We start from the raw sequence: 139,035 nt of genomic DNA on the forward strand, positions 1-139,035 counted from the left end.
CCCTCATTCAGGCAGTCACCGGGCCTTGCGAGATGCAGGAGGAAGACCAGCAGATGCAGCTCCTGGCAGCCCAGACCCTGGGGCTCCAGGAAGAGCCCCCGAGAATGCTGCCGTCACCATGTGAAAACCAGGGGGGCTGTGGGTCCCGTCAGGAAGGATGCAACTTACACAGGAGCAGGAACTCCTCTGTAAGCTGTCAGATCCGATGAAGCAGATCCAGGCAGCTCCTAATGGGGAAAGAACCAGAGAACTGGGCAACTGGGGGCCTGCATCAGCAGGATTTCTGGGTTCTGCTTCCCTGACCTGGCAATATCCCCTATTAGCAAAGCTGTTCCCAGCAGGAGGGGACAGAGCTGCAGGGAGGGCAGGAGGGGCTGAGAGCTCCATCCTTTCCTTCTGCAGCCGTGCTTATGGAATGTTCTTCCTAGATGGCCTAGCGTGGCCCTGACAGCGATGGACGCTGAAGCCCCAAAGGAAGACTCATCATGATGGAAAGAGGGCTGGTGACCTGGGCTCCATGGGAATAAAACCTGGGTCTGGGGCAGGTGGTATGTGAGTCTTGAACATCCAATAGCCCTCCTGTCCCTGGCACAGTCTCTGGCTCTGGGAGTGACTTTCAGGCATGGTGCCATCTGCCACCCCAGCTGGGACACTACGACCATGGGATGGGGACTGACAAAGTGTGACGGCAGAGTGGACAGTTGTCCATCGCCCTGAAGACACCTGAATCATAGTGCTCCAGGGTTGACAAGATGGCCCAGTTCTCTGACTCCGTGCATGGAACAAATCCAGAAAGTTCTGGGAGAATTCAGGTGGGGTCGGGGGAAGCCTCAGCAGGAAAGGCTCCACTTCCTGCTGATAATGGCATCTTGCAGGTTGCGTGATTAACTGGAAGAATCTGAGACGTGGTTTGTTTGAAGCCCCAGCAGGTGCAGCTTGTGGCACTGGTTCCTGTGGAGACAGGTTTACTGCAGAGTTAATGGAGCTGCTGCTTCCAGGTCCCCGTTCACTTGGCCCGGCCTCCTCCAAGCCTCGGGGAGGTGGCCTAGGACTGGGGCCATACGGCATTTGGTTTTTGTATCAGAGTTCAAGAGTGAGAGCTTTTTATATTGTTTTTCTTTGAAAGGACTTCTACTGTTTTGAATCCCAAATGGAGGGCCTCACAAAACTTGGGAGTTTTGAGTTACACACATGAACCAGGATCCAAGGGAGAAAATCAGAGCATTTTGGAGGACCTTGCAATATCAGAACAGGTCCTGGGGAGGAGAATGGATGTTTTTTGGGGCTTGTCCCAGCCCTTGTGTGGAGAACCAAGACGTGGTCCCTATTCATCACCTTCAAAGGAAAGATGTTCTAAGAAACTTGAAAGTCAGGTATTTTCTGGTTAACACTCCAAATGGGGCACTACCAATTTCCATCGCTGGTGGAAGTCTAAGAGAAAGCAAGCAAGCAAGGCAGCCCCCTATGTTGCCAGGCTGTGGGCCCGGTGGACGGAGGTGCAGGTGCTAGGCGAGGAAGTGGAGGGAGGTCTACCGTGTCTTCAGGGAAATGAAAATTAAAACAATAAGATATGGCTACACACCTATTAGAATGGCCAAAGTCCAGAACACTGACCACACCAAATGCTGACAAGGATGTGGACCAGCAGAAACTCTCCTTCACTGTTGGTGGGAGTGCAAAATGATACAAGCCACTTTGGGTGACAGTTGGATGGTTTCTTACAAAACTAAATACACTCTTACCATATGATCTATCGACTGGGCTGCTTGGCATGTCCCCAAAGGAGGTGAAAATATATGTCTACACAGTAACCTGCACACAAGTGTCTATAGCAGCTTTATTCATAATCTCCAAAACTGGGAAGCAACCGAGATGTTTTCCAGCAGGTGAGTAGATAAACTGCGAGTCCATCCAGACAATAGAATGTCATTCAGCACTAATATTAAATGAGCCGTCAAGCCAGGAAGGAATCCGAAAGGCATACTGCTAAGTGAAGAAGCCAATCTGAGAAGGCTATATACTGAATGATTCTAACTACATATTGTGGAAAAGACAAAACTATGGGGACAAAAAAAAGGTCAGTTGTTAACCTGAAATTCTGGTGGGAGGAATGAACAGGCAGAGTACAGAGGCCGTTTAGGGCAGTGGAAATCCTCTGTCTGAGACAGAAACGGTGGATACTTGTCAATTATGCATCTATCTAAGCCCGTACAATGTACAACGGCCAGAGTGAGCTGTAAGGTGAACCGGAGACTGGGTGACAGTGATGTATCAGTGTAGGTTTATCAGTCGTGACAGATGTACCACTCCAGTGGGGGTGCTGACAGTGGGGGAGACTCTGCGCGAGTAGGAGCAGGGGGTATATGAGAACTCTTGTATCTTCTGCTCAATTTTCCAGTGACCCAAAAACTCCTCCTAAGAAAAAAATAATTTATTTGAAGAAAAAAAAGTGGAGGCAGCAGGACCTAACTGCAGACCCAAGTGCAGGCCAAAGTGTGTCTGGGCCAGGGGCCCCCAGACAGGATTCCTGTGCAATCAGAGAGAAATGAACAGCCACGGACTGCCTGCCCATGGTCTGTCCTATAACCACTCACTCACACACTTGTTCAGAGAGCATTTACCCAGCACAGCTGTGGGCTGCGTTGGGGATGAATGCTGTTCGGAGCCTGGGCTGAGTGGAGGAGACCTGAGACAAAACCACCCTCCAGAGGCGGATGCAGCACACAGGGAAGGAGCGTGTCCATGCGCATCAGGGATCCGGGGAGTTTCACAGAGCACAGGGTGTCTGAGCTGAGACCTGCCGGAGAATGAAACTCACCAGGCAGGACCAGGGACAGACGTTCCAGGTGCGTCACGGGTGCTGAGGAGCCTGAGTGTGGCCAGCTGGTGGCCATGGGAGGGGCTGGGGGTTCCAGGGTACTAAGTCCCAGCACGGAGTGGAGGGCACGAGGTGGGGCTGGGGGTGAGCAGGAGCTGACGCTGGACACGTGGCTGGGTCGGACCATGCTGACCCCTGAGATGCCAAGGAGCATGGGCTTGATCCCAAACTTCTCTCTCATCAGGTGCTGGCCTCACTGCTTCTCTCTGTAAAGCCTCTCCAGGCTCTTCTCCAACGGGGGTCTTGTGAGGTCAGATCAGATGATCCATGGGAATCATCGAGCATGGCTTAGCTGCTTTAGGTTTTACTATTAACCATTTTGCCACATGGGGCAAAAATACCATCTGCCAGTCACATGAGCATCTCAACAGCAAAGCAGTTGGGGGATGTCAACACACTAAATAAGAAACTTATTTGGAAAAACTAAATATTCTTTCTCCCTCTCCCAGTCTAAGCAGCTGCTCATTAAAGGATTTTCTTAAACAAGATACAACAAATTACAATGGCTTTTTTTTTTTTTTTTAAATCAAGGTTTGGAGTAGGATGAGTGGGAAAAGCTGCGGCAGTGGGTCCAGTGTGTGATGTAGACTTTCTTTCCTGTCCTCGGGCCAACTCTGTTCTACCCCTTTGGGGTAGATTTCACAGCCCTGGCCAGCTCCACAGCAGTGCACCCGAAGTTGTGTTTACGCCATTGTTCTAAACTTAAAAGGCAATTCTGCTGCTCACAGCAATGTTATCTGAAAAACCAGTGACAATACAAGCTGATTTACAGGCCAACAGTACATTTCGGGGCATGGGTTACTCAAGAACTCCGATTTTCTCATTTCCCTTTGTAAGTTTCACTTACAAACCCTAGTCCCAGTACAAGGCTTTTTGGCAGTATTAGTCAGGGTTTTCCAGAGACGCAGAACCAACAGGAGATACATATGTCTGCATACGTGAGGAGAGCTATTGTAGAAACTGGCTCACACAGTTGTGGAGGAATACAACCCCAAACCTGCTGTCTACAAGCCGGAGAACCAGGAAGGGTGGTGGTAAGATTCAGTTTGAGTCCAAAGTCCTAATTGTGTGTGGGGTGCAGTGTCTGAGTTTGAAAGTCCAAGAACCAAGAGCAATCACATCAAGAGAAAGAGAAGATGGACATCTCAGCTCAGGTGGAGAGGGAACACATTCACCCTGACTCTGTAGTTTTGTTCTATTCAGGCCTTCAACAGATTGGATGCGGCCCACCCACACCAGTCAGGGAGATCTGCTTTATTGTCTACTGATTCAAAAGCCAATCTCTTCAGGAGACACCCTCACTGACACACCCAGAAATGCTTTACCAGCTGACTGGGTGTCCCCTAGCTCGGTCAAGGTGACACCGAAAATTAACCTCCAGTCCACACATACGGATTCATGGCCATCACTGCTTGGCTTTTCTTGGACCCCTTCTGCTGAAATTATGTAGACGAACAGAAACAGAAATTTCTGGCGGAGACACAATTTTAAGGAGTGGACCTGCAGCTGAGGTGATCCTGGTGGCCAGTGTACACATCCACCTGGACGTTTCTGAGAACGTGGCCATCTCTGCTGCGCCTGTGTGTGGTGTGGTCTGGCTACTCCCACACAGGAGCTGAGCCTGGCATTTTGCGATTCAACTGTGGTCCAGAGAAAAAGACAGGAAGACATGAAGGCGAGTGTGGGAGTGAGTCGAGGCTTGTGAGCTTGTGTATTTCTGTGGGTGGACACGCCTGTGGCCTCAAGCATCATGTCCTCACGCACGCTGCTCTGGTCAGCGGACTTCCTGACCACACGAAGGAAAACACAACCCTATGGCCCTGAATAGATGCTCTGGCAGACTCGGGCTGTTCTAATGGTAGCTTGGGAGCTCTGAGATTCTGGGTGTTTCTGCAGCTTCCATCCAGCACGTTGAACTGGGATGAGGTTGGGTTTAAGGGCAAACATGCTGAACACCAACACAGCAACCTCAGGCAGCAGGAATTCACGCGGCGACCAGCGGCTCCCTCCTGCCTCAGCAGAGTGGGGAACGGCTTCTGCCCAGCCCGTGAAATCGCAGCCTGGAGCTGACCCACGGCTGCGATGAAAATGCAGACCAGCCACTGTCCAGCCTTCGGAATGACTTGGTGGCCATCTTCACTGCTCACAGCAGTGGTAAGACATCTGATCCCAGTTAGTCAGCAGACCTTGACTGTTTAGAGAATTTCAAAAACCTTACAAGAAAACCTCCTCCTGGAGAGTCAGACTCGGGGGTGGGGGTTGCCAAGTGAGAACACCAGGGTTGGTTTGGAGCCGAGCTACCAGGTCAGCGGGCTGACGAGTATGGAGGTGTCAGGGTCACCTACAGCCTCATCCCTCTGTGAACGGCGGCATTTCAGTCCTTGGCCAGTGACTCATCAGAAAATGCTGTTTCTCATTTTGGAAAAACACCCTAGCTCAGCAGGACATTTCACTGTTATCTGTTCTCCCTAGAAATGTGGTGGTGGTGGTGGTGGTGGAGGTAGGTGGGGGGACCCAGGCCCTTTGAAATTAAAGCCATATGGATACCATATTAAAGAAAAAAAGCACAAAACATAACCCAGGCCATTACATTATTGCTGACTGTAGGAATTCAGTATTTATAATTTACATTCTTTCCCATACTTTGCTGTTTTTCAGAAGTGAAGGAAGAACAGAGGTTTATGGCCTGGCCAGATCGTAAATTGGATTCCTGAGGGCAGAGGGAGCGGCTCCAGGAAGGAGGAGCTGCCTTCCAACAGTCTGCAGGATATATCAAGACATCAGGAAGAGAACCTGATGGAGAGATGGGACCCTGCTTCGAAGAGCACAAGACACCAGTTCTCTTCCACCAACCACGCAACCAGCTGAAATCACACCGTGGCCACAGCTGACAAAGTAAGCATCGGGGTGGGGGGGAGAGAAGAGGCTTGTGCGCCCCAGGGACTCCTCGCTGTGCATTTGCTGAGGCTGCTGGGAGCAGGGCAGCAGTGTGCAGGGTAGGGGGAGAAACAGGTGGAAACTTGAGTCTGTTAATGGGGCTTAAGATGTGTACAAGGAGCCTGGAACCGGAGAAAGCACGAGGCTCTGGGTGGACCTGATGCCCCCTAGTGGCTGTGTGCTCTTAGGGCAAGTACCTAAGCCTTAGAACCCTGGAAGACAGGATAACACTGAGAACTCACAGGATTGAAGAACGCACGTACATCCGGTGCTGGACACACGGGGATGTGGGGTAGGGTCTCCGGGACATCCTTTCCCTGGAGCTGGAAGTGCCGCTCCGGCATTCAGCTCTCTCGCAAAGCCCCTGAGTGCTGTGGTGGCCACTAGGGAGATTCAGAGGGGGGAGGGGGGCCCAAGAGCCCCATCCAGAGGTCTTTCTGGAAGGAAAGATCCCAGTCCTCCGAATGCTTCTGTCTGGAAGATTTGTTAGCAGTGGCCCCGGTGCACTCATCCCCCTGCTCCTGGCCTGGATTTCATCCTCTCTTAGAGAAGGTAAGAGGATTCTAAACATTTTGAAACCTAGGGAACCTTCAGAAGCCTTTCCCAGGCTGCACCCATAAAATACCCAATCAGCCCGTGATGTGTACTGTTGGAATGAGAAAGTCAGGCGAGTGGGAGCAGTAAGGTTTACAGTCCAGATCTCCCAGTATGGATTGTCCCGTAAATGCTGCCTGCAGTTTGACACTGCAATTAAGGCTATTTTGTGTATACTTCAGACATGAGAATGCAATATTTCAGGTCTTTGGTCTCAGATTTATCTACTTTTCTTTTAAAGGCAAACAAACCTTATTTCCTGTGGTTGTAAAGCCACACACATGGTCCCCTTTACTCAACCTCCAGAAAAGGGACACACCCTACATAGGACCAACGGGACCCCAGGCCTGGGGAGACTGTGTGGAGGGGCAGGAAGCCAGGCAGATCGCAGAAAACCTTCCTGCCATTTGAGGCATTATCGGTGCCCACAATTTGCAAGCCCTCGGAGAACAATGTTTCCGAGCATTTCAGTAACAAGACAGACAAAAACCTGGGGCACAAGAGCTTCAAGCATGAGCTAAGAATGGCTAAGGAGGCTGGGTGGTTGGTTGCATCAGCTGTGAAAGCAAAACTCTTGGGCAAATTCTATTTTCTGAATGGTGTACCGTCCTCACTGGGTTTATGAGACAGGGATGGAGCTGCCAACACCTTTCTCCTTCCAAAAGGACAGTGCTGAGGAGTAGGAGGCCCTTTTAAAAGCCAGCACTGTGGGCAGGAAGCTTGCCTGTCACTCTCCCCCGCCCTCTGGGTCAAACAGGTGCTGGCCACAGAGACCAGTCTTCAACCAAAGCATCTCGATGGATACACTAAAGCTTAGCCACGTGAAGCCTTGGACCTGCAGCAAACCCTTGACAGTGTGAGACTGTGACAACAAATAACTTCTCACAGGACAGGCAGCTTTAGAACCTACCCAATAAAGGTTCAAGAAAGGGAACGTCAAGGTAGACAAAACTGCAGATGCATTTTGAAATGGATTAAAGACAGTCATTAGTAAGCACAGGAGACAAGGAAGATTTTTACATTTCGGCATCCCACCCGCTGAAAACAGAAACAAAACCCCAAACACAATCCAACTATTTCCCCCCTTCTTTGGTTAATAAATAATAAATAATTCCTTTAAATTCACAGAAGATAGCAAAATTAAAAAAAAAAAAGCCGTAAGTATTTATTGCATCAAAGATAATGTCAGAATTCAATTAAAATTTTTCATAAATTTTTACATCAGGTTTAGAATAAAATGTGATCAAGGGAAATGTTGGAAAAGTCCATTATGAGCTAGCAACAGGACTCGGCAGCCCTGTTGGTCTTAGCCATCAGTGATGCTGAAAATTGCAAAAAATCAAATCTCAAACATAACCCTTACAGTGTACACACATGAGGCCAGAGATGCACTTGAAAAACTGATGAACAGAAGTCCTGGCTCTCGTCACGTCCTGATTTCAATCATAAAAGTGGGAAATGCATTGAGGATTGCAATTGCCTACCTGGGGGGTCTCGAGTTTTCGTTAGCAGTAAGAACTCCATAAATGAGACCCACCTGGTGAACACGCGGTGGGCCCAGGAATTCAGCAGTGGTCACTGAGCGTAATTCAAAGAGCATGCAAGTTAATCCCCCTGTTTAAAGTGCTCACTTCCTCTGGTTTCCAAGGGTTAAATTTTTTCTTTTCCACCCTGCATTTAGCCTCTCCCTGTAAGGGCTGACCCAGTGCACTGCTATAAACAAACAAAACCACCCAAGGGTCCGATTCCAAAGGAAGACCCCTGACAAAAAGAGGTATCACTTAGAGAGGCCGTACAGTGGCTGTGGCTGGGGGGAGGCGGGACCAACAGGGCTGTGCCTAATGTATTTGGTAAAGAATTTTGTTTATTTCTCCTAGGTGAGTACTTCCCCCATGAGTTCCCTACAGAAGCAGTCATAGTGAAACTAAGACGCGTTTATAGGATGTCTTTTATCATCAAACTGCTTAGAACAGGTCAATGAAGTGTCCCAGCGTTGCTGTGGGAGCAGTTCATCCAAGGTTTTTACAAATGGAGAAAACAGACACAGGGAAAGACCACAGAATGACCAAAAGACAAAGGGGGAAAAGCATGTAACGCTCAATACGATGCTACTTATGGAGTAAAATGCATACAGCACTGCTCGCGTATCCTATCCAAAGCAACGGTGTCTTTTAAGAGGACAGTTTGCAAATGGCGAGTGTGAGATCATTTGCAATCAAATCGTTTCTAATATTAAATGACTACTCTGATCTATTTCCATCAATTTGAGGCCCATTTCCATAGAAATGAGTGGAAAAACTAGGCCAAACCCAGCAGCACAATTTCTCAGAGGAAAGGCAGCTGTGGTTCTGGCCACTCATGGAAGGCACTGGTTTTGTAACCACTGTAGTCAAGGGCTCTAACTGAAAGGGGAAGAAGAAAGTTTATACTCAGAGAAAGGGCAAAGAAAGCATCTGAGGACTTCCTTGGCTGTTCCAGACAAAGCCCTGGAGGAAAGATGGTCCCACATGCACTCTGCTTTTCACGCATCCCACAGGAAAGCCAAGTCACTGTGTGCCGGTCAGGTGCCTCCCCAGGCCCGCCTTGGAGAAGGAAATGTCCTCTTCAGCTGCACCAGGCCAGTGATCAGAGGGGCATTAGGGCACCAGGCCCGGCTCTCACAGAAAATGAACCTGGAGACACGGAGGGACGTGGCCCCGCATGAGGAAAAGTCGAGGCAGACGTTGCATACGGTAACACGAAGCATTCAGAGAAGCAAAACGCAGGGAAAACAAAACAAACTCATCTACTTTCAAAGTAAAACCATGTTTACATCATGCCTCTGTTTAAAAAGGCCTCTCTGATGGGTTATAAAAATGTAAGTGGGTTTAGGGAACAAGCACCGCTTTGCCTCTTCAGTACTTTCACGGGAAGGACAGGGCCTCCGTTCGGCTGGCATGTGAAAGCTCAGAGCTGTGACCCCTTGGCCACGGCGGCCAAGCGATGGTCACCGGGGACGCCTCTCAAAGAGCAAGGCGTCGGCTGCTGGAGCAAGTCTGCGTGAGGCTCTCAACCAAGTGGCCCGAGCACAGGAAGTGACCCTAGCTTTGCATGATTCATTTAACCCCTTCACCCGGGAATTCTTTTGCAGAAAAAGAAAAACATGACACTTCTGTGGTTAAAGATTTCCTTAAAGGGGGAAAAGACATGGAAACCTTTGTGCTCTGTGAAATGAGGGAACAAAAGGACTGCTTCCATCAAGTTTATATCTGTAAGAAAATCAACTAGGTACCGCCCACTTGTTAGAGAAAAAAAAATCCAACTTGGTTAAAAAAAAAAAAAAAGCCATGACTATCTTGTTCATTTCCTATTGATCACTTAGGAAGGTCAGGAAACAGGACTGTAAGCCCTCTAAAATATACATTTTTTTCCTTTTCTTCTCACTGTATAAAACACATACACATTCGTAGTATCCTAAAGTCACTGGAAAAATACAGTGGTTGCTCACAAATAGTGGAAAAGACCAGTAAGATGCAAAGAAATGAGCATTTTGCGGAGACAGAGTTTGATGGGCTTTAAGGTGAATCGTTTTATTTAAAACAGGGATCCAGAGGTGGTGAACTACTGGGGTCGGTGTTGCAGAGCATGGCACGGAGGAAGGTAATACTCACCAGCACCTCACATGGGACTAAAGGACAGTGGCAGCCACACACCGTGGAAGGAGGACAGACGATATGGAGAAGGCACCTGGCTGGGGGCGGGGCCGCGGAGCGCTGCCTCTCTGCGGGCTCACGCCTGCGCGCTGTGGAGAGGTCTGGACAAGGGACACCCAACAGGGAACAAAGCGGTTCCCCTCTGAAGCCCGGGATCCTGTGTAGGTAGCTAACCTTTCCTCTGCCTGGTCTCTTAAGGTCCTAAAAGGGGGAGGAGGTGGCTAGACAGTAACACAAATGCCCCCTCCTTTCTCTTTCTCTAGAATAGAGGGGAGCCCTCCCCCAATTCAATGTCAGCAGTGGCTTCTGAAGGCTTTTAAGTGTCCTCACTTACGAACAAGGAACAACAAAATAAAAGACAGAGAAGTGGCCTGGACTTAAACTCATCAGTCAGAGAGGCAGATTCCGAAAAATAAAACCTGGTGACCGGTCCATGAACTGTACAGTTGATGCCCTGTCTGAAGATGTTTACACTGCGTCTACAACACACGTGAGCACAAAGCTGCTCTTGGCAACTGTGAGTAAATAGCTACCCTCTCCTCCAAACACAACACACCGCTACCAGTGACCGCGTGCCAAGTGCAGAAATTAGAAGAGATCCCCAAGTGGACAAGGACCCCAGGCAATGGTCCACCCGGTGTGGCCGGGTCTGTGGGAAACAAGGCTTTTGCTCTCAAATAATGACCCCCCCCAGCCCCCGCTCCTTCCCACTAGCGCTGAGCATTTCATCCTCCTCACAGGGAGGTCCAGCCGGTTCCACCCCCTCCCAGTTCTAGGCACTCCCCGGAACATCTTTGATTAACCAGGGTCTTTCATTTCTTTCCAACCCCGTTGGTGACTTTTGACTTGGAATGTCGATTCCGTCTTCTGGAAGAATGGCTCTCGTTGTTGCCTGGGTGCTTGGGCGGGCCGTCTTCAGAACCTGGCCAAAGGAATCAGGACACGGCATCACTGCGGGCTGCGGGGATTCCGGGCTCACGCCTCTGAGGCCTCTGACTGGTGGCTCCCCGGCCCAGGCCGCCGAGCGGCTGCCCAGAGTGCGGGCTCCTCCACCGGTCCTTGCACTCCATCTAGTGGCCTCTTTAATAAATCAAGGCACAGAAATCCCTGCACTGAGCTAGCAAGGGACCACCCCCCAGAGTCGGGGGGTCCTGAAGGATCTGAACACTCACACTGCAGGGTGGATGGTGGTCATGGTGATGGGGACCAGAAGTGAGAGTACGGATGACACCCAAGCACGAAGGAGGGACAATTAAAGCATGAACCGCATGATTGTCAAGTCTAACTGTGCAGCCAAAGGATGCATTACCTGGGTCTCCATACCTGGACCTCCTGCACTCCGGCATTTCTAAATCCTTAAATTGGAAAGATTCTTGCCTTGACAAAATCAAAGACAGTACAAGCACTCTGCTGCTTGACCTGGAGGTCCCTTGACAAATCAGGCCCCTGGCGCTTAGGACAGACAGCCCCTGAGCCATGTGCTCACGGTGCCACACGCCCCCAAGGTGCTCAGTCTCCAGGGGCAGTATCGTCCATTACACTATCATTTGTTCTGGAGCTCAGAGAAAGACTCTACACTGGCTGAGAGCTGGGCAATCAGCAGGCAGCAGCCAGGTAGAGGGTGGATCTGGAAGTGGAGTGGGGTGGGGTGGGGGGAGTGGGCATTCGGGGTAGGGGTGTGTCAGAACTTCAGCACTTCCTGGCATCAGGTTGGCTCTGCCCTCAGGCTGAGCACGTGGACAACCCCTGGCCAAGCCAAAAGGTTCTCTGCTCCAGGGCTCAGATTTTTTTTTTTTAACTGTGTACCTTTCATTTAAATATATCTCTACCATTACTTATTTGAGTCTTTTCAATGGAGAACCCAGAAGTGCCATGGATGGATCTAATACAGGGGGTGGTTCTGAATAAGGGAGCCCTGGGGAACCCCTCTGCCCACGTCCATCAGCATCTCACAGACGTCGCTGATTCAGGAGAAACCGTCTCAGAAAGGGCGACCAGTACTCTGGAGCATTTTCCCAGGGAGCGCTGGGATGCACTTGACCCCAGACGAACTCAGGAGCCCAAATGCCTCAGAAGAACTTTCCACCCCCGCGCCCCCGTTCCTCTGAGCAATTCTCTGGGTTAAAATTCATCTCTGGCATTCACGACTCTCTCCCTTTGGTCAAGCCCCACAGCCAGCTCATCACTGTGAGGAATTACTGTCCAGTGGAGCCTCCTCAGGGTCACTATTCCACACGCCTAGTTTTTAAAATAACCAGGTGGCCCCAAGTCTTTCCAAAACACTCCTCGGAGAGGGACCAGTGGGAGATCCCTGACTGCATTCCTGAAACCTGTCTTGTTCTGGTCTGTCTCTTGAATAAATGCAGTTCAATTGACCCACCTCTTTTGAAAGGCTTTTCCCCCTGGCACACAAATCTCCCTGACCCTCTGCACTGATGATGAAAGCCAAGACCAAGAACACCCCCAGAAGAATGCCTGAGACGGGGGGGGGGGGGGGGGTCTCGTCACATCTTCCTGTCTCAGAAAAGGCAGAACCACACAGTGCCTCTTATGCAGTGAGTTTTGGGGATGGGGGGCAGAGTCTGCACGCACCTTGCATGTTTCTTAATTAATAACAGGAGACATGCGATGAGGAGGTTTGAGACCCTCTGGGGCGCACGTTCATCTACATTCAGAGGATAAATGCCGATCTTACATCGCTTTACTGGGTCTTGGGAGGAAGGGGCCCCAGGAGAGTGATAACAAGGAGGGAGAGGTACCTTTTGTGCCTTTTCTGTGAGGCCAGGAGATGTCTGGACTGTAGGTGCTATCTTCACACTCTGAGTAGGTCTAGAGAGAGAGAGGCAGGCTTGGTGATGGAAGTTTGAGTGCTCCCGGGAGGAGGGTGCCGGCAAGCAAGCCAGGGTGCGCTATCCCTCCCTGCCTGTCCGGGCTGGGGGGTCCCCACTGGCAGGCACAGAACCTCCCTGTGCTTGTGCTCAGCTAGGAAGTCAAGGCTATCTCTTGGGTGACGCAGAGTAAGTCTCCTAGAGAGCACCTTTAGCTCCTTGGACTAAAGATGTGAATAAAGGATAATCGCTGCTATTTTTGCTTAAAAAAAACTACTGCTGATGAAACTGCTATGGCATGTAAGCTCGCTCACATCTACCATGAGGGGGGCGGGGCAGGAGTTTCGGGGTGGGACCCCCAGGCTGGGACTCGGGAAGAGGTGAAAGGCCTGGAATAAGACCCAGCTTTCCAAAAACTGGTCCAGGGATTGTCCTGGAATTTTTTTCTTTTTTTTTTTTTAACATAAATAAATAGTTCAGTTTAAAATCTAATGTTGGAAGCGATAGGGAACGAACTCTGAACTGGCTGCGTTCGGACTGCAGGGAGCCTGGCGCCCGGCTCTCCACGTGCCGTCCTGGCCGCAGCCCCGCAGGCGCGCGCCCTGGGCTGCAGCGCCGAGCAGGACGGCTTAGTCTCAATACAGGCCCGTCTCTGCCTTCCTGCTGTACCTTTTCCCGGTGACCGTAGTGCTCTGCGTACCAAACCATGCCGTACAGACACAGGAAGGTGGTGAAGGCCTAGAAGACAAAAACAGCACAAAACCGTTACATAAGTGAGGCTGCGCAAAACAGTTCCGCTTCCCAGAACCTGGGGGATTCCATGGGAATTCCGGCGCGACGGCTCGTCGTGTGTCCGCCTTCTCTCTCAGGACACTGGTCACAGGATGGCTGGAAGCATCCCTGAAGCTCTAACAAGAAGGGTTATGACGAGACCAGAGTTGCCGCCATGACTCTGCTGTCGGGATGAAGATCATCTCTCGACGTGGGATCAGGTGGGACGTGGTTTCTCAACGGCCCTGCAGGTCCTGCTGAAGAGGACACGATGGACCCTACACTGCGTTTCTGATTTTCATCGCCCACACTGTGCACCCTGCTTCCATCACCGGAGAGAGTCAGAGGACTTAGAGGGGAGGAGGACTTCTGAATGAAGAGGAAGTTGCAGGCAGCCCGGGGTCACATGGTGTGGAGGGCTCTGAGGACAGACACCCACAGAAGGACACCGCTGCCCTGGGCCTGGCACTGCTGTTTAGTCTCAGAGGTCCTACTCTGACCCCAGGTCTGGCTGCCTTTGTTTTTCTCAGTTAAGTAGACAGGGAAAGAAAAACAAATGTCTTGTGAGCCCCTGTGTGAAAAGAGGAGGGTGTGGCCCATGGGTACCCCGGGGCCGGGATAACCCCCACCTCGCTCAGTGTCCCCACTGGCCCCGGTCATGCCCTAAATTTTCCTCTGAGTTAAGGAAAGAACAGTATCTAAGAATCCAAAGCTTAAAAATGTATCAAAAGCCTGAAAATCAGGGAACAGTTCCTGGCAGCCTGGACAGGGCAGTGAAGGAGCCAGGAGCTTTATCAGAGGAACTGGGGCCAGGCCCTCCAGCCAGGCCTCCCGGTCCCCTCGCGACTGTAAGTGAATCACCAAAACAAAACCAAACAAAACAACTGCCCGTCCTGCTGTTATGTTTCTTCAGAATTCCTTGCTTTAGCAAGGACACTGACAGCAAATCCTCAAGGTCTAACCGCCATCTCTTCCACTTCATTTCCTGCTAGGGACCCATCACCTTGACCCAACCGTGGGAATAGTTGTGAAATCATGGTGGAATCTTCTCTTCTGGCATACTTTTAATCCATTCTAAGAATCATAACTTAAGATCTAGAGGCATTGCCTCAAAGATTAATTTCAACTCCCCTCGTTTCACAGTAGCGCAGTGAAGGCTCAGAGAGGTCAACGGTCTTCCCAAAGACACACAGCTACTATGTGGCAAGACTGAAGCCAGAACACAGGTCTCTTTATAGTCCCTGGATCGAATTTCAGGGATGGCTATCGAGACAAATACTGATTTTATGTCTACAAATCTTATATACATCTGTCCATTTATCTGTCCACGCATCCACTCCTGGAGAAAGAAAAGCATCACGGGGAAGAGCCAACCCCAGCAGCATCCCTCCGCACAGCCCACAGTCTGGACTGTGGAGCCAAGACTGCGGGGGAGGCAGGGCTGTGCACTCGCATCGCCGCAGCTTGTAGTCTAGCCCTGGCCCAGTTCCTTCACGTCAGTGACACTGACCGAGGGTCTGCCGGGCGCACAGAGTCATCTTCAGTGTCAGAAAAGGAAGGAGTCTGAGTGCTCCAGCTGGCCATTCTCCTTCCACATGAACGAAGTGGGAACAGCGGCATGGTGGAGAGACAACATGGAACAGAAGAAGACTCACTAGCTCGTTTTATATTAAATCCGTGTGCAAACTGGCATACACTAGGAATTCAAAGAAAAAGCTCACATCCCCCGGTGAAAAAAATTAGGCAATGAATGAATACATTAAAATTATAAAACGAAAACCACGTTTAATCTTTAACATACTCCAGTACTTGTTCAGATTCTTAATAAACACCACCATTAAAGGTGCCATTTTCCCGGCGTGGCCAGAGTGGGAAGACTAGAGGACCTGCAGTGTGTAAGCCTATGTATGTGTTGGCTCCTTAACAAAGAAGAGAAGAGGTCGGCCTAGGATTCACACAGGGAGGGGGAGACAGGGAGGGCAGGGCCACCTCCGCGGACCAGTCAGTGGCTCTGCGGTGAGGGTAGGGAGGCAGGTTGGCCAGAGACCTGTCACTCCGCTGGACCAAGGGAGCCCTGAGGGCTGAGGCGACTGTCATTTCCCATCTTAGCCACCAGAGGGCAGGAGCGCGGGGGTCATCCTCTCCCTTCCCAGGGAGGGTAGGCAAACACTGGCAGGTGCGGAGCAACAGGCTTATGTATGTATCATCATGATCGCCATGCAAAGGGCCTGCTGAGGTTGCCGACTTTACCACTTCACCTGGGTACAAGAGGCCCATTTTGCACTTGTCCCGGGGGCAAAAGCTTGTCATTTATGGGTTTGCAATCACACCGGTGGAAATCTAGGGCCGTACCCACTTCAAATGTCAAGGCCTAGATTTAAAAGAGCAATTGTGCAGATTCTGTTTAAAGGACGGGAAGGAAAAAGAAATAGAGAAACGTGTGGGCTATGAGCCAAGGCAAGCGCACAAGCCCGAGTGTGGCTTCCAGGTCATGGTAACGAGCATCACGTTCACCAAGACCCGTCAGACAGCTGCTGCTGGAGCAGCCTGTTACCCAGCGTGCTTCTGGGAGCTCTGCTTCCAAATTCGTCTCAAATTCCGAGGACGCTGTCTTCCTAAGCAGGGAGAGTAACTCAGGGCTCTGCTTCTCTCAGTGTGGTGTAACTTACACTCTCTTCCTGAATAAGATTCACCTCACTTCTAAGTTTGAGACCAGTCTCGACCTTTAATAAAGTCCATGAATATAAAAATGTGCCAGGACCTTGCTTCCACTGTTCCTGGTAAATGTGCAAGGCAGTGGGGACTCCTAATCACCCCAGCTAACGGCCTCTCTTTCAGGACCTGCCCTGGAGAAACGGTGTCTAGACAGCAGCAGAAGTGGTGGGCAGGGATGGAGGGGGGTTCCCTGGGGGGAGGAATAGAGTCTGATAACCCCCCGACGTGAAGAGTGACGGAGGAGAGGGAGCAGTGGCCTCGGTCTTAGACTGGGGCACCCGAGAGGCGGGGGAGCCGGTCACCATGGTCCCCGTGACCCTGCTCAACTGGGGCACCCGAGAGGCGGGGGAGCCGCTCACCACGGTCCCCGTGACTCTGCTCCACACTGCCTCTGGGAGCTTCACCCCTGGCTGGCCTGGTGCTCTCCCCAGAGTTCCTCCGTGCACACGCATCTTTTACGGTATTTGCACATCAGTAGTTTGCACGTGTCATTCTCACGTGCACTTGGAGCTCCTTGGAGGTGGACCAAGAAACCTTTAGCCAGACTATCTGGCTTCAGCCCTGGCTCTGCCACTTACTACCTGTGTGACCTTGGGCAAGTCAGTGAACCTTTCTGTGCCTTGATTTCTTTATCTATAAAAAGAGGTCAGAAAGTATCTCCCCTTGAGGCGTAAAGATCAAATATGCGACTCATGTAAAGCACTCAGAACAGTGTCTGGCACATAGTAGGCATTAATAAATCTTATCATCATCATCTACCTGTGGTTCCAGCCTCAGGTGCGGCTTTGACCAGCACCCAGCACCATGACGGACTTACAAGGGACTGTGAAGGAGACACTGATGGGAGAAGAAACGGGTTAGGTCCTCAATAAAGTTACAGTCACACAGACACAAAGGCAGAGCAAAACGGCCTAATCAGGAAAACAGTGAGGAAAGTCTCTAAAACTCAGAGAAAGACTGGAGGGTCCCCACCAGCTGGGCGACCAGAGATGGGTCCTTGGACACGGCCTTTGGGAGCACTTTCTGGCCGCTGACGCCCAAGGGGGGAGGCCCGCAATGGGCCGTCGGGAGAAGGGCCATCTGCCCATGTCCCAGGAGCCCTGCCCGCCTCAACCTCTCCGTGGTCCCCGTGGTCCCGGTGGAGCCAGGCGAGGGCCGCACCCAGTCCTGCCCGCTATTCACTACTGGTACCGCTACAATTCACAGACCTGGGGTGCACACGCCAGAGAGAAATGCTTAGGTCCCCTGCACATCTGACTCACTCCCCTAACCAGCCCCTGTATCTCGTCTGTGACAGAAAAAAATTCATTGTGGAGTTTCAGCACAAAGGAGGTCATTATTCCATCTTACTGTTCAAGACAGGACAGAACAGGCTCAAGGCGCCCTGATAGGCAGGATTTCTAACAAGTAACCCTAAAAACAGACACCACGAAAGGCAGTAAGAAACGCTTTAGAAATACAAAGTTTAGTCTTGCCAAAAGGAAAAAAAAAATTAGACCTGAATCTGATTTAGCCTCTAGATCCAGCTACTGATTTACAGAAAATACTGAGGACAGAGACACCTGTTAAATTACAGTAAGGCTGGAATCAGAAAAACTCAGACTGGGGCAAAATCTGCAGGACAAAAGAGCTTATTTCTTCAACAAATAAACTGCAAAGGAGAGAGAACTAGAGACAAAGGGAAAACTCTATATTAAAAGAGACGGAAAGGCGCACCAACCAAGTGAATGAGCGGATGCTGATTCAAGTAAATTGTTGAAAAATATAAAATTTAAGGAAACATTAGCAATGTGAACACTGAATAGCTATTTGACAGTATTAAAGAATTATTCATTCTTTTTCTGATGTGATAAAGGTCCAGTGATTGCATTAAACAAAAAAGTATTCTTAGCTTCTTTTAGAGATGGATCCTGAAATAGTACAGATGGCTCTGTTTCCAAGTAATCTGGGGTGGGGAGAGTGAGCACGGAATAAAAGGAGACAAGACTGGCCAGGAGTTGATCATTATTGGAACTGGATGATGGGTACAGGCGGGGCCAGCTACTCTGTCTTCTTTTCCATGATTATTATTTAAAAAAAAAAAAAAAAAAAGCCCAAGTTAGTTTTTAGGACAAGTAAGTAAAAGTGAAGAATCTTAAGTGTAAAGTAAGACTTTCTCCAAAATAACAAAACAATTAAATGAAAAAGGACGACAGAAGAATGTTGAGCCAGGTAAGCTCTTACTTCATTTGAAAGATGAAGGAGAAGCCCCAGGACTACAGGGCTGGAGGCCCCTGGGGCTCTTCCTTTCAGGAGGAAGCTCACTCCACCCAGGCTCGGCTGATGAAGTTGGCCTTCAGGGAAGAAACCGATGATCTGATTACCTTCAAAAACATGTCACGTGGCCTAAAACCCACCATCCGTCACTTTGTACATAAAGCCTTTTCCAGTAATGCAGGGCACTGTAACTGTCCTTGTCCCCTCACGGCAGGCCTGGAATGTTTAGCACGTGTAGGTGAAACAAACGAGGGTATGACACACCTACCGGGGGCGTCTGACTGGAACCGGCAAAGGTGGCCGCGTTTGGGTGCCATATGCTCCTGCATTTATTCTTGAAGTTCAGCCTAGGGGCCAATCTTGGGTTATTACAAGTCGAAAGTCCTGTCTATGAATTTCTACTTGGTGCACAAGAGGGTTTTGTTTCATTCTGTTTTAGGAGACACCATGGGGAGTTTAGCTAACACTTTTGGGTAAAAAAGTAATGACTTACCACACAAAGAAGCCACAGCACAACATAGAGTATTTGGGTCTTAGAGAAGAGATCTTGTCCAAATTTTATGCAAACGATAGCTTCCAGGAAACCGATGACCCTATTAGACAGAACAAGAGGTTAAATACCAATCCATCTTCTCAGAGCACAATGCGTCACCAGAGAGATGCAGGACTCCACCAAAAGGCTCAACTGATCATAAGATTTCTGCCCCCAACACAGCAGGTCCCCCCACCAAATGACACTGTTCCAGCCCACTGTGCTTTCTTAATAAATAATATATACAGTATATATGTAACTACATATTTAGATTTAATACAAAGTTTATGTTACTGTTACTCCTCTCTTCTTTTTTCAGAGTGTTTTTTTAGAGCAGTTTTAGGTTCATAGCAAACTTGAGGGGAGGGTCCAGAGTCCCTATACCCTGTGCCCCGACACATGCACAGCCACCCCCATTATCAACGTCTCCCCCCAGAGGGGCACATCTGTCACGAGTGATGAACCTGCACTGACACATCCCAGTCACCCAAAGTCCACAGTTCACATCCGAGCTCACTCTTGGTGTCGCACACTGTGTGGGTTTGGACAAAGGTACAATGACATGTATCCACCACTACAGGATCATACAGAGTAGTTTCACTGCCCTAAAAGCCCTCAGCGCCCTGCCTATTCATCCCCCTAACCCGCTCCAGAAATAATGAAATGTTTTTTACGTCTTCCTTCCTCATAGACCAAAATCTCAACTTGTACGTGTTCACAGCTGGAGGCACCTGGCATCATCTAACTCAGAGCCCGTCCCAGCGCTGGGCAGTCACCCCCCCTGTCGGAGCCCTCGCAGGGACAGGGAGCCTACTATCTCTGTGGCAGCTCCTTCCGCCGCTCAGTCCCTTTAGCTGTCAGGAAGCTGTTCCTTGTCTCAGGCTGGTCTCTGCCTCCTTCTCCCCGTGCGTCCTAACTCTGCCCTCCGCAGTTATGTGTGAATCTTCCAAGTGAGTCTTTCAAAAACTCAAAGTGGCAACCGCATTCCCTCCCGGCCATCCAGAAATTTCCAGATTTAATATGCCCTGGTTCTGATGACAATATAAACCCTTTATCCTCTCTTCATCTATAAGCAATTTTGCTAAATACAAAAATGTTAAAAAAAATTCGTGTTTTTACTCTTCAATTAAAACATCAAAGAAAAAAGCCTATCTTGTATTCTACATCTTCATTTATAAATATTAAAATCAGACCTTTATTAAGGATCAGAGCTTAAAGATAAGAACAAGTGAGGTAATCGAGACACAGCTGGTCATGGGATCCCAAGGCTGCCTAAGAATAGCCAGCTTCAGATGACGCCACTTCAGGTGTTCCTTCCCCGAGATGGAATCTGGACAATCAGGGACTGGTCTTGTTGTACAGATAATCTCTACAAAGGCAGGAAGGGGCCCAGAAGGCCCTGGGTTCCCTCCCCACTGGCAGACGTAGAAGTCACCGCCACAGTCAAATGGATGGATGGCTTTAAACAAGGGAATGTCTGGAGTCAGAACCACTTAGGCAAAGCAGAAAGTCTCCTGAATGTGTCTCTGTTCCCCCAGTCCTGACTGGGCAAGGTTTAGAAGTGGTTGCCTGGATCTTCCTCCCGCCCCTGCCCCAACAAGGTCCCTCGCACTTTAAGGTACTCAAGAGGCCCCTTAACACTGAAGTCTAGCCGGCGAGCTGCCACTAGGGGGCAGCCACACAGCGAGGGGAGGGTGCCAGCCCCAGGACACAGGAAAGATATGAAACCTCTGGCTGGCACTTTTTGAAGGACTACAACAGAAACGGTCAAGCCCAGGAAATAAGTGCCTGTCTGCCCGTAACCAGACAGAACACCCGGAGTTCACTATGGGAGGTTTCTGGATATTCAACTGATGGAGGCACCCTAGAGCTGTGTTTCTCAAACTTCTGTGGGCTGAGACCCACGGCAGGAAACACATTCCTCACTGTGACCCAGGACAAGCGCGCACACACACACACACACACGACTGAGACAAAGGTTGCACAAAACAACTGTCCTCTCGCTCTGACATTTTTCTACTCTATTTCATTTTCAGAAAATGCTGGTCAGGACCTACTCAACTCACTTCACTAAAGTTTGTCCTAAAGACCAGAGCTTTTCAGTCAGGAACTTTAGATATGATTTGATCCCACGTGCTGAGGAACCTTGGCTAAGCTGTTGTCCAGGCACGTGGCTGTCTCAGTGAGAAGGTGACCTGAGTAGAGACTGGGTGGGGATAGGGGTCAGGGGTGAAGGGAAGGGGCAGAGTGAGGATAAAGAGCAACAAGGGTCTTGCGGGCCAGCCCAGAGCTTGGCTTTTAGCCTGGGGGACATGGGAGCGCCCAGAGGGTTTGGAGCAGAAGGTCTAACATGATTCGTTTTACATCTTAAATGATCATTCTGGTGGGTGAACTGAGAACTGCTGTAGGAAACCAGAGAGAGGCAGGGAGCTTCTGATGCAGGGCGAGGACCAGGGGAGGAGCTGTGAGAAGCAGTGGGAACATGGATGCACAAAACCCAACAATCACCCGGACACTTGATCACCAGCCACGGCCCCTCACCATTATCCCTGTCCCTTAGAGGAAGTCCTAATGAATAACATTCTTCCGGAGGGTCCACACTGCTCCTGTACAAGGCTCAACTGGCTGCTGGTTTAGGGCTGAGGCCAGAGGCTTGGGCACCATGGGAGCCCATACAGAGTGGGTTCAGGGACACAGCACCCACCTCCTCACCCCAGGGGCTTCCCTCGCACCCCTCTGACCTTAACTTTATGCAAATGTCAGTCTTTCAGATCTTGACCAGACAGAACAAGGCGGTCAAACTGTGGTTGGAGGGAATTTAGTGGGCGTTCCTACTCCCTTCAGTGCATCAGGGCATCCTTATCTTGAAGAAGCAAGTTCAGAAGACAAACATTTGGGCTGCCTGAGGTGCTTCTGCCTGGCTGATCTACTGACTCACTCTTTGCTTGCCTCTCAGAAATAAAGATGCCCTTAATGTAGAGCCCTGCGCAGGGAGCTCCTCGGTGAGCGGGGCAAGAATGTGAGCAGGGTTGCGACTGACACCGGGGGCACGGGAACTCCAGGCTTGGTGTGTGTGCGCTGGGTGTGCAAGCCAACCTCGAGAGGCAGACAAAGTTTTCAGTTTGCCAGCACCACCTGCTCTTGGATTCTGAGGACGCCACACCCTGCGTGTGTCCCACAAACGCTGCCCCGCAGCTGAACACACCCTCTCCCGGGACAGCTCGGGCCGTGGGTCAGCCGCTCTCCAGCCAGCCAGGAGCTGAGCTGACCCTCGCACAGTGGAAGTGAGGTGTGTACACGTGTGACACGAGCATCACACAACCCCACAGGGTGCCAGGAACGGCTCCAGAAGTTCAAGAGTGAGGTTCCAGGTCTGGTTAGGACGAGCAAAGACACCTTTCCGGTGGCTTCTTGGGGACAGAGAAGAGACTGGAGGCCGGGCCCCCCGTTTCAGCGTCACCCCGTGGAGGCAGCTCCTGCCCCGGTCCACGCGCCGGGCGGGTCCGCCCTGTGTGCCTTATGCAGCGGGACCTGCTATTTTGAGGGCACGGCCCACTAGTTCTCAAGGTTCACCAGCCTTGATGCCATCATTCGGGAGCCCTCAGTTCTCGGTAAAGCGCCCTCGGCCACATGACCTCTGCGCTGAGGGTCCGGCTCAGCTGATTTCACCACTTTTCTGCAGCTGCGTCTGCTCCCTGTCTCCAGCCTAGCTCCTCTGGGCCATTTCTCCCACCACAGGGACTGTATTTTCTGGCCACTCAATTAGAAAAAGAACTTGGCTGTAACATCACCTCTCTCTCCGATCTCCATCTCCTTTTCGTCAACAGGTGAGCAGACACAGTTCTGTGGAAGATACATCTACCCGCAGTAGAATAAGACCCTGGCACAGACTTGTAAATGTGAAGAGAAAATGCATGTGCAAAGAAGTACACAGCAGAAGAAGAGCTCAAATGCAGAAAGGTCCCCCTTCCTTGGGCAAGACAGTAAGGAAGCTCACCGCCCCCTTCCCGTGACGCAACGACCACGCCTTCACGCGCCCTGTGGTCCGGGCCTCAGAACCTGGGAGACGCGTACGCTGTCGCTCCCGCCAGACCACTGATGTTAGAGATCAGAGCCATCCTATCGCCCTTTGAGCTACTTCATGTAGAAAAATTAGTTTACATCATAGGATCTATGAGAAACAATGACAGTGGCCCTTCGTCTTCTGGGGAAGAGGGTGGTGGGAAAGTTGCCTAAATCTAACTTGAGTAACCCCCTCAAATCCAGAATGAGAGCTGGGGACACACACACACACACACACACACACACACACAGGAAATCATTTGGAGGGAAAGACAACGCAGTGTTAGCAGCAATTATTGCTCAACAGCTGATGTCTTTGGGTGATTTGCAGTTTCTTCTTTTCTTAATTATCAATATGCGGGCATGTTACTTTTTAACTAGAAAAGAGGGGTTACTCTATTTAAAAATCGGCTGGGGTTTTCATCAGATTCTCTTTCTGCTGTCACTCTCAGTTCAGAGCCTAGGTTAAGTGGTCCTGAATCTATGATGCCTGAGAGACTAGACTTCACGTAAAGACGTGCTGGATGTCTCCGGAACTTCGGGTGCTAAATGGCATGGTGAATTGTTGACGGTGTTTTAAGCAGAACAGCCACTTACCTGAGACACTGAGGAGGGCCTGACATTTACTGTTGGGGGGTTAAACCAGATAGCCTATGCTTTCTCTCAAATCATTTAAATAATAGTAAATTCAGATACAGCATTTGCAACTGCAGTGAGATAATAAACTGTGACCATGTGGCCATGTGTTAGTTCTCTTTGGGACAATAAAACTAGACTTTGGTATACAGCAAGCAGCTGTTTTCTGGGGTCTTTTTGGTGTGAAAGTAACATGAAGTGTGGTTAAGTCCATCAGGAGATGTTGTCCCTAACTCACCACTGATTTGATGGGGAATTTGAACAATACATTTTCTGTTTAGTTTACTTTGTGAAACAAGGTCTCCAAGTTCCATGTGGGAAAATATCTTTTGGTTTCCTAATATTGTTTTTAAAAGCAGTTTCTACAACTTCTTTCTATAATTTGCCAATTAACTACTCTAAACTTAAAGCAGAAAAGGAATGTGAAAAATGAGAGACATACAAAAACAACATCAAGCCTTCACAGGGAGATTACACTGAATGTAACAAAGGGTCAAGAAATAACCAAAGCAATGTAGGGGCTAAATTAGTTTAGAACGTCCACAGTAACAGACTACTCACCCGAACACCCAGCACTGTGTTCCCACGCGTTTGCACTGTGTGTCGGTGAGGTAAGCGTAGTACTGTCTGAAAGAACAAAGGCGGAATTCACTGAGAGCTTCTGGAAGACCAGCAAGTCAGTGTAGAATTCAATCACAGACAGAGTGACTGTAAAAAAGGTCTGCCTTGTTCCACATACTCCAGCTGCCCGGTCTAGTTCTATTCAAGGCGGCAGGAAGTCAGTGCCTACGGAGACATTCCCATATGAGGCTAAGAACTCGGGTCAGGTTGGAGGGAGGGGAGCATGGTTTAAAGAGCCAGGTTATGGGCAAAGGTGGTCTTGATTCAGACACAGATGCCCACAGCCTTGAGCCAAAGCCACCTCAGGGGGGTACTTCAGTCTCTCTCCAGGGAGATGATTCCAGAAGGTCACCTGCACAGTCACTAACTCTCTCCTTGTGCTCTCTCCAGGACAAAGGCTGCTGACTGTAACCAGGCAAGAGATATTCACAGTTTTGGCTCAGAAACTGGAATGGGACTGTAGCTGCACCCATTACTGAGGCCAATGACTTTGAATGTTACTGACATGGTCAGAAAGGAGGTGATGACATGGGGTGGAAAGGCTTAGCAAAGCAGCCACCCAACAGAAACACAGTATGAGCCACAGATGCAATTTAAATTTTTCTAACCATGTTAAAAAAGTGAAAAGGAACAGATGAAATTCATTTTAATAATTTGTTATTTATATATATATATAGCCAATACATTGAAAACATTATAAAGAAGTATTTTATATTGTTTCTGCACTAAGTCTTCAGGGTCTGGTGTGTATTCTACGTATAGCACATTTCAGGGTGACTGGCCACACTCCCAACGCTCAGGAGCCACACATAGGGTGGCTGCCTGTAGGACAGTGCAGGCTTGGAGTCTCACACCTGTCCCCGAAACTCAACCTACCCCTGCAGGGCTGCATCTGAACCTAGAGCTTTTATTCTGGTGGGGGGATGTGTGGTCAGACTCCTCTGAGGGTTTGATGAGAGCCATGATATAGGCACATGAAACACGCACCCAAAATTTTGCATTAAGCTTTGGGGGTTCATAGACACCTAAAGTTCATCCATGAACTATCGTCTCTTTACCCCAAAGGCCCGAGTGAAGAATTCTAGCTGTAAAGAACTCAGGTTTTTCCTGTAACTTCGCATTTTCGTTACCTAATTTGCTTTCACCAGCTCAGCTACTTCACCTCTAATTGTGTCCATGCTCTTATGTCACACATTGTATCATTAAGTTAAAAGAATGCTCAAACAGCTTCTCAAAGCAGAGGCATGTGAGAGTCTAACCAAAAAGGAGGAAAACAGAGACGTGGTGTGTATGTGTCATCGATACCAAAGCCCACGGGCTGCCTCTCCTTTCAGGGCCTGGCGTCTGCCAACCAGCATGGCTGTGCTGGAACCTGTCAGAGAACTTTCATCTTTTTAAGAAGCTTGTCAAATCATCTCCTCACAGAGGAGCAGCCTCAAGAGGTATAAGAACACAGAAAGTGGCTAATTTCTAAACAAAAAGGATTGTGTAGAAACCCATAAGGTTTAGCATAAATTCTGAAGAGCTCTGAAAAAGTCCAAACGCTGGATTTTTAGTCTCTAGTTTTTGTTTTGAATATTTAACAATATTGAAATTTCATGATAAATCACCTGGGGTCTGCTGTCCAGTTTTATGAGAGATTTCCTTCCCTGTTTATTGACTTTGTTGATTGCTCCTAATTTTATGAGGGAACTGCTGCTAATAATCTTTCCTGAAAATAATTGTAAGCCTCAAATTAAATCAAATGTTAAATATGGTAGGGAGGCTCCAATCCAAGGGGAAAACGGCATTCACGAGATAACTACTCCAACAGACCACTGGTTCATAAAGTGCCGAAGAGCTGTGGTTTACCAGCTGTTATTATTTCCCTGTTTATATATATATACTCACACATACATATATTATATGTAATAAATGTTAACATATTTGTAATAGCGAATGAGGACAAGAGGAGGTTCTAGCTGGGGGTGAGGGGGCTTTGCCCAAGGAAAACGCCCACTTTCCCTGGCAAATGAGACCCTCTACGTGCACAGCTCGCAAGCACATTAGAAATAACAAATTAAGTTATCCTAGAGCTTCTGAAGAGTAAGTAAACCCTTTCAACTGCTTAGCCTGTGTATGTATCAGCCATGCAGAAACTGTGGGCGTTTCTACTGATCAATGCTGGTACTCCGTATTTATAAAACCCAAATGAAAACTTATAAACAAAAACTTATAAAACCCAATTGCCACTTCTAAACAGAAACAAGGAAACAAATGAAAGTGTTCTGCTTTGAAGTTCACTGGGATGGGTCCATGTGAGGGACAGTATGAACAGTGCCTCATCTCTAGGGCCTGACACGAATCACGAATCCAGGGGGACCACGGCACGAACACACAAGTGTGTCTCCACTGCCCTGGAGGACTACAGGAAGGACATTTTAAACAGGAAATTAAATTACTGCCTCTGAAAGAGCTAATAAAGTCTCATTCTAAAAATAACATCATTTATGACTTCAATCTACCATAAAAAAAAATTTGTATTTTTCTGTAATCTCATTGAAAAAAAAAAGTCACCATCTGTTACTCATTTTGTTTTAAGCAGGATGTTACGAGGGGAAAGAAGGACAGCAGTGAAGATCATAAAGGGGTTTGAAAATAATTATGTGGTACTGGTCTTCCTGTTACTGAGGTCTGAGAAGCAAAATATTTCCTTCATATTCTGGAGGTATAATTTTTTTTAATTGAATTAGAGTTGTGTGACAATGTGTTAATTTCTGGTGTATAGCACAGTGACTTAGTTATATACATACATTCCCTTTCAGATTCTTTTTTTATTATAGGCTATTAAAGGTATTGAATATAGTTCCCTGTGCTGTACAGTAGGACCTTGTTGTTTATGTTATATATAGTAGTTAATATCTGCAAATCCCCAACTCCCAATTTATCTGCAGGTATAATTTTTTAAGATGATATTTTCATGGAAAATCTGTTAGTTTATGTGACTTCCCTTAAACAGGAGAATACAGAGCAAGTTAACATGTTCAATGACAGTCAGGCTAACACAGAATTACCTCACTGTGGGAGCCGTGATGCAGCCAATAAAGAGAATTCTACACCAACTTAGTGGATGACTGGCTTGGAACACAAAGATATGTTTCAGGAAGAAGGTATTCAATTCAGTCAGCTGCAAAACAAGGAGGCGTTAGTCAATCCGACGCTTTGTGCTCAGTCATAACCATGTATTCCTTCAATGGACAGTCTACAACTAAAAATAACTGGTACGTTCAAAGCATTTTCAGAAAATATATCGGTCTCAAAGGGTTGCTGTTTAAACCGGGTAACAACCAGTACAACACGGAGACCAACCAAGTGGGGTCTGGGGAGGTGCTGGGTGGTGGGAGGGGCACAGGAGGCACCAGCCATTTGTCACGTTTCCTGGTTCGCGTGATTCTCACTTGGCCGGTGTGTGTGATCTTCTGGGATAGTTGGGAGAGAGATGATTTGAGGACAGCAAAATCGTGGAAGCAGATCTGTGCCATGGAACACCCGTGCAGCCTGACAGAAATCAGGCCAGGTCTAAAAGAAGTCCGACTGCAGGAAAGCCATCTTTAATAACCAGAAGAAGCTTGAGATCCGTCACTGAGCAATGACTGTGGACTTGTTTAGCACATGCCTGGGACCAAGCAGAGCCTCCACCAAAGGCAGCTCTTAGAAGCAGGTGTGGAGGCTGGTCCAGGCTTCAGCTGGGGCAGCGGTACTGTCCCCAAGGGCAGAGCAGGGGCAGCACACCACATGACCCTGTCCTTGGTGGCACAAAAGAGATTTCCACCGGGATGTGCTCAATGCCCACACGCTCCTGCCTTTTCCCTCCAGACTGAGCAAGGGGCAGAGATTAGGGAAGGTCGCTGCTTTAAGAGCACATTATACAGACCAACAGCGACATCAAACGCGCGTCCTTCCCCCCAGTGCTGATTTAAGGATATAAAATAAAAAGAGTTCACTCATCAACACCACACAGGAAATGCTGACCACAGCAGAGTGCTCACCATCAAGAGGACAGCGTGCCCGTGGAGAGCTGCATCCTAGGAGCACACTCACTGTCTCTCCCGACAAATCCAAACACTCCTCAGCCCTCAGAATACAAAAGAATCTCTACCTCCCCTCACACTGCCCTGGAAGGTAAAACCTGATCGCAGTCATTCACATGCCTTTCTTTACACACGGACTTCCCCACACCGAGGTGACTATTTAGCTGCATACACTGCTGTAGCCAGGAACTCCATTTATGGAGATGGGCATTAGTACCGTCCATCTGCGCATCTTTAAAGTGACATGTGCCGATTTTTTCCTTATGCTGGGAGTATTTTATACATATGTGTTCAAAATATCACGTTTAGTGAATCTGAAAGAATCCTCAGATGAACGTCGTTTCCCTCAGTGCGTCTCCCAAAGTTGTGAAACAATTAGCTTAGAGACAAGAGGATCCCTAAAAAAGGCTGCCTCTGGAAAACGTCTGGTAATCCCTTTCTGAGACCCTGACATCTGAGTCGCCTCAGTCACGTCGTGGTCCACCTGGAGCGAGAGTCCCTCTCCACGGTAGACACCACTGCGGAGGACCCAGGTCCCCACAGGGCGCCAGTCCCCACAGGTGGCAGAGGGCTTCTTCAATTAGCTCTCCACCAATCACCCGAAGTGGGGACAGCTGGGGCCCAAGTTCAGCACTCAGACACTGAATGTGGCCTGCAAGCAGCAGCCTTCCATGGATGCTCTGGTCCTGACAGTGAGCACTGCAGAAAGCAATCCAGTGCCTAACGCACTGGGTAATGGAAGCCGAGCCCGAGGTTTTTCAGGGAATTTTAATCTGTTTCCAATTTGTAATTCCAAGATCCACATTTTAAAACGCCTCCATGATGAAGCAAGACCTTAGGTGTGATAACCGCACTTTCTTTAATTATTCTATGTCAGCTGCAGAAGATTCTCTCTTCCAAAGCCTTGAGCTGGCATGCAGTGTCAACTGCAGGATAAATTCTAGGATGGCTTTTATTTTGTCTCTGTTTTTTTCCCCTAGTTCTGAGCATCTAAAAAAATTACCTGCCAGATGATCATGAAAAGGTAGACTCCTGCCACTCTCTGAAATGAAGACTTGGGGTCAAACCATCGAACGTAGGTCCAGCTGGCAGGAGTGAACTGGAGGACGGCCCTTTTGATTTTCCCCGTGGTGGTGTGGATGTCCCTGCAGGAAGAAAACGGGCCAAGTGAAAATCAGAGAGACGGGGAAGAAAAGAAAAGCTGCACTGAGTATTTTATAACCAAGCTTTTTAGAACAAAAAGATTCCTTCCTATTTGAACTGTCTCTCCAATGACAGCCTCTGTTCACAGGTGAAGCGCTGGGAGCAGCACCCCCTGAGGGGAGTGTCAGTGGTGACAGAGGTCGGGCCACCGCGGGACCAGCGCAGGCCTCAGCGTGTGACCTGGTGACAAAAGGAGCTGAGACGTTAAAGACGAGCACCTGGAACTGGGCCAGGAAGGAGGAGGAGGCAGCAAGGGCACAATCCCACCCTCGGCTCAGCCCCCACCTCGGGCGCTTCAGTAAGACAGGACATGCTCCGTGTTATCTGAGGTGACCCACAGCGTCTCCTCTCCCTCTTTCTTCTTCAGTTATGTGAATAGTTTGGGGTGATGAACAGGGATTTTTCAACTTTCTTACTTCTAATCCTACAGATCACTCAGTTAGAAAGTTCACATTCCCATGACGGAAACAGACAGTTCCACGCGCGACCAAGGAGGCCATTTGGGCTCAGACAGAGGAACGGGCTGACGCCGGCTCAGCTCGTCAGGCTCCGGGGCTGGGTGTGTGTTCTGGCCCTCATGCTGGACCAGGAGAGTTGAGATCTAAGATACTAGCATTTAATAAATGGTAAAGATTTTTTAATTTAACAAAGACGTGTATCAAGGACCTCTAGGTCTCGGGCACCGTGCTAAGTGTGACGGCATAAGGATGAACAGACCAGGCCTTTTATTCTTGCGGGCAGTGGGGGAGGGGGGAGGAAACCTAGTCTGTCCCTTAGCTCACTCACCTGCCCGTCAACAAGCCTGCAGGGAGAAAATCTCCCAGCAAGGAGATGCGAGGCACAGGGACGACACAAAAACAGAGACTGTCCAAAAATAAACAAGAATAATGAAGGTCCTGTATTCAAAAATGGCGAAACTTCGTGGAAAGAGGCAGAGGAAGACAGGAATAAACAGAGACAGTGTGACTGCGAACTCGAATCCTTAATGTAGTGAAGAGGTTAATCCAACCTGATCACCATTCATTCAGAAGATAGTTAATGTAACTTGAGAATGCCAACAGGATTTTTTTTTTTATTAGTTGGCTTATGTTTTGGGACTTGATAAGCTGATTCCTGAGTTGAAGTTGAAGCATAAATGCATGAAAATAGGGGGGCATTACAGTGTTTAAGGAGCCAGACAACCTGATGCAAATTCAGACTCAACCGCTTGCTAGCGGGTGTCCTCAGGCGAATTACTAAACGGAATTATCAGTATGATCACCACTAAAGGAAGACAATTCTACCTAATAAAACTGAAAAAAAAAATAAAAAAAAAAGGTTTGAAATTGCAAAGACAATGCCTGGCGTTTCTCTGCAAAGAGGTAACCCCATAATTACAAACTCTGAGGAAGTGTAACAAATACTACAATGGTAGCATCAAGCGCTAGGCTTAAGGCTCAAGTGAGATACGGCGTGTGAAGCTTGCTCACAGCACCGCCCAGCACAGCCATATTTCTGTCACGTCATACACTGCCCTGAACGTGTTAGAAAGTGTCCTTTCAGGTCAGCAGCCACAGAAAGGATTATTAGCGCCAGGGGTGGGGAAAACTGGTTCATAAAATACAGTAACATTGTGAAATCTCCCCGCCACATCGCATACCAAATAAATCTGAGACAGAGTAAATAAGTTACTTATAAGAAAGAGACTAAACCCACCAAAAACTAGGAGAAAATACAAGTTAACATTTATCTAGACAAAAAGATTAAAAGCTTCTGAAGTTCAAATAAAAACCTTTCACAAACAAAATTAAAAGGGAAATGACAAAATGAAAAATAAAGTCATATTCATTGACAGAGTGTTAATATCCTTAACTCTCAAAAGCCTGGATAAAAGAAGAAAAATCCAATAGAAATAGATAAGAAATTCAGTATCATACAATCTTATATGCGATAAAATTGACAAAGGTTTAAAAATAAAATTCAAAGAAAGTGATGTATGTACACATTGCAGAATGTAAACTTACGTACTCTACTTCTAAGAATTCATTTACCAAAAAAAGTCAGATGCACACAAAGCTGTATGTTCAAGAATGTTCAGTCAAGCTTTCTTTATAAATACAAAGCAAAAACTTTGAAACAACTGAAGGACCATACACGGGACCTGATTAAAGACTCTGATTGATCCATATGCTGAGAGACAAAGAAGCTCTTTAGAATTATGCCTTAGAAGGATATTTAATGATGTAGGAAAATGCTAATATTTTGTTACATAAATGAATGAAGTTTTAAACACAATCAAACAACCAAACTTTCATCATCACTACTGTTTTCTCCTCCTGATCAGTGGCACGGCTCCTGTGACGGTCAGTAAGGAGCAAGTTCAGAGAAGCAGGATAAAGAATGACGGGGTTGGGGGTGTGCCCTGCCCTTCATGGAGCAGAGGAGGGACATGCAGTGTGAATTTGAGAGTCCGAGATGACGACCTGCAGAGGTGACAAGTGAGCTGAGTCAGGAAAGAAAAGGAACAGCCAGCCCGGCCATGGGAACACAGCTCAAAGGCAGGTAGAGAGGGGTTGGTGCACAGGCTCAGGCTTTGGGTGCCTGGAGGGTGCGGACGAAGGGCCCTCACTGCCGAGCCCATGGGCTTGGTCCTAAGGACCATGAGAGGCCATCACAGGGGAAGGACATGATGACCTTTGCTTTCTTAAGATCATTCAAGCAATGGTGGCAGAAGGCTTGGAGGGGTTAACCTGGGGACAGGGGACTAGTCAATCCAGCAATGGGAGTCAGAGTACAGGCATAAGGATAAAAGGAGGAATTTGAGAAAATTATAAATGATTTAGCATTTTCTGGATCAATGCCTGAATTATGTTTATAATCATTTGTGAGTCCCAATTACCAATGCATAATTTATTCATTATTATCAAAGACCGTGCTAAGGCTGCATGCTACTGAGGCAGTTACATACACATTGTGAAAACCTGTGACTCACGGCCAGGAAGAAGGCGACTCACTTGAAGCTTGCCCAGTGGTAAGTCCTCATCTCTAAAAACCGGCAGACGACCATGCCCAGCCAGATGCCGCCGCCATTGCACAGCAGGATGTCCAGGATGACCTGATCCCACCAGCACTCGGCAAAATTGGGCAGAAGATGCATGAAGAAAAGCTGAGAAACACAAGAGAGGATGGTTGTAAAAAGAAAACAAAACAAAAAACTGGGGTATCACGCAGAAAGATACATTTCCTTTTAATAGTATATTCTTTTAGGAAAAGTTGTTGACATTTCAGATTTTCCTGGTGTCCTTTAAAAAAAAAAAAAAACAAGGTCTGTAATCAGGTTTTTGTTTTTTATATCATGGATGGTTTGCAAATACTGCTAATCCAAACAGCTCCTCTTTTTTGGACACAGGGCTTTAAAGAAATGATACATCTTGAAAAATACTACCAAATTACCTCGGCTGATGTAAACACGACAGATCCAGGAGAGGAAGGGGAGAAAAGTTTTCACACCTGCCTACAGAGCACTGGCAGAATCCTCAAAATTAGCTTGAGAATTCAAGCTGCGCATTTTAGAAAAAGTCCACAGATAACTTGGGTACAACAGTGGGTAAATTTTAAGTTAGCTTAATGGGAAATCTCACACAAATCGACTTGCAATGATAATCTTTTTATTAAGTGCTTACGACGTGCAAGGTGGTGAGACACAATGGATCAGGGTTCTGGATCTCAAGGGCAGGAGCCAGACGTTTATTCAGAACGGCAACATGAGGTGAGCTGCGTTAGGACGGTGACACAAGTGCAAATGGTGGGGACAGTAAGAGAGCTGTTCTTTCGTACAGCAACTGCGGCAGACTTCTGGAAGGAAGACGGGTTGGAGTGGGGTCTTCAGGGACAGGAGTGGCGGATCTCAAGAGACAAGAGATGGAGATGAGAGAGATGGAGATGAGAACATTCCAGAAGGAGGGAACAGAGAGATCAAGGGTGGAACAGAAGTCTCTCATGGAAACAAAGTTTTGTCTGAAACAAAGGGCCCATCATGGGCTGTGTCCAGAGCAGCACGGTGTGCTGTGTGCAGGCCCACATTTAAGAAGGGCTAAAATGAACAGAACATATATATATATTTAAAGAATATGTGCAGTGTATTGTGTATATGTATTTATATGTAATATATTGTATATATGCAGTTAAACTGTAACAATTCTACCTAATAAAACTGAAAAAAAATTTAAAAAAAAAAGGTTTAAAATTACAAAGACAATGCCTCGCAGTTCTCTGCAAAGAGGTAACTCCATAATTACAAACTCTGAGGTAATATAATACATACTACAAATTAAAACTACCCATGAAAGCATTTCATAGACTGTAAAACAGTACAGATACAAGGGGTCTGCCTTCCTGACGTGCCTGCGGCCGAGAAAACAGAAAGCTACCCAGTGTGATGGCGAGTTGCCGTGTTCTGACCCCGGGCGGGCGGCGCACCACCCCAGTGTGCTTTCCTGGGATCCAAGCCATGAGATGGAGCGTGAACAGACGCAGGGAAGAGGGGAACTTCAGCAGAAGCCAATGACACAGATTTGCTGAAACAATCCTATGCAGGGGAGGGGATGTGGAGGACCATCCGTCCGTCTGAGAGCCTTCCTGAAAGCACCAGATTCGGGGGTGAGACGGCCCGGGCAGAGCAGAGGCGCGGCTGGAAGGAGCCACCTTCATTCACTCACTGGGGATGTGGGAGCGGCTGCCAGTGTAAGGCAGAGCACTGGGGTCTGGGACACGGGCCCTGCCCTCGAGGTGTAACGTTTAGCAGAAAAGAGACCCTTGTCAAGTATCCAACATGCGCTGAGCGTTTCAGAGAAGGGCCAGAGGCCCTGCTTCCAGGTGTACAAACACAGAGCATGGCCCGTGGACTGGCAGCGGGGAGAGGGGGGCACTCGGAGGGCGGCTCTGCGGGAAGAAAGGACACAGGACCTTTAAGCTGAAGAAACGAAGGTGCCGGAGCACAGGAGGTGATGGGGGAGACCTCAGAGGCTCGGGAGGTGGACCCAGCCAGTGAACCCCGGGCCTCGCAGGCTGGTTCAGAAGCCTGGATTCTGTCTTAAAAGCAGTGGACAAAACTGAAGAGTTTTCAGTAGAATGACAAGATCAGGTTGAGGTCTGAAAGGTTCACTTTGGCAAAAGATAGTGTGGAGGGAGGAGACGAGGAATTCAGATAAGAGAGTCTGGTAGACTAGATACCAGTTGGGCAGAGGTCTGAATTAGAGAGGTGTTTAGAAAAGAGAGCTGCCTGGACTTGGGGACAATGGGACGCTGAGGAGCAGGGCAAGGAAGGGGCAGGAGGCCCAGCCCTGGCACCCTGTCGCACAGCAGTGAGGTTCTGACGATGCCTGGAAGTCACAGAGGGAGAACGTCGTACAGAAGCAGGGGCACGAGCCGCGCTCTGGGGTCAAGCACATCCGGAATCCACTCCTGGCTCTGCGCTCTGGTCCCCATCAGTACACTGGGAATATGCATACACTGCCCTTGTGGTTTGTGGTGAAGATTCAGGATGCTATATGCACAGCGGTGGGCACTGTGATGGACGGAATCGTGTCCCCTCCAAATCCATATGCTGGATGCCCTATCCTCTGATACAGTGTGAGCTTATTTGGAAGTACAGTCATTGCAAATGGAATTAGCTAAGATGAGGTCGTCCTGGAGTAGGGTGGGCCCCCAATCTAATATGATTGGTGTCCTTATAAAAAGAATACCCTATGAACGCACGCAGGGAGAAGGCCATGGGAAGATGAGGGTGGAGCCTGGGGTGATGCGTCTACAAGCCAAGGAACGGCAACGGTGGCCAGCAAACCACAAGCAGCTGAGGGAGGCCCAGGACAGGCTCCCCCTCACAGCCGTCGGAAGATGCCAACCCTGCCCACACCCTGAACTCGGGCTTCTGCCCTCCAGGGCCAGGAGGGGCACTTAACAGAAGCCAGTACCTAACAGGCACGTTTTGCTCAAAGTTAGGGCCAGGACAATGACTGGCATCGAGAAAACTGTGCACGTGGCCAACTTCTGTTCCCTGGGGATGATTAAGAATAATGTAATAACTGAGCAACAAATGAACTAGTTCCCCGAAATTTCATCTCGCTGATAGCTTTTCAAGAATATCTCACTCATTAAATGAGACAAACGTGATTACTGAGATAGCTGAGCTACAACAGGAGTCCATTTTTCAGGGACAAAATGTCCCAGGTGCCCTCCTAATAATTCCTAAACGCAATTCTGTTTATCGGGAAACCGAGAGTGGGTAAACCAGCTGTTTACCTCTTAGCAGATGTCCTCATTGCCACTGAATTGTCTTGCTTGGGATTTGAACTTCAATCTTTGGCTTGATTTCATTTGTTTCTCTTTCAGACTTGAGATAGACCAGATCTTAAGTTAGCAAGGAGTTTCTTTTGTTTGTTTGACAAAGGTATAAAATATTCCTAAGGGATTTAAATACTTTGGTGCCACAGGAGCTGGAGAATGGATTAGCTGACTGTTAAACTGACAGACTGCCTTCTTCCTACATGTGCACAACCCGCACTGCAGGGCCCAGATATCCCCTTCTTACCTCCGTCAGCTCCCACGTGATGCTGATTGTCCAGCAAAGGCCATAACTTCGGATCAGCAAGGCCTTCATGGCCCAGCCCCAGAAATGTCCAAATGCAAATATATCAAAATGGCTGATAATCCTCTCCCAGGTGATGACGTGGCAGTTCACAGCATACTCCTGTTTAAACCACAGAGGGAAGCAATTCATAATAACATTCTGGAAATCACCTTGCTTCCAGGGTTTGGACAACTAACAAAAAGAACTGATTGACCTTGACAACTACTGAATGTCCTGCCCAATAAAACTAAGTTTTAGTAACTGAAGATGCCTGAGGGAAAATGGACAAATACTAGAGTTTATAAACCAGAGTTGCTTTGTTCTGAACGGCAAAAGCTTGGTAAAGTGGGAAGCAATATCATTTTTTGAGGGCTTAATCCATCTTAAAGAAACGGTATCACACAGCCTGCCACGTGCAACTGTGTTAAAACCTATTAACAAAAACATAAACAGAATCCCAGTAAGTAAAGCACAAGAATCTCAAGAGGTTCAGAAATTAAACAACACATTTCAAATATGCTGGAGTGAAAAAAAGAAATCATAACAGAAATCCAAAATATATTCAGTATTAAATGAATAATAAAAATATTACATATCAAGATAATGAAATGCAGTTAAGCAGAATTTAGAGAAAAATATAAAGCCTAAAACATTTTTATTAGAAAAGAAGAAAAGCTAAAACATCCAACTTCAATATGAGAAGAAAATGGAATTACCCACCCCGAACCCAAAAATGTGTCAGATATTACAAAATTTAATTATTAAAACATTATAAAGCTTTTAAGAATTTTGGTTCAATTTTGAATATCTTTCTGTTTGTAATATATTTCAAAATAACTTTAAATCCACTTCTTTATATTTCTGTTCATTATGAAAGTAGCTGTGACAATATAACACTTCTCAGAAAGCTCTACACTTCACATTCCTTGTTCCCCAAATTAAGCTGGTAGAAAGGGGTAAGATTTCAGCCAGCCGACAGCATTCCTGTAGAGCATAATATTTTCAAATTCTAGAAACGATACTTTCTGAGGGAGCAAAAGGAGCACCCTGTGCTCTGCTGTCTCCTCTGAAACCCACCACATCAGACTTCTGAAACCATTCTCAGGGCACACGCATTTTAATTTGCAAGGCAAAACGGGTATTTTAAAAAATTACATTTTTTGAGAAACATCGTGCTGTGATATTATGATGTGTGAGTGGGAAATCTAGAGAAAAGAGAGAAAAATCAAGAGGGATGAGACACGATAAGGCTTAAAAAAGCCAAACTGCAGTGCAGTAAGAGGAAGCATCTCCTTCCAGGCTCCGGAACGCGTGCCTGTCTCGGGAGTCACAGCCAGACGGAGAGCAACGCCCCGGGGCTGAGCAGTGCATGTTAGGTTAAGGAGCGGTCGGGTCAGCCCCAAATTCCCGGACCACCCCATCGTCTTCTTTACTCTGGAGCACACTGCTTGGGGGTAGACAAGAAAGGGCTGAGTCCTGTGTTCAGAAGGCTGCTCACGGGCTGAAGATCACTTTTAAAGGCCTCTCTGCCCTATGAGAATAGTTCTGTGCTTCAGTGTACAGAAAGGCACTTTGGAAACGTGTCTGTTGGCATTATAACCACCAAGAACAAATTTGCCAATGATCACGTCCAGAAGCTCCTGAGGTCCTGGTCCTGAGAGGGACGCAGGACACTGCAGTTTAATGCAGCTGAGGAGCCGCACGTGCAGGCACAACCCGGAAGCGGGAGGAAGAGGCACGAAACGAGGACACCTGGGGCCAGAGCCTGGCGGGGGGGCCGGAACAGCAGGTGCTGAGGAGACATTCTATCACCTGCGACGGGTCAACAGCTTACCCAGGTGGCTCCACTCTCCCCCATGCTTGCCCAGCACTTAACCAGATACCAGACCCTGTTCATTATCCTCCCCAAGGTTTTTGATGAAAAGTACAGATGATGCTCTGATAAGTACCTGACTACCCACCTCTAGTTTAAGACTGATTAAGATCATTTTAAGATTTTAACTGCAGCATTTTGAGAATTGGGTAGGTACTTCCACATCTTACGCTCTGTGACTGATTCTGTGACCGAAATGATTTTGCAGATTGTGAATCAGGTGACTGTGGGTGTGTGTGTCTGGTGGGGCAAGAATCTCCAGGCCTCCTGCCCCACCCTCTCACTCACTCCTCCCTGGGTAAGGTGGTGACCTCAGAAGCAGAAAGAACACGTGTACTCCACCCTCTTTTGGGTCCTCTCTTTGGAAACTATTTGCCTACAGACAGCACAGGGTCCTCCCTCAGTCTTGAAGGAAGTTTTGTGAGTCAGGCTCTGCCCTGTGGGAAGCAGCCCACAGTTGTGGATGGTCCAGGGGAGCAGAAGCCTGACTAACAGGGCGGAGGATGAGCAAGGTCACATGGCCCAGGTCTAAGGCCACTGGCGCCACTGAGCTGTAACCCAGAAGAAATCAGCTGATATTTCGCACTTTTAAAAACCTGTTTCCCAACTCGACTGGAGATGGGGTAATAGTTATTGACCCGCTGGAGCACCAGTGGAGATCATGTAACTCCTCTGCTTATAAACCTCCAGTCTTCTATTACACTTACGGTGTGACCCTAACTCCTCCCCAGCCTCAGGACTGCCCTCCTCTGCCCCTTATCCCTGTCCTCCTTCCTCCTGACTGACCCCAGAGCCCCAGGCTGGGGCTCCACACAGGCTGTGTTCCTCCTCCTGAACAGTGGCCTCCACCCACTACTCCCACTCTGCCTGGCTAATTCCCACTCATTTTCCAGTTGTCAGCTTATACACCCGCCCTTCACAGAAGTGTTCCCTGACCTCTCAGACTAGACTGGGTCTCTTTTATAAGTTCCTGTAGCACCCATTTCTTCTTCTTTACCGCACTGCACTCCATACTGAAATCACGATGCCTTCTTGATTCTGACGCAGCTTTTCACACTGCAGCATTTTGAGAATTGGGTAGGTACTTCCACATCTTACGTTCGGTGCGTACATAATGCAAGGTTCCTTTTCTCCCTTCCCAGCAGTTATGCCTGTAATCGATGCTGCATCCTACAAGTGATGCTGACCTGCAGACCCTATGGTCAAGCTTAACGTTATCAAAAGAGAGACACCTAGACATCGTGCGCCTCCCAGTGTGAAGCACAGCAGCCCCTGTGAGCAGCCTGCCACGGAAACTGCACCGGAATCTGGATCCCCCTCTAGCCTCTTCATCTGTAACTTCCAGGTTACAGGAAATTCTGGAGGACAGAGAGAGATGCTAACAACACCCTGCACACGTGAGCTGCAAAATCCAGACACAAGAAGCTCCAGAGAATAAAGAACGTGGGTTCTCTGACAAATAAACTTCGAGGTTAACAAAAGGGCCAGAGGGACTACAGATGAAGAGATGTAAGAGCTGCAACAAATGCAGTATGGGGACCTTGTCTGGATCCTAATCTGAACAAATCAACTGTAAAAAAACCTTTACAACACTGACTGCATACTGTTAATTTTAAGCAGTTGCAAATGGCATTGTGGTTATGTTAAAAAAAAAAAAAAGTCCATATATTTCAATATAATGTCTGAGAACTGCTTCAAAATAATCCAAGATGTGTCTGTGTAGGGGGTGGAGGGTGGAATGAAACAAGACTGGGCATGTGTTGATAACATTTAAATAAAAACAAACTGTTGAAGTTGTCTCAGACAACTCTCTTGGAAAAAGAGCCAACCCTTATTTCTTTAATTTGCCTTCTTGTCGATTCTCAGCTCCAGGAGGACAGGAGGCAGGCCTCCCTTTCCCCCACTGCCACCAGCACGGCGTCTAGCACACAGGAAGAGCTCGGTGAGTGTTCACTAAAAAGAAGACCGCTGCTTCAGACACGCCAAGTTACAAATCACATGGGCGCTGAAAGCTCGTCTGAAGCTTAGAACACATATTTTAGAATAAATACTCACGAATATAGCAAACTTTTCAGACAATAAGACAAAAGACTGCCTCTAACAGGATTTCAATGGTCCCAAACCCTATTTATAATATTAATAACTCTTAAAAAAAAACTTTATTTAGTGGAGGGAGGAAATTAGTTTTATTTACTTGCTTGTTTTTTTAATGGAGGTACTGAGGATTGAACCCAGGACCTCGTGCATGCTAAAGCACGCACTCTACCACTGAGCTATGCCCTCCCTCCATAACATTAACTTTATGGGGAAAGGGGGTCTGAATTTCAAAGTACGATACCAGGCCTGGACCAGAGCCTGATGGGATTAGGGACAGGTGGCAGCTGAAGAAACAGGGGGGGCAGAGGGTCCAAGGAACTACAGGCATTTGTCTTGCATAAGAGTACTTGTCCTTCCAACGAGGTCTAAAAAGGGAAGGCATTTCTCTAGAGCCATCAATGAACAGGTTCTTAGAACTGTGAAAGATGACTTGAAGGAAGTAAAAAGTGACAAGGGATGAGAGAAAGAGAAGACTGGGGCTGGTCTAGCACCAGCTGCAACTCTGGAAGCTGAAAACAGCCTCAGACTTGGCTTTGCTTGGCAAGAAAGAATTAGCCAATCCTTGAGAACTAGATTTTAAACACCAGTTTCAGCTCTTTGAGGGCTGTAATTGTGACAATCAGATGTCCCTGTGATGTCAGGTTCCTAAGGAAGGTGGATATCTAACCATAATTAGATTCAACCTCCTCCCACCGGCTGCGAGAACAGGACCAAGAGACACACCAGCAAATTTGCCCGCAAGTTCGTTTACTTCATAATACGACCAACTTTGCTTCGAAGTCCAGGAAAACTGTGGGGGGGGGGGGGATATAATCTGGGCCATTCTCCTTCCAATCTCTATTTCATATGGCTACAATGAGTGCCTAACACTTGTTATTATAACCATATGCCTAAGGCACAGTCTTAAGGGAAAGTATAGGTTTTGGACCTAAAGGGATCTTATTTTAAGCTTCTAACTCCTCCTCAGTAAAGAGGGACTATTAATACATAGACTGCACATGCAACACTCAGCACAGGGCCTGGCAGGGCAGACAACCCACACTCAGCAGCCGCTACCACCCTCACCACGACCATCATCTTCAGCATCCTTATCAGCTGTAAATCACCCTGCAGCATTCTCCTCCTCAGAGTAAGGAACTCCAAGACAGGCTTGAGACTTTTAAATACTTTCTGACATTCTTATTTTTGCCTTTAGCGTATCCTTTATAAAAGTTAAAAGAGAAAATCTGGGAACACCATTCCAAGAAGGGTCTGAGCAATCTTAACTATGTGAGAATGATCACTTCTTGGACTTTTTATTAAGTTTTTCTGTACTGCTTTTTCGTTTGTTGAACAAGGACCCATCTACGGCCCAAATGCCTGTTCTTTTCTGATCATCTTCAATCTGCACTAAATGTTAGGCACTTTAAAGAGTTAACAAAAAAGTTGGGGAGGGGTGTGTATAGCTCAGTGGTAGAGTGCATGCTTAGCATGCACAAGGTCCTGGGTTCAATCCCCAGTACCTCCTTTAAAAAAGAAAAAAAGTAAAAAAGGAAAGGAACAATACTACAGTATAAAACAGCCTCTTCGCTAAAGGCCAAAGTACAGAGTTTTAGCTGAGAGTAAAATTATTTGCTGTGGTTTAATAAAAATAATGAATGAAATGGCTGACATCACTACAACCGGCCCCTTCCTGGCAGGCAGGTGGGAGGGTCACGGCGTCGGGGCCGGAGCTGGGGAGCAGAGGCGCCGAGGGTGACGCTGACAGAGCAGGAGCCGCTGCCGTCACTGAGGACCTGCTGGGTGCGAGGCACCATGGAGGCCTTCACTTAGTTCACAATAAACTCCCCAAATAAGTATTACTTCACTTTACCAAAAAGCGAACAGGCTAACAAGTTCATGGCCCAAAGTTCCAGAGCTTACAAGTGACAGAGGCAGAATTCACGCCATGGCTGCCTGGTGTAACGTGCATGCTCTTCCTTCCACCCACTTTGCTCCAGCAGGATTCAGTCCCCTGCACTGTGTCACTCATGACACCACGCACCGCACCAACCTGCCCAGGGACCTGGTTTTTAGATCTCTACGTGGGAAACAGGGAGGACCAATTTAAAATGGGAAGTCAACCGCCTCCTACTGCACCCAGGAGTCTACCAGTTTCTCTCAGAGACAGCTGACGAGGACGTACCATGATGTCGGCTTCCCTGGTGGCATATCGAAGATTGGGGTCCAGCCAGTACATGATGGATTTCACCTGCTCGAAGTTCAGGAAGAGCAGGAACACCAGGAACAGGAAGTAGAGCACGCTGAGTCCTGGGGGAAACAAGAACATCCCCCTGTGTGAGAGCGATCGGGTATCAGACACACTACACACGTTGGACTCCACTCACATAGAGCCAAAAGCAGACACTGATATTGCAACCTGGGCTGTGGACACCACCGTTACAAGTGGCCTTTCCTTTGACGAGAGTCTGACACACGGTCCCAATTCAGATGAAGGAGTCAGTAACAATCTCTGAGAAATGGTGCTGGAGCTGAGAGCTGAAGGAGCGGCAGACCATGCGCGTGGCTGTGGGTGTGGGCGGAGGAGTGGATGCAGGCAGAGAAGACAGGCAGGTCCCTGGGATGAGAGGTCTAGGAGCTGCCATGTGGCTGTGGTGCTGGCAAGAAGGTGAATGGAGCAAGGTGGCTATGAAGTGATGGTCACAGCTCAGGGCCACGCTGAAGACCGCAGACTCGATCTTAAGTCAGAGGAGGAGCATTTGATGGGTTTCAGATAGGGAAATAAGATGATCTAGGTAACATTTCACAAAACGAATTCTGGCCACTGTGTAGAGAGTAGACTGGAGGTGGGGAAGCCAGCAGGTGGACGGGCCAGTCTGGGGTAGTGACAGGTGTAAGAGGCGAGAGGTGGCCCAGGGTCACTCATCCTCACCTGCCACCCCAGCTGAGCCCTTTCGGGCATGACATTACTGTCACATCACATTGCCATCAGTATCCTAATAATCACCCCAAGTTGTTTGAAAAAGGGAGTTGACAATGTATTCTAAGAAGGCAAAAGCCTATAAACACAGTTCAGAAAGGCTTGGAAACCAACCAGCAGGGCTTCGCCACTTCCCTTCCTGCCGAGCCTGCTAGAATGGACATGTTTACGTAGGACGTCTGGACGCTGTGATACAAATGACCTTGGATCACAGCACCCCATCCAGACTTGGCTGGGCACCAATCCCCAAGGAGCTGCTCCAGAGGAGAGAATGTCCGCGGCTGGAATGAAATCCCCTGTAGCAGCAACAACCCAGGGCTTCCAATGAGGGGGCCTCTCCCGGCCCTCGGTGCTCGGGGGCCGACTCAGTCGTGCACCCCAGGGCCCAGGGAGCATGCGCGCACATTAGGCAAGCTGGCATGAGAACCTTCTCAGGTTTGAACTTAGGTACCAGCTACTTACACAGCTTTTCACTTCAAACTCTCCCCACTATAACCTTTTTATTATGATCCTTTTGAAGGAATGATTTTAAGGCAGAGAGAAAGTACCTGTGGGGCAGGGGTTCTTAAGCTGGGGATCATGGGGGGCTTCAACATCTCTGAAGCCCCAGATACAATGGGCAGAACTGTGTGCATGTGCGAGCATGTGTGTATAGTCCTCATCAGGTTCTCAGAGGGTTGCATGACCCCATGGAAGAAATACAGCTGCTCATTACTTATACGACGGACCATGTGAAGTAGGAAAAACTCAGATGTAGCCAACTAGGTATATCTTATACCTTTAGCAGCAATATTAATTCCATGAGCTATAAGTATAATGCAACCAGGACTATGTTTTAAGAAATGTAAATGAATCATGCACTTCTCTGCAAAAAAAAAAAAAAAAAAAACAACAACAAACAACAAAAAACCCTCCCGCATGACTTCCCCTGCCCTCACAAGCCCTGCGGGGTTCCATCTGTGCCACCCTGCCTCTCTCACTACTCCTGGGCCTTGCTGCACTCCAGCCACACTGGCCAGGGACACACCAAGCCCTTTCCAGCTGGGTAGAAATTCCTACTTCGGTAGTCTTGCCTGGCCTCCCTCCATATCTTTGCACGCCTGGATCCTTCTTTGCAGAGGGGTTTCTTGCTTAAGTCTCCTTCCTTCAAGGGGGCTTAGTCACTGTTGCCTCTCATGGTTTTAATAAACTTCCTAACACTGAGTGACATCTGCTATTTTTGGACTATTGATTTGTTTCAGAGTGTGTTTGCGGTAGCTGCCCTCTGTCCCGGGGGCCCCTCCCACTGCAGTCTCAGGGCCAGGGCACCTGCCACCCAAGCAGAGGGCTTCAGTGAACACCTGCTGAGTGGCCAAGATTCGCCACTAAATTCAGTGAGATTTACCTATGATCTCTGAAGGGTGAAAGAAAAATTGGCAAGCATAAGCAAAATTTCCATTTTTAGGATCCTTTTGCATAAGATTAAATTTTCTGAACCTCAAATAATTTATGTGATAATTATTTAGGTAAGAGGAAGCCAACAGCTGAAGTTTTGAAGATATGCTTTAAATCCACTATTTGGACTAGAAATCGAGTAAACACAAGATGTCCAATGTTTACACAAGATGCTTATCACTAAACCTCAGTTCAAATCAGGGCTCTCTGCTAAGACTTCTTTCCCATTCCCAGCACTGGGGAGATGGCTGGGCTTTCAGACTCTCCCGGATGCTGACAAGACAAACGTGCTCAAACGACGCACGTGAACTTGAACTAGCAAAGAGCTACAGCAAGAAACCACTTTCCCTCACGTCAAATCCCATCAGCTTTAACAGACCACAGCGTGCGAAGCGGGCAGGTGGGGATGAAACAGTTCACATGTATGAGAATTTAAGCTGCCACCAAGCACTTTATTTTGTGGCAAAGCATTTCAACTAAAAATTGATATCAGCAACACCAAAAAGGAAAACAAAGTTTTACAGTAGAGTTGAAAGGAAAACTGCTATAAAAATATACAGATAAAGATTTTTTTCTTAAGTAGAATGGATTTTTTAAAATCCATCAATGGGAAACTTACCAAAAACCATTCGCCACAAGGCCGGATGAGGTCGAGTAAACGGACCTGCAGAGGTAACATTACAAGGTCAGAACAGATCAGTTTCAAACAAAGACAAAAATAAAGACAGTGCAGCTGATGTTCATAGAGATAAAGGGTTAAAAAAAGCTCTTGACTGCTAAATTTTTTTCAATATAAATACTCTGAGGTCAAAGTCTAGGTTGAAATGTTTTATCCACACTGCAACAACCATTCCTACAATTGTAACAGGTGCCAATCTCCACAACCAAGGTTTTTTTTTTAAGGAAAAGCTAAAAAAAAGCTTTGTTTTAAGGACTCAGACCATAATTCCCCATGGAAACGATGTTAAAACAGTGAGTAGGTTACCAGGCCACCCTGTAACTGTATGTAATACTTAACTTGTACCGTAACAAGAAACCTCACAGCTCCCCAGGAGCTCCAGGGAAAGGTGTTCTGGAAATCCTGTTGGAGGGGGAGGTGGGAGAGGGGCAGGAGGAAAAGAGAGAGATGGGGGAGGGGAGAGGGAGAGACATTCTGATGAACTGACAATGAGAGAACTACTGTGCCTGGAAAACAAGTGAGGCGGGGAGTGAGACTGAAAGCAACCCGCTGGAGCACTGAAACACGCTGCTGCAGGGGCTTTTGATCATGACCTGTGGGGAAATACCTTTGACATGGGAACCCAGCTCAGATACTCCGATGTAGATTGGACACAGTGGAAACAAAAGTTTCACAGAATGAAACTTACTCTTACTACAAGTGATACAACCACACTTTGTCTTCTATTTTATTTCATTTTTTAAAAAAGTAATAGAAGAAGAAAGCAAGCAAGCTGAGCCTTGATCCATTACATTGATTTCCCACCCACTGAACGGTTATGGCTCACAAATACTGACCACGGCTCTGGGGCGGCACCTGACCTATTTGGGGCTGCTGGTGCCTTTGGAATAGCCTTCCTGCACTCGGAGGATTTCTGGCGTTAGGAGTCCCCTGTCTCCAGGAGGGGTGCCAGAGCTTGCTGCCCAGTCTCCTTTATAGCTGGGGCTCAGTCCTTCAGTATGTCAGGAGCTGGTGGCAGTGGAGGGAAGTACGTAGTGCTCTCCTCTCCACTTCTCCCTCTGGCCCCGGCCAGCTGGGTCAGTCATGGGGAGGTGGCACTCCTCCACTGGTGAAGGCGGTACTGGTGATTGTGGTGGAGACAGTTCTATTAGGGTTTGCTGCAGAAGTAGCAGTGGGACAGACGAGAGCCAATGCTCACTCATTAGACCAGTTCTGGTTGATGTGCCAGTTCCTAGAAGATGAGCCGGGGGCCAGTTTCCAAGCCCTCCTATGATTCCCGGAGCCTGTCGATATCCTGCGGCAGGCTTCTGCGTCAGCAGTCAGCTTCCTTTGCTTGCAAGCAGGAATCCTCTCTGAAGCAAATGTTACAATATAATTTTTATTCTGGAACTCATTCTGCACCGCCCATCTCTTCTTAAAAAGACTACATTGAAACACATTCTAACTGCTGTCTTTGGATGAATCAAATTCCTATTAAGCATATCAGTTACAAGCATCCCCTATCATCTGAATTTACCCAGTTGCTGAGTTTAGATGGTGAGAGTTCAGAAGATGAGGTACATTTGTGAGGGACTCTGCTTTATCCAAATTAAACTGGTGTCTGAGTAAAAGCAGTGAGAGCTCAGTCAGTGGGGGTTTGTCTAAAAGTTTATCTGTTCCCTTTCCATTTCTGAGTTCTGACAGCAAAAGCTCAGACAGCAAGGAATACCTATAATCCTTTAACTCAGCTGCTTCCCCCTCCCCCCTCAAAAAAGGCACAGTGAAGCATAGAAACCAGAATCCCTTCCTGGTACCATAACCTAAGAATTTTCTTCAAAAGTTTTTGGAAAACTGATGGTTCAAATTGTCATCTTTTAAGTAAATGTCTTCTCCAAATGCTCTTCTTCGCTGATATTAGGTTAATGGCCCAACTTGTCACCAGGAAGGATTTCTGTATTACAACAGCTGTCTGACTTGCAAATAGTCCTTCATCCAAACTACTGAATTAACCCTTCAGACATAACAGGGGACCCCAACTTTCTCTATAGTTTCCTCTTGTAAGATGACACTAAAACTTTATCTATTATTTGCCTTGCAACAGAATTCCATGCCCAACCGACACACACAGTGTTACTCTCAAGAGCAGTTATACTAGTCAGTGCTATTTTCCTGAGCCCGTACCATGTAGCAGGTGGGGGGATGAGAGGCACACACACTATCTTAGTTCTCCTGACAGGGCGCTACCATCATTCCCATTTCACAGATAGAGACACGGGGCCACAAGGAATTTGCCCAGCATCCCAACACTCACAGGACTCCACCTCCGGTCTGAGAGCCCATCTGGACTTTCCCATCAACTCTCAGAACTGGGCCAACTCAGGAGGAGGAGAGAACAGGGGAGGAGGTGAGGGTCTGAGCCAGGACGGTCTCCGGGCCAGGAAAGTGAGCGCAGAGAAGCAAGCTAGTGGGTGGTGTTTAGAGCTGCTGTGACGTGGAACTGCTAAGCAAGTTCAGGAAAGTCGGGAAGGACCAGGGAGAGGGCAGGGGCCTGACACAAGTTCCCTCGCATCGACCAGCAGAAAGGCCTCCAAAGTGGTCTTCAGCCCATGAGCAGCCTTCTGAACACTGGACTCAGCCCTTTCTTGTCTGCCCCTAAGCAGTGTGCTCCAGAGTGAAGAGGATGGGGTGGTCCAGGAATCTGGGATTGGCGGGGCCCCCTCCTTAACCTAGCAGGCAACTGCTTCAGCCCCAGGGCATTTCTCTCTGCCCAGGTGTGATTCCTGAGACAGACAGGAGTTCCAGAGCTGGAAAGAGCAACTTCATCTTATCGTACTGCAGTTTGGCTTTTTAAAGTCTTACCTTGTCTTACCCTTACTGAATTTTTTCCTCTCTTCTCCAGATACCCCACTTACACATCATAATATTACATCATAAATGTTTCTCATAAAATAGAATTTTTTAAGCTATCCTTTCTGCCTTGCATTTGATCTGAGAAAGAAATTTGATGTGGTGGTTTCAGAAGAGACAGCAGAGCACCGTGGTGCCCTGCCCTGGTCCAGGGAGGTGGGGATGAATCACTTTTGCCTACAAAAGCCGAGATAAGGCCCTGGAATGTCAGGTGACCTTTCAGTAGCTAATTTTAAAACCCAATCCAGGCCTTACTTCAGTCATCAAATCTGTCCACTTCTTTCGAGAAGAAACTCTGAATGCTTTCATGTAGTATATTCAGAAAGTACATTCCAGGAGCATTGCTCACCACGAGGAGCATCTTTACCATCAAAGACAATAATATTGCTAAAAATATACTATTTTGCTCTTAAAATATCAAGGATGAGGCTAGCGTTTTCCTGGACAATAAACCTTGATGCTTACGCTCCCTAGGTCACTCAGACTTGGCTACTCCCGTCAAGTCACCTTTAAAGCCATGCTTCCTACAGCATCTAGCTGCCCAGGTGCATGCATACCACGTATAGCTTTCCTGGAACAGAATGGGGCAGAACCCTCCGGGACCCCTCCAAGCATAAAGACTTGGTCAACTACATGCCCTGCCTCTTGTCTGCAGAAAAGCTGAAATCTTTCAGGCCTCCCCGAGTCACCAGAGAGCAAGCTTAAGTGGCTAATGATCAGGACAAGAGAGTCACAGATTCAGTATCCGATGCACATTCCTGAGTTGTTTTATAGATACTGTTAATTGCCACCAGAGGGGAAAAGCTGACTGCACGACGACCAGACTGCAGCCATGACACAGGCTGCTCCATCATGAGCGGTACTGAGTGGACGGCCAGCACAATTCCAAGAACTGGCCTTAAAGAGAGCGGAATTAACACGATTGCTCATAATAACCTATACCTTTGTGGGTATCAAAATAATTGTAGCTTGTCCCACCTGTGTATGTAAGTGGGCAACTGCAACTGTCAGCAAACAGATGCTACAGACCCACCTCGACATCTTCCAGTCTAAGAATACGACACCCTGTGTCAGTATGAAGAAGTTACATTAAGCAGACCTTTGTCCACTATCCCATAGAAATGGAACGATGTTCTGACAAGGGGGGATTCTTAAGCAGCTTTTGGCAGGAAAGAGCTCTCTGCAGGAGGCTCCTTTGTCTTGTCACTAACTTTAAACCAGGCCAGCCCCACGCTTGACTCATCTCTGGCCCCCTGCACACCTTTAAAACCTTGTGATCACATAATACCTTGCCTAACCTGTTGGTTCTTTCCTTAGATCAAAGCAGCAGAAATGGAGAATAACTAACAGATGAGCAATGGCCAGATCTCTTCCCCAGCTTCCCCTTCAGCAACCTTGCAGAGAAACTGTGTAAACAAGACAGCATCCAAGCAAAGAGCACGAGGCATGGGCAAGCCTGCATCAGTGGGAGGTGGCTGTGAGTCTGCTGCCCCATCTCAGTGATGAACCAAGATGACTTCCCCTTTTCCCTTTAAAACGTTGAGAAGAAGCTTGGGAGTTGGTTTTTGCGGTCACTGAGGTTACCATCTCCCCAGACTGCTGGCATTCTGATGAAAAGCAACCTTCCTTTCTACCAATATTTGCCTCTCTTGAGTATTCATTTTTGAGCGGTGAGCAAGCTGGACCTGAATCCAGTAACAGGAGCGTTTACCTTATCCCCGTGCCTTCCCACAGACCTTGCCACCCAGCAAGCCATTTTCCCAGGCTCTTCCTCTGCCCAGGGTCATGTTCAGGAATAGGGGTGCTCCATCTCCCGGTGTGCTTTGTGTCTGTTCTTTATTTCTGATTTGGTAAAAGCTGCCTGGAAGAGCCTGGGTCTTCGGTTACGCAGGAGAGGTGGGGGAGGCACCCTAGGGCGGTGATGAAGAAACAAGCCCTGGTTTTGTTCACGACTGTGGTTTCCTTACAAGGCACAATGAGAAGCTACCTATTTTATATTTTTCTTCCCATTCAGTCCCTGTGCCTAGAATAGGTCATTTTCAATCAGATATAAAGAGCAAGTTTGATTTCAAAAGAAATAGAAACCCAACATCTTTGACATGAGAGAGCTAGCATTTAAAATACTTCCTCAGAAATCAAAAACTAAGATCACAGCTTGACTTGCCAGCAAACTATTGTCATATCCATGAATAACCGAGTTCCAGGGACCAACCCAAGGGAGGCTTCAGCCTTTCAACCAGAGTCAGAAGCTGCCTCTCTGACAGCTGCCCACCTGTGCCCTCGGGCCTTCTCAGTCTGCCTCTTCTATGATTTTTTTTTTTTTTTAGCTTTATGAGGTATAATTGACAAATGAAATTGTGAGATATTTGATTATTATTATGTGAAAGTTGAAATTCCCCTAGGAAAAACCTAGAAAAGGTGAATGAAATTATCTCTAAGCAAAGTTTAGACCTAAGAATTTTTTTTTTATAAGAAAAAGTAGTGGAGCAGGAGACAGAGAATAGGGGGAGATGATAACCCTTTTTTTTTCTTTTAAATTTAGGAGACAATGAACCTTCTCTGGATCACCTTCACACCTCAAGGAGAAGTGGTCAGCACGATCTTATTAGCTCAGAGAAATCAGATGAGGCCGAAGGACAAACAGAAAGATAAACTCAGGAAAATCAAGAAACACTAGTATCTCAGTCTCCTCAAAATACCTGAAGAAGTGCTGAATGGTGTTCCTCTTGCAGACGAGGAAAGGAAAAGAGATGGCTAATTCTGTGAACTATTTCCTGGCAGATTCATTGCTTAATTCATATTTACTGAGAAGCTACTATGAGCTGGGCACTGGGGGTGCAAGAGAAGGCGTAGGCAGTCTGGGAAGGAGGAGGAACAGTCCACAGAGGTCCCCAGAAGCTGGAAAAGCACACAGAGGTCACCTGTTGAAAGAAATCTCACAGCCAACTGGAGACTCAACATGTTTCTAAATTTCACTCCAGTGATAGGGTGATGCAGTTATAATTACACTCCAATGATACAGTGGTCCAGTTCAAATTACACTCACACTCCAGTGTCAGTTGCTATAAGGAGATGGAAGTAGCATTTAAAATATTTTTTTCAAGGGAATCAAAAGACAATGGGCGAGAAGACGGCAGGAAAGAAGTGTGTGTGGGTATCAGACCCTCTCCTTCCCTGGTCTCCCCCGGGCTCTCTCCCTCCTTGTCTGTTGATAGGACTGAAGGAGAGAACTCTAGAACCCACCCCAGGCACTCACTGTCAAATGAAAGTCTGTTTGAGTCTCCACTCCTCTCCCATATAACTCAGCGACAACTTCTAAGCCAATGGAGGAATCCTGTTTCTCTCTCTACTGGAGATCTCTGATGTGTCTATGATGCCCTCCGGGCACTGTCAACGCCTGTCCTCAGGTCCGGCTGGAGAAGAGGCATGGGGCCTAATCCTAATCAAAGGGGACTGAGGGCAAGTGTGCTGCAGGGTTTCAGAAAAGGCCTCTTCAATCCTAAAAAGACGCACAGGGAGACATGACTTCCTCTTCTGCTGGACACTGTCCAGGACCATCTGTCAGCCGGGCACCAGCTGTCTCAAGATCGTGAGGGCAGCGAAGCAGGGTGTCCTGCTGAAGATGGTAGAGCAGAAAGAGGTAGAGAACTCGGGTCTTTGCAAGTCACTGAGTTGCTGAATCGGCCAACCCCGGCACCACGCTATATGAGAACTTCTTGTCACATAAAAAAGCAAACATTTTATTTATTCTTTAATCCTTTTTGAAACAGGTTTCCTATTACTTATGGACAAAAGCATCCTGACTGTTATAAACCTTATTGAGAAAGTCAGTGGCCTTCTGTGTTGTTCAGACTCTGGTCAGAAAGAACCAGAGGGCCCCTTCCTGTAGAAGTTGACCAATTCTAGCACACACACAGCATTATGAACTCACGTACACGAGACACATGGTCACCATCAAACTTTGGCCTGTACTTCAACATTCAGGGCAGCCTTTCCCACTCAAGGGTAAATGCATTTGAAGTTGCCAAAACAGAAACATTCTGGGAATGCCACCCACTGCAGGCACCTCCCCCCAGCTGCCCTTCAAGGAGAAGGCAGACACCACGCTCCATCTCTCCCATTCATTTCATGACTTGCTTGAGGATCCCTGCCAAGGGCGGGGAGAGTGGAAGACAAGTTGTCGAGATCAGAACAAGAAGAGGCATGTCCGCTCCTCTCTGAGAAGCACTCACCTAGCATCCTGGCTCCTGGACAGGCCAGAGTCTGAATGCCAGCTCTGGGCGGGGGGAGGGGGGCACCCTGTCCCCGTGGCCATGCCAGCTGCCCCATCATCTCTATGGGACCTCCCAAAGCCACCCCCAGTGTAAAAATATTCAATCATGCACTCTTTAATGTGGAAAACTTAGAGTTTTCCTACTCTTATGTGAAGTGTGAGTACATGGATCTTTAGAGAACAAGGTGGACACGGTGTCTGCTTTGTACACGTGGCTGCAAGAGAGCCCGGCGAGCACTGCCTCCCCGACGTCCTAATCTTCCCTACACAGACTCCGGAATGGACTTTGTCCTTTTCTACATCTGAGACCTTCTCTTTGGCCTGTTCCACTACAGACCAGTGGCGTGTGAGCCCACACACAGGAGGCAGGGGAAGGGTCACACCAATCCGCTGGGTGACATCTGGGGAACAGGGGAGAGGGGGCACCACCACCGCCCACAGGGCGTGGGATCCAAAGCATACTAGGCGCAGCCCAGCCACCCTAAGACTGCGCTCCTGGGAAAGAAGAACCCCAGAGACTGACGGGGGACGGTGAAGCAGAGGGAGACCGAAACCTAGAGAAGACAGAGACGGAACATCTCATGATGGGCCCTGAAAGACCAGGGCGAGGGACCAGGAACGCGCGGGAGCCGGGCCCTAATACCAGGCTGGCAGCAGGGGCTGGTGCGGCCTGGGGACGACTGACAACCTTGGGTTCAGCTTTCTCAGCTGTAAGCCGAGCAGGCTGAACCCGACGAGCCCCGCGGGTCCTCCCCACTTTGTATGTCTCACAAAGTCCGGGCAGCCAGCCAGGATAAGAAAAGCATAAAACAAACAACTTTTATCTTTCCAGAAGGAAAACAAAAGCCCAGTCCCAAATGACAGACTGAGCCAGTTAAGTGGATGTTGAAGACTAGAGGATGTCATCAGGGAAGAGAGGAGAAATCAGCAGAAATCACACAAAATGTTACATTCAATAGATGGAATCCCCCAAACTTCGAAAATGGCTCAGAAATAGCAAGTTTAAATTAAAAATATATATATATAGCAAAAAAGAAACCTTCAGAGCTGTGAAGAACTAACCCTTGGGAACAAAGCAACAATTAACACACAGCCCAAGAAAGCTGAAGACTTGAAGACGCGGTCTCTTGGATTGTTCGCTTTCCTGAGCAGGTACTATGCTCTGACTGACTGATTTAAAACAAAGAAAAAGGTGATAGGGGCCAGATGAGATGCGAAAGAAATGGGAACAGAGGTCACAGATCAACAAGGGTCAGGGCGTTGAGTGACGGCAGGGAATCAAGCAGCAGATCTCCACAGGATGCAGAAGGCTGTGGGAGGGTAGCACTGACCACTACCTGAAATGTCACCTCCTCATCTTCCCTCGGGGCGTCGGTGGCTTGAGGCCTTGTATTGGTACCCAACTTGAGACGCAGCTCACCACTTCCTTGCTTTGGGCTGTATTCTTACGCCACCTTTGTAAGGCCAGGTTCCAGCTCAGGGGGCCCACTCACAGCCTCTGGTGGTTCCAACGTATGGAAAATGCCTGATGCCCCAACTGGCCACGGAGGCTGTCCTCTAGCACCCTTGACAGAGGGGATGGGTTCCATAATGTCCAAGCTCTCCCTAAACATAAAATTCTGAGATTTTGAGTGTTGGAAGTGGGACGGAAAAGAAAGTCGGCAAATAGCTCAAAAAAAAAAAAAGGCTGTTTGACACTGGGGACTTTTCCTAGAAAGTGAATTCCATAGCAGGGTCAACCCCCCTTCATTCCATGACCTAGCCATATCATGAATATCTTATCTTCACACCCCAGTAACTGTGTGTTAGCAGAACTCCCAATGGTTGAGGAAAGGCCAAACTCTGTCTGTCATATCTGCATAAGATACTCAGGTGCTATTATTACGGAAACGACAGGCCAGCCAAGAAGCAAGCACCACTGGGAGGGTTGGAGTACCCAGATGTATTACGCCGGCGGGCTCAGAGGGGCTTCTGCTCTGAAGCTCTGAGCACCTCCAAGACGTGCGCGTGAGGTTTTATAGGGTAAAGTACAAGCTCGGGGTATTCGGCCAATAGGCATGGAACAGCTTTAGCAGCAGCATTATCATCACAAAAGTGGAGGCGGGGAGGCAGCAAACCAACATTCCAAAGCCAGATATGTATCTTTGAAAACCCAGCTGGCTAGCAAAAAAACATGAACAGCAAACCAACACTAATTAACTTAGATTTACGAGTTAGTCCAGCAGAACTCAGATCAGTATTCCAATACTTAGATTTGTGAGTTACCTTGTTAGCCCAGCCCAGCCTCTCCTTCACATTCCTAGACTTGTGAGTTACCTTGTTAGATCAGTCTGGTTTTTCCTTCACACTATGGACTGAATGTTTCTGTCCCCCCAAAATTCACATGTTGAAATCCTAACCCCCAAGGTAAAGACTGTTCGATCTCCTGAACCCTACGGGGCCAAACCACAGGCCTACTGGCTGTGAACGCTTGCTGCTCTTCAAGACAAAGGGAAGAAGGACCCCAAGGTGACTCAGAGATCATTGGGGCTGTCACTTCTACCACAGGGCATGGGGGAGAGGAGGACTGCATCCACCTTGGCTTCAAAGGGTGAGACCAACGCCCGGCACAGTCACGGGAATAGCCCCCAGGAGCCGTGGGGATCTGACCCCAGCCGGGCAGAGCTGCGAGGCAGACCACTGCCCCAGACGGTCTGGAAGGAACATCAAGCCAAAGAGGATTATGCTTGAGCCTTGAGATCTCACAGTTTGACCTGCCTGGGACTTGTCATCCCTTCCTTTGTTCCTGTTCCTCCCATTTGGAATGGAAATGTCTACCCTGTGCCTGGCCCACGATTGCACTCCGGAAGCACAGAACTGTGGGGCCAACTGACGTCCTTCAAAGTCCAACGACCCCCATTTCTGGGCTCTCAGATGTCTACATTCTTTGCTGGGTGTGTTTCCCTAGCAAACTGACAGCTAATGCCTACGTATGAGTCACAGACCCCACTGCCCAACACGGCCCCTAAACCCCTTACCTCGCCTACAACCAATCAGAAACGTGTGCACAAGCTGATCAGGCACCTTGTGACCCGGCCTGATAAAACACCCCAGCAACCGGCCCTCGGCGCTCACACAGACACCTCTCTTCATGCGGCCGGCTGTCGTCTCTGGCAGTGTACTCCTAATAGACTCCTCTTCTATCCTCATACTTGATCTCCGGTAAATTCTTTTACCAACACACATGTCACCATGTCACCGACAAGAAACACCATGTGCCACAACAAGGATTTGATTGGTTTCGCAGGCTCACGGCTGGAGAAGGTTCTGCTACAGGATGAGTCTTCGGTTAAGTTGCTCGGTGTACAGACTCTGTTGTAGCAGCTTGCTACACAGGTTTTCACGTCTTAAAAGGTTTTCACAAGTAAGTAAGTAAGTAGGTAAATAAATAAATAAATAAATAAAATTTAATCTAAAAGCATGAGTGATCGGAGAACTAAACTCAGTTGTCAAGTAACTTGGTGATCTAGAACAACCTGTTGCCTGCAGGGCTCAGAATCATATTTTTACTGGTCGGATTATTATGCTACCAGCAAAACCCACAATACAGAACAAAATTTTGATGCCACCATTTTGGAAAGCCTGAAGGACTTGCCCTGCATGCTGCTGTGACTTACATAATAAGAACTAAGTGTTTGGTCTTTGTCCCCTATTCTGGAACAGTCCTAAAACCCTTGGAATTTCCTAAGTTATGAAAGTGATAAGAGTGTCTTCTGTTAAGTTAATGAGGTGACTTTTTGGAAAACAGTTACAAGAATGGGGGCTGATGGCTGGTGGAGCCAGCAGCGAGATTAGAGGGGTTGGAACCCTCAGCCCCACCCCCCTGACCTCTGGGAATCAGGTTGAATCAACTGCCAATGGCCAAAGATTTAATCAGTCATACCTAGGTAATGAAGCCTCCACAGAAGCCTACAAGGATGAGGTTTAGGAAGCTTCTGGGTTGGTGACCAGTAGAGATCCCGGGAGACGGCACAGCTGGAGAGGCAGGGAAGCTCCCGGCCCCTCCCCACATACTTCACCCTACACACCTCTTCACCGGGCTGTTGAGTCATAGTCCCTGTAATGAACCAGTATGGTAATCTAGTGAGCAAACTGGTTTTCTGAGTCTTGTGAGCTGCTCTAGCAAACCCAAGGAAGAGGTCATGGGAACCTCTGATTTTACAGCCATTCGGTCAGAAGCACAGGTGACACCCTGGACTTGTGACTGGCGTTTGCAGTGGGGACAGGAGCAGTCCTGTGAGACTTAACCTGTGGAAGTGGATGCTCCCTCCAGGTAGACAGTGCCAGGACTGAGTAGAATTGTAGGACATCCAGCTGATGCTCAACAATTGCTAGTTGGTGTAGGGACCCCCCTGCCTCCCCGGCCACCCACCCACCCACCCACACATGTGCTCACCCAAATTAGAATTGGTATTAGAATCCTATCACCACGGTACAGCTCCAGGTAGCAATCAGTAACATTCATTAGGAGCTCCTTATAAGGCACATTATATTCAACTGAAAGATGGGAGGACAGAGAAGCAGCACAACTTAAAGCATCATATTTAAAACCTGAGTCAGGCCCTTGGAGCATAACTCACACAAAAGACTGAAACGGTTACAAAATATCCTAAGCACAAAAGAATCAGAATATAAAAAGTGAACATCCAGAAATCACTTGCAGAGAGTAAGCAGAGAATATTCCAGGGAGAAAGTACTGAAGGGGAATAAGAAAAAATACAGCAACTTGTAAGGGGCAATTCAGAGGAAAGGAATGAATCCCAAGTGTGGCAGAACACCAAGTCAGCTTTTGCCTCAGTCTATAAACATGACAGGGGGAAATTTCACAGTAATAATTGTTTTTCTTTTCAACCTGATAATGAAAATTCATATCCCAGCAAAGTTCACCGCGATAAAAGATCACTTAAGACAACAAATTATTTAAGTAATACTCATTAGAGCACTGACCCTGTCCTTAGTAAAAAGGAGTAACTGAGCAGTCGCTGGGTATTTTATGACCCAGCTGATGATAACAAAAACAGCAACAAGAGTAACAGTTGACATTCACTGAGAGCTTACAGTCCGTCGGCCCCTGTTCAGAGCATTTTACATGTATTGATTCAGCTAACCCTTACAAGAGTACTTCCCTCCATTTCACAGAGAGAAAACGAAGGACTATTAAAAAGAGAGACAGAGCTGGGAAGCGAGCAGTCAGCCTCCGAAGCCTGTGCCCATCACCACCCTGTGACACTCAGCGTGTTTATTTCACCCTCTAGTTTCATCTCCCAGGTGACATGCATCTCAAAAATACCCAAAAGGGCACAATGAACAAGAGAAACGTGAGAAAGGATAACATCACTTACCATTGGGGAAAGCTAACACACTGATGATAAGAAAGAAGAAAATTACAGAGAGGATACCCCTCCAGATGTTGTCTTCTGGGACAGAGTCATCCCTGGAAACAGAAAAGAAACATTGAGTATTCATCCTCAGATCTGAACAGTCAGCCTAGGAGGGGTAAGAGTTCCCGTGTTTTAAAAACTGGGGGAGGGCTAACTTTATTTTGCTGAGCTAAGTCACTACACACATTACTTACTGTTCACTGTCCATTCCTAAAAATAGTACAATCTCATTAATAAAGTACAGTTCTTACATGAAAAGCAATCGGCAACTTTACACACCAACACACATTCTACTCAGACAAGCATTTGAGAATCACTGTTCTTTAAAAAATACCCAGTATGTCAAAAGGTAAGGTTTATTTTGGGGAAATGCCTTTTGGTGTTAAGGATAACTAAAGATGACTTCACTATATGGACTGTGGCAAAGAAACTGTTCGGGAATCAGAAAGGAAGCATAAGATTATAAGGAAAGGGCATAACGCCATGAGGTTATATAGTCAATTGTTAAATTGGGGCAGTTGGCTATTTAAGGGATGAATGAAAACGGCGCAGTGTAGCGTAAGTAATCAGAAAGCACTGGTAAAAAATGCTAAAAGAAAAATTAAGAGAAAAAAAATACAAGATTTAAACACAGAACAGAAGCAACATAATCGTAAAGTAAGGAGATAAGCTTCCTCCCTCCCGTGCCGGGTCACTTCTAACGTCCTACTGTATTTAACTCCTGCATAACCCCATCAGCCGCTGCTGCCACCCCCCGCCCCCGACAGTGAGGGGAGGGGATGCAGGATGAGGACAAGCAGGCAGCCAGGCCTCTGCAGCCCCCCCAGCCGTGCCCCCCTGAGGGGACTCAGGATGTGGAAGAACAGGGCACTGACCCTAAATAGCCAAGTGCATATCCAAGGAATGATTTCACTGAGCCCAGACCTTTGCACCTTCCCAGACAAAGAAAAGCACCAAATTCTTTAACTTGAGATAACCAGTTTTCTTTAATTAACAGTAAACTTTTGATGTTCTGACTACCTGGTCTTTGTCGCAAAATCTCTTATCTCCTGGCTTCTACCTTGCCCCTTTGGAACAGCCTCTTAGAGTGACCTGAGATGCCGTGTCCCGAGCTTGAGTCCACAGGAAATCTGCCGAATAAAACATAACTCTCAACTTTTAGGTTGTGCATTTTATTTCAGTCGACAAGAAGGACTGTAGTAAAAGACTTTTCAGAAGACAAATATTAAATTAAAATTAAACATTACAAATCAAAAAAATCTTAGAAGAAAACCAAGTTTGCATAGGAAAAAAAAACAAAACCCAGAGCACCAGAATATATATATGAAGCGGTGTGGAATGAAACAATAATGAATCACCTAGTTAAGGACTGTCAACTTCTGTTTAGGCTGCTAAGTTTCTGCACCCAATGAAATAATTTCCAGACTAAAGACAGGATTGAACCCAAGGTTCTAAAATAAGAGAGCATACAGATCTTAAATGTCTCCTAGATCATATGGCCAAACAGTCCTAAACTAATGCTGGACAAATAATACTTGACTATTAACATCACAGATCTGATTACAAAACCAAACTACAGAATCAGACAGACGTCCTCTTGCAGTAAAGTACAATCTCATTTTAATGGACATCCTAACAATGAAACATCTGCCCAGAGGTTATAAACACAACCTAAAAATGCCAGCCCAGCCACTACTGGGGTACTTGTGATGCCCTCTGGCTTATGCAGGGAAGCCCCATATCCGGTTTCCAGGAACACTGGCTTTTACTGAAGAAGAGCTCCCCACAGTGGGGGCGGGGACACAACGTCCCCATTCAGACCAACATCACACGACCGAAACTGGTACTGATGACAGCAATGATACTAGCTCCTGCTTCTCAAGCATCTACTGTGTGCCAGGCCCTGAACAGGCAGTTTATAGACATCACCTCTAATTGTCACAACCCATTTGCAAAATGAGGTGTTATCAACCACATCTTACAAATGAGGTAACAAAAGCTCAGAGAGGTTTGGTGACTCGCCCAAGAAGTAAGAAACTGCAGAGCCAGCATTCAAGACCAGGCCTGCTAGACTCCACAGATGGTGATCTTTCCCCTATGCCAAACTGCCTCAGGGAAACTTAGCTGTCATCCTACATCAATCTGATTCATAGTAAGTGCACGGGGGTGGCATAAGAGAGTTTGACAGGCCATGCAACTTGTAAGTTACAAAATAAAAGCAAGGCTAAAATGAGTAACTGTTGCCTAAAAAAATAAGATGAAGTTCCATAAGTCATACTTCCTACCAAAATATATTCTGGATGATTCAAAGAATTAAGTAAAAACAAGACAGAACAAAATTCTAGAAGAAATGAGAGAATTAAAAAAGCCAAAAACCAAAAAACCCAAAACGAAACACAATAGCCTCAGAGTAGGGAAGACCTTTCTAAAGGATGACACAAAACCCAGAAATCATAAAGGAAAAAGCTAATAAATTTGCATGGCAAAGAAATCAGTAACAAAAGCAAAGGAAAAGCGATAAACCTGGGAAAAATATCTGCAACTCACATGAAGGCAAAGGGTTGATCCCCCTAATTACAAAGCACTCGCCCCAGCATCAGTTAACAGAAAGAAAAGCAAATGGACAAAGAGAAACAAACAGAAAAATGGACAAAGGATTTGAAGAGACAGTTCACAGAGCAAAAAATCTAATGGCTCTCAGGTGGAGTGAAGAGATACCCAACCTTGTTCGTGGTAAGAGATGGACAAATTAAAACACAGAGAGACCATTTGTATCTACCTTATGGACAAAGGTAAAGTTTGATGACTGAGCTGATGAGGATATGCAGAAACAGATAAACAGGCACTCTCACACATTGCTAGTGTGTAGTATAAATTTACACTGCTTTAATGGAGGGCAATCTGGCAACATGTTAACTTATAAATGTATATACCATGAGACCCAGCAAATCCATGTATGGGAATTTATCCCACAAATCTATCCTCATTTATGCAAAAATACAAGGTGGTTCACTGTGGTATTATATGTGTTAGCAAAAATTGGAAACAACTGAATGTCCACCAAAAAGAGACTGATTAAGTAAATTATGGCCCCGTCTCATAATGGAGTACTAGGCAGCTGTAAAAAGAATGAAGAGGCTTTTTATTAATTAACTGATACAGAATAACTTCAGAGATCAAGTTGTAGAGCTGTGGGTATAGTAAGCAACTTTTTCCACAAAAAAAGCGAGCATGTGTATGTATGTGTAACTTGTAACCTGTGCTCACAGCTGCACAGCATGTCTCTGGAAATCCACCCAAATGGCGACACTGGTTTTCTCCAAAGAGGATAAAAGAGGAGGGGGTGGAGATTGGACTTTTCACCATATACCCTTTGGGAGAGCTTGGATTTCAAGCAACGTGGATATGCCACTTTTCAAAAAATTTAATTATATATCAACATTAAATTCATAAGAACAGTGATAAACAGTGAAACTGCACTTTTGTAAATTTTGAGTAATTTTATTAGAAAGACAGGATCAAAAGAAGAGCCTAGTTTCTGGAGCCAAAAAAAAAAAAAAGCCCATTAAATCTGAATAAAATAGCAGTGGGTCTGAAAAGCTGGCTGTTTCCTATTTGCCTAATTAGAAATAAAAATGTATCAAAGATGGACAGTGAGGTCTTCGGCAAAACTGAAAACGTACAGTACAGGAGGATCAAGTTCCTGTGATCAAAGATTTAGGGCACAGGGGAGGGCAGGTGGTGAAGAGGAAACCTCAGTCCCATCAGACTGGCAGCCCCAGCTTGACCCTCTGGGTTTCCTGGGAGCGGAGGCTGTTCCCAGGGCCCCCGGAACAGTCCCTGCAAGTGGTGGGCGCCAAGACTGGAATGCATGACTGAGAAGGCCGCCCACCCACGCCGGCCTCCTGACAAGCTGACCACACAGGGCCATTCACCAAGGTCTGGTGCAGACTGTCCTCTGTCAGCTCCCAGTAATCCAGGGACTTCACCATTTCCCAGTTCATCACGAAAAGCAATGTGGCTGCAAAGGCCACAAAGACCACACTAGGGACTCCAGAGACACTCAGAGGACAAGAAAGGGTGGCCTCTGGACACCCACTATGCCTGTGCCTCGGAAGGCTAGCTGCTCTGTGTGTTAGTTCTCTTGAAGGGGGTAAACGATCATATTCTGCATTTTACTGACTCCAAAGTCTAGGCTTTTTCCCCTTTAGGAGGCTGCTGGGTGCAGTGACAGGGAGGACAGGCTTGTGGCCAGAATTCTGACTTTACACTCTTCGGCCTGCGTGACCTTGGGCAGAGCACTTAACCTCTCTGTGCCTTGGTTTCCTCATCAGTACATCAAGGATAATAAATTGCACCTCACAGGGTTGTTGTGAGAATAAAATAACTTAGCATATGTAAAGACTGAGAACAGCACCTGGCACAGAGGAATTGTTACTTATTAGCTCCCGATTTCTGTCCACTCATTCCCTCAGTTAGCTGACACCTATCACTGGGGACAGAGGTGAACAGACATGGTCTTGAGTCTTCAGAGAACTATGCACCACGACATATACAATTAAAGTATTATCTTAGCAAACCCTTGGCCAGAGAGAAAAGTTTTTTATTTGCTGGAACTGTCTCTGATTAACCTGACAAACCAAAAAAATCAACCAAAAAAACCATTTTCAATTGCTCACACAAGACCCCATTACCATCTCCTCAGGCTTTGCCGGGGGCGCAGTACAGTTCCCACTTCCCAGGGAAGATGATAACTTGTGGTCAGGGCTGCTAGGTCCCCATCCTGACTCTTCCTGGCCTTAGGATCCTTGCTCAACCAAGACATTTTGCTTTACAGCAACAAAGAAAAAACAACTTCAAGCTTTCATCTGCGATGCTGTCAGGCACCCTGACCTCTTTCCCAGCTCTACTGAGGCTCCTAACACCAAGCACCTGAGCCTCCGGCGCTCTGAACTTTCTAAAGAACTTTCCCAGCTGGCATTTTGTTTAACTGCTCCACGGTTCTGTCGGGGAGCATTTTATCTTTACTTGGAGGGTGAGGAAAATAGAGCTCTTGCTTTATCTTGCCCACACTGACAAATAGAAGCCAAGAGGAAGTAGGTGCCAGGGCTTCTGGAATGCTGGCTCTGGGTCAAGACCGCTACACTCACCAGTGTGATACAGGCAGACAAGCTTAGGGAGGCAAAGTCCTTTTCCCGCTCTGCTAAATTTAGGTGTTCCAGGAGCCCGCTGGGGTAGCCCTGACCATTCGCAGTGAAAATACCCAGTGGACAGAGGACAGGAAAACTGTGATTTAAGGTCCCACCTCATTAACCCGCAGCAGCTCCGGGGCTCAGCACAACACCTGGCACAGAGCAGGCCTTCACAATATGGGGGGTTCCAGAATGACTGAGGGGCTAAGGCTGAGGCGGTCTGCGACCCAGGTAATGCGAGGGAGAGTCCCAGCACCAGAGCCTACAGGGCCCACTGATGACGACTCTCCTGTCCAGGCGCTGAGGGACCAGTCAAGTACTCAGACAGCTCAAGTCCTCAGCCATCCCCGTTTCAACCAGGATATAGGTTAACTGCCAGAGAGGAGAGCATCCTAAAAGCAGGGCAGGTATAAGGAAAGCCCTGAGTTTTGGTTTTTTTTTTTTAAACAAGTTTGCACTCAGAAAAAGTTTTGGACTCAGATTCTTAAACTTGAAAAATGGACTACAAGCAGCGGCCAAGGAGACTTGGGAAAGCGAAGCCGACTCCATTCACTAGCACAGAATCTTTAGACAAGGCTGTCTCCCTGGGGCCAGGAAGGTACGGACACTTTATCCTGACTCCTAAGGCTGCTAAGTTGATTGTCTCCCCCCACATCTTTTCCTTTCCATCCCTTTAATATGAACCCTTGTAACTGAGACACCCAGGTAGGGTCATGTTAATGGGGCCAGTCACTGCTAAGGGTCCTCCCTCCCAATGGAAACCTTAGTCCCAGGTTACAAGGTGGACCGATGTTAACTGGCTTTGGTATTATCTTCGAAGATTACATGCACTTCATTTCATAGAACGTTATGATCCTTGTCAAGAATTATGGCTGAGATATCAACTAAAGGAGAAGAGTGATATCTCTTAAAAGTTCTTACCACATAAATGATTTTTTATATTTGATTCATTGAACATTTCCTGGGTATGTATTCTGTGATGATGAAGGTATCTGGCCTCAAGAAATTGATATAGAAACAAATAGAAGAGATACAATAATAAACAATGTTTGGAAGGATATAAACATTTCTTCCTCTGTGCTTTCTGGAACAACCAAGAAAGGTGTGTGGGAGGCGGACCAACCAGGTGGCTTGTGAGGGATGCCACGGGCTCCTTACGTGGGAGGTACCAGAAGGTGCTCTCCAGTCGGAGGCAGGTGCCTGCCTGGCACTAAGGGTGGAACCGGGGAGATGTCTGGGCCTGCCGTGTGTACTGTGCACTGTAGGGGCAGGCGTAAGGCTGGAGAAGCAGACCTACTCGACACTAACGGAAGACCTTAGGGTCCAGCGAGCACTTCCTACAGGCGATGGGGATCCACTGAAAGTCTGTGAGCAGGGAACAGGGGCAGATGAGCTCATGATCTTGTCTTTAAAAGGTCAGGAGGAAAGCAGTGTGGAGGATGGACGGGAGGGAAATGGAGTCAAGGCCTGGGAGTGTCTTATTCCAAAAAGCTGGGCATTTGCTGAGCTAAAACCAGGGCACAGGAAAAAGTAGACAGCTGTGAAGGCTATTAAGGCCCAGTTAGATGCTGTGAAGACGATCTAGATGAACTCCACGAGAGCAGAGCAGAGGACCGGTGGGTGGAATGCAGACTGTTAAACCAAATTAAACGTGATGCCAGGGCCTAGGGCTCAGGAAGCCATCCTAGCTGCCTGGACGAGTCCTGGCTTCCAGCGTCAACCAGACTGAAAACCTGCTAACTTCTCTATGGAAATCTGGGGCTAGGGGATTATGTCACAAGAAAAACTGTATTACACTTGGTAACAGAATTATATCTAAAATGCTAAAATGCAGGCAGCAGTTCCCAGGCGTGTAATCTCTCTGAGGTAAGCAACCTCTAAATCAAGTAAATACTTGGGGCATCTAGGCATTTATTCATTATTTATTGCAGAAGAGCCCCAAGAAATCTATGACTCATTTTCCCCTTCAATAAACTTATAATCTTATTAGGGACATAAAACACCAGAATTAAGAATATGAAAGGATGTAAAAAGATGCTTATTTAAATCCAATAACAAATGATTCAAATAGGAAGTGAGGGAGAGAATGTTAACATGGCTGTTAAGTGGGCCTCTCTAGAGGGCAACACCCAACAGTGCGCTGCGGTCACCTCCAGGGCTGGTGCAACCCCAGGACACAGCCACTCAGGACGACCACTTAACCCTGCTGGCGCCGGGGAGCAAGGACTTCCAGTCCAGGCCTTCTGTTGTTGGGAGAAAGAACACGACGTACATAAAGGAAACAGGAAGGAGACAACTGAATCAGCAGGATCAGATGTTTTCTAATGGGAATTGATATGGTCTGAAGAGAAAGAACAGGGGAGGCTGGCAGGTGTCCCTGAGGGCGGTGACACAGAGGGCGGAACCGCGGCTCCGTGATAGGATGTGCTGGAGCTCCAAAGCTGCTAAAGGAAATGAAGTAGACGCCCCTATCACAAATAAATAAAAATAAATAAATCAAGTCTGTCCATGTCCCTGCTCGCCTCTGTCTCCTCAGTCCCACACCAAGGAGAAACCCAGCACAGACAAGTGGGTGACCCCTTGGGGACAGCACCCTGCAGGCAGACAAGCTCTCCCCGGTCACGGATGATTTCCGCTGAACAAGTGTCACTGGAGAGACTGATTCCATGGCTCTACGGCCAGGTGCCTCTTCAGGAGGGAGGAGGCCACTACGTTTGTGATTTAGTACATTTTGGTGTTTTCAAATCTTAAGCCTGAGTTTTTGACACCGAGGTCATTCAACATTTCCAAGTTTACCAACCTACGAAAGCAGAGTAAAACGAGGTACTAGGAGCTTGAGACAAAGGTTCTCCTTGCCCCACTTCGGCTGAACGAACTTATAAGACATGTGCCAAAGTATTTAATTTCTAAAAATACTTACCCTACAAGGTGGCAAAATGAGCTTTTTCAAATCTTAGGGAGAATGACTCAGTAGCACCTAGTTTTACTGTTAGTGACAGTGCTAGAGACTGGAGACTGAAAACACTATGGTTTCACAGTGCGTTGGCCTAATTGCTGTTGAATAAAAGAACTACTTGATAAATCCAAATTTGTCTCAGGCTTCTGTGTGAGGTATCTAATCCTTCGCAATCCTAAATGCTCGCTGTCTTTGCGGCATGTGACATGACCCGGGTACTGTTTCCAACATACAGGTAACATGACACCCCAAAAGCTTCTATCGCCTATCCTCTTCAACTACTAGTCTTTGAAAAACAAATATTAAGACATATCCTTAAAGTTTTATTGAAATAATTGCACTGAACAGTCATCCAACTAAAATCTTCTTACAAAATAAGGATAAGGTACTAGAAATAATCACTGTAAGGAAGCACAGAATGAGTAATTTTCATTTAAGAAGTCATTACTTTCAAACTTTATGGAAAAAGACACAGCTATTACTAACGTCTCAGTTTAAAGGGTCAGAAATCATTGCGAAAAATGAGTTAAGACATAGTAAGTACTACTTTTATTCATGGTGCCTATGATTTTATATAAGATGAAATTTGTTATTAAGTAGTTCCTTCATACATGATTCCTTCTCTACGAAATGAGTGAAAAATAAAATTATGATCATTTTTGAACCTCAGATTTTGGAAAAGGCCATAATCTGAACCTCAGTATACTTCAGACAAGCTGTTAAAATTCATATTCATTTCTTATACTTTCACTGCTGGAATTTATTGACTGCTTCAGCAGAACATGCCGTAAAGGGGAAATTCCAGAAGAATGTGGCTTTCTATGTTAGAAAAGAGGAAGAGAAATCTATTCTGAAAGGGCCTAGAATAATATTAAAGATAAAAGGTTGAAACAAACTGCTCATTCTTCTTTCTCATTATTTAAAATAAAGTACCATAATTACTTTGCTAGTTTCAAAGAAACACCCTCAAGAATTCCATCCTTGCCAACCCACATGAGACAAAGTGAAACTGAAGTTAACATGACACAGGCATGTACATTATCCAAGCAAAGCAATGTCCTTTCTTCCAATGTCTTTATCCTTTGTCTCAGTTATACAGCATACCACACCCTCATTCAATGACAAATACAATTTAGAAGGCATTAGTGTACAACAAAATGATGTAATAATAGAAATAGCTAATGTTTACTGAGTACTTACTATCTGTCATTCACTGAGCTGAACACAAATTATTTTTTAAAAACTGGACTGAGCCCTTACAGCACACAATCCTATGAGGTATTACAAGATATTTTAATTTTACGTACAGATGAGGAAACCCAGGCTTAGCAAATCAAGTGGCCACACAGCTATTAGGTGGTAAAATCAGACAAATGATGAAGTATTTGAGGGTAACCATAATTAGGGACAAGACTGATTCGTCTCCAAAACTGGGAATATGTTCTGGGTTGGACACTGTGGAAAAGCCTGATCTTATCCCACTGCAGAGCATCTGCAAAAGATTTTACAATAATAGTAACTGTATCCCTCAATCATTGAGAGTAATTGTTACATATGGTTTATGGCTTTGAGTAGATTCGTGCCAATAAATGAACACTTACAAAATAAGAACCAAGAGTCAAATGGATGATAAAGGTAAGGAACAAGTGTCATGTGGGAGAACATTATTAGTTTTTATGAAAATCTGAAAAAGTGCAGTGATTCTCAAAGGAGACACTACTGGCATGTGTGTGTATACAAGGGTGTATGTGCACATGGGTGCCTGTGTACAGGCGACAATTCTTTGTTGAATAAAGCCATCCCTTGTGTTGTAAACATTTAGCATCCTTAACCCCCAACCACTGAATACCAGAGGGTCCCCCAATGCTCATGGCCACTGAATATACCCCTGCACATTTTCTGCTGATATGGATTGAGAACCATTGGCTGTTGGATAAATACACTGGAAGAGAAGTAACTGACACCAACTGTGCATCATGCACCTGCTAAGGGCATTCACGCATATTCACTTTATTCTCATAACTCCATATGAAGTAAGTACATATTCAACCCCCATTTCACACATGTGGATCCTGAGGCTCAGAGAAAGCTTAAATAACTTAACCAAGGTCATACAAATAGTTTTGAGACCAACAGTCTGGCTCCAAAACTACACATCCCTGGGTTGGACTTTTAAACCATTAGTGTGGTAGGCATGACTTTCCTTTCTTTAAAGAGGTTCACTCAGAAGATATAAATCCATTTAAGTAGGGCCCATGGTGTGCCTGTCATTTGGGCATGAATCAGTTCCCTGGGTTAGGGGTTCCACATGTCAGTGAGGTGGGTTATAAGATGCAGGCACCAAGAGTTGGGCCAGGTAGCTCCTATGCACAGGTATATATTAGAAGTGCTTCCAGGGTGTGTGTGGTGTGTGTGTGTGTGTATGCGTGTGAAAGTTTTCAGAGGAATAAGACAGTTGTGCTACAGCATGTGAGATTTACGTGTTTTATTTAACACTTTCCATAGCATAGGAATGCATAGGATGCACCGGGCACTGCTACAATTGCCTGACAATGTCTCATTTCCGGTTGCATGTTAGGTGATGAAGAGAATCCAGCGTGCACTGTCTGATGGGTTGGTGTCTGTATGGCGGTGCTGGGATGTCCGCTGTGATGTGTGTATCCAAGGCGATAGTTTGTGTTGTGGTACAGACGGCGGTGTCTGAGGTTGTGGGAAGGGTCGGCTAGATGATGTGTGTGCAGTGCATACTGGAGGTGCTGCATGGGAGAGACTATAATAATAGTGTGCACCTCACATGTGCATGTTGTGCATGGCGGGTAGTGTGAATGCTGGAGGAGTTCAGCGGAAAGGGGTCTGCACCTGGGCCTGTGCGTGGTGCGTGGAAGACGCTGTGGACTGGGGTGTGTTCAGTGTAGTGGTATGTGCCAAAAGTGGTGCATACCAGATGATTCATGCGGAGTGCTAGCGAGGGATGGGGGCTGGAGAGGAGGGGGCCGACATCGTGACGTGTGTGGGGAGGGATGCTAAGAGCAGTAGGAGATGTGAGGCGGGGCGGCGGGAGGGGTCGTGCTAGGTGACCCAAGAGTGTTCCTGATGTGGCCCGAGGCGGTGTATCGGGAATGGTGGTACAGAGAGTGGTGGGGGTGGGGTGGGATTGGAGGGTAGGGACGAATGTCGGTCCAGAGGAGCTGGAGGGGAGGAAGCCGGGTGTGCTAGGTGAGACACCGGCGGGTGGAAGAGCTGCGTGGGCGGCGGGTCTGCGAGCGGGTGCGAGGAGCAGCCAGCTCGCTTCCTCTCCCGGCCACGCTCCCCGCCAGCGCCCCCACCCGCCCCTTCCCTTCGCCCAAGGGCGCGCCCCCAGCGCGGCCCGGCCCGCCTCACCTGGTGAAGGCAAAGTACATGAGGCTGACGATGGTGAAGCTGAGCAGCGTGATGGTGTGCGGCCGGTAGAAGAAGTCGATGGTGATGTCCTCCACTTGCTGCTCGTTAATCATCCGGAAATGCATCTTGTAGTTCACATCATCTTTACTCAGCGTCCTGCTCCCCACGCAGGACGCCATGGCCCGCCTCCCCGTCCTGCGGCGGCGGCGGCGGCCCCGGCCCGTGGAGGCTGGGACCCCGGAGGTGACGAGCCGCAGCGGGCGGGCGGGCGGCCGGGTCTGGCGCCGAGCACGGGCTGGGAGCCGAGGGAAGGACCGGCGCAGGAGGGCGGGGTCGCGGCGCCGCCAACGCGGCCTCGCGCGGGGGGCGCCGCTCGCCGCGCCTCGGCGGGCGTTCCGGGAGGGGCATCTCTAGGGACTCACGGTGGCTTTAGATTCCTAGTGGAAGAGCCTTGAGGGGAGCGGCTCGCAGGAGAAGGGAAACTGTGGCCCTGGCCGGCTCTGTCCCCGCACGCCGCCCGCTCCCCCCCCGCGCAGCCTCGCAGATAGTCTCGCCCACTCCCGCCGCAGCCCACGTGGGCGAGGGAGCGCGGCGGCGCCGGCGGGCAGGCGACCAGCCGGTGAGCTGCGCTGCCGGGCGGTACGCGCTGCCTGGCTGGGCGAGTGGCCACCGCGAGAAAGACCACGAGGCACAGGCCTCGCCACAGGTAATTCGGGGGCCGCCGGAGCGCGAGGGGCAGCCGCCCGGCTGGGTTCGGATCCGGCCCCATCCCGATCTAGGCCGCGCCCCGGGGCCTCTAGGCCTTCGTGGCCCAATCGAGGGTGACTAATTTTGTTTTGTATTTTTCCTTGGCTGATGAAAAGAAGACGCAACTATGCCTGTTTATTAGCGCTCTTTGCGGAGGACGCAGAAGGAGGTCCAGTGTGTTAACGGGCTTCCTCCGGAAGTTCGGTGTGGGAACTGAAAAAGGAACTTGTTAAAATGGCCTCGGGAGGGCGTCAGGCAGCCGATGAGAGGCCCTTTATTGCGAAATCATTCCCCCCACCCACCTTTCATCTTCTGATTTCGTTCATTAGCCTTGCGGAGGTCGAAATCTTGAACTCTCACCAAGGAAAATTTAAGTGCCAATTACTACTCCTGACTAAGTACTAAGGCGCACAGTTGCGAACTAGTATATGGTATATTAATGAACTTCAGAATTATTTAAGGCTTTTTTCCTTAATTTTAACCTTGGTGAAAGCGTCGTGTTAGAGGACTTACCACGATGTAGGGCTTTTATACACATCCGTAACCGCTTTTGAATACTCTGTAGGCAAATGAGTTAACCGTAGTTGCAACTGATTCATTTCCGTCCAATAACCACTGAAACAGTGCAAGGCCCTTGGCTAGTGGGGAGTAGTCCCTGGGAGGGTGGATACAGAGATGAGACCCAGCCCTGCTCTCGTGAACGAATAATTAAGCAATTGTTAAGAAGTATACACAGCAAAGAAATGATATAGAAAAGATAAAAGCAGAAGGATAAACATTAGTTGTTTGCATAAAGATCTTTTAATGAGTATTGTTACAATTCAAAAGTTAATCTTACTAATGTGGGAGGAGTTTTCATTTGAACCTAGCTCTAGAGGCTTCAGAGTGAATTTGGGATTTCAGGAGTTTTCTTTGAAATAGCACAAAATGCGTAGACCTTGAAGTCAAAACTTTGATAGGGATCTACGCTGATAGGGATCTTAAGAATTATTGTATTGTACCCATAAACTTTTTAAAGACTCATTTAGAGAATGGTTATTGAAACCCCTATCATGGACTAGTCATTGTGCTAGACCACCATGAGAAACAGTCTTATGGTCAAGTAAGTCTTCTGTCTTCCAATTAAATGCTCTTCCAACATTGCTGTGCAAAGAAAGAATGTTGTAGGATTGAGGAAAAACGCAACAGGTTTGGAGGCTCATTTCCTACTAACAAAAATATCCACCCCCCAAGGCTATTGTGAATACTTTTTTCCTTTCTAAAATCATTTAAGAATGACAGTGAGACATTTCACTTTTATAAATACCTTTCAGGAGACTTCCTAAGCTGCAGATCTCTAAGAGGAGGTTAGACCCTCAAGTATTTATATTTATTTGGTCTATTTCAGAGCATAAAGCAAGCTGAATTTCAGGATAGAAATCAAAAAGTTGTAAGCAACAATTAACTCAGAATTCATTTATGTTTGGTTGTAATCAGTAATGATGATGATGGCTAACATTTTTTGGGCATTTTCCATATGCTGGACTCTACGCTGTACTTTATGTGGATTATCTTATTTAATGTAAAATACTATGCATCAGATTTACCCTTGAATTAATCAGGCTAAATATAAAAGTCCTTCATATTCCTGGACTTTAAAGCAATGACAGCCTTTCCTGATGAAAAATCCTTCTAAAAACAACTGCTTTTCCAGTCAAAATATATATGTATTCATTGCTGGATGCTTATATATTTCTGTCTGTTCATTTTGCTTGTTAGTTTTGACTTTTTTTTTTTTTTTTGGAAGGCTTTTTTTTTTCTTTTTTCCTACAGAGAAACAAAATTTGGCAAAACTCGTTCAATTCCCTTTTGAGAAACAGCTTTATCTATGAAATAGTCCGTAATGCTCAACCCTGAGGATGAAGCAAGAAGCAGCCTTCTAGATAGCGATATTTTGATGATTCATTTAAGACTAAGTAGAATTCTGCTTGTTTTTATTTTGTGACCAATGTACATACATAAAATATGTTTGAATAATTCAGTGTTATTGTTTTGATCAGCAGTCTGCTTCTTACACGTCTTTTAAACAAAATTTCAAGAGCACTTAATGGCATCACCTTGTCTTTAAATATTAAATTTACAGGTTCAGCTGTAATTTGAACATTTATAGATTTTTGTTTTAAATAGTTTTTCTCACACCATTGATTTTGCTTTCGGTTTTTAACTTGTACAGCGTATCTTTATTTTTCCAGTTCAGAGGTTCCTGTATTTTGGTTTGTTACTGAAACTTCCTTGTTTTGGGGTTTTCCTGTGCTTGAAAACATCTGACTGCTTTAGTCATCTAATTCGTTAAGCATCTTTTAATTAGAAAAAAATAATCTCCAGTTTATCTTTTTGCTGTTTGAATACTGTTTTAAACACTTACATAAAGTAAGTTTCTCTTTTTTGATGGTTACATATTTCTTTTGTAGGCTACTTTAAGAAAAATGGCCCTGTCAGCCCAACAGATACCCAGGTGGTTCAGCTCAGTTAAACTGAGTAGCTTCATTACTGCTACCCGACTCAGAAAACGTTTTCAGAGACCAGGAAAAACATTGTCGCATCGCTTTTTCACTCAACCTCAGCTGTCCTCTGACAATTGCTTTCTCCGGTGTGGTTTTAAGACTTATAGGACTTCCTCCTTATGGAATCGTTCCCAGACTACCAGCTCAAATAGTCAAGAGATTAGTTCTGTCCAAAGCACTCTGCTTCCTGCCGTGAATGCGCGGTCACAGAAGACACAGAAGATACCCAGCTTTGACTCTGAGCCGTCTGAGGAAGGTAATTCTGAACTTTCAGAAAATTCCCCTTTACCCCGCTTTGGTAGTTTGAGCAAGCTGCCTGTTTATATTTTGTTAGCCCATTTCAAGTCATACTTTGTGCCAGGAAAGAAAAAGAACAATGCCATTTCTATTCATTTGTTTCTGTTGTACCTCTAGTTTACTAAGAAAAAGTTTATAGACTAATACGTGTATGATTATTTTAAGCTATATGAATAACATTTGCTTTCTGAATTTCTTATTAGATTCTTTAAAAATTTTTTTTTCTTGTGGTAATTAGGTTTATTAGGGTCTAATTACCCTATTCTTTGTACCTAATTAGGGTATAATTGTACCTAGCTTAAAGTCATCCTTTTGGGGGGATACGGTTTTATGAATTTTGACATAATGCATTTAGTTGTGTAACAGCCATGAAACCAACAAATAGAACAAAGTGAACAAGCAGAACACTGCAAAAGTCTGCTCCCTCCTAAATGCTTCCTATTCTAGGAATATTCCTATGCAAGGACTGTTTCACTGCAAATGAGATAACATTAGGTTAAGTAGAATATGAAAGCAAGCCAGCTAGAGGGTAAGGGCAGGGTGGGGAGTCTGGGCATGAGAAATGAGAAAGGGTAATGATTAGAGGCAAAAAACAGAACAAAAAAGTCACAGCCCTGATTCCTTAGCTCAAGGTAGGTTACAGTTCCCAGCATCTTTTTTTTACTGTGTTTGACTTTAAACTTCAGAATCAAGGATATACTAAAGGAGGGTCACAACCTTAGCAAAGCATCACAAGTGGTAGAAACAGAACACTGCAGTCCTCTTACAGACATATTTGAGAATAACTTGGAGGAGAAGGGATTGGATCAACATGAAGACATTTCAGGATGTGATGACTTTAACCCACATAATTCAGGCCTGTAGAATGTGCTGTACTTTTGGCCAAATGAGCAAGCCATGGCAGACTCGATCTCTTTCTCAGAATGTACTTGAAGGTCAGTCGATCTTTCGCATTCATACCTGTTGATTAAAAGTGTCAGAAAGGAAAGGAATTTTGTACAGGACGTCCTTATGGAATAGAAACTTACCCACAAACAGTAGTTGATATCTCTAAATAGTCTTAACCTTACCTCTTAGAAGGTAGGCAATATAGGGACTTCTCAAATGTTGAACTCAGAAATGATGCCAGAGTTTAAAAAGAGGCAAACTAGGCAAAAGGCTGTCTTTATAGAAATAGCTTCAAGTGTCCAGACTGACAAGCTGACTTGCTTCTACTTGTCCACATCCTGGCTCCAAAGGACTGGACGATTTGCCTCCGCTGTCTCCACTGCAGCCAGTTTCTGAGGAGGAGGCTGTTCAGATTATTGCAGACCCTCCACTGCCCCCGTCCTCATTCACGCTTCGAGACTATGTGGATCATTCGGAGACTCTGCAGAAGTTAGTGCTCCTCGGTAAGTCTGAGCAACCCAGAAGTCCTTCTTTAGTGTACTCGGCACTTAGTTTTTCACCTTATTTTTTAAATTAGCATTTTTAATCTCTACCAACATACATACCCATGCATCAAAGTCAAATAGTGTGGAAAGGCATCTAGAGAAAAGCCGTCCTCCCACCTTCCTCCTTCCTGACCTTGTATCCGGATCCCCAGAGTGTCTGCTTTTATAGCTCTTTCTGTTTGTGTTTAACCTCTAAATGTTTATGTCATTGTTGACAGTGCTGTTGCATGGTTCATCAGTTTTAGACATCAGTTAGTCTCTTCCACACACACACATACGTTTCCCCTAATTCTCTTTAATTCTCCCAACAGTTTTTAGATAAATCATTAATCACTGATACTGTTATAATTCTAAGCATTGCTCTCTGCTCTTAGGGCGTGTACTATGATTGTTTCCGTTCCGCTGCAGTCTTTCATTTTCCCTGAGTTAATCATTGCTTTGTTTTTCATTTGATTAGTTTTCTCTTAAATTTTCCCACGCCTTCCAATGGCCACTCAGGACAGTTTTTCCTGCAGTCAGTCCTATCAGATGATTTTTCACTTGTCCCTACTACCCCCGACCTTCCTTCTGGAGCCCACTACCCTCCTGGTTTGGATGGTTTCTCTCTAGGCCTGCTCTGTAACTAGCTTAGCTTGTTGACCAGTAGGATGCGCCTAGATCTGGATGGTTGAAGGTAGCCAAGAGATATCAGTGCAAACTTTTATTAGTCCTTTTATTTTCAGTCTAGCGCCTTATTGCAACCTTCTGTTTTTCCCATTATCTCTGGATCTGGTGCTTTTATTTGATTTTTTCCAGATAAAGAACCTCCTTTGGGGAACTATGTTCAATATCTTATAATAACTTTTAATGAAAAAGAATATGAAAATGAATATATGTATGTATATGCATGACTGGGACATTGTGCTGTACACCAGAAATTGACACACTGTAACTGATGGTACTTCAATTAAAGGAAAAAAAAAAAAAAGAACCTCCTTTGGGGGATTGAGGAATAGGACAGGTAAAGGATTATCTCTCAAATCCATCGCTTCTCTCATTTTTCAGTCACTGCCTTAGTTTAAGCCCTCATTTTTCAGTGAAAAATTAGGAGCTTCCTACCTTGATAGTCTTCTTTTCAGCAGCATTGCCCTGATAATCTCTCTGACGTCGGTGCTCTTTCTGAAATGCAGGCCTGATTGTGTCAGTGACCTGCTTGAAATCCTGCAAAGCGCTTCCTGGCCTGGCCCTTACTCACCTTTTTTTTTAGCTTCACTTGCTTGCCACTCCCCTCCTTTTTGTTGGCCAGGTCTGATAACTGGAGAACTTCACTCAAGTTCAGGTAACTTCCTGAGTGTCGTCTCTGACCCTCCGGGCAGAGTGACCCCCTTTTCTGGGCTCTTCGCATCACCCCCTGCTCACTTCAGTCCTGGCACTAGTAACACTGTTATGCTTATTTACTCGTCTGTCCCTGTGCAGGTTACTCAGATGTACAGGGAATGGCCTTTGTTCTCAAGAAGCTTCAAGTCTTCAGAAGCATCTAAATATACATATAGAAGAATAACTGAAATCCAAAAATGAGAGGTCAAGTGATAAATCCCACAAAAGAGATACAAATGAAGTGTTCCCGTGGGTTCAAAGACGAGAGAAAGGTGACATCTGCTTCAAGCAGGAAAGCCGGTCCCCTTCCTTTTGGAACGGCTTTCCCAGCCTGTGATCGGTGCTGCGGGTAATACAAGATAAACGTAAGACCCACGTGGTCCCTGCCTTTAGATAATTCACAGTATGCTTGGAGCTTTGAAATACGCTTCAGCCATTCCCTCATCTGTCTGCTGATACTTCAATGGCATATCTTGGCAGTAACTTAAATGACAGCACCTTAGAGAAACCATGATTACATTGTCAAACAGTATTTTTATTTTTTATATTTTTGTTGAAAACCCATAGTCCTTTATTTTATAACAAAATTGGAATTAAATTACAAGGATCCATGTGACCCCAACTTTTGTCAATCATTTCATGATTTTTGAGGCTCTGGCTCCTTTCCTTGGCATGGTGGCCCAGCCTGAAAAAAGTATAAACTTTGTTGTTTGTCCAAAAGCATTTTTGAGGACCCAGCTATCCTGGCTCTTCTCTGCTTCTCAGATCTGCTTTCTGCCTTTCTGTCTGTCCTGTATCCCAGGAGGCTAACCTCTGCACGGGGGCTCCTTGCCAGCTGGCCTCTGAGCAGCGTCAGCCAGTGGGAGGCACTCGCAGGGGGAGAGGGAGGGCAGGTGGGAATATTTCCCCCATCCCCTCCCTGCTCTGGGTCATGTAATCACCGCGCTCCATGACAACAGCTCCCACTGGGCAGCCCTTTCTTAATCGCTTCCAGCTCCCTCTTGGTTCGGGTAATACTTTTTTCTCCCTGTCTCTTTAGCGCTAGGGATGCCCTTGTTTGCTCCCTAGACTCTGCTCACACCACTGTACAGAGTTCCTTCATTAAAGTTCTTTTCACTTGAACTTGGTAGGGCAACTTCTGTTGCCCGTCAGACCCCGATTGATACACTAAATGTGTGTATCCATGGCTGAATACAGTGGTCATTTTAGTTACTAAACTGATGGGCTAAAGCCAGCTTAGAACGTGGTCATCTAGAGTTAGAATCATGTATTACTCATTTTTTATATTCCCGGAAGTGCCTGTTCCGTAGGAGGCATTCAGTGACTATTTTTTCAAGTTAATGAAATCGTGAGTAAGCCCAAGTGATTTGTGCTGACAGCAGTGTGCTCTCCTGGTGAGATTCTGCTCTCCTGTTGCTGTTAAAAAGCAGCTTTTCAGGATTTCTGTTTCAGCACAGTCAGGGTGTGACAGCTCATGCTGAGCAAGGCACTTCAGCACATGTCAGCTGTAATGTTTAGTTACACTTGAGGTCTGAACCCTTTATGTTATTTTTAAAGCATCCCTTCCCACATTTATCACAGATTTTTGGAACTAGTTTCTATCTTACTTATCCATCCATCCATCCATCCATCCAATAATTTGATTTTTCTATTAATATTTTTAAATTACAAAAGAATTACATCCAGTTGCTAAAAGTGCACCTGTAATGCTAAAAGTGCACCTATTACAGGAGGAAGAACTCTTACCTTATCTACATCTCCAGTTCGACTTTCCAAAGGTAACTACTGTCACCAATTTGTCGAGTAGCTCTTCCCATCTTTTTCTATGCAAATATATGTATGTTACAGAAAGCCATACAGCGGGTCTTATATTTTTATGTAGTCAAACTTAATATTATTTTTAAAATTCTGTGTTTTCTTCTAGTAGCTTTTAAGTTAGTATACATTTAGATTCTTAATGTATCTGAAGTTAATTTTTGTATCAGATATAGAAGGAACTCTTAATTATTTGTCAAATATATAGCTAGAGGTCCCATTATATTGTAATGAAGTCTGTCTTTTCCCCCATTGATTTAAAATGTCATTATTATTGTATACTAGGTTTTTTTGTTCATCCTGGATCTGTTTTGAGGGTGTGTGCTTGTGTAATCTATTTTTCTGTTCATGATCATCTCATATCAATACCTGTTTAATATCAAGAAACTTGGGTTTGGAATTATATTTGCATCTAATAATACATAGAATTTTACAATTTATTTTTCTGGTTTAGACACCATTTTAAAAAGTGTTTTTATTTCATTACTTTTATATTTAAGACTGTAAAGTTGCATTTAGGAATCCGTTTGAGTTATTTTTTAACCTAAAGAAATATTTTTAAGGATATAAAATTTAAGTCTAAGTAAAAGTTTTAGATTGTCTTTGAATGTTTATTTTAAAGATAAAGAACGGGCCTTTCCTATTCATGTTTAATTTTTTTTTAACGAGAGAATAAAATGCTCAGTTTTAATGAGAATTTGGAATCAAAGGTTACTCTGATTCCCTGCCTAATTAATGTGGACATCTAATTATATCCATGACCAAAGAATACTTTAAAATAACAACTTGCTTTCTCCCCCTTCTTCCTTCCTCTCCTGTCCCTTGTCTCATTTACTTAGATTACTTAAGATTATGAGGATATGTGAAGGTTAAGGTGGGGCACTTTCTGCTTTGCTGTGTATTTCAGGGCAGAGCTACATATGTTTACCTGTTTCATGCAGACATTTCTTTTGCTCCTTTGAGGTACTTGTCTTTATGCTAAAAACCTGGAGAATGTAATGAGTAAGACATAGGGTCACTTTTATTCCCCCTTGAAGGGGATCATAAACAAATTTTTTAAATAATACTTATAACTAAAGAAGTGATAAACTCCAAAGAAAGTAACAGTTTATTCATAGGGTTTGTTACCCTGCAGAGCTACCAGTTAAGAAGTTACCGTGGAGATCATTAGGGGTTTATAAGAAACCTGCAAACAATATTCAAGAAACTGTAGGTAAAAATGATGATTCTAGGTCAGCATGAATTGGTTTGGGTGGAAGTTTAGCCCCAAATTTACTGTTTCCCTCTATACACGGCTTTGAAATAAATTCTGCATTTTTATTTTAATTTGTTTTTATTTCTGCAACCAATTTAGTTTTAAAATATTTAGAAGCTTCTGTTGACCTGTCTCAGGTCTCCTTTGGATAGGTTGTTGATCTCCATCACTGACTTCTTATGTTTCTATCTATGCAGTTTAATGACTCAGCTAAGGTTATCTTTAAGTAGTGTTTGTAATTTATTGCAGGAGTTGATTTATCCAAGATAGAAAAACATCCGGATGCCGCCAACCTCCTTCTGAGACTGGACTTTGAAAAAGACATTAAGCAAATACTCCTGTTTCTTAAAGATTTGGGTATAGAGGATAACCAACTAGGAACATTCTTCACTAAAAACTACGCTATTTTCTCTGAAGATCTTGAAAATCTTAAGACCAGGTATGGCTTTTAGAATGATTTTCACATAACCCAAGAAGTGGTTATGAAAGGAAGTATATGTGTAAGTTAGTTTTTAAGTCTCAGTGGCACTAGGATCTACTGACATGATGAATGTGTATACTGTTTTTTTTGTTGTGGACGTTCTTTGATCAGAATTAAGTATGTGGGTCAGTTCTTTTGTTCAACTACCCAATATTATGTTTTCAGCTTATTGCTAAGTTAATACTTAACTGTTTCTCTTTGGAAACTTGAATAATTTTTTTTTAATCTATTAACAAATGGCTAAATTATTTGAGGTCACACTTAAAGTTATGAGAGCCTGAGCTTTTCTATTGTTTTTTCTGGCCAATTTTCAATGGTTGACATTTGACATTCTTTAGCAAGTTATTGTATAATTTGCTTAATCATTTCCGTCAGTTGGCTATTTTGGTTTTTCCTTTTTTTTCTTCCTTAAATAACATTTCTATAAATATCTTTGTACTTCTCTCTGTGAGAACTGATTCAGTGAGATAGTATTGATCTGTGAGGTAGGAATCCTTCTAGGCATTGGGAACACCACAGAGTAAGACAGAGTCCTTGTCTTTAAGTTCACATCTTGGATTTATCATCATCTCCACCTCTCACCTAAATCAGGTCTTCCCAGATTCCCTGAGTGAGAGCACTGTTCACCCTGTTGCCCAAATCAGAAACACTGGTATGAACTTGACTTCTCTTTTGTCATCCACGTCTAATACCTTACCGAGGCCTGTTGGTTCTATTTTTCTGTCTCTCAAATCAGTCAGTGCATTTCTCGTAATCTTCACTTTGAACACCTAACCTCAGGTCCCCATCATTTCACATGAAAAATACTACAACGGTGTCCTAACTAGTCTGCAGACTCTTCTCACACTGATTTCAGGGAGCTTTGCAGTTCCTTGAACCATCAGGGTCTAATGCCTTATCTCTGAATTAGGGAAAAATAGAACAAAAAAACTGCATTCCTTACATTGAATAATTTGAGCCCATATTATATACGAAGGCACTTAGCTAGTCCTGAACCATGTAAGACAGACACACTCTCTCCCTTCACGGGACTGACAGTCTGGTGTGACTTAGACCGGCTGTTACAGCACACGGGAGAGAAAGAGTGATTCTAGGAGACAGGCTGACATATCTAGCTCTGCTCCTCTTGGCTGCCTGGAACACTAATTCTCTCCCCATTCAAAACCCAACTTGCCCTTTTGCTCAAGGTTTATTCAAGGGAAGAGTACACACCAGGAAGTGGAGATCACTGGGAGCCATTTCAGAGGCTGCCAGTGCACCATTATTATTTATATCACCATTTTACAGGAAGGGCACAGAGACGTTAAATAATTTGCCTAAGATAACCCAGCTAGTGTAAGTGGCAGAGCTGGGATTCAAATCACTTGGTCTAATTCCAGAGTCCTGGCTACTACACCATACTGTCTCCCTACTTTTAATTCTATGCAGGAAATATAAGGTTAAAAGGAGCTTAAGTTACTTTCTCAAGATTGCACGTGCTGCTAACAGTTAAGGTATATTTTCACGTCGATAGTATAGACTAATGGTTCCCAAACCTGGCTGACTGACAAAGCAAACTGTGGAGCATTTAAAAAAATTACTGGGAATTTTTTAATAGGTAATTTATCCACATGCACTCAAAAGGATATATAATGAAAAATAAGCTACTGGAAGAGGCAAGGGTATGATAACCTTTACTGAACTTAGCTTCTGGCTCTGTTATGTACGGCAGTCTTATTTTCTAGAATTTCTATAATACTGATTTCATACGCTTGTTTTCTTTTCAATAAAGAGAATTTGAAATGTACAAATGAGTAATCTGCATTTAAATTATCAGAAATTTTTTTTTGGCTGGGCCTTAAAACTTAATATTTTAGTGGAAAAGTTATCACAACATGAACAACAGTTTCAATAACGTTTTAATCAGATACTGATCTTCGATGCAACCAAAGGAAAAAAAATTGGTGATCCTCCTTCCCACCTGCTTATTCCTGACCCTTGTCAGCCTTGCAAGACCCATCTCTGGAGGCAGCTACGATTATCAAGTTTTTTCCTCAACTTGCTAAGAATGTTCTGTCATACACAAGCATGTGTGTGTATCTGTGTACACACATACACAAGAACACACATATACAGTTGGTAGCATTTACACACACTATTCTGCACCCAACCATAACTACATGTTGGAGATAGGTTTTTGTTGGCTTTTCTTATTCTTAACCCGACTATGGGTCTGTCTAGTCCCCTCCTGGTAAAGATGGGGGTGATTTCTGGTCTTTCCTATCACAGAGATGCTGCAGTGACTCCCCCGGTATGTACATCATTTCACACATATTGGTGTGTATCTGTAGGATGTATTTTTAAAAGTAGAATTACTAGGTCATTGATGGGGTGTGTGCATGTATACTTTTAATAGATATTGACAAATTGTCCTTCGTGTAGGTTAGTTGTAGTTTACATTCCCACCAACAGTGTACAGAAGTGCCAGGTTCCCTGTTATCCTCACTAATCCAGTCTCATCAAACTTTATGAGTTCAATGCATTTTATAGATAAGAACAGTGCCTCTTTTTTGCTTTGGAAATGACGTTTGGCCCATCAGATATTTGGAGGATCTTTTCATATGTCAAACTTGTGTTTATATTTCCTTTTCTATATGTCCTTTGCCATTTTTAATGGGCTTTTTTTTTTGGTAAGCAGTCTTTTATATATTAACAAAATTAGTTCTTTCTCTGTGACACGTTGTAAGTATTTTTCCCAGCTTGTCACTTGTCTGACTTCGTTGATGGTGGGTTTTTTGTTTTTGTTTTGCCTTGCATTTAAAATTTTTATGTAATTAAAATTTATCAATCTTTTCTCTCATCACCTCTAAGGGACTGGTTTAAAGGAGTAATGTTATTGAGTATAAAATATAAGTTCTGATATGTGGTATAAAAATATGGGTATTAGAAGTAGGCATGCATGAGTTTAAATTTCAGCTTTGTAATTAATTAGCTGCTGGTCTGAGACAAGTTATTTCCGAATCTCTGTTTCTTCAGGTGCAATGTGGGGCATTTACCTCGTCACACAGGGTTTTTTTTGTTTGTTTTTGTGTTTGTTTTCCTGGTGAGAATTAAACAAGATCATGTCCTGGAATTTTAGGCATTTAAGTAAACTGCCTTTTGTATATTTATAGATTTTTTTTTTAAATAAATAATGTAATTTTATAGTCAGACTCTCTATATTTTACTACCTTACTTTGGTTCCCAGAAACTTATCAGGAAAGTTCTCAGTTGTTAACAAAATACATATTGAAAGATTCTAGTAACAATTGTTTATGAAAATACATTCTCAGTAAATGTACTGAAATAAAAAATTCCTCTTTTCAGTGTTAGCCATTCTTGACGGACTTTCTTCATAAAAAGAGTTCTGAATCTCTTCTCTTCTTAATTTGTGTGTTTTCTACTCTTAGCAAAGAAAGAAAGAAATTCTTAAACAGAAGCTATTTCGTTTTTTTTCTACCAACTAATAAAATGTCAGGTTCACTGAAAAGGGAATCTGTCAGTCGATGTTAGAAACACTGTCTGTGTCTGCGTGTACGTGGAAGCCCTTCTAGAGCTGGTGAATGCTTGTTTTCTTCTCACCATTTTGGGGCCCTTATTATTGAAGTCGCGTGACACTAAATATTTCTCTTATGTGCACGTATTCTGTTTGTTTCTCTAGAGTGGCTTATCTACAGTCAAAAAATTTCAGTAAGGCAGACATTGCACAGATGGTCAGAAATGCACCATTTTTGCTGAGTTTTTCAGTGGAAAGACTGGATAACAGATTGGGATTTTTTCAGAAGGAACTTGAACTTAGTGTGAAGAAGGTAAAGAAAAGGGGAGAATTTGTATGTTTCCACATCAACTACATTTAGTAACTGCTAAATCTGTTTCTAACCGATACCTGTCCCATATGAATTCTATAAATGCCTAGTATTTTCTGTACAAAAATGAGTTACCTTGCTAGGGTAATCATATAGCTGTGTTGTTTTATAATAATTCCATAAAATTAGTTCCTTAAGTTTTATTCTCAGCACTAATTTTTTCCTCAAACAGTGTTAAGTTTATGTATTTCTGGGCTTAGCATTTCTCTGCTGGGTCATATTTTACATTTTAGTTTTGTATTCCTAGTAATGCTTTGTTTTTTTCCAAACCAGTTGAATATGCAAATGTATTAATAATAGATTGTTTTATAACTGTAGACTAGAGATCTGGTAATTCGTCTCCCAAGGCTCCTCACTGGAAGTCTGGAGCCTGTGAAGGAAAATATGAAGGTAGGACACCTGTAAGTTTTTTCTTGTTTGTTTCTTGTATAGTCAGTTTACAATGTTGTGTCAAGTTCCAGCGTAGAGCACAATTTTTCAGTTATACATGAACATACATATATTCATTGTTGCATACTCTTCACAGTGAGCTACCACAAGATCTTGTATATATTTCCCTGTGCTATACAGTATAATCTTGTTTATCTATTCTATATATACCTGTCAGTGTCTACAAATTTCGAACTCCCAGTCTGTCCCTTCCCACTCCCTTCCCCCTGGCAACCACAAGTTTGTATTCTATGTCTATGAGTCTGTTTCTGTTTTGTATTTATGTTCTTTTTTTTTTTTTTTAGATTCCACATATGAGCAATCTCATATGGTATTTTTCTTTCTCTTTCTGGCTTACTTCACTTAGAATGACATTCTCCAGGGACATCCATGTTGCTGTAAATGGCATTATGTTGTCATTTTTATGGCTGAATAGTATTCCATTGTATAAATATACCACATCTTTATCCAGTCATCTGTTGATGGACATTTAGGCTGTTTCCACGTCTTGGCTATTTAAATAGTGATGCTATGAACATTGGGGTGCAGGTGTCTTTTTGAAGTAGGGTTCCTTCTGGATATATGCCCAGATGCCTGTAAGTTTTTGAGAAATCCATTTCTTTAAGTGTTTAAGTCCTCTGAAGAGGATAGATTTGCTACCATCACCTTAAAGAAAACTAGATTGTAAAAGAAGTTACTTCTAAAAAGACGGACAAGGAAATGATACAATAAATATCTAGCAAGCAGTTGATTTTAGTTTCTGATATTTTCACATGTTGAGCCGGTGTGGCATGAATAAGTGGCCTTGCAGACACTGATCCCCGTAATCCTCGAGTAGCAGGTTGGGTGTCTGCTCCCTTTGCCCAGTGTGAGGGTCTGTGTCTTTGTCACCTCGGGGGAACATGAGCTGTGGAGCCTGGAGCCAAAAGGCTTCTTTGAAGAGAGTAGTGGCCAGTGTGTTGCTCTCAGAACCTGTGCCACCTGCCAGCTCTGGTTCTGTCACAGAACATCCCAGACCTTCTTCACTGTCCTCCCTCCATGAGGACAGTATAGAACCAAGGGCAGCTGGCATGTTAGCATACGAAGCTGTAGTGGTATTTGGAATTATATAAAGCCTATTTTCTGAGGTGCTTCAAGTGTCTCATACTCAGCTGTTGAAGAATTTTATTGAGTACCTGCTCATGCTCTGGGCTGGGGAGATAGTCCCTGCTCTGTGGTGCTTACAGCTCAGCGAGGGGTTGCATGCATGGTGGCCAGAACAGTGGGCTGGTGAGGGGCTCAGGAGACTGACTACACATAAGAGGACCTAACCCACATTTAGGTGATCTCGAATTTTGACATGTAGTTTTTCCAGATGACATGTATATGAGGGTGCTTGGAAGCAGAGGCTCAGGAAGCACTTTGAAAATCTTACTGCCCGCCTGTGTGGTGTGGAGCCCACACAGACAGCCTGACCAGGCCCCTTTGTCCACCGTTATTCTGTCTCGTAATTATGATAGCTCCTTGGTGATCTTCATGATGATCATCAGGCTGTGAGTAGCTCACTCTCAGGAGAGGGGTTTAAAGTTCAGGTTACCCCAGAAGCAGGAAGCCATGAACCCTTAAGGGCATTGGCATAGCCGTCTCCAGATTTTAACATCCTAATTTTAAATTTTGAAAGAATCAATGTGTCCTCTGGCATATTACCAAAATAACTATTTCTGTCGGTGATTCATAGCAACTCTGTTTTCTTTTAGGTTTATCGACTTGAACTAGGTTTTAAACATAATGAAATTCAACATATGATCACCAAAATCCCAAAGATGTTAACTGCAAATAAAAGGAAACTTACCGAGACTTTTGACTACGTGCACAACGTGATGCGCGTTCCCCACCATATCATTGTGAAGTTCCCACAGGTAAGGAGCGTGTGGCTCTCTGTTCCATAAGCACTGTCATCGCCCTTAGCACACAGTGCTGTCCACTTGTGAAAACCCCTTGCTGTTTGTGAAGGAATTGGACCAAATGCAGTATAGTTCTGAGAGTTGCATTAAGATCTTTTTTTTCCCCCATCTTTTGATCAAGAACACGTCTAGCAGATGTAGTCGAGGGACCACCTGTGAACAGTCTACAACTTCTAGGGCACACATGTACATCTTGGGAGGACATATAAGTGACGAATCTATTTCCCTGTGGTTTGCACCTATTCCTGGTTCTACCTGTTGGAATCTAACTTATTCTCTCTTACGCTTTTCTCCATTTAGGTTTGAAATACGCCACTGCTCTTAAAGGTTCTTTCAATTTGAAGTGTACTTTTTTATTCACAATCTATCTAAATCCATTAGTTAACAAGCCATATTGTAATGATCTATCAAAGCATAGAACACTTCTAGTTAGCCATCACGCCAAAGCCATAATTACATTTTCTAAAGTAATTAGACTTTACTGTTCTTTACCGAGTGGATGACATTATCTGCTTGTTCACAAGAATGTTAACTCTTTGTAAGCAGAGATCTTGTCTGATTTATATACTGCTGAATTCCCAGACTCTGAAACTATACCGGGCCGATTAGTAGGTACTGGATAGATATTTGTTGAACAGATGAATGATTGAATCTCATAAAAGTCATCCTTCTTCCCTGTGTGGCATGTGAATAGACACTCAGTGAGTATTCACTGGATAAATGAAAGATTGGATTTCATCAACGTAATCCCTCTACTCCATTTGGTACATGTGTTCCTGATGTAAAGGTGGGCAAAGAAATATGACTTTAATATAACTCTCCGAACTGGACTGCGCTCAGTACAATTCCCCTTCACAAACAGCAGTGTTTATTTATCTATCATGCTTCACTATGAATGGGTCCTTAATAGAGAATTTTTCCGTTTTATCATATGTATTCATTATAAAAAGTGTTAGAAGCCTGGTGGTGCAAATTTGGCTTATGGAAGCACTGTAAAGTAAATCATCTTCAACTAAAAAGCAATAACAATTTGTTTTCCACTGGGTTGGTTGATAACTCAGTGACTGTAGAGCATGATAGAAAAGATCTGAGGATTAAAAAAAAAATCAATGAGTCATGTGTTCTTGTGGAACCTGTATTCTAGTGTGGAAGACAAGTTCTTAAAATGTAATCACTTTCCATAATGTTAGCATCTTAACCAGATATCTTACAGAGCTATTGATTTAATTTAGGAGAGGTAGGAAAATCACAGAAATAGTAATAGCCATTGATTGCTTATTTACTATGTGCCAGCTCTGTCTTTACTGCTTTACTTAAATTCATTTCATCCTCACAACAAGCAGATGTGGTGGGTACTATTATTATCCCTATTTTTACAAATGAAGAAATTAAGCATAAAGAGATTCAGTAAGTTGTCCAAGGTTACCCAGGTAACAGGGGCCAGAGCCGGGATTAGAACCCTGGCAGTCAGTTTGAAAACGCACATGCTTACCTAGGATATACTGCCACTCTAAGAAGATGACAGCTGAGCTGTCAGTAGAATGAGTGGAGTCTCAAAAATGGACAGAGACTTTCCAAGGAGAGGGAACTATAAACTTGACTAGATGCATCAAAATCAGTTGTTTGAAAAAACAGGTTTTAGGCCCCCCACATCCTAGCTCTGGGAAGTCCAATTGTAGAACAACTGTGGCTTCCATAGCAGGAGGATTCTCAGACTCCTAGGGGTCTGGGTAGTATTGTAAAAAAAAAAAAAAAAAAAAAAAAAAAAAAAAATTAGTAGAAAAATACATTAATTGACAGCAGGACCATGAGGGAACTGATACCGACTTTAAATTTTTGGCTGGTGCTTTAAAAATTTAGTGTTGTGAAACAGCTTTCTCATGCAAAAACAGTTTAACAGTTCTGGTTGGTAGTTATTTTTACGATTAATTAAAAACAGGGAAACAATTTTAACTTAATAAGTATGGTTGATTTACTCATTTCAAAGCAGTGGCGGTAATTAACATGAGGGAGTCACTAGTGCAGGAAAGAGGCTATATTCTGCTTCCTCTAAGACCTTGTTTCTCCTCTTCGCCTGCGGGCTTCTGCGAAGGCAGAGCTGGAGTCCAGTTAGGATGAGAAGGGATCAGTAATTCTCCACTTAGAGAGTTTTTTTTTGTTTGTTTGTCTGTTTGTTTTTGCTTATTTGCTGAGAATTGAATGGATCATTAATAGGATGAAACTTTTCTGACATTGCATAGTGGTCCCTGGTGGTCAGCAGCGAGAGTGAGAGAGAGAGAGTGCGAGAGAGGGAGGGAGGGAGAGGTTGGGGGAGGGGAGAGAGAATCCAAGCCTTTCCAAGTGATCTGTTAATTAGTTTGTTTCCACTTGAACATAATGACTCCTGGAGGTTATGTGCCATGTGGAGCATCCCCAGTGTATCTGAATACAGCCAAGAGAAGAACCTGAGACGGAACACTGAACGTGGTTCATTGGTCCTGGCCCCGAGCCTCACAGATGTGTCTTCAGCTTGGGGCTCTGTTTTAAGTCTGGCCACATCTCCCAGGTCTCCCTCCTTTCTTGCATCTGGCTGTCAGGACTTAGCCCGCTTCTGATTCCTTTTTCAAGTTATTGCCCTCATTCCACTCCCTCAGGAGTTTTAACCCCAAGGCGGGTAAGCCGCTCCCCTGAGGTCCAGGTACATTTCATTTTGATACCAATCAGAGGGAGCACCAGGAATTAAAAAAGAAAGAAAGAAGGGAAAAATAGGGGAGTGTCACAGATTACGAAATCTTACACAATCTTTGATGCCGTAAACCTTGATCTCTAACTTTGGGTCTCAAACTTGGCAAGCATGAGACTCCCTTGGTGGACTTGTGGGCCCCACTCTCAAAGTCTCTGGATAAGAAGGTTTGGGGTGGAGCCTGAGAATTTGCTTTCTTAACAGCTTCTCCCATCTCCCTGGATTAGTCTGGTCTTTGCCTGTAATGTAGCCCTTTATTATTTTATAATTGTTGTTTGTTAAGTTTTGAGTCCCTTTTTAATCATAATTTCTTAGCAGAAGCCAAAGGGTTTAAACCCTCTAGCATACTTAATGGAGCATGTGGTCAAAACTTTGTACTTGCTAGCCTATTAAAATTTTTAGCCAAATAAACAGTTCATTTTTCAGTGCATAATGTTTTTTTTTTTAACTTTTTTTTTTTCCCTAGGTATTTAATACAAGGTTGTTCAAAGTCAAAGAAAGGCATTTGTTTCTTACCTATTTAGGAAGAGCACAGTATGATCCAGCAAAACCTAACTACATCTCTTTGGACAAATTGGTATCTATGCCTGATGAAATATTTTGTGAAGAGATGGCCAAGGCCTCAGTACAGGACTTTGAAAAATTCTTAAAAACTCTTTAGTTTTTGATGAATGTTAAAATGTAATAATGTAAATGAATGTATATATGAATAAATTAATATATTTTAAAATAAATGCCTTAAGCCTCAATTGATACTGGAAACAATTTCTTGTTATTGTAAATTTGGGTACACTTTTGGTGGATGTTTCTTACAAGTTCCTGGTAGCGTAATTCACCTTTGACTCAACGATTTCCTTCCTTGGGAAAGAGAACTAAAGTTACAGCAAGCTTAGAGAAAGAGAGTCATTGTACTGGAGGCTGGTGTATTGCCCCTCTGGTGAAGATGAGAACAGTAAGGATTATCCTCTTTATTTTCAAGGTCTTTTAAAGTGGTTTCATCACAAGACAGCTCTATTTTCTTTGAACTGTTAGGAGCTTCTGTAGCATAAAGTATTACCTACGTAATATACTACTCACTTAGATAATGCTACAAAACACAGTCGATTTTGGATTAGCTACACTGTTACGTTCCTGAGCACAGATATTCATAGTTGGCCACAGTTGGCTGCTAAGAATAAGGAAAGGACAAGGGATAGGGACGACAGTAGTTTGTAGGTAAGGAGTGAGACCAGGTAAAAGGCCATAACAAACCTTTGACTTACTACCAGTGTGTAAAGATTTATAGCATGAATTGATACTTTTTTTTTCCATTTACCATTTAGACATATAATTCTGAGCAAGTGATTTAACCTCTGAGTCTGATTCTTTATTTGTAAAATGAGGCATCATGACTTCGGTTACCTGCCTTGGGGTCACAAGATTGAGTAGACTTAATACTGGTGGCCCCCAAGGAACCAACACCTGGTATTTGCACTCGTGTTGTAGTCCCCTCCCACACTGACTCTGGGCTGGTGCACTCTGGTTCATGGGACACTTGCACATCTGTGCTTATCCACTTGGAACCTTGAGTCAGGATTTTTCTTGGCCCAAGCATCACAGGACCATCCCTAGCTTTAATGGGGGCAGAGAAGTGCAATCCTGCCATATGCCTGGAGGAAAACCAAAAATAATTTTTGAATCAATACTAATGATTATCAGCAAACATCCAGGCTCTCTAGACTTAACACCTGTAGGAGCTGGATTTTGCGGCAGTCTTGGGTATCTGATCCCTCAGCAAGGTCTTCCTTCTCACTGTCTTCACCCAGGAACCAGCAAACTGAAACTTGAAGGGTGAAAAGGAAGGGAGAAGAGTTTACGGAGTACTTCCTGTGGCAATATGCCAACTTACAAGTGTATTGCATTTCTTCATATCTCAGACTTGACTTTGGCTGGTGTAGTCTGGGAGCAGCCATTCATCACTTCTTAGTACTATGTGTGGCACTGAGTAACTTGAGAAATTGGGGGGGGGGGCACAGAGAAGGGAGAAGGCAACAGAATTTTAGAACTGGATTGTGACTAAGATCATCAGATCTTTTGAATTTACAATTATATGGAATTCCGTACTGTCCTAGGTCTCAGGATGGAAGAAAAAGACATTGGTGGGTAGTTGCTATGGACTGAATTGTCCCTCCACCTCCAAATTCACATGTTGAAACCCTAACCCCCAATGTAATGCTATTTGGCTAGGGCCTTTGGGAGATAATTTAGGTTTAGATGAAGTCAAAAGGTTGAGACTTTCATGATATTAGTGTCCTTATAAGGGACAAAAAAGAGCGTGCTCTCTCCCTGCCATATGAGGACATAGTAAGAAGACAGCCCTCTACAAGCCACATGAAAAGAGCTCTCAACTGAAACTGACCATGCTGGTATCTTGATCTCATGCTTCTAACCTCCACAACCGTGAGGTAATCAATTTCAGGTTTTTAAGCTACCCAGCTCTATGGTATTTTGTCATGGCAGCCTGAGCTGACCAAGACAGTAGTGCTGATAGAAGTTCATCAGTAACTGAGTGAGCCATCAGTCATCCTAACTCCAATTGTTTTCAGTCCCTAGGTATTTACCCCCCACCCAACTTTCAAATCTCTAATATATCTGGAGCTTATTTTAGTGAAAGGGGTAGAGAGAGGGTCGGACTTGCCCCCTTTCCACCCTGCCCCATGCCTACTAATTAACCAATTATTTTGTTCTGCATCCTTTAGTAATAATTTTTCTCCCTCGACAATTTGTGATACGGCTGCCCCCAGTTTTTCGTACCTTAGATTTAACATGTTGGGACTGAGACCTTAAAAGTGTACTTGCTTTTATCTTAAAATTGCATTCAAATTCTGCTACGTATATTAGATTTAATAGTAAACTTTTTTTTCCTCAACTAACCACTAAAATACTTGATGTAGAACTTCACCTAGAGAAATTGAAGGTCATAGAGGGTTGGTGTCTCCGGGATTAGCGGTGTAGCATGTGGCCCTAGAATTAAGGAGTGCCAAAGTTTAATCTGAGTCCTTCAGATTCTGGAAGATGAATCTGAATTTCTCCTAGCTTATGTGCCCTTGGACAATTTATGCAACCTTTCTGAACCTCGGTTTCCTTTTCTCTACAGTGGTATAATCATAGTAGCATTCATTTTACAGATTCGTAATTAAATGAAAATATGCCCACAAAACGCTTAGCGTGTTGTTTGGCACAAAGGGCACAATAAATACTGCCGAACTCTCAGAGCTCGTCAATAACAGAACACAAGGCCAAAGACCTGACGTCCTAATTCCTTGCCTAGTATCTTTCCCATTATGTCACAAGGAATGCGTCTTGCAACTGAGCGGGATTCCAAGCCCACCGGATTAGTACAGCCCTGACGGACAGGCGCGCTCGGCAGGTGCCGAACGTCGGCCGCCAGAACTGCGCCTGCGCGAGCGTCCCCCTTCGCCCCGCGACGTGACGTGAAGCGCCTGCGCTCTGCGCCCTGCGCGTCCTCTAGGACTTACCCAGCAGGCAACGCTTCTGTCTTGGGTCAAAATGGCGGGCAGGCCTGCCGGTAAGTGAGCGGCGTCCCGGTCGGCGGGCATCGCCGCGCTCAACCATTTATTCTGGCAGCAACTTGCTCCTCTTCCTCTGCTTTTTCTAAGTGGCCAGGTTTGCGGCGTAAGGGAAGGCGGCGGCTCCGGCCGGCCTAAAGGACGTCCTGGCCCCACGTCCTTGCTGTCTCCTGGCCGGGCTCCCCCGGAGGGTTGGGATGAGACCTGCGGGTGGTGAAGGTGCCCGCGGTGGCTCCCACAGCCCTGGCGTTCGGGCAGCGCGTGCTGCGCAGTCCTTCCCCTCGGCCTTAGAATTCTGAGTTCAAGGGCATCAGGAGACGGTTAGTGGCTGACCCAACCCAAGTGAACTGAGTGCTCGCTGTGAGCCAAGCGCTGTCATGTGCGTTGTCAGTTCGATGCATTTTCCTGCCCGCGCGACAAGGACGGTATTAGTTTCCCTTTTACGCTGATAAGATAACTGAGGCAAAGTGACCGGAAGAAATAGGATTGGAAACCTCACTCCATCCCTCGCGCTTCTCCTACTGGGAATTAGAGCAAGGGTTACGGCAAAGCTTCAGGTTAACCTTGGCTGATCTGGAACGTCAGCTTGATCTGTGCATTTGGAGAAATTTGTATTCATTGTAGGCATTAGAACAAACGTATTTGTCATGGAATAGGATGCAGAAATTGCCGGAATATTTAAAACAACGTGAACATCAAATACGGTTTTCCGAATTTTTTTTTTTTTTGCCAATCCCTGCCCTCTGGCGGTATAAATTGAAATAGCTTTTTTAAAACGTTGGTCCCTTTTCTCTCTGCCCGCAGAGCAATTGTGAAGCTATCAGGAAACGTCACCTTGCCAGAAAAATTCGTTAACCTAAATGACATTGAGCCTTTTGTGGGTGGGAGAAACATTTAAGAAAACATTATTTCATTAACTTGACAAATATTGACGGCATTCTGCTTCTGTGCTGTGTTTGGAAAGCAGATAGGCCTGGCCTCAACCCTAACTGCCTCTAATCTCGGGTGGGATAACTGAGTAAGCCTTATTCCTCTTCTGCAACGACAGACGAGTTGTAAATAACCCGAGCTAATGAGGGTAAAGCAAATAGGATAGTGCCTGATGCACAGTAAGTTCAGTGAATGTTAATCATCACCATCACTGATAAATATGTTTACAAATAAGTTGTCTCCTGCAAGTATGTTTATAGATTGTCGACTGTTTGTTAGTTATTTTTCTAAAAGCAGTGTTACACGTGGTGCTTAATTTCCAGGGAGATTTACCAAAGCCCTGTAATCTGTGATGTGCTAAAGAGCAGGGGACAAGGAGGGATTGGAGCAAAAGGAAAATTTGCTTTCCTTCCTTGGTAAGGGGCTAGACCTAAGACAAAGTTTTAAGGGAAATTTGAACTTGGCATACCTCCCCTTCTATACCATAGCTCTTCTATAAACATCAGGCACTATGATGTTGCCCTTAGTACCTACCGGGTAACCCATTAGGCTCAGTCCTGTTCCCCAAAGAGTTTTAACGGTACATATTTCTCCCTGTTCATTCCCTTGGTGTAAAGTTAGCTGCTTGGGAGAAGGAAAATGGGCTTCTTTTACTAGTCCATATTGATATTAAATGACAAAATCCTAGAAATACATGTATTTCTAAAGAGAGTAACCAAGTGAAATAAAGGTAATGTAGAATAAAAATTTGGGGGGTGGGGTTAGGGGTCATTTAGACCTACCTGCATATTATGAAATCTCACCTTTTCATAAAACTCCAACTCCCTTGAAAAGTTTAGTTTTTCCTGTAATCTATTTCTGAAACAACAAATGATGGAGAAGTTCCTAGTTTCTTTTCCACCCACCCCTTCAATTTAGATGATAGCGGAGGGACATAAAGGAATAGGGTGCTTGACTTTGAGAAGTGAGGGTGGCAGTACATTTGGCCTTCCGTGTCCCCAGTTCCACATTCGTGGATTAAGCCAACCTCCTGATCGAAAATCTTTGGGAAAAAAAATTCCAGAAAATTTGAAAAAGCAAAAACTTGAATTTGCTGCTCTTGGGCAACTATTTACCTAGCATTTACTTTGTATTTACAACTATTTACATTGTATTAAGTATTATAAGTAATGTAGAGATGATTTAAAGTATACTGGAATGAGGGAAGGGCATAGATCAAGTGGCAGAGCGAATGCTCAGCACCCAAGAGGTCACGGGTTCAATCCGCAGTACCTCCTCCAAGTGGGAATCAATGAAGAAGCCTAATTACTTCCCCCTCATAACACAAACAATACAAGCTAAAGTATACTGGAAGATGTGCTTAGGTTATATGCAGATACTTCACTATTTTACGTAAGGGACTTGAGCATCTCAGATTTTGGTATCTGAGGAGGGTCCTGGAATTAATATCCAGTGGACATCGAGGGACTGTAATTGTACCTATGATCTTTTGTATATTTGATGTTTCAGTTTACCCTTTTTCCCCATGACTTACTGCCTGATTTTTTACCTGCAGTCACTTTTGTTCATAGATAAAGTAAGCAATTTTTATCTACAGTATATACAGTATATCCTTTTAAAAGAAACTCCTTCCTGTGTTTGTGTTCTCTGATTGCTTCCACACGGTATAAGTGAATTGTTAGCAGCTAACAATGTGACAATATCAGTTGCAGCATCAAGCCGGTGGCTGGACGGTATTCGAAAATGGTATTACAGTGCTGCCGGGTTTAATAAGCTGGGTGAGTATCTGTGTTTTCTTCTGTTTTTCAAATGTTAAAAATGTCTGACGTCGTTGCAATTATTTGATGCCTGAACTTTTTTTTAGAACTGTGTACTTGGCCATGAATGTCATCTTGTGTAATTGAAGCCTGATGGAAGCATCATTGAATGTTACTGATTTCCTTAGTACACTGTCCTTTTAAGATTCTTTAATACCTTGATGTCAGAATTAAAGTATAAGAAAGTAGGGATGTGGTTTATTGATACGTGTTTAAAAACAAGGTAGACATTTTAACTTTTTAAAATTACTGTAGATAAAATTGGTAAAAGTAGATTTTAAAAGGCTCATATTGTTTCCATAGTACCATTTAAGAAATAACCCATTACTGTATATGAAGTGCACTGAGTTTCCATCGTACTTAACTGTTTATTTTTCACCCAAGTTAATGACTTAAGTTATAACTCATAAAAATGTTTCACTCATTTTTTAAAAAATTCCCTAATTTGAAATGAATATTTAGTCTAACTCTCTTGTTTTCTATCATAGGCTTAATGCGAGATGATACAATATATGAGAATGACGATGTAAAAGAGGCCATAAGAAGGCTTCCTGAGCACCTTTATAACGAGAGGGTGTTTCGCATTAAGAGAGCACTGGACCTGTCCATGAGGCAGCAGATCTTGCCTAAAGAGCAGTGGACAAAGTATGAGGAGGTAGAAGAAGAGCTTTTATGTATCTGATAATGTTGGCCGTTAAGGATTGAGCATTAGAAACAGAAGCACATTCATTTGTATAGTACTTTAGTGTTCTTAAAGTTGTGTCAAACAAATCATATCCTTATGACAGTCTGGTGAGGTTAGTAGAGCAAATGTTAGCTCCGTATTTCAGACATAAACACACTGAGGTAGAGGTAATGTGACTTCCCATATCGCTAAGCGGGTCTCTGATACAGAGATCAGGACTGGAATGCAGGTCTTCTGCCTCCCAAGTGGTGGTCTCCCTCTGCAGTCTGCTTTCTGCTCAGATAAAAAAAAAATGGTGGTGCTCATGGGATCATCCCGTTGAGCGGCCTTCTGGCTCCCAGAAGGACTCTCTGAAGCAAACTCTCACCCTTGGAGCTGCATTGAAATCAGGCCAAACCTTTAGGCTCTCATTCCTTTTTCTTCTCTGACAGACTTTCCTCTAATAACCTGTCAAGGCAGCTTGTGACAATATCTTTGTGAGTTTTTACATTTTAGGAAAGCAGACAGTTTTTAGTCTGCTTGAAAATATATTTTCTTAAGTTGGAAATTAATTTTGATGGATTTCTTCTGTTTAAGACTTAATGAGTATTTGCAATATATGAGTATGTGATGGTGGCATATAATACATTTTTTAATTTATTCTTTAGGATAAATTCTACCTTGAACCATATCTGAAAGAGGTTATTCGGGAAAGAAAAGAGAAAGAAGAATGGGCAAAGAAATAATCATGTAGTTGAAATCTGCAGATGCCGCTGTCCTCAAAATATTTTTATGAAGTTGGTTAAACCTGAAATGTACAACGTAGAACTTTCTGGGCTATAAATGTATTACTTTAAATAAATATCTATTATAATTATTGTTGGAGTTTTGGAATTCTAAACCTTATTCCGAGTAACTACTGAATTTACATATCTGTGACAGTTCTTTCCAAACTTCTAAAATATTTTTCAGTTAGTGGTTAACTGCCTCCTGGAGCTCAGAGGAGCCATTTGAATCCGTTTTCTTCACTGGTTGGATAACTTTTTAATTTACTGAAGTAAATTACATCCTTCCAAGTAGAGCAGTCCCATTTGTATTGTCTTTGTAGGTTAGCAAGACACTTAGAAGGGCCTCCCTTACAGGGATGGATGGAGTAAGAAATCAGTGGCTATTTGACCCGAAGCAAACTGCACAAGCAGACTGGCTCTCAGACTTTAAAAGTTACTCAGTGAAAGAGAGGACTCACCCCCTAGGTTGCCAGGATTGGAAGACAGCCTTTTCCAACCACTACTCTCCAAGTATAATTGATTTTACATCCTATCTTTTAAAAAAAATTATGCAACCCCTGTATGCATCTGTATAAATTATATATATATATATATATAATGCACCTGTATTAATATGTGTATTAGAAAACAAAAAATAGGCCTTAGAAAAATAAACAAAAATATGAAGACAAATCGTACTTTCTTCCCAGTGACTTTCCCACTTTGAAAGTGGTTGTTAAAAGTATATTTTTAAGAATTGGATACTAGTAATATTTAAGGTCTAATTTTTAAATATAAATTAGAACCGTTCCAATAATGTCATCATTCCCACCCCTAAATTTTAAAATGCCTTCTTTGCTGGAAGTGTGGAACCACAGCGAGTAGGGAAGCAACTGTGGAGCCTGCAGACTACACGGTGTTCCACAAGCCACTGCTGTGTGTCGGGGGAATATCTGATTGGGGTCTTACCTTGAAGAACAAAACAACAGAGTGGAAAGCAAGTTTTGTGTGATAGAGCGTACCCCAGGGATTATTGCCAGTTCAGTTCCAGACCCCCACAATAAAGCAAACATCAAAATGAAGTGGGTCATGAATATTTTGGTTTCCCAGTGCATGTAAAAGTTACGTTTATAACTGTAATCTATTAAGTGTGCAAAAGCATTATGTCCAAAAAAATAATGTATATAATTTTAAAATATTTTGTTGCTAAAAAACCCTAACCACCATCTAAGCCTTCAAGTTGTAGGTAACATCAAAGATCACTTGTTATCATAGCAAATGACAATAGTAGTAAGTTTGGAATATTTCAAGAATTGCCAAAATGTGACAGAGACATGAAGTTCCAAATGCTGTTGGAAATTGTGCTAATAGAGAATGTCTAAAATTTTGCTAAAATATTAGAAACCCTCATTAAATTCTTTGAGAGCCTCTCTTCTCTTGATACTCAGGTTATTTTCTGAAATACCTATCCTGAAATCGTTGTCGATTTTTTGGTCTGTCCAAGCTGCCCAGATTCTCGTTTGATAATGGTTTTGGTCATGATAAAAGCAGTTCTTCAACATGCTTGGTATTTTTGTAAAATTTGTGATTTGACTTTGCAATCGAATTACGCTGTCAGAACAGTATTGCAAAATCACAGAGAAACTGAGAAATGTAGGTAGGTGCTGATGGTAAGGGATTATTTGCTTAAGCATCTGCTGATTAGTAAACACTTTTGTGTCATGATGCTTCCCTATTAGATCTAACAAGGTAACTGAGAGAAATTCTCAGATAGCAAAGGACTGCCATTGTTTCAATGCTCCAGTTTCTTCTCTCAGATCTTTTCAAATAAGTTTGAATCCCATATATTGCTGGTGGGTGTTATATTCATAAAACCCATTTGGCTCATCATCCTGTAGACAGAATTAAAAAAAAAAAAAAAAAGAGTCAGAGCCAATTCTGCGTTAGACTGCCCGGACCTGAAGCCATTCACGTACGGGGTAACCTTAGGAACATAGTTTAACCTTCTGTGTCTCTTTCCTCAGCAATAAAATGTGGCTAATGATAACCTACTTTACAGGATTGTTATGAAAATTAACTGACTTCATTATATGTCAAGCACTCAGTTCCTGGCACACAGGACTATTCTGACTTGCTAAAAGGTTCAGTAATAAGAATAAAAACTGAGCCAAAGCCCAAAGTTCCTATAGTCATAATCTATGTTCACAAACAGGATGCTGTTTTGTTAATACAGACATCAAATACGTGGCTTTAAAAATAACCAAAATATTCAGAATTTAAAGGTTAGGAACATAAAAACTGTATTAACCAAATCCTTGATGGCCTGGCGGGTGAAGTGCAAATGGATTTACCCATTTGACAGGAGTTTTAGGAACCACAGTATCAGAGGTGACTACCTTTAAAGGGTGAATGGGACATATAACAGGAAAAAGATCCCTTTATTAGAATAGGTACTAAGTTCAGCCAGTAGGTGGTGATGCACTACAACTTTACTGCGTAAAGGTACATCACACCAGCATTACTGAAGATTTATCCATTCTGTACCCCCACCAACTCCCTCCCCTTCATTTTTCAGGATGACAACACCTTAGAGGTTTATGGCCATCAGGAGAATTTACTACTAAGCTATATACTGATGTAATGAAATCTAATATATGCTGTGCAATGAATTATGAGATGTTATTTAGTTTCAGGATTTTATTACTTCAATCAGTTTTGACCATATTTCCTTTTATATGATTGCTCACTCTTTAAACATACCAGATGACTGTATAAGGAACACCTAATAAAGTCGATAGATGTTAAAATATATATGTTTTAATTTATTTGCCATAATTTGTTTAAATTCTGGTTATACTGGTGTTCATATTAAAAGCCATAACATGTTAGAATCAGATCTCAGGTCAGATGGTGCCTCTGAATTATATTTTGCTAAGGAATTTCATTGTATGTATTAACAATTGAGCAGGGAAGAAGAACTGAGTCATTACAAGGTCGTTAATTTTTAGCATAGATTCCAGAAAGCATGTTAATATTTGAGTGGCTTATGTATTATGACAAATTATTTAAAATGTTATTCTGGATTCTGGCTATACCTCTTCTGCAGTCAAAAGAATGTATTATTTATTTAACTTTGTATTTTAATACATTTGCCTATTTTTGCATAAATGCCAAGAATGTAACTTCAAAATAAATCCCTGTGAAACTTCTGGTAACATTACTCAATTGAACTATTGCTAGAATAGTATTCGAACTATTTTAAAGAAAATTTTATACTTACACATGAAAATTGTATTAATAAGTCAAACCTAAAAAAATGATAATTATTTATTTTACAAGAGTCCGCTTTTAATTCTTTTCTTATGCAAGCATTTAAAATATGATTTGCCGCTAAACTAGAAACTCAGATCTGACGCCAACAATTTAGGCAAGTCATTATCCTTTAAAGTCTGGGGCTCCTCAGCTACAAAACGAAGTGGTTTATGAAATGAGTTTTTATTTCAGGACCAAAATATTCCAGGCCTGTGTTTTTAATTTATGCACTTACTGTTAGGATGAATTAATACCAATGGAGTATCAGCTTTGTACCAGGCACTGTTCATAACGTTGTCTTTTTTAACCTTCCCTGCAACTTTCTGGCATAGGTAGTGTTACACCCACTGCATGGAAGAAGAAATTGGGCTTCAAAAGGTCATTTTACCCTTGTTCGCGGTGTAGTTAAAAGCCCTTTTTGGTCTGTGCTTTTTACGTTTCACGCTAGGCAGAAGCTAGGTGTAGGGTAAGGTTTCTGAACATCGGCACTATCACAGTTCTGGGCAGGGTAATTCTTTGTTGTGGGGCTTCCCTGTACATTGTCGGGTGTTTAGCAGTATCCTGGTTTTCCCTGTTATGACAACCAAAAATGTCTACAGACATGGCTAAATGTCCCCCTGTGGGACAGCATTGCCTCCAGTTGAAAAGTACCAGAAACAGATACAAAGAGAAACCAAGATGGTGGAGACTGATAGCTAAATAAATATATGAATATGTAAATATATGTAAACAAATGAGTGAATTTTCTGTAAAATTATATGCACCAGGTGTTATGGAAACATGGAGAAGGGAAAACTAACTCAGCTGGGCAGGTGATCAGAGGAGACCCTCTGACAACTGAGCTGATTCCAAAAGAGTAAGCAAAGCCAGCCAAGCCAAGAAGGCGGTGAAGGAGCAAAATAAACCGGAGATGCTCAGAGGCCCGGAAGTGCGGGGCATATGCCTAGGGAAGAACAAGTAGCTTCATGTTGATGGAGTAGAAAAACATCAGCTGGAGGTGAGGGAGGTGAAACTCGGAAGGTATATGCCCCATTGAGGTACTTGCACGGGAGAGTGCTTGAATAGATTCTAGCAAGTACAAGTTCCCAGAATTTTGAAGCTGGCTTAAGGGGAGTGAATTTTAAAGTTTCTCAATACTGAGCTGCCAATTTGCTTTTCAAGACTTTGTGATAATTTACACTCCTCTAAGCAATTCATGAAGGCCCTTTTCTTTGTACCCTGGCCTGCACTGAGTATTCTCATTAAGAATAATCTTTGTGAATTTGGTTGGAGAAAGTTTCTTGTTTAAATTCGCATTTCTTGGACTAAGTAGTTAAACATTGTTCCATATGCCGCTATCCAGTTGTTTTCCCTCCCTAATCAGTCTTGTTCCTGTCCTTTGCCTGTGTGTCTGTTTTTATTTTCACAGCATTTTCCTTATTTGTTTAGTTTTCTTCTCATTTCCCTCCTCCCCCAAATTTGGGTCAGTTCTTATCTATTTGTAAGAGAACTTTATATATTTAGACAGTTCTCCTTTTACTTAAATTTGCTGAAATGGTATTTTCTTATTTTGTTGTTTGACTATATTTTGGTTGTTTTTTGATGCCTTTTCAATTTTTCTCATGGTGGTTTTTGTCAAATGGAAGTTTCCAGTTTTTATGCAGTACAATCTATCAGTCTTCTCCTCTGTGGTTTTGCCTTTAAGGTCATGATTTGAGAAGTCCTCCCTTTACTCTAAGTTATATAAATATCCAGTGAGGTTTTCATCCAGAACTTTTAGCTGTAAGAAGTCAAACCATAATCTTTAATCCCTATGGAATTAGGTATATGGTGTGAGCAGAGTATATTTTTGAGAGATACTAGGAGGTCCAATTGGCAAGGTTGGATAATTGATTACATGTGTAGTGGGTGGTGGTGGGAGGTAGAGAGGGAAGTGAGGAGGGGGATCCCTTGAAGATGCAGGCTGGTAATCAGCCTCTTAGCTTGTTCGCTGTGCTGGAAATTCCAGGTCCACTCTGCACATCTCCATCCTGCTCTGCACCCCAGAGGCTGACCTGTATGGACTGTATCAATAGACACCCTTGCCCTTTGGCTTCTGGCTTGGGCTTGGCCAATGGGAAGTCACGTGCAGAAAAGGGCAATCAAGAAGAGAGATCAGGGTGTTTATTCCCCCATCCTACCCCTGCTGAGCTGTGGGTTGGCAGCCCCGCTCAGGACCCCTGCAGATCTCACCATCTCCACATCTGTCCCTTGTTGGTTCACCTTAATCCTGCCTGCCCTTTGTTAGTAGTTCCTTTGTTGAATGTTCCTTGGTTGCAGGAACCTGACTGGCAACCAAGGACCCTGAGTCACACAGACAGAGCTAGGCTTTGCCCCGCCTCCCCCTGGAGGGTGGCTGGGATTTCCCGAGGAAGCACCAAGGGCTGCGAACTGGTTTGTGGTCTGTCCCTGGGAAGCCTGACAAGCTTGCTTCTTTGAGGTTGGCCGGTTCACAGCTCAGAGTCGGCCTCCGAGAGACCACACAAGTTCCTGTCCTTCCAAATGCCCTTCCCAACCTGTCTCCTACCACCCCCACCTCTCCACCTTTCTGCCTGATGGGTCTGCTTCCAATCAGAGACTTAGGCTCTTCTACACAATTTAATTCAGGGAAACGCCAGTGCTAAAAAGATGCTGTATGACAGAAAACAGAAGGTTCGCCCATCCTGACATACCACTGCACCATCTTTCTGGGCAAGCTCTTCCCTCTTGTTTAACTCCCTCTTCCCCAAATGCACGCCACAAAATTCTGCCTCTAACCTCTGTCCCTCCTGTTCCCTGTCTCCTGGGATGCCACTTGCAACCCTCACCGTTCTCTCCACTTGCCCAAGTTCTACCTTTATTTTAAGACAAGAATTAAATTCTACCGACTCAGAGGAGTCCTCTCTGATCTCCGGACACTTGACATTTCTGCTTTCTTTGAATTCTGAAGTGTTACTGCTTCAACGAATACTTTGTTACTTAACAAAAGCAAATACTATTTACCTAATGTTCACTATGTGCCTTGTGTGGTCTTGTTATTCCTCAGAACACTCTTCAAGGTGGGTATGCTTACCTGCTTTTCATATAGGCTCAAAGATGGTAGGTACCTAACTGCTGCAAGATCACAGTTAGCAAGTGAGCAAACTGAAATTTCAGTTCCATCGGCCTTTGTTTTGCTATGCCGTCTTTTCAATGTACGCCACCTCGTACTTTCCATCTTTATATTTACAAATTCAGTTTGGTCTTGTACTCATCTTATCTTTCTTTGGTTTGAAAAGTAGTAGAACCATCCTTTCTTTGAGGAGGTGACATCTGAACTACGCCCTGAATGTTGGAGAGGAGCCACCATGGGAAGCCACAGTGGTTCTCAAACTGGGCTGTGCAGAGAACCATCTGAGAAGCTTAAAACCCAACAAGCAAGCCAAACCCAAACCGCTGAATACCTGGGTACCACTCCGGAGATTGTGAATTGATGGGTTTGGGATGCAGCCTGGAATGCAGATAGTTTTACCATGTAACTAAGGCTGGGAAACATTGGTCAAGGGAAGAATGAACATTCTCAGCTGAGAAAATATCAAGTGCAAAGGACCTGTGGTGGCAGTGAGCATGAGGGGGGAGCAGTGAGGGAGAGCTGATGGAGAAGGCTGATGGAGAGTGCAGACCCCAGGTAAGAAAGGCGGGCACAGCCCCCCATGGAAGGCATTTTATCCAGGGGAAGGAGTTTGAATTTGATGTAAATGCAACTAGAAGCCCTGAAGAGTTTTGAGCAGAGCAGAGAATTCTGATTTTAAAACAAGTACTATGTATAAAACTACCTCATTCTTTTTTAAGAAGAGTGTAGCCCTGCAGATTATGGATGTCCCATAATTTACTCAACCACTTTCCAGTTGATTGACACTTGGGTTGCTTCCAATGGAATGCTATTACAAACAGAGCTGAGGTGAATATCCTTGTGCACTTGTGCTTTTGCATTTTTGTAGGATGGAGTCCAAAGGCTTAAAAAAATTTAGACAGGGAATATGGTTGGTGGGGAGGGGAGAAAATCCTTTAAAACTCCCTGTCGTGCAAGGGAGAGTGATCTCTTAAGCCCAAGTGTCTCAAAGGTGTGTTCCACACCAGGCTGGATGAAGCCAGGTTTAGCAGACCATCAAGCTTTTGCAAACCGCTGCTGGAGTGCCCTGCAATAACACTGAAGTGTGAGAAACACGGACACACCCAGCGTTGCTGAAACGGACATTTCATTTCCCCTTAGGTTTTAGTAATATCATAAATTGATCACATTTGCTCTCCACTCAGTTCTATCCAAATGATTTCACTAACATATTGTATGTTTAGTATTTCATGTTCACATGAAAGTCAGCTTTTTCAAAATCCTGTCATAAATCAGAACAGAAATTTCTTTTTAGATAGATAAGTATACCACTTAAAAAATATTTTCCATTGTCCAAAGAAAAGGAGCCTAACGAAAAATGTTTCTCCATCTACTCAGATTTTTATTTCTATTTTTTTCAAGGTGTTTTTACCTTTTCTGCACGTGTTTGTATACAAATGGGTTCTGATCTATTCATTTCACTAACATTTATTCATAGGTTGCTCTAGGTGCTGCGGTCCAAAGATGCACACATTCAACCCTTGTTGGGTGTGCATGCTGGGGGTGGGGGGAGGTGGCCCAGCAGGTAGAGTCACAGCTCAGGGTGAGCAGGGCTTCTTCAAGCAAAGCAGGCAATGATGGGGGACACAGAGGATGGACCCAACACCATGCTGAGGGCTGGAGGTGGGTGACATTCAGTGGGTGATAAGCAACTGGAGTGGGTGGTGGCTAAACCAAGCAGACATTCGTATTGGGAGTATAGTGGAAAATGTATGAGTTTCCTGTTGCTGTTGTGACAAATCATGGCATATCTAGCTTAAAACAAACCAAACTTATTGTCTTACGATTCTGGAGGTCAGAAGCCCGTAAGTCTCAGAGAACTAAAATCAAAGTGTCATCAGGGCTGGTTCATTGTAGGGGTTCTAGGGGAGAATCTGTTCCTTGACTCTTCCAGCTTTTAGAGGCATCGCCTGGCTCGTGGCCACATCTCTCCAATTTCTGCTGCGATCAGCTCATGGCCTTTCCCTACCTTTGAGCCCCCTGCCTTCTCTCATAAGAAGGATCCAGGACACTTCCCCTAGATCGAGATCCTTAACTGAGTCACATCTGCAAAGTTCCCTTTTGCCATGGAAAGTAATATCTTCACAGGTGCCAAGGATTAAGATAAGACGTCTCCCGGGAGGAAGGCTGTTATTCAATCCACCACAGAAGGCAAGAGAGAAGCCTCCAGAAAGGGAGGGATGGGCTCAAGTACACCCGGGCAAGGTCCTGCCTCAGGACCAGGCTGACGCACTGCGCTGGCCGCTGCGGCTGCTGGACCCTGCGGCTGGCCTGAGTAACTCCCCCATCTCCCTGCACCTGTGTTGGAGCATCCAGCTGGTGGAGCCTGGCTCAGACACCCCGGGCCGACTGCTAGGACAGAGAGTATTGCTCCTAGAGCTCTGGTGATGAGAAGCATGGAAATGCCTCCCACCAGGACTCACACTTGAGGATTCCCTGCCCCTTCATCCTGCCGGGAGGGTGTTCAGATGCTGGCGGCCATGGTGTGGACTCACAACCTCATCTACATCACAGGGACGAACTGATCGCCAGGGCGTCGCCCTGGAAGAAGAGAAGCCTGGGCTGGAGGCCTGGAGAAGGTGTGAGAGTAACTCGGGTGAGTTCTTCTGTCCTTTCTTCTTCAAGGAGTACATTTAAGGACACCTGAGCCCTTTATTAGGCTGCCACTTTCCAAAAGAACTTTACTAATAAAAGACTCAAAATGAAACCAAAGACACACAGTATGTTTTAAACGCATACAAACCGGGGGAGCATATAGCTCAGTGGTAGAGCACATGCTTAGCATGCACAAGGTCCTGGGTTCAGTCCCCAGTACCTCCGTTAAAAATAAATAAATAAACTTAATTACCTCCCCCTACCCCCTAAAAAAGAGTGCAAACAAAAAACTAGAGTCACCCACACTTTAGTACACTCCTGGTGGGTGTACAGATTAAGATCTTTCCTCAAAGCAATAGATGTCGAGTCTTTAAAAGGACATACCATTTGACCCGGTGATTCTAGGTCATCTCAGATACATCTCAGAATGGAAAAAATAGGAAAATGTGGAGATTTATGTACATAGCTACATAAGTACATACAATTACATATGTTAATTCCAGCATTGTTTCTAGTAGCCAACATGGATAATATCACTGTCCAGCAATGTCGGGGATGGCTGTTGGAATTTTATTCACTCTTTAAAAGCAATATTCTCAAAGGAAACTCAAGGATATGGGATATTAAGAATATGTCCTGGGGACTGAAAAAAAACAATCTCAAAACAAAACATGTAATATGCTACTAATATTTTTAAAGCCAAGTGTATGCTAAGGGAAAAAAAGACACAGTAATTTTCCATAAATTTTCAAGATTTAGACCATGGACCCTCTGAAATCCATCCAGGGATTCTAGATTTAGACTCCCTGGACTAAAAAGGAAATCTTTGGGTAATGAGTTTAGAGAAGATTTTTAGCCTTTTTATGTGTACTTTTTCATGCTTTCCAAATTTTCAATGAATTTTGTTTATAATCTGAACATGTTTTTTTTAAAAAAAATTATGGCATTGGAAAAATTAATCTGTAGTTCAGGAGAAAATAAAGAAGGAAAATTGTGTATGGGAGCACACATTTTCCTAACCAAGAAGGTGTATGTTAGAACCACCTGGGGTGCTTTTCCCACAATATACATCCATCTTCCACCTCATCCCTGCCCCAGAGATTCTGATTCGGTTATGTAAACCTCCTCCTCCTCCTCCTCCTCCTCCTCCTCAGAATCATCTGGGCTCCCCTTCTTAAGGATCATCAATTTCAAACATGTGTATTTCCCATTTGAAAAAGCAAACTCCAAACCTCCCTTGGTGGTAATGCCTTCTCTCTCTTAATTTCTTCATAAGTAAGATATTGGATGATTCTCCGGTTCTCAGCTTCATTTCTTCATCTCTCTTCTACTTCTTAGTAGCCTGCATCTTACCAGAAAGCACTATTCTAACTTAAATCTTGGAAATCTCCCACCCTTTAATATGTCTTGTGTCACTGTTATCATCTATAAAGTATTCTGGATCTTGAACTTGCTGGCAGAGCATTCAGTCTATATGCCATTGCTGCTTTCTGCCACCATTTCAATGATGTTTAACACCCAACTATGGAAAAGTTACTTTCATAGTCCTTCCTTGGAAGTTTGCCGACAGTGAAAAGAGTAAGTCCTAAATTGCCCTCCAGAGCAAGGGTCAAATCTTAATGTGCTTAACTGGAAAATTGCAAGACTCAATTACTTAGCGAGCAAAACTTGGCCTGAAAGCAACACAATCAGATGCCTTTTCTCAGAGGGAAAGCTTCCTACTGGAAATGGATTGAGAAGGCAAAGAACTCGCTGACCCACTGGCTGGAACTTGTCTCTAAGGTTAGAGAGAGTACCTTATGTCTTTACCTTATTCAAATATTTACAGCACAAACGGGTGAGCCAAAAGAAGGAACAGACATTTTTGGGCAATGGTTCATTTTTCTTTTTTTCTCCCCAAATGGCTTTTCTTTCCAACCCACATTGAAGTTTTGGTGTAAGATTTTTGATAGTTAACTAACTCGAGTATTGAGACCTAAAAAAACACAGCTTAGTTCACGGATCCACATTTTAATCTTTTAATTGTTGAGACTGTTATCAGAAGATCAGGAAAAAGTAAGAAAATCAATTTGCTGATGAACAACTGTTTCAAATTATGACTTGCTTGACTTAAAAAGCAAAATATCAACATTAGACCTTAACACTTCAACTTGGAACTTGGTCTTGGGGCTTGACTGAATTTATAACCTTAATTCCAAAGCTCCACCATTCCTAGGAGAGAAAGATCTCTGGACTTTGGGTCAGGGATTTAAGATAGAGGTTTGAGAACAGAGGGATGGATGAAGGGTGTTGTTTAAATATTTGAAAGGATTCATTCACTGGACAGATTTGTTTTTTTAATGTAGTGTTTTCAATTGAGCTAAACAAAAAATAGATATATAGTATTTTGAGGTTTCTCTCTGATAGTTTGGAAAAATCTTTAACTGCATCTTGACCCAGTATTATCTTTACTCTGGAACCTTTACTTCCTTCCAATTATGGAAATACCGGTAGTAACCACAGATTGCAGCCATCTTTACTGTGCGTCCATGAACGTAGCTTAGTCTAGTCAGAATCTAGGGACACTGTGTGAGGTATGGACGTACTGGAAGTTTCAGGGAGAAGATAGAGACAGACCTTGAGGACACGAAGGAACAGGAGAGTCAGAGAAACTGAATTCAACAGTTCTAGCTGAGTACTTCTATGTCCTGGGCAGTGGAATATTAGGCAGACAGTGCAGTGACACAGTGACTAAAATGAGGCAAGTAATTAAACCTTCTGGCTGAGTAAGGGTTGGGGAGAGATGCTTATCAGTGAGGCTGAGCTCTCTCTGAGCTTGGTTCGGACTTGTGCATGTCTGTGTGTGTGCATGTATGTGTGTGTATGTGTGTGTGTGTGTGTGTGTTGAGGGTGGGGGGGTGTAATGTTTAATGGTGCCAGTGAAGACTTACACAACGACATCTGCTGTGGACCAAATGTTTGTGTGCCCCCTGCCCCGGCCCCCATCCCAAGTCCATATATTGAAACCCTCATCTCATGTGATGGTGTTTGGAGATGGAGCCTTTGGAAGGTAATCAGGCATGAGGGTGGAGCGACGATGATGAGGTTAGTGCCTTTAGAAGAAAAGATACCAGAGAGCCTGTCTTCTTTTCCTGCCGTCTGCCACGTGGGGATCTGAGCAAACAGCTGTCTACAAACCAGGAAGTGGTTTCTCACTTGCCTCGCTGGTACCATGATCTTGGATATACTGTCCTTCAGAAATACATGTTTATTGTCTAAGGCACTCAGCTGTGTCTGTGTGTTCTGTTACAGCAGCACTAACTAAGACAACAACTAGGAGATCTGTTGGTTGTCTTACAACTGTCAAGTTGTTTAGTTTCTAATCCACAAATTGAATCCAAGCTACATGTCTTTGGTGGGTTACTGGATGATAGATAATATGGGATATGTCATACATCACATATTTATGTTATTATATGTATATAAATATTACATATTATTGTGTATTTTATATAAAGTGTCCAGCATTGGCACTTCAGTCTCATTCACGTTTGAGGGCAGTTTGCTGGCTTTGCCTTGTCTCCATCAGGGTGAACATCCACCAACAGCCATGCAATGGTAAGGTGCCTCTCAGTCCTCTCTGAGTGGTCGGTTGGCGTCTGGGAAGGCAGGGGCCCTGAGCCGGGCTCAGCACTGTGAGACCTGTATTCTTGGCCGGTCTAAGGAGTCAATGCTGCCGCTGCCCTCTCCTTACGTGGTTCCCTCTGCCCTTCCAGGCAGCCCTCATTTGCTGCCCTTCATTCACAGAAATAAGTATGTGTGTGTCAGGGGAAGTACTGTCCATGACGCTTGGCCATATGTCACATGCCTTTATCTAGGGGACAGGCCAGATCTGTGTGGGGATGTTTAAAGAGCATGGGCTCTGAAGTTAGACTGCCTGGGTTCGAATTCCTGCTGTGTGATGTTCGGCCAGTTGCTAAGCCTCTCTGGGCCACTGTTGCCTCACCTATAAAAAATGGGTGATGATAATATTACGCATCTCATGCGATGGTGTGATTAAGCAGGTAAGCATGGAGAACAGCGCTCGGCATTTAATAAAAGCCCTTACTACACATTACTTACCACGATTTCCTAGGTGGTAACACAGAACCAAATGTTCACCTTGGCCTTCCGATTTCCAGCACTGAAACAGAGGCTTCTTCACATTGAGACTTTTATTTTGATGCGAGGGGAGCTGACAATGGCGGGAGGAGGAAGAGGGCTTATTTTACTGAGCTGGAGTAAAGCAGCTATGGGGGCACGTGACCTGGGGGGCAAGGCCAGGATCGCAGATCTGGGTCCCAGAAAGTCAACATGGACTCTCCCGGATTGACCAGCTGCTCTGCAAACCCCCAGGCCCCTGCCCCCTCCCACTTCCCCGAATGTCTTACCTTCTTAGGGGTGTGATTGCCTATAAGCAGCTGAGGATAAGAAAAAAAGGGAGAGGAGGCAGGGGGCAGTTTGCATGTTTATTAACCAAAGAACAGTTCCATGGGCTCTTCTACCCTGCCCCCCACCCTACCTTCCCCTCCCCCACGTAGCCACGGTATTAAACTATCCACAAAGGATTGCTTGAATGCTGGCTTTTTAAGAAAAAAAAAAATCCTAGATTCATACATTTGTTAAAAAAAAAAATTATCTGGCCCATATCTCCACCTCCTGTTGTCAACAGCAGGTCAGTGGCTTCGAAAGTTTCCCCAACCACAGAAAACTGACCTTCCCAGCGCCAGCTTTCCGAGTAAGGTGAGACTGACCTCAGAGCTTTGTATTTATCATTGGATTTTGCCAAACAAACCAGCTTAACGAAAAACATGGAATTGAGACCATCTTCCCGGGGCCAAAACCTGAACAGTAACAAGAACAGAAACTTGGCGTTTGGGTCTCCATTTGTTTCTGAAATACTTCTCCGGTCCTCTCCCTCCCTTCCCCCAGGGGGGTTTAAAGGGTTGAATAAAAGATTTCATTCAAAGGGAACCGATTGGCTCTCCCACAAAGCGGGTGGGAGATGCGTCATTTGGCGTCAGCAGCCTCACCGAGGGGAGGAAGGTGGTACTGCTGGCATCTTTCATGTCAGGAGATCAGCTTTCTTTTTTGGCTGACAGTGTTTTGTTATTAGAGTCTGTTGAAGCCTGGAATCCTTAGAGTCCCTTTCTGAATAGCACCATCAGCATCTTTCTAAGCAGCAAAGATGTTTCTTTCCCCACCTCGGATCTGGCCTTTAGAAAACCAGACCCTATCTGTTGGCTTGTCTGGGCCTTCTAGACAATGGCGTTGTCAGCCTTTTTGAAGTTTTAGACAGTTTACCTTAAAAATAATGAGAACCTTGATTAAAAGAGGTTTTAAAAGATATAAGGCAAAGGCCAAAGTACAACTCTTTGTAGACAAGAATCTACATTGAAAGGGACCTTAAGAGAGATTACTTGATAAAACATTAGCGTCGTAAGTTTGGAGATGGAGGTTAAGGGGCTGCAGTGAACTTCTTTATTTTACTGATTGTGATTATGTCGCTGTGCTGTTGCCCCACCGGGAACTGTGAGGATGATGGAGAGAGAGAGGAGACAGGTCTGACTTTGGAGTCGTAAGTTTTAGCAGGTGGTGGGATGGTGACGTCTTCAGCTGAAAAAGAAGGAATCAATTTGGGGATCGAAGATGGTAATAATATATTGGACGTGCTGAGTTTATGTGCCACCATGACACCCCCCATCCAAATGTAAACCCCACGGAGACAGCAAGACTTCTCATGTATTTTTGTACCTATAACACTTCTTGCCCAATAAATGTCTGAGAGACGGCTGAACTAATGAATGAATGGTTCACTACATGGGTAGGAAAGCAAATCTGATGCTTTAGAGAAGACTGGGATGTAATGATCCTGGGAAAATCCACAGAGAGATTATAACTGGAGCCCTGGGAGCAGATATGTTGCAGAGTGAGTGTGGGCGAGGTGAGAAGGGTCCTAGGGACAGATCTGGGGGACTGCTCCTGTTTCCCTAGTGTCAGCCACCTTGGCGTCCCCCAGCGTTCTAGACCATGAGGGCCACTGTTGGCTTCTCACAATTGCCAGACAAATTTCAATGGAAGTCTGAGGAGTAGAGTCCAAGAAAGGTATATGAGCTCTCCCACAAAGTATCTCCATCAAGACGTAGGTGACAATGGGAAGAGCAGGTGTCAGAGGAATGATGCCACATGTGTTCGTTAGCAGGTGCAGCGAAACATTTTCTTTTAAGTTCAGTGGAGCCCTGGACCTCCAACAGCACCTAGCATGTAATGTGCTCTGGAGGCAGATGTGACAGCGGTGGTGGGATCAGCTTCTAGGTGATGGGATGAATCCTCCTTGAAGTAGGAACACTCAGGACCAAGCGGAGCCCTGAGCCTAGGGAGCTGTGCGGTCTAAACAACAAGGCCCCCTGTTTCGTGCTGCCTTGGCCCCTTGTAAAGTCAGAAGGGCCCTGAAGGGCCTAACTGCAAGTTCCCCCCGGCTCTGCTCCTGCGGAGAAGACCCCCTGGCCCAACAAACCTCCCTACGGACCAGCAGAGTTCCTGCCGATCCCAGAGTAGCGAGCGGGCTTCAGTTCCCTGCCAGCCCGCGGAGCTATTCAAACAGGCCCAGATGCCGGGGGCCGCTTCCCCCTCTGCATGCTGCGAAGCTGGCTCCCCAGAGTGCCTGCTCTTTCCTGAGTCTGATGCCCATCTGGCTGCAGGTGGCATTCGGGGTCCCCTCCCGGGCTGTGAGTATATGTGACTAGCAAGCTGCCATCCATCTGACCTGTCCAGGGCTGAGTGTCCCGTGTCTGGTCATCTCCACAGCCGGGAGGTGAATAGGGAGTGATCATAACAGGCCCCCCAAAACAGCTGGGCTGCCACGCCCGCCAGATCTGACGTCTGCTTGGGCTGGAGGCCTGTGCAGCGTTTCAGGCCGGTTCCCATATTTGTAGCATCACTCAATTCCACGGTAAGATACTTTATAGCTTTTAAAAAGTTTGTTTGTTTTGTTTTTTGTTTGGGGAGGAAATGTAATTAGGTTTATTTATTTACTTAATGGAGGTACCGGGGATTGAACCGGGACCTCGTGCATGCTGAGCATGCGCTCTACCACTGAGCTGTACCCTCCCCTCCAATAACGTTCTTAATGCTAGTTTACAAACCTGACTGTAGCATTGAACCTCCTGTAGTAGCTGTTTCTACTAATTCAATTTAGCACTGCTCCTAGAGTGTGGGTGCCTAGTAGGGTCTTCCAAAGGCTAACTGTATTTCTCTATTTTTTTTAATTGAAGCATAACTGATTTACAATGTTGTTTATAGTTTCTGGTGTACAGCATAGTGATTCAGTTATACATATATATATTCTTTTTCATTATAGATTATTACAAGCTATTCAATATAGTTCCCTGGGCTATACAGTAAGACGTTATTTGTTTTGTTTTTGTTTCTGTTTTATTGAAGTACAGTCAGTTATAATGTTAGGACCTTATTTTTCAATCTATTCTGTATATAGTAGTTTGTATCTGCTAATCCCAAACTCCTAATTTATCCCTCCCGTCCCCTTTCCCCTTGGGTAACCATAAGTTTGTTTTCTATGTCTGTGAGGCTGCTTCTGTTTTGTAAATAAGTTCATTTGTGTCATTTTTTAAGATTCCACATATAAGTGACATCACATATTTGTCTTTCTCTGTCTGGCTTACTTCACTTAGTATGATAGTCTCTATGTCCATCCATGTGGCTGCAAATGGCATTATTTCATCTTCATGGCTGAGTGCTAACTGTATGACTGATGGGGTATTCCCCGGGTGCTAGGTTGCAGTTATGCCGCTCTGTCCTCGCCGAGGTAGTCTAAATCATATGACAGATGCTATGCATGACTGTTCCCTTTCCTATTGGAATCAATTGGGTTGAACTGTTTTTTCATATAAGGTAGGGACCTTGGTACATCTGTTTCTAGCTCTCTGGGGATTTTCTGGCTGGCCTTCCCTCCCTCCCAGTTAACTGCTTTCTCTGAATTTACAGTCTCTTGTGTGTGTTCTCCCTTCCTCAAACCCTCACCCCTCCAGGACACCACATTAATTCCTTACTTCCCAAATTACCACTGTGAGTAGCAGACATTGCTGAGGTGCAGGGTAAGGAAAGGCCATTCACCTAAACCAAATACTAGTGGGGTTACCACATTTAGCAGATAAAACTATAAGACTGTCAATTAAATGTGAATTTCAGATAAACAGTGAGTAACTTTTTTTTAGTATAAATATATCCCAACTATTGCCTGGAAAACTGTATTTTATCTGACAGTTCTAAATACTAAACCATAAATAGACATCACTGTTCTTAGTCCAACAGCCAGGAATTACCCACTGATTTCCTTTCTCCCTCTTGCCAACTGAGGAGCAGCCTCTGGTGAGAGATGAGCACATGGTGTGAGGTGGAAGCCAGAGGCACGCTGGGCACTGTGTGTTGGGAAGTGAAGGGATGAGGAAGGTTGCGAAGAAACCACAGGCCTGGGCTTTGTGACTTTCGCAAAAGAAATGCCAATGGATAGTGGGAGGAGAATGATTTTAAGTGATGAAAAAAGACCGGGAGAGTCCTTTTTTTGGAGTTTGGCAGTGAAGTGAGGGAGAGTGGATATGAATTTAAAGGGGATTGGAAACAGAATTAAAATTTTAAAAATGAATAGATTGATATGTTTTTGTGGGCAGAGGAGAAGGAGCCACTAATGATAGAAAGATTGAAGATGTCAGAGAGAAATGAAGGATGGATCAAGGATTTAAAAATAGGGGAGTCCTCCGTTTTGTCAGCTGTCTGCTGGAGAAGTGGTGTTAGGGGGAAATTCATGCGCAGCTGTCCTGAGCCCCAGCACCTCAGAATGGGACTGTATTTGGAGATAGGGTCTCCAAAGAGGTAATGAAGGTCAAGTGAGGTCCTAGGGGAGGGCCCTAATCCAATATGACTGAGTGTCCTTGTAAGACAAGGACATGAGGACACAGACATGCATGGCGGGAAGACCATGTGAAGACACAGTGAGAGGACAGCCCTCAAGGTCAAGGAGAGAGGCCCTGGAGAAGCCAACACTGCCGACATCTTGGTTGCAGACTTCTAGCCTCCAGAACTGTTAGAAAATCATGTCTGCTGTTTAATCCACGCAGTCTCAGGGGCTTGGCTGGGGCAGCCCTGGCAAATGAATACCAGTGGTGTTTGTAGTCATTATGCACACAGGCTTTGGGGTCAGACAGGGTGGGTTCGATTCCTGGCTGGGTTTCTTTCTGGCTGTGTGATCTTGGGTGACTTACTAAACTTGGAAGCCTCAGTTTCCTCCTCTGCAAAGTGGGGATAACAGTTTGCACCTTGTTTTGCTGTGAGGATTAAAATGAGGTAATGCATGTAAGACCCTTATCACAGTATGTAGCAAGTAGTTAAATGCTTAATACCTTTATTTCTTCAATAAGTATTTACTGAAAGGCTACGTGCCAGGCAACTGTTCTAGGTGCTGGGGACGTATCAGTGAGTTAAACAGAGGAAACCCCCTGCCCTCAGGCAGCTTTCATTCTGGTGGGGGAAAGACAGACAATAACCGATTATGGAAAAATCTATAATAAGTTAGATAAAATGGTAAAGTCTACAGTATAAGTGCTAAGGAGAAAAAGTAAAGCAAAGAAGAGGTAAATAAAATGCTAGGGGGTACTTAAATTTTAGATAGGGTGACCAGGGAAAACCTCACCGAAAAGATAACTTTTAAGTTAAAACCTGAAGGAAGTGAGGGAGCCAGCATTCTAGCAGAGAAATGGCAAGTGCAAAGGCACTGTGGCAGAAATGAGCTTGGTCTACATAAGGCACAGCAGGGAGGCCAGTGAGTATGGAGATGAGAGAACAAGGGTAAGAGACACAGGGCATGAGGTCAGAGAGGTGACAAGAGCAAGCCATGTAGGGCCCTACAGTGACAGAATGGTGGTGCCCCAAAATATTTGTCTAGGTCTTAATCCCTGGAACCTGTGAATATTTCCTTATTGTCAAAAGAGTGAATATCATTTTATATGACAAAAATGTGATTAAGAATCTTGAGAGGTGGAGCTTATCTTGGATTATCCAGGTGGGCTGTAAATGCCATCACATGTATCCTTTTCAGGCAGACACACTGAGGAGAAGGTGATGGGAAGACACCTTCACTGAGAAAGACATGCCACAAGCCAAGGGATGCTGACCAGAGGCTGGAGGAGACAAGGCTTGCATTATCCCCTAGAACTTCCAGAGGGAGTGCAGCCCTACCTTAACTGCAGACATCTGGCCTCCAAATGTGACAGAATATATTTCTGCTGTTTTAAGCCACTAGATTTCTGGTAATCTGTTACAGAAGACATAGGGGTCATATTAAGAAGTTTGACTTATCTTCTGAGTGATGTGGGGGCCCATTGGAGGGTTTTCAGTAGTGGAACGACATGATCTGACATTTGTTAAAAAAACCACTTTGGGGATTCTATTGGGGTGTAGGGCACAAGGGGCAGAAACAGGGGGATCAGTTAGAAGACAATTGTTGGAGTTCAAGTAGGCTCTGTTGGTGGGTAGGACCGGCCTGGCAGAGTGAAGGTGGTGAGAAGGGGCCAGATTCTGGATAGACGTCAAAGGCAAAGCCAACAGGATCTCTGGCAGACCAGATGGATGGTGTCAGAGAGGGGAGGAGTCAAGGATGACTCCAAGAACTTTGGCTTGAGCCATTGGAAGAGAAAAGATGCCACCACTGAGATGAGATAGACAGCAGCGGAAGCTGGTTTTGGTAGGTGAAGTGAAGGGCCAGTTAAGTGCTCAGTTTCAGATGAGTTATCTCTGAGATGCCTGTTAGACATCTAAATGGAAATACTGAGTAGCAGCTGACATGTGGGTTTGGAGTCCGTGTGAGGGATTCAGACTGGCAATTGGAACTTGGTGAGTCAACAGCACACAGATTGTATTTAAAGCCAAGACAAGTTAGCTTTTAAACAAGTTGGGCGAGTGTTTGATTCATTTTGTGTTGCTTTGTTTTAGTTGACAGGACCAACACCCCACAAAACCTTCACTGAGTCAAAGAAGCACAGGCAACTGCCTCCACATGTCTACACTCAGACAGGTTGGCTCCTGACGTGTCCTTAACTGACTCGGACTGTGTGGACCACAACCACCAGGGTAACGGCGTCATCTGGCAATGGTACTGACTTCAGACTTAGACAAATGCACAATATTTAAAAATCAGTAATGTTGTAAAAATCAGTCCAAGCTTTGCTCCTCTTGCAAGATACCAGCCCACCACCGGTCTCCAGACAGTCCTCCCTGGACAGAGTTTGAACACGGGCTCTGTCTGGTGCTGCGTCCTTGCTCATACCCCAGAAGGGCACATCCCGTACAGCCCACCTTTAAAAAAAGGAAGTCTTTTATTGAGACGTGGGGAATGGAGTGTATTTGAAAATCACTTAGGTTTTTTTTGTTATTATTATTATTATTTATTTATTTATTTTGGGGGGTTCATTTGTTTATTTATTTAATGGAGGTACTAGGGATTGAACCCCAGGACCTCTTGCGTGCTAAGCGCATAGTCTACCACTGAGCTATACACTCACTCCCCTTCCCTGGGTTTTTTTTTTTTTAAGTGAAAAATTGAAGTTAAATTGAAAGAGCTGCCAGAGCAAAAGTTCATTAATTTTTCTAAGACGTAGCTAATTTGGGAGCAGCCACAGTGACTTTGGCCTCACACTCACTGTGCTTTATAGAGCACTTTCTATTCACAGTTGGTTCTCTGACTGTCGTGTTTATTATCATAATCACTTCCATTCTATTTCCTCTTGAAAGCTGAAAATATCACTGACCTACGGGGAAAATAAATTTTAAAAATCAGAGAAAGTAAAGGCACTTGCTTAAAAAAAAAGTTTCCTAAATTTTCTACTTTGATTTGCTTCATTAATTACGAGACTGGGTATGAGTCAAATATCCATTTGCTTAAACGTAGCGGGGGTCTCGGGAGAGGCAACAAGGTGGAGGAAGAACAGAGGTGATGGTGCAGGAACTGGATTCGAGCCCCAACTCTGCCCTTCACTAGCTGTGACTTTGGACAAATCGCTCTCTGACTCTGAGTCTCTCCGACACTGAGTCTCCTCCCCTCTTAAGTAGGGCCACAGCAACTATCTTGTAGAGCTGCGAGGATGAAATGAAGCATCACACCTAAGGCACGTAGCAGAGACCTGCCGCAGGGGAGACCCTCGGTAAAGGCCAGTTGCTTTTCTGTCTGTGCCTCTAATTTGCATCATAAGTCAAGTAACAAACTCATGTTTTGTCCTAGGCCCACCATTCCTGGATGCTGGAGGTTGAAGAATGAGTAAGACACACTCCTGGCTCTTGAGGTTCTTACAGTCCCTTAGGGAATTCATTCACTCATTCACAGATATTCATTAAGTGCTTTTATTGTTCTAAGAGAGAAGAGACCAAATCCCTGTCCTCAAGCAACTTACGTTTTACTGGAGGTGACGGTAATTACACAGACAAAGTAGGTGAGATCAGGCAGGGAGGAGTCAGGGCTATGAAGAGAGCAGAGGCTGGAGAATGATGGTGGGGTTGCTGTTTTGGTACTGGGCTCAGGACAACATCTCCGAGGAGATGACCTTGAGGAGAAGCCCGAAGGAAGTTAAGGAAGGAGGCATTTGGCTTTGGCGGAAGAGAGCTCCCAGATAGTACAAAGCTCTGACTTGGGAATGTGTTTGGTTGAGAGACGGACGGGAATCCAGTGTGGCTGGGGCAGATCCAACAAGGGGTCAGTTGGAGGGATAGTCAGAGGTCAGATGGCAGCGGACAGACAGACACTCAACTCTCAGTAACCTAAATGCTTTGCTGGTGGTTCAAACGTGGTGCTTTGGGGACACAGAGTGGGGCTTGTTGACTCTGCTTTTGGGTGGGAGGTGGCACGTGGGTTGGTGTGAGAGTGGGCTTCTCTGAGAGCTGGCGATGAAGCTGAACCCTTCCGCACATGCTCGACTCTGCTAAACGCTGGGGGCAAAGACAACAGGACACAGGACTGATCCTTCCGGGCTCACAGTCTGTTGAGATTATGGAACAAAACACTTGACCTGACAAAGCCTGAATGGGGTGCCGTAAGCCCTACAGAGGAAGAGGTCCATGGCATGTGGGTCGCTGTATATGGTGGACCAAGAGGGGGCAGAAAAGCCCTTTGAGCAGTAAAGTAATATGATAGGATCCCACAGTGAGTGGTGTTGAAGGTGAACTGGAGAGGGGACAAAGTGTGGTAAAAAAAATACAGGCATTTGCTGAAATTAATTTGAAGATACACATTACACATCCTGTATTCTATCCAAGGGAGGTCTTTGCCAACATGATCCAATACACCCAGGCCATATCCTGTTCGTGGGCTGTGGGTGAGTGTAGCCATTGGTGTCTTCTAGAAACGGGGGCTCCCTCTTCCCTACTGCAGTTGTGTTCCCTCAGGATTTTGGCCTCCAGCTGGGAAGCTGGTCTGCTGGCCTCTGTCCACACCGAGAACAATAAGGAGACGTAAAGGGACATGGTTTCAGGGGATGACCGCTGTCCTCTTGCACTGCGCCATCCTGTTAAGATGGGAGACGGGGAGGAGGGCGCGCGGTTGGCGGGCCTGCCGAGAAAGTCACGAGAGGCAGCAGGCAGAGGAGGCTGGAGGTCAATCAGGCAGATCTAGGTCTGATTTCCACTTCTGCCCTGAGACCACTGATTTCAGGCCAGTAACCTTTTTAGGCTTTCTTTTGCTTATCTGTAAACTGGGCAAATAACTGTAGAAATTCCACACTGTTGTTGTGAGGACAAGATGAGTTAATAAGCATTTAGCACAATGCCAGGCACGTGTTAGGTTTTCAACAAAGGGTTAGCGATTTTTTCTCATTGCGATACATCTCATCAAAGAGGTAGAAATGACCTCAGTTCACAGGAACAGTTTGTATTGTTTGCACCTGACATAGGGGACCCATGGGAGCCAAGAAAGCTCTTTGAGTAACAAAGTAATAAGATTAGATCTCATAGTGAGTGGCGCTGAACAAGAAGAGCAGGAGAAAGGACAAAGAGGGGTAAAAAATAAGGCAGTAAACATTGGTTTCTATTTCAAGACACTTGGTTGCAAAGGGAAGGAAAGACTGAATGATTACTTGAGGGGAATTTTTAGGGCAGATTTTAGGGAAGTTTGCAAATCTAGGCTGACACAGCTGCGATGACGTGCCCTACTGTGGGTACCATCAGGTCCAACGAGGCGGGTCTTGTCCTTTACTCTGGCTGAGGGATTGGTAGGGGAAAAGGATAAGGTCATGGCCATCCTGAGCTGGTACTAGAAGACTGGAACAAGGACGGAGCCCTTGTCGGACACTGCCTGTTGGGCTCCAGTAGGCACCTTGGTCAATCAACACCCATTGTCAGGGAAACTGCTTTACCCATAATGGCAAAGCCTATGACTTCTGCATTTTGGTTAGCTCACGCCCACCAACTAGGGACAAAGCCACCAACCAGCACCCTCGCCATCCTTCACCGCTCCCGGCACATCACACATCCCCAACAATTATTTCTTGGCTGCATGAGTCAATCTGTTTTTCCCTCTAACCAAAAACTAAATCATAATCTGTTATTGGGTGAAGCGCAAACTCAACCTGCTGGCTTAATCCAATCAAGAGATTACTGGGCCAACGAACAGTCAACTCAGGTCGTGGTCATCCACTAGAAATACCTTGCAAGAAAACCCCTACAGCTTTTGCCAGGTCACAGGCGTTTCATGCGCCCGTGTTTGCCAGAGAAGTGTCACAGGTGGGGCAATAACTGAAGTCAGCTTTTTCCGTTTGGCTGTTGAAAGTCATGGCTCACTCTGGGCAAAGACATGGTAGGAAGGCTGTGTCGCAGAACCCCCTGCAGTCGAGAAGCTTGAGGCATTAAGACTCATCAGCTGAATTTTACAGCTGGAAAAATGATGGCACGAGGAGGTTAAGTGGCTTGGTCAGTGTGCCAAATCCAGGGACATATATCAGAGATTATTAGTGATAACTCTGCTGTGACATTCATGCACAGACCGCCAAGCACATGTAATTCCATTGTTCCAACACAGAGCTCACTACAAGGGGGAAGTGGCAGGAGGAGGATGATTAAGCAGTAAAACTCTTTTTAGAGGAAAGTGAAAATGCATCCAAAGTATGTAGACAAGGAGCAGTATGAGAGTCAGCCAGAAGACACCCAAGGAGCTACAACTGTTTAAATAAAATTGTCATTTTATATTCACAGTGGGCCAGATTTCATCCCAGTATAGCTCTGCAGGAATTCTTTGGAAAGGTTCCTAACGCTAGAATTACTTGGTGTGAGTGAACTGGGGCACTATGAAAATGATACTTGGTGATGATTTTGTGCAACCGCTTTTTAACCACCTAACAGACATAGAATTACTTGTCTCCTAGCCCCACGTTGGCACAGCCCTGGGGTGAACGTTCCGCAAATCCCATTATACGTGGATTTGACTTTTCCTTCAGTGTGATAGCTTTTGTGGAAAGAAACTCCAGCAAGTTGTGTATTTGTCCAACTACCCCAGCATAGATATTCATTTCTACAGAATATGTGCACTGTGCAAAGTTGGCCCCACCGCTTAAACTTATACAAGTCCAGCATATGCTGTAAGAATCACTTAAGTAACGAGAATAAACCCCCCAGCAATGTCTATACCTAGAGAATCAGATTGCTCCTACTGTCGCCTGTTCTCTTGCTCCGGGCATCACATACCAAGGGAGTTCATTCTGTTCCCTCTGGCCTCTTCCCTCTGTTGGTCCTATTCTAATTACATTCTTTCATCTGATATTTTTAAATATTCCAGCCGACATAGTCTTTCCTTAAGTTGTCCCCCACTTTTGAGAACTGCTACCCTCTCTCTTTACATTTCACTCTCCCAAATTCACTGTCTATGGAAAACCTCTCTCTGTTTTCTTTTCTAAGATCCCATTGATATGGTGACACAAAGATGAGTAAGTCACAATTTTTGTCCCTAAGAAACTCATAGCCTAGTGGAAGGGAGAAATGTGGTGATCAGGAGAACACATGGGAATGCCAAATAGAGCTGTGTTTGCCAGCCTGGAAGGAAATCCAGGAAGACTTCCCAGAAGAGGTGATAAGCTGAGTCATGAAATATGAATTCATGTTGGAGGGTGGGTAGGCAAGGGAAGGAGCAGGAAAAAGGAATCCAGGGCAACAGGGGCAGTGTGAGCAAAGACAAAGAGGTGGGAGATAGGATAATGCTGTTGTGGGTTCGGGGTGGAGGACTACAGGTCCTCAGGGACATCTGGAATGGCAAAGTAGGTGGCAGGCAGCTGGGGAAATGGAGCTGGAGAGGCTGATAAGGGTCATATCATTAGACCTAGTCATGCTCGGAGAGTCTCCTTCAGAGCTCTTCTGTGCTGAAACTTCGAGAGTTCTGTTCCCAAAAGAGAGCCTGCTACCTTCCAGTCATGGCTCCATAAAAGTACATTGTCGGAGGAATGGAAGAATCATCACCGAGAAATCGTTTTCATGGTGAGACTCACAGAGTCATCAAATAATGTATCTGATGTTCCTGAACACAGTTCACATCAAGAGTTTGGTTTCTAGGTAGATTAGTTTAGACTCACAATGAATTTGCTTATTGATTCACTCAGTTTTTGTTCCTCATGTTATTACCCACCATGTGCTGAGCCTTGAGCCAGATACTAAGGATACGCAGGTAAACAAGACAGCAGCTCCAGGGAGTCCTCCTTTCAAGGGATGGCCCAAGGGATGTCCCAAGGGAGGTCCCTGCCTTCATGAGACTCCTGTTCTGGGTGCGGAGACAGAGAGGCAAACACTGTGTAAGTGCCGTCACCAAGGTTTGCCTCATGCAGGGCAGTGGAGAAGCCACTAATTCATAACTGAAAAGGAGGCAAGCAGGCAAAATGGGCAGAATCAGGAGCTGGGACGTCAAGACTTGATTTTACAGACTGTCCTCTGCTACCAGCTATGTGCCATCTTGAAAAGGTGACTGAAGCTCTCCGAGTCTGCTTTCCTTGTCTATGAAATGGGGGTGATGACATCTATCTGATAGAGCAGTTTCCAAAACCACATGAGACCACGTGTGCGCATGAAGCGCCACAGGTCTAACACTTAATTTCAACAAACATTCCTCAGCAGGCAATTTGTAGTCAAGTCATATACTATGGCAGTTTTTTTAATGAAGTATAGTCAGTTTACAGTGTTGGTCAATTACATACTATTTCTTAATCCTCAAAACACTACGAATTCAAAGATGAATAAGATACAGTTAGCACTTTTAGGAACTCTCCCTCAAGTCCTACCTTTCTTCTGATGATTACAGACGTTAATCTCTATTTTCCTGTCTCAGTTTCTTATCCAGGAAATGAGATTAGTTGTCTTGCCTTCCTCCCTTCCTCCAGAAAGAGTTAGGACCTAATAGAACTTAAATGCACACGCGTGCGTGCGCGCATGCACAGTGTGGCATTAAGCACACATTCCGGAAATAATTCACCAAACAAACAAAACCTTTTCATGCCAGGATTTGTTTTGGGCTGGGGCTGGTGATGCTTTGGCTCACAGAGCTCTGGGTTGCAGCACGGTTAGTCCTAGGACATAGAAATGTGTAGGCAAGTTTTCTGGCTTATGTCCAGAATCGCCTTACGGTTTCTTGGTGAGGAGAAGGCAGACAAACTCACAGAAGCCTTGGGTTCTAATACCTCTGCCAAAGGCTAGTGCTGTCCCCGGGAAGGAAAGCAAGAATTCCACATGCCAAGTGCCTCGTGATGATCACGGTGGGGCCAGGGGCTCCTTTAGGATCTTCTTTCTTGGGATGTGCTGCGCTCGTTCATCTGATCCCCGTGTCCTGCTTGTCAGGCAGCGGCTGTTTCTACGTTATCCGGGCCTATCCACAGGGACACTGAAGCATCTAGAGAACATTAGTGATAGTTCACCTGATAAATCCACCTCTGTTTCACGGTTCTCCTGCAAAGCAACAGAGAAAAGGCCGGCATTCTGATGATCTTCTGGCTCGTGAGTCTGCCTGCCACACATCTCACCACCATTTTAGGGGTTCATTTCTAAGAATGATTTCTTTTCATTTTGGAAGGACAGCCACAGCTGTGTCTCCCTGCAGGTTATATTCCAGCAAAATCAGCCCAAACTTGGGAGTTGTTAGAAAATTTCAGTCCCATTCGATGATGTGCCAGTGAGTTTCAGTGGAGCAAAATCTGCCAAGTGATGTCATTGTGTATATTTTTTTCATTTATTCCTTCCCTCTTTTCTTCTTTTTTTTTTGCAAATGAACTTTTCTAGCTGATTCAATTGAGTTATAACTCATCATAAATCTTGTCCCGGAGTCAAGAGAATCCAGTAAAATCCATGATCTGACTGGCAACATTTGTAGTTTCTCTGCAAAAAGATGATATTTAGGAATCTAAGACAAAGATCAAAGTTTAAAAGTAGAATTTGAAAAGCACAGGGTGGCTGACCTGCCTGCGTAAAGACTGGTCTGTACCTACCATAGACAGAGTGCGCAATAAAGGAGATTTCAAGTATCTTGTAACAGCAAAGTTGAAGGTTATTCTAGAGCAAACTGGCCAGTCTACTGTCAAAAATAAATTACCAAGAATGTGTTCAGTCTCCCCTCCTCTTCTTGTCTACCCCAGAACCCAACCTTATCTCATCTCTTGTGCTAGCTCCTAGGTTCTGTCAGCATAACTCAGGGGAAATAAAGTAGAAACTTGATTTTTTTAGTAGGAAATAGGAGGAACTCCTGGTGAACTCTGATTGTGGCTTCATGGTTGCAAGGAATGGAAACTCATTCAGTGCAGCTCCAGAGACGGGGATTCCTGTAATAAAGACTGAACACACGGGAATCATAAAACACTGGCATAAGCAGGCCTTGGGGAGCCAAAGATGGCTTCGAGCGTCTCCAAGGCTGGAGTTTCCACGTCTTCACTTCTGTCATCACGCTTGGTGGCTTCAGCGTCCATATAGATAATCCACTCAACACGCTGGCCTCATCATTTCCAGTGACCTTTTCCTGCAGCCCCTGTTAACCACCTACTCCCATGGTCTTACTCTAAATCCCGCATTCTCAATTACTGCACCACCTCCACAAGCTTGATTTCCAGTATCCTACGTTCATTCCTTTGCTTAGGACTTCCACACTAAAAATCCATTATTTCTATCAGTCCCTCAAAACCAGTGTCCTCATGGCTTTTTCACTGTCCCTCACCACTGCCTCTTCCACCCCTCACCTCTTCATTTCCCACTTAAACCGGCATGGATTCTGTGGTCCATGGTGGCAGTCGCTCTCTTACATGTGCCCTCAAGTTCTTAGCCTTCTGTTCCTTCATGATACTCATCTGGAAAATCTCCAGTTCTAATTAAACTCAGCTCTCCAGTGACTCTGCTCTGCCTGCACCCAAGCAGTTAACTCAGCTGGGGGAACATGCACAACATGCTGACTTTTCCTTCTTTAAACTTATGACCCATAAATCTCAAACAGACCCTCTGTACCAGCTGGTGATTGTACCTTCTCTCTCTCCTCAATTCATTCTTTTTCCCCCAAGACAACTATTTCATATGCTTTCTTCTCTCCTTAAACAACTGTCCCCCCTTTCCCCTTTCTCACTCTTCTTGAGGACCTCTAATCTTACATCAATGTGAAGAGGAGACAGAAGCAGTCTGAAGAGAACGACCTCATCTTTCCACCATTAGAACAGTGACCTGTTTCGACACCTGCCCACACTCCCTGCCTTCCCTCATGTCATAAAAGATAACCTTCTGTTGGTGTTCTTGCTGTGTTCCCAGTCTCGAGGGCAGCCCTCCGCCTGTGCTACTTCTCGCCTACCCAAGAGCTTCGCTGCTGTCATCTCCCCCTTTCTCTGCTTCATCATCTCCTTCTACATCCCAACGTTCTGCAGATTCTTCCGTTAAAACAAAACAAAACCAAACAAAACTCTCCCTTCACCCAACTTCCCTTCTGGACACAGCCCCATCTCTCTTTTTCCTCCATGCAAAATTTTACAAAGGAATGTTTACACTCACTGCTTCTACTTCCTCATGTCCCACTCTGTTCTTTTTTTTGTAATTGAAGTATAGTTGATTTACAACGCTGTGTTAGTTTCTGGTGTACAGCATAGTGACTCAGTAGTATATGTGTGTATATATATATATATATTCCTTTTCATATTCTTCATTATAGGCTATTGCAAGCTATTGAATACAGTACCCCATTCTATACAGAGGAAACTTGTTGTATATCTGTTTTATATATAATAGTTATTTATAATAGCGCAAATCTAGAACTCCCAACTTATCCCTTCCCACCCTCTTCCCCTACTGGCAACCATAAATTTGTTTTCTGTCTGTGAGTCTGTTTCTGTTCTTCTAGGAAAAACCCATTGTTTGTGTCATCAAGAAGAAAGGCGACATTTGGTATAAGGCAGTTCTAAAAAACAGGAATTCCATTGTGTTTTCCAGCTACTGCTCTGAGGAAAGCTCAGCAGAGGATCGGCAGGTCCTCCAAGATTATTAAAAGGCCCTGGGGATTCTCCTCCAGGAAAATGAATGAAAGTTACAAATGACAGGGAGAAGGCTTCAAGGTGGCAGAACAGAAGGAAGTGGAGCTCAGCCTTTCCCACAAATACATCAAAAATACAAATGATAAAAATTATTATTATTATTTTTTTGCTTTATTGCCCTGGATCAAAACAAACAAAAAAGCAAGCTGAGTCTGAACAAATGGATCTTTCTGCCATCATTTATATTATACTGAGCTGTCAGGATTGAAATAAAGTGATCATTTCCAAACATGTTTAAAAAAAAAACCCAACATATGGCATACATAGGTCATGGAAAATACACACACAAAATTAAGGCACACGTACAAACATGCTGTGCACAGAGAGACATATAAATAGGTAGAGAGTAACTATCTGTTTATATAGATGGATGGTAAATAAACGTACAGCCTATAAATAGAAGGTAAATCTGTGGAGTTAAAATGCCACGTGCTGGTTGTGCACATCTATAGGTTGGTCAGCACTCATCAGTCAATCCTGCTTGTGTGACACCGAGTCATCAGCACAGGCAGCGATACATGAGAGAGCCCTGTGGTACCGACGGGGCAGGAAGGACTTGCAGGAGCCCAGGTGTTAGATCCAGGCTCCCCCAGAGCTGGTCCTGTCAGTTCCTGACTGTGGTGATTTGCTTTCAATGAGCCAAGCCGTTTCCACCTTTGCCCTCACAATTCCCTCTGCCTGAAGCTCTCTCTCTGCCAGAGCAGGGCTCCCTTGTCCGGTGAAGGGCTAAGATCAAAGTTCTTGTCCTCAGAATGCCCTGTGTGGCCCACAGCCTCCACGCCTTATTCTGTGTTCTCTTTGTTTTAACTTATGATGCCTACACCCCCTGACATCACAGTGTACGTCTATTCGGTTGGTTTATTGTCTGTCTCCCTCATTAGACTGTAAATGGCACAGGACAGGGCTTTTGTTTACCACTGTACCTCCAACACGGGGGCTCGGTATTGGCTGAAGATGTAAATGAATACATGAATAAATAAGTGAGCCTGGGGAGAGGAGGGTACAGCTCAGTGGCGGAGCGCGTGCTTAGCATGCATGAGGTCCTGGGTTCAATCCCCAGTACCGCCATTAAAAAACAACGGTAAATAAATGAACCCAATTCCTACCCCCACCAGTAAGTGAGCCCAATTTGACTCTCGGCTGAAACGGAGTCGTGCTTGAATGTTTCTTTTTCTTAACTGTAGGCATCCTTTCCTCCTGCTGGTGGTAGGGAAGCACCTGAAGAAAACAGACATCTCTCTCTCTCTCTAGCTCTTTCCCTCTCCTGTACATCTCCCATTCCTCCCCCACCCCACTCACCTTTCACATTACAAATGACTGATATGGTCCAGGACCCTTGAGGGAATAAACTTCCAGTGGACTCCCTCCAAGCTCCTCCTCCTCTCTCTGCCCTGCTTAAAACAAGCCTGCAATGAAATTTCCTGGGCGTGCAGCCTTTGAAGGTGTTTTCTTCACCTGGTTGCAAAGGGAGAGACACCCATCCCTTAGTCACATACCACTGGGGTGACCATGGGCCTCTTGCCCCATCCCACCTACCAGGTCCTGTTGTCAGGTGTGAATTACTGTGACCTCACAGGTCTCACCCAAGAGTGATGACAGTCTCCTCCGGGAAGGTCACACAAAGCATTTCTCCTGGAGTATATTGCTCTAATCAATTTCAGACCTTGCCTCAGATGTCCGCGAAGCTTCGTAGGAACCATCTGAATGCACATTCCCATGAGATCCTGGCCCAGGACATCAGGGCACTTTGAAATTAAACTTGCCTGATGCATTTAGACATTGCCACGTACATATTTCTGGGGCGATCTGAAAACACAATGTAATTTCTATTATGGGACAGAGGGCTGTGTTTGTCTATCATGTGAAATGGCAGAAAAGGAAACACAGATTGATTTTTGCAAATCTATACTTTTTTATAGTCTTCAAAGAAATGAAAAAAATCAGACTTCATTTGCTATTGCCATATGGAATATAGTGCGAGAAAAATTTACCAGCCTGCAAACCTGCAGTTACTGGTCTTAAATCTAACCTATGAAGTATGTTTTTCTTCTCACGAATGGAAACCCCCGAACAGTTAGATGGGGATTCATTTGCTCGTCCCCTAAATTGTAGTTCGATGCAGAGACACTTTTTACCAGATTAGATGATTTAAATCCCTCTGGCCATGAAAATGTTTTTCCTTATCATCTATGTTTCTTTCAGGATAGTGAGTAGGTCAGGAGGAGAGATACCAACCTGACTTAACTTCTGTGTCAATGACACGGGCCGTACAGCATCCTAATTCAAGGGTGAGCTTTGAAGCTGGGCAGGCCTGGAAGGGACTCTTGGGCTCTCTGCTTCCCCAGCTTTGTAATCAGGGCAAGTTATCGAGGGAGCAGTTAAGAACACGAGCTTCTACGCATGACAACTTGAATTACTTATTCTATGATCTTCACTTGACCTCTCTGAACCTCAGTTTCTTCTTCTGTAAATAACACTTTTCTGGGTGGTTGTGAGAATTAAGGGAAATAAAGCCTGTGAAGGCCTTGGCACATTTTCTGGCACGCAGGGTGCAGTCCATGTAAGCTGTTACCGTCATCATCACCCACAGCATTGGTAGTCGTGGCATTAGTTAAGATCACACAGCTAGTTAATAATGGAATCTAAAAAAAAAAAAAAAAAAAAAAAAAAAAAATCCCCAGATGCCATTTTCCCTGCCAAGTGATTTTTTTCCTTCTGTCAAAACACACAGCCTTGGGAGAAGATGTGATAAGACGTTAAATAACTGAGGGTGGAGACGACGAGGCTGTGACGACGTTAGTGGTGACGGCGATCACTGGAGAAGCAGCTTTCTTTAGAGCACCGCTTCTCATCCTTGGCTATATATTACAATCACCTGGGTAGTTTCAAAATACCGATGCCTGGATTTCACCACCAAAGATTCTGTTTGAAATGGTTTGGAGTGCAGCCTAGGTGATAGGACTTTTTTTTTTTTTTTTTTTTAATATACTCTAGTAATTCTATTGTATAGCCAGGTTGACAACCACTGGTTTAGAAGCACCTCTTGTGGCTTCCAAATCCTAGTGACAATGGTCGAGACAAGATCAGGACCCCATGCAGGAAGCCTGGCAGCGAAGTTTTATTTCCTGGTCCCCAAATTACCTGGTGCGATAAGACCGAGAAGACATGAACTTGCCGGGTGTCTAGGGAGGGAACACAGCAGCCGGCCACCTCCCCACCTGGGAGCCACGGCCCTGTCTTCTCTGTGGGCGGCTCTCCCTGCACTCAGCTGTCAAGGGCTAGCTCAGAAGCAGAAAATGCACCGCATGTAAAAGCACATCTTAGAGACTGCCATGGGATCTCAAAGTCCCCTTGTGTGTGTGTTGGGAGGGGAGGTGTATGCAGGCGTGAATGTGTGTGTCTAAGTGGAAATCACTACAATCAATTTCAGATTCCACTGTATTCGACCACAGTCAACGTAAGACAGCTGAATGTTACTTTAGCAGGGAGACCATGATCTTGAAAAAACCTTGATTGTTCTGCCACCAGGTGGCAGCACGTTGCACGTCTAGTTAATGGCCTTCAGTTTAAGAGAGTTGGTCAAATAGAGAACAAACATGGTTATCAAAGGGGAAACGTGGGGGAGGGATAAACTAAGAGTCTGGGATACACATTGCTATATACAAAATAAATAAACAGCAAGTTTCTTCTGTACAGCACAAGGAACTATATTCAATATCTTGTAGTAATTTGCAGTGAGAAAGAATATGAAAAGGAATACATTATGTATATGTATGGCTGAAACATTATGGTGTACACCAGAAATTGATACAACATTGTAAACTGACTGTACTTCAGCTAAAAACATAAAAATATATAAATAAAAATAATAAAAATGAAAAGAGAGAAGAACAGTGAGCTCAGCCAACACTAAGTTCCAGCACGGTGCTAGCTAAGATGTGTGGGGGTCAAGGAGAACGGCGCTGACTGCGGGGGACAGTGCCCCGCCACAGTGCTTTTCTAGATGTGCCTAGAAAGGAATGGAGGAAACGTATTAACTCTGCAGGAGGTTTTGGGGACATTGTCACAGAGGAGAACTCTGTGCTGGGACCGTGCCGTGTGGAGCATCTGAAAGCCAGCTTGAATCCAGGCCCCACCACGTATGAGCTGTGTAACATTGGGAACTTTATCTGGAAAATGGGGACTGGTAATAGTCCAAACCCCACCGGTGAGCAGTAAGCGGACACAAATGAGCAGGTCAGAACGGTGTCGGATGCCTAGGAAATGCCAGCCTGTATCATTTACTACTGAATAAACACTGGAGAGGGGATTTGGCAAGAAGAGAAAGGAGATCGGAGCAGAGCATTCTAGAACATGACCTGAGGGAAGGCAGAAATAAGAAAAGGGAGTGATGTGCTTGGGGACTAAAGGGTATGGCAGGAATCGAGGACCTGGGACCCGAGGGAGGAGGATGGGGACCAGCCTCAGAGGCAAGTGGGGGCCAGAGCTGGGCAGGCCCTGCAGGGGCTCCCAGGACCGTGGTCTCTTTCCGGAGGATCAGGGGAAGCCGTTCCCGGTGGATGGAAGGGCTGGAGGGCTCTAGGAGAAGGAAGCCCCTGGCAGCTCCGGGAAAGAAGGTTGGGCTGGGGGAGGGAGAGTGGTGCTGAGGTTGTGGGATGGTCATATGGGATAATGAGTGTGCAACAAGCTCATCTGAACCTGCGAAGTGCGAGGTGAATGTGAGGGCAGAGACACCAAGGTGGGGCTGGGAGCCCTCCCAGGGCTGGGAGGACCTTGGCCAAGAACTGTTGCTTTGCTGCCCCGAGGGGAGGTGGGGAGACTGGGGATGAGGGTCCCACCGCCTTCTGCTGGGCTGGTGGCCAGCTGCTGCAGGCCACAGGACAGCAATCAGGACTCCTCTCAACTCAGCCCTCCCACCCTACCACCCCCATATGGTCTCTGGGATGGGAACTTCCCATCGGAGCTGTAAGTATACCAAGAGTGAGGCTCTAGACGTAGCCTGAGGTTGAATTTGCTTCTCTCAGTTACCAGCTCTGTGCCCCAGGCAAGCTACTTAACCTCAACTTAACCTCCTTTGGTTTTCACATCCATAAAATGGGGTTAATAATCATACCTACTGAATAAGACGGCCATGAAGATTAGGTAAGTTCGTGTGGGGAGCACTAGAATGGTACCTGGCACACAGTACATGCTAAATAAGAGTTTGTTCATTAAAATATGCAAAATGATGGTAACTGTACCTACTTCAAAATTTATTGTAAACATTCAAGTATTTGGGGTAACGTCTGGCACATCACGAGCCCTCAGTTAATTTAGTTAGCTACTAGTGTTGCTATTCTCAGGGATGCCCTGGGGTCCAGAGGAGAACCCGGGGGACAAGGTCACGTTGTGGATGGGAAGGAAATTTTCCCCGTTTCAGAGAATCTACATGAACATGGCCTGACATTGTTGCATTTCTACTTGAAATTTACTTTGAATGTGCTTATTTGTTAATCACTTTCTGCATTTATAGATTCTTCCCTATATAATCAGCAATTTCCACCTATGATGAGATACTCAGCCCCAACTCCTTGCAGTAGGACCAAGTCTTTATCTGCTTAAAGCTGAGTCCTCTACAGCTCTGAGGCAGAAGGATGGACTAAATGACCTCCTCTCAGCCTGAAGATTCTTTTTCTAAAAGGGATGTGACAGGTTGGATTTCTGTTGCCACCTCACACATAGCTCCCACATCTCTCACCCTGTTCATCTCAATGGATTTGCGAGGAAAATGTAGGATGGCTTCTGTTTCCAGGAGCTGCCCCTGAGTTTGGAGAGAGAAGGGTCACTGGTCTGGAACCTCAAGAGAAGAGGTAAGGTGAACATTTTGCGAAAGAGCAAAGAGAAAACCGGGCAAATGGAAAGCTGGGGAGAGCGGGGCAGCCCTGCTGTCTCAATTTTGTGCACTTGGTCCTCTTCCAAGCAGACAGCATGACCACTCTCAGGAGGGCTGGTTTCCTTGGGAGAAATCAGGGAAGCCCGATGGGGGTCCCAGCTCTGTTTCTTGAGCTACAGGACGTGGGGTTACTTACTTAACCTCTCTAGCTCTTTCTCATCTGTAAAATGAGAACAACAACAATAATGTGTCATGAGCAGTCATAAGGATTCATGAGACAATGACATTCTTTCTGTTTGGCAGACATGCCAAGCTTCTTCCCACCTCAGGGCCTTTGCACATGCTATGTCCTCTGCCCAGAGGGCTCTCACACCAGATTTGTGTGGTGAGTTTTTTCCATTATTCAGACCTCAGAGCAAATATCCTCTCCTCAAAGAGGTCTTTCCTGACCACCCCATCATAAATGGCCATCCCTGGACACTTATCACATTGCTTCACTTTATTGTTTCAATACACTTATCACTATTTGAAATGGTCTTTGTTTGTTTACTTGGTTATTGTCTGTCTCCCCTGACTAGGGTGTAAGTTCCCCAAGTGCATATTCGCTGCCATCTGCACCATGCTTGGCACATTCAACGAATGAATAATGTATTCAAAGCACCAGTATATTTACTGAAAACCCAGTGATATTATTATCATTGTTAGTATCATTAATTTCATTTCCCAAAAAGGATGTCAGTTTGATCATTCTCTTGTTTTATTTCTAACAATCCAGAATTCTCTAGGCTTTGATCACAGACAATGATGTCACATTATGTCCCATTCAAGTCTCATAATAACCCATCTTTGGGGAAAAATATCTACAGAGGCATGCTATTCCCTCATTTTTCTAAATATTCCAGATGCTACACCATCAGAAAAACTATAAGCTTGCCCCTTTCAAAGAGAGCCTTAAACTAAGGCTTTCACTGAGGGGTACTATGAGAAACCACCTTAAAAATCATCAGCTGTTTGAATAATATTGAGGAGGTGGCAAATTGCAGTCCCAATAGAAATTATGAGAAACCCTAGGGTGAGAAATTCCTTTCAAAGTTCAACCCTTAGTAAAATATTCACTTCCTTTGGGGAGCTAGTATGTATTTTTGTCTTCACGAGTTGGGCAACAGTTTGTTTCCCTTTTCACTTTAGCTGCCAGGAAGCTCAGGGCCAAATATTTAACTCATATCTAAAGGCAATATGAGCTTTAATGGTCTGCATATTTACATCTCTCTTTTCCATCTTCTTTACTTCATACTCTATATTCATCTCCACTTTAATCAACCTCTAGGAAGAGAAAAAAATTAGCTTAGGAAAGGGCAGGTACCAACGGAGGCTGGACAGTCAAAATCACAGCTTAATCATATCACAGGGACAACCTGGGGAGGACACTGCTGCCATGGTCCTTGGACAGATTCAGGTGCAGAGTCCTGAGAGGGAGCACCCACTTGGACAAGACCAGTCACATGCGCAGAGCACAGAGTGTATCTGGCTTTGATGTTGGTGTCTGTAAGAGATGCAGCCCTGCCTGTCACCCAGAGTCACGTGGCAGGGAATTCCTCAAACACGGGAAAAAGGCTCAGATATTAGACACCGTCCCCAAATAACTGTTCATTAGGGTTTATTTTATTGCAGCATTTTTTTCCTTCTATACCTCAAAGCCTTTGTGGAATGAAGCATAGGCGGAAATCAATAAATGCATATAGGACATGTGAATTACTCCATGCCACAAGGTGAGTGGAACCTTTTATTTCCTTACTTTTCTAAATGAAAACCTGCTCAGGGCTTCATTCTCCAACTGAACTTCAGTTGGTGAGAAGTTCAGCATTAAGTCCCAGAGCTCTGAAGGTCTGAGTCACGATTTTCAGAACAACCCAGAGGGGAAGGATCCATTCTCTGGTGAGCACGCCCTGTGGTTGCCATGGAGATGCCTGATGCCTGGGCTCATTGTGAGGCAAGCAATTCCCCTGGTAGCACCCACTGCCTCCCAGCCAAGCTCATGTGCTGCATTAGCTGCTGGCTGGGCCCTCTGAGGTGAAGGCAGAAGGATTTTAGATACCTTTTGATGGGTAGAATCACTTTTGTGTGGGAAGTAGTCAGGATGTGCACCGGATTCTGCGTGGAGCAGACACACGGAGACCAGAAGACGGTGCAGCACCTTAACCTGCTCTCCTCAACCCACCACCCCACCACCCCAAACACAGTGTTTGCATGTTTAACCAACTTACTTGCAATAGAATGGCACACGCTAGGCAAATTCTCTTCAGCACCGTCTCAGCTGGGATCTATTGACACGCTGAGTGTGGGTCATTTGCCCATTGTTCTCTGCAACGGGAGGGGAGGAGCGACATTCTATATTCTTCATCATAAAAGGAGGCTGGTTTGACCAAACTCTTCATGGCCGGCAAATCCCCAGGATGATGGGAGACACTAGGCTAAGTCACCCGGGCAGCAGTGTTGGATCCTCCCCCATCTCAGACAAGAACAGTTCGATCAAGGTGAATGGAAGACTGTCTCTCTCCTGGTGGCATTAAGCAACATCTTTGCCTCTGCCCAGATCAGCCCAGATTAAAAAGGCCCGCGTCGCTGTCTGAACAGCAGAGGGCGCTATTGGCCTGGTTTCTGGAGTCGCCGCTGCTCTGATCAGAGTAAGAACCTGACAGGTGTGACACCATGAAATAAAACTTAGTATTTTAGATCCATTTTAGATCCAGGAGTTGGCTCTTTGCTGCGAGTTAAGGTCACCAACAGTAAAATAGGGCAGAATTTCCTGGATGTCTGTCCGCCCAATGTCAAGATGAATAAGGAACTAAGAAGCTAGTGTTAATGGTTTCCAAGGAACTGATAATTCCAGGCGTAAGGGCAAATAATAGTGATTCTGGGCTCGAGAAGCACGGAATTTCTATGCAATTTGATGAAGACTTTTAAATAATTTTAGTGAGAAGATTTTCTGGGATCTGCCACTTCATTCACCTAGAAACCCAGTAGCGGATCCTCTTCCTCGCTCTGTGGAACCACAGCGCCGTCCGGCTGCTCCCAGTCCAGTTCTGTTCCCGGGGCTCCCCTTCGCAAACTGCTCACCGCAGGGTCAACAGCAGCCACCAGGGCTCTTCCACTGGGAGTTTCTTTGGATCAAGCCTGATCCAGGCTTGTGGAAGAAGCACTTGTTGAGCAAAGGAAAACAGCAAAGATCTGGCTGGGTGTGATCAAAGCTTTTGGCCCCCAACTTTTTTGTTGTGTATAGATCGGTTGAATTCATAAACAAGTCTCACAGGGCCATAAGAGCTGGTCTCAGCAGGGCATTCACTTGGAAACCCAGTGATCGTTTTGAAAAGACCAAAAAACATACTTTAAGAAAATCCATCATTCAGACTCTGTTCATTCATCCACCATCCAGTCAATGGCCTTATAAACACTTGCTACACTGCGTCCCATCAGTGCCCCACCGGGAGAGGAGCTAGGTAGGGCCCTTGGCACTGGGCTATTTGCTGTCTTGTGAGGGGGTAAACATTTGCGAAAGAGAATTACCACACAGTAGGGTAAGGACGGGGATGTAAACGGTGCCCCTGGAACACGGGAAGAGGACAGCTCGGTGTGGCAGGTTAAAGCTGCCTTCCTCCCTGAATAATTCTCTACTTCATGGTGCACTCCTTCATCCCACACATACTCATTACGCGGCGTCCGAGGAGCGGGCTCCGGGAGGCAGTGAGCACACTGCAAGAGCGTACACGGTCTCAGGGCTCCATTCCAAGGTCCAACAGCCTGGAGCCATCGGGCCCCATTAAGCTCTCAAAACTAGCAGCCAAGGCGCATGCGCAGGACAAGTCCGTCACCGAGGACAATCTTCCCGGAGACCCCTCCTGCCCACGTGGAGCCGACCCTTCCTTCTTTCCTTTGGAGTTGAAAGAGAGGGTGTTTCTCTTTCTCTTTTTGACCGTATTCATAGAACCAAACGGGTTGCATGTCTCCAGAGGAGGAGTAGAAACATTTATTTTTTTCTTCCTAAGGACCACAGACCCATGGAGAAATTATGGGAAGCCAGAAAAGTCAAGTGCAATTTTCCGAAATTCAGCTTGAACAAGCTTAAACTGAAATTGGGATGTGTCAGAATGACACTTGGTATGGCTTCTAGGAGCAAAAGAACGTCTGACCATGCTAGTCTTGGGATGAGGTCTGGGGATCTCGGTAGCTGGAAGCAACTTCTGTATTAGTCAAAACTCTTGGTCACAAGTGACAGAAACGCCACTGAAATTAGCTTCTGGTTGGCTTTATTCCTTTGATAACTATGTAAGTTTAAAAAGCTAAAGTCTAATCTTAGAAACAATAATTAGTACATATATGAAAACTAAAAAAAGTGCAGTATACTTTGCATATGTATTTACATGCCATATAATGTGTATGTGCAGTCGAACTGTAATAATTCTACATAATAAAACTGGAAAAAAAAAAAAACCCACAAACCCCCCAAAAACTAGCTCTCGCCAATGAAGGCAGGGATGGATGACAGGTGGGCGGCACTAGGAACTCCTTCCCATCAAGACTCCTCCTCCTCCTCTCACCCTCGCCCCTCTGGGACGTGGGCTCCGCTTCTCCTCTGCGGTGCTAGATTTCTCCAAGGGTCTAGAAGCAAGGCTGCTGGCTGTTCCTTGCTGACGTCTCTTCAGCTTTGCCGGGAGAGAGAGGAGTCATCTCCCCCGTCGCCATTTAGAGAAACCTTCGTGAAGGGTCTTGATTGGCTCGGCACCCAACTTTCTTCAACCCGGGACCAATCACAGAGGCTGGGGGCAAGCAGAGTTCCGTGGCTGGCCCGAGCCTGGTCCTGCACCCCTCCCTATGTCCGGGATGAGGGTGGGGAAACAGATTTCCCAGAAGAACGGCGTCTTATTACCAGAAGAAGGGGTAAAGGGCCCTGGGCAATAAAAAACAGAAAACCACCACTAGAGGAATAGATTGGGGAGGCAATTTACAAATACCGAGTTTTATTAAGTGTCAGACATGCATTATACCTCACACATGTGAGCATTTGTAGTTGAACTCCAAATTTATTTTATTAAGAATTTCTTCCCTGAAGTTCTCATGATGACTTTGGTTGGTCCTACAGGAAGAAGAACAATAAAGACTTTAATGATTAACAAAGGAGAAAGAGGTGGGGGAGAAAATGGGAGCTTAGGATTAGCAGATACACACTACTATATACAGAATAGACAAATGACAAAGTCCTACTGTATAGCACAGGGAACTGTATTCAATAGCTTGCAATAACATATAATGAAAAAAATGACATTATATATATGTATAACTGAATCACTATGCTGTACACCAGAAACTAAGATAATATTGTAAGTCAACTATACTTTAATATTAAAAAAAGATTTTAATGGGGAAATCTACTTACAAATACATGTTTTTTGAAAACATGGTATGATGAGAGGGAATTTAACTCAACTTTTAGTATGACTATGCTTTGTTCAGCAAGAGAACTTGTTCATTACTTCTTGGGGGCTGTCACTTAAGAGCATATCTCATTTTGCAGGGAGGAGTCACTTGGATCGTCCTCAGATACATAAATGTAAGTGAGCACTTACTGGCTTTGGGTGGAGAGGTAGGTGTAATTGGATTTTTTTGGTGTCCAAGCAAAGATGCTTTTCCCAATATCCTTTACTTAGTAGATCTGGCAGTTTTGGAGGAGGTGGGAAATGCACAGAGAGGTGAAGGAGGAGAAGAAATCAAGGCTCAGAGCCCTTCCTTTCTGATTAGAATCTTTCTGATGGACTGAGATGGTCTCAACTAAAGTCCATGAAGGACAGGATCCCAAAGGCCCTTGAAGAAGACTCATGAAGAAAAGGGGGAGGGTCAGCATATATCTGAGTCTGGGAGTCGTTTTTTACCCTGACATCATGTTGGAAAGACAGAGTTGAGAGCAATGCCTGAGCACAAACTTAAAAGCTTCTTTCAACCAGAGAACCCAAATGTGGAGCATCCTTGGCTGAGAGTAAAATCCAGAAGGGAGAGGGAAAGACGCGCTCCTCTGGACTCAGTAAGTCCTTGAGGTTTGTGAACCATTCAAACAAGCTGGTAAGAAGATAAGAGTAGAGAACAAGAGAAACTGGTGCTCTGTTAACAGCAAATGATTCCTTGAATATTAAAGAGATGAGACTCATATTTGGACATCAGGCTGATGAGGCAATTCATGCTAGAAACACTGAAATAGTAAAATTATTAGACATGGGGGGAGGGCATAGCTCAGTGGTAGAGCGCATGCTTAGCATGCAGGAGGTCCTGGGTTCAATCCCCAGTCCCTCCATTAAAAAAAAAATTGATAAATAAACCTAATTACCTCCCCTCCCCCTACAAAACAAAAATAAACAAACAACACAAAAGTGACTTCTAGTCCTTCTCAGGTTTAGAGCATGGATTTTTTTTTTATTAATACACTTAATTTTTTTAGATCAGTTTCAGGTTCACAGCAGAATTGAGCAGAAAATACAGAGTTTGCACAGAGCCCTCCCCACCCACACATATAGACTCCCCTGCCCTCAACATCCCTCATCAGTGTCACATATTTGGTACAATGAACCAACACGGGCACATTATTATCAACCAAAGTCCATAGTTCACATTAGGGTTCACTCTTGATGCTGTACATTCTATGGTTTTGACAAATGCATAATGACATGTAGCTGCCGCTATAGTATCACACAGAACCATTTCATTGCCCTAAAAATCTCTTGTTAGAGCACGGAATTTTAACACAGTTATTTTTCAGGAATAAGATTTCCTATACGGAACCTAAGTTACTGCCTTTAGGGATCTTAATGCTGTGTTATACTAACACAACTATTGTGAAAAAACTGCTACTACCTGTTGGGTTCTCTCCTTATTGACCACGTGTAATTGAACAGAGGACAAATACGAAAGCAAATCTCTTAATCTTTAAAATATCTAGTCAGAGCTGTTCAAGAACAGAAGCAGAGAAACTGTTCAGATTACACGTATGCGCGTACATCCTCCTGTCCACTTCCCGCTTTTTTGTCTTTTGGCCAATGTTGAAGTGTACATCCAATAATTCAGGTAAAGGCTCACAGACTCAGCCAAAGCTGTTGGTTTAAGGAGTTTTCCTTTAGCCAAGGGTTAATTACCCATTTGTTTCACACTGAACTTCATGCAGGAGGCATCGCTGGGCTGGCAATGCCCTGGCTGGTGTGTACCGACAACAGTAACAACAAACCGCTGTATTGAAGAGTCTAGAAGTCTGAGAACTGAGCCCCTGG

At 44.9% G+C, this 139,035-nt stretch overlaps 3 protein-coding genes across 8 annotated transcripts; 2 read left to right on the plus strand and 1 right to left on the minus strand.

The window, feature by feature from the left end:
• Positions 1-9,952: 9,952 nt before the first annotated feature.
• On the minus strand, positions 9,953-69,838 carry PTDSS1 (phosphatidylserine synthase 1). 3 transcript variants are annotated; one of them, XM_031439359.2, is made up of 14 exons: positions 69,553-69,690; positions 59,044-59,153; positions 57,985-58,076; positions 45,385-45,429; positions 42,537-42,661; positions 36,364-36,522; positions 32,789-32,940; positions 29,596-29,737; positions 27,576-27,688; positions 24,463-24,528; positions 19,165-19,264; positions 13,599-13,667; positions 12,861-12,930; positions 9,953-11,023 (listed from the first exon to the last, which is right to left on the minus strand). In XM_031439359.2, exons 4-14 carry the CDS (start codon positions 45,392-45,394, stop codon positions 10,914-10,916), a joined length of 1,116 nt encoding a protein of 371 aa, XP_031295219.2. In that variant the 5' UTR covers positions 45,395-45,429; positions 57,985-58,076; positions 59,044-59,153; positions 69,553-69,690; the 3' UTR covers positions 9,953-10,913. The 3 variants fall into 3 exon arrangements, with proteins under 3 accessions (XP_031295219.2, XP_010980218.2, XP_031295220.2); XM_010981916.3 differs by lacking the exon at positions 59,044-59,153 and having other exon boundaries at positions 69,553-69,838; XM_031439360.2 differs by lacking the exons at positions 57,985-58,076; positions 59,044-59,153 and having other exon boundaries at positions 69,553-69,688.
• Positions 69,839-70,114: 276 nt separating this feature from the next.
• On the plus strand, positions 70,115-89,191 carry MTERF3 (mitochondrial transcription termination factor 3). 4 transcript variants are annotated; one of them, XM_031439358.2, is made up of 8 exons: positions 70,116-70,258; positions 72,750-73,098; positions 74,378-74,530; positions 79,248-79,437; positions 83,159-83,306; positions 83,682-83,753; positions 85,529-85,690; positions 88,924-89,191. In XM_031439358.2, the coding sequence occupies exons 2-8, from the start codon at positions 72,765-72,767 to the stop codon at positions 89,116-89,118; spliced, it is 1,254 nt and encodes a 417-aa protein (XP_031295218.1). In that variant the 5' UTR covers positions 70,116-70,258; positions 72,750-72,764; the 3' UTR covers positions 89,119-89,191. The 4 variants fall into 4 exon arrangements, with proteins under 4 accessions (XP_064333022.1, XP_031295218.1, XP_064333021.1 ...); XM_064476953.1 differs by lacking the exon at positions 70,116-70,258 and adding an exon at positions 73,826-74,074 and having other exon boundaries at positions 72,975-73,098; positions 74,413-74,530; XM_064476952.1 differs by lacking the exon at positions 88,924-89,191 and having other exon boundaries at positions 70,115-70,258; positions 83,682-83,764; positions 85,529-85,668.
• Positions 89,192-91,917: 2,726 nt separating this feature from the next.
• Positions 91,918-96,314, plus strand: LOC105090575 (cytochrome b-c1 complex subunit 7). The gene is made up of 4 exons (XM_031439357.2): positions 91,918-92,025; positions 94,663-94,734; positions 95,262-95,428; positions 96,106-96,314. Exons 1-4 carry the CDS (start codon positions 92,007-92,009, stop codon positions 96,181-96,183), a joined length of 336 nt encoding a protein of 111 aa, XP_031295217.1. The 5' UTR covers positions 91,918-92,006; the 3' UTR covers positions 96,184-96,314.
• Positions 96,315-139,035: the final 42,721 nt, after the last annotated feature.

Source organism: Camelus dromedarius, chromosome 20 (assembly GCF_036321535.1).
Source record: "Camelus dromedarius isolate mCamDro1 chromosome 20, mCamDro1.pat, whole genome shotgun sequence".
NCBI lineage: Eukaryota > Metazoa > Chordata > Mammalia > Artiodactyla > Camelidae > Camelus > Camelus dromedarius.

Excerpts from the sequence above, each read along its gene's own strand:
- PTDSS1 (XM_010981916.3), bottom strand. The coding sequence starts at position 69,731 with ATGGCGTCCTGCGTGGGGAGCAGGACGCTGAGTAAAGATGATGTGAAC. Across the intron at positions 29,738-32,788 it reads TACCACTGGGCAAGCTTCAA|GGACATCCACACCACCACGG; the intron begins GTGAGTCGCCTT and ends TTCTTCCTGCAG. Across the intron at positions 19,265-24,462 it reads ACACAGTGCTGGGTGTTCGG|GGTCATCGGTTTCCTGGAAG; the intron begins GTGAGTAGTCTG and ends TCTGTCTAATAG.
- MTERF3 (XM_031439358.2), top strand. The coding sequence starts at position 72,765 with ATGGCCCTGTCAGCCCAACAGATACCCAGGTGGTTCAGCTCAGTTAAA. Across the intron at positions 73,099-74,377 it reads CTCTGAGCCGTCTGAGGAAG|GACTGGACGATTTGCCTCCG; the intron begins GTAATTCTGAAC and ends CTGGCTCCAAAG. Across the intron at positions 85,691-88,923 it reads TCATTGTGAAGTTCCCACAG|GTATTTAATACAAGGTTGTT; the intron begins GTAAGGAGCGTG and ends TTTTTTCCCTAG.
- LOC105090575 (XM_031439357.2), top strand. Across the intron at positions 94,735-95,261 it reads TGCCGGGTTTAATAAGCTGG|GCTTAATGCGAGATGATACA; the intron begins GTGAGTATCTGT and ends TTTCTATCATAG. Across the intron at positions 95,429-96,105 it reads AGTGGACAAAGTATGAGGAG|GATAAATTCTACCTTGAACC; the intron begins GTAGAAGAAGAG and ends TTTATTCTTTAG.